Below are 107,566 nucleotides of genomic sequence, written 5' to 3'. Positions count from 1 at the left end.
TTTAATTTCTCATCTTAAATTTAGGAAAGAAAACTAAGATGCTAACTATACTTTGTACAGCTGCTATTTATGCAAGAACAGGAAAGTGCAAACAGTGTGACTATTATACTATATTATATCGAAAAAGAGATTTCATCTCAAGGGACTTCCTGGTTAAATAAAGGTTAAATAAATTATACACCTAGCGGCTGAAGATACAGTCACAATCTTTAAATTAAGAATGTGAGACCAATGATTTATATTGTTCAGCATTGTTTATAACTGAGGATTTTTAAAAGGTAACATTTAAACATCCTTAACTGAACCCTAATGTGCAACTGATGCAAACCACAATATCTGAATCTACTCTAGAGTGTAAGATATGCAGCCTTTGGAGTAAGACATGCATGAAGGATCTGCCATGGTAGCTACATAGAAGAGTACTGTAGATGACTGATGTTGATGGTCTTGGTGTTGATTTCAAGATGCCATGGATTCTTTATTCTGACACTTTTTAAATCTGTTAAAATGTTATAAAATAATCAGTAAAAGTCATCCTGTTAAAGCTTCTCTACTAACAAAACGAAATGATTCTTTACTTTTTAAAGCAGCCAAAGTAAACAATGAGCCGAAATACTGTTTTGTAGTTCCTAAAAAACATGCATGTTCAACCTTGTGCAGTGCACCTAAACATTGCCAGTGTTATGATGGATAAAGGTTTGTTCTGCCTGTGACGCAGCTCTCCATGAAGTCCTCTTTGCTTCCTGTTTAGGTTTTGCACTGTGGTTTCAGTGTAACCGTTTCCTCTGTAGCCCAGCAAAGGCCGCATGCAAACATTCTCTCCAGATGACTTGTTTGTCCATTCCAGACAGAGGAGTGGGTGCATATTTTCTTTGGCTATGACACAACTATTGTACGTTGTGGTTGTAGTACAGTGTGGTTTTGCCGGCTGGATGTCTGTGGAATGAACGGTCCCAGGGTTCAGGGTTTTTAGCAAGATTTTTGGAGCACACTCCCAAGATTAGCTTGTCTTGTCTGTGTTCATTGAAAAGCCAGATGATTCTCTGTACTTCAGTATTCTCACCCTCAAGCTGTTTTTGAAGTTGGAAGTGGATCAAACAAGACAATCCTAGTTATCACCTGTTTTGTTTATCACACTGAGAAACCAGGTGATGCCCATTTGCTCTTTTGTCTTAAGCACAAGCTAATTGTGTCTTCAAGTTAACAATAAAATCCTTTACAAAGAAAAGCTTGTTGAATGAAAGTTGTTGATCTTCTTCCAGGCTCTGTAAGTTTAATTAGCTTGAATCTAATCAGACATCAGCAGATCTTTTTTTTTTTTTTTTTTCCCCTCAGTGCTGCCGCTGCTCACACAGCAGAAAAATATGCTACTCACCATGTCCTGACCTCGTGCATCTGTTCCTCTGCTTTTGTTCTCTAAGATGTGAGCTAAGCTTTCATGTGGCTACGCTACTCCCATGAAGGTGAAGCTCATTAAGGCAATTTTATTTTACAGATCTTGGCTTAGAGCTGTGCTGAGATACTGTGCTCCGGCAGGTTGGTTTAATAGTACTAGTATAGCTATAGTAAGTGGTAATAGTACAGTTACAGCCTGATTAACAACAGCTGAAGTAATTCACACCACATTTCTTCAAAACAGGTTAACTTGTTTACAAGTGTGGCTCATAAAACAGCTCTTTCCCAAAAGTTCAAGGCCGACCACAGTCTGTGTAAAAGGGCTCCTCTGGTGAGTGTAGAGGTTTACTTAGAGGGTCAGAGTAGTACGCTGTTGGTTACGATGTTTCTATTTGTAGGAAGGCAGATATTGCTGCGTCAAATATAGCCCAGACTGCTCTCTGAGTAATAAGACATGTGGAAAACTACTATCACAGACTGTCCTCCACCACAGGGGATAATGTTTTACTTGTTGTTATTTCGTGTGATAAGTCTGGGCACATATGAGCGCAGATGTAAATTCACATGAAACCGCCAATTTTAATTGCTATTTGAGTTACCCTGACAGTAAATGTATGTTTTGGGCAACTCGTATACTTTTCTGTGGGGGTTTTAAGGTTGTCATGTGTAAGCGTTTTTGTACTTACAGATGAGTTTAAGATAGGCATTCAGTGTTTATTCTGATCAGGGTTTTATTATCTGTTACTGGCTGCAGCTCATCAGTCTTTATTAATCTCTTACAAAATACATGAAAGCTTTGTTTGCCATGTTGACTTGGTCTGTTCTGCCTTGCAATCTATGTAAATTGTATTACACTAATTTACTTACAAACTTGCTGATTCTGTTGTTATGTCATGCAAGCAAAAAAATCAACATAAAACATAGCTTTTTTTTGTGTCACAAACACAAAAGCGCAAGTGACAACTTTGTGACTAATGGTTATTAAAACGGAGGGCCCTCTTAGAGTATAATGGAGGTTGAAGGGTAATCGACTTGTAAAAGCCGATATAATAACAATGGTTTGCATTAGGACAAAACTCAGCACTCTTGGAAATGAGCAATTTTTGACTAAAGTATAAATGGGGCAACTGCTGAATGAAAGATCTAAATCAAAGTAATATCTAGTAATTAACTGCATTAATCTGGATTACAGAATATTGCACTTTGGGAAGAAAAACTTAAAAAAAAAAAAAATTAGGTGCAATGTTTACTTTTTGAGTCATTATTTTCTCTTAGTCACTAATTCCATCTGAAAGCCTAAAACTATCCATCATCCACATTTAAAGCTACGTTATGCCTGTACCAAAATGTCCTGTCTGTGTTGATTAGTCTCTAGTAGCCTATTTATTAACAATCAAGCATCTGTTAAGGTTTGTTAAACTCCTCATCTCTGTTTGATGCGTTGTCCTCTATGGTAAAAGCTAGTATGATATTTTCATCCTTTCTGGAAAAGCCCAAATGTACTGAACATGCAGAAACAATTATGCCCAACCAACACTTAGTTACATCATACCCAGCACGTTGTTGACACAGTCTTGACTCAATACCTGAACAATGATTGCAAACTCTTAAAGGTCTTATTGAAGGTGTAGGAAAGGGACAAAGGGAGAAGAAAAAAAAAGTACGAGCCTGTTGACTTGCCTCATGTGAACGTTGAAGAGCTTGAGTGACGCAGGGTATTTGAAGGACTGCCAAGATAACCAAGGGTTGTGTGTGTGTCATGCTCCACTAATAATCTGGCAGTAAAAGTGTACTGAACATTTTGTTACATTTGTGCTGTGCGAGTAGAAGTATTTTGTTGTGCAAGTAAAGACCTTTTTAAAGAAATCCAGGTGTGCTCTTAAAATTAGCTATCAGACTATTTATTTTCTTTATTTACTAGATTAACTTTATATGCTGTCAGATAGTTCATATGTGTCATATTTTCTGCAGTAAAAAAAAGCTAATAATGATTAATATGTTTTTGAATGGAAAGGGGTCACAGTCCTGGCCCCTGATTGATAAACGCTACCGGCCCCACCTCCTGATTCGGATAATGCACGCCTGCTGAGTGGAGGCATTCCAGACAGTGAGTCAGTTGAAATGCTTCAAACCTGCCTCAATGAAAGGATATAAGCAGTTGTTTAGAGAACGTGCCAATCAAGACTAAGTCCTGTTTTGATATGTTAATTGGAGCTAATCTAAAGCTGCAGGGAAATATTGTGGAGGCCTTTTTTTATTACTGATGCAGGAACTGAAGAATTTCTAAAAGCTCAAATATTATGCTTACTTTGAGTTTTTCTTCTGCAAACACGCCCAGCCAAATACTTGGATATAAAACAGGAAATTAGAGTTATTCATTACTTTTACTGGTGTGTGAATGAGGACTGATACATGAATTACATTTTTTTGTATTTCACACAAAAAGACCTGAATTACTTGGAGGGACAGTGCTGACTTAAATGCTTGCTTTTATTTTCTACTTTTTGATCCATGTTATGGCTTAATTGGTTTTAATCTGTATTCCACAAACAGCAGCATAATGTGTATTTATCAGGCAGGTTTAATTAACACGCCCTCTGGAATGCCTGCAGTCAGCACATCGGCTTAACATGCAGTGTGAGTGGTGGTACTTGTTGCCCGTCTCTACCACCTTCACTGACTCTCTCTTTGCATGTGGGAACATGTTTAGATACAAAATAAACCTGCGTACATTGTAAACCACATTCATTTTAACTTTACAATATCAAAGAACATGTCTATTATCCCTTGGCTCAGTATTCAAAGGTATTATTTTCAGAGTTGTTATGAGTTTCATACTTGAGCTGAGGTATGAACAAATTTGGATCAAGTGAGTTATGTTGTTTATGTAAAAAACATAATGACATGAATTTTTTTGTATTTCTGCTGAAAAAATGCAACAAATGCAGATGAAATACAGCAAGCAACCCAGATATTCTAGTCAAAGTGTTGTATACATCCACAAAAGGACACTGGGAGTCACCTCTGAGAAGCTTTGTGTGAGTCTAATGACATTTTTTGCACTTGAAAGTCTAAATCATATTATGTGTAAGGATGGGTGGTGAATTCAATACTTTTATTAGTACCGACCGAATTCCGTCGTGGTTACCAGGTATTGATACACATAAAGTCACATGGTACCATATTTCGGTTCTTGAATGCGTTGCGTGTGACGGGGAGATAGTGGAGGAGTGTCTGCCTGACATGACGACGGCACTGGATGCATGAGAGCGTGATTACGTCAGTAGCAGCTTGATGATAACAGCAAGCGTGGTGGATTGAATGCGTTCGAGGGTGTGGCTCCAATTTGCTAAACTTGATGCAGACTGTACTCGCTGCAATATCTGTAATACTAAATGTAAAGCCAGCCACGGTAACACCTCAAACCTGAGGAAACAGTCAAACATAATATACACCTGAAGGCTGAGGAATGTACAATATTCGAAATCCCCAAAGGAGCGCAGGCTGTCGCCACTTTTACACAAAGATCCTGGAAAAAAGGTGAGATGGTGATCCCACCTTTTTTCCACCATTGACTGCTTTCCACAGCCAAGCCAAAGGAGTAACAGAGGTGAGACAGGCTGGACTTTTACACAGTGGACCTGCGTTCTGAAATCAAAGGGGTGGTGATGCAACGCAGCATGTAGTGTGACATATAACTTGCTTTGGAAATGCTCTGAACATAGCAGTGTTGCTAACCTCTCCAGAGTCGGCCGGTCTTTCACCGTTCCACAAATGTTTGCATCGACAGAGTCCTCCACCTGAAATGACAGCAACTTGCAGATCTCAGTGTCTCCCAGTTCAACATCTTTCTGGTCATGTTGATATGTTTGTTTACTGTACACGGCCTGCGGTCATTTTTAAATTCCCCCAGCACGGGGGTCGCACACATGATACGTCATCAAAATGACACCTTGGTTGTGGAACGAGAGGTGTTCCTTTTACATAGTGTTCTGGAATCATGATCCCACCTTTATCACGGCTCTGTTACTACCTCCAGAGGTGTTACAAAACTGCAATTAAGGTGCGACCAATTGATCCCACCATTTTATTTACACAGATGTCATTCCGGAATAATGGCGAAATATTCCCTTAACAGAAGTGCTGTGTAAAAGGGGCTTATGACTCCTGCACTGTCACTGCACCTGCAGCAGCCGGCGGCTCCTCACGTACAGCCAGCATCGGGGGAGAAGAAGTGGCATCAAAAATCTATAATAGTTTGTAATACTTTAGTTTGAAAAATGTTATAAATGTTATGTTTATTTTTAAGTTATTTGCCCTCCCCACTACACACTTTTCTCAAGTTTTATGTTATTTCACTTGCGCTTTTGAGAAATAAATATTCAGAAGTTTTTACAATTTAAATTTTTTTTATAGACAAAATGACTTTAATCACCACACATACACACAAAAAAAAGTACCGAAAACAGGTAATGTTGTATACTGGTACTGGTTCCCAAGAGCTGAGTATCTGCACTGTATCAGTTTAATTGTGAAAGGTACTCATCCCTGATTTATGTGTTTCTATTAATTTTGCTTTAACACTGAGGTCTTTGGAGCGGACGACTGCAGTGTCGACATCTGCTGCATCTGCGTTCATAAACAGTTTTGCCTGACATCAATGTATTGTTAATTTGGCATATTTTTTATCTTTCTTAGTTTGTTGTTCTTTTCCATTTCGGCATTGATAGCCTCATGTAATGTTCTGTCCCAAGTATCCCTAAAGTGTTTTTCATTCTGTAATGGGCTAAATTGGGGTTCACTTTGATCCCCTATTGTAGTTGGACACGATCTGGTAGAAGTTCCACATTTGTAAATTTGGTGCAGAAAAGTCTGGAAAAAAAAAAGTGTGGACCAAACATAAGTATGAAAGTGTCCGGAGTCTGAGTGAGGTCATGAAGGAGTAAACATCCAGTGTTGCATATGTTAATAAAATACTATAATACTATAATAATAGTATAATAATATAATAATATATAATAGTATAATTGATGATCAACATATTCGGTGCGAGGTGTTGAAAAATAATACCTGCTGCTGTTAAAGTGTTTGGACTCCATGTTCTATGATATCAAATTATTTATTTGCAGCCCAGTTATGTTCTACATTACCAGCTTTGTTATTGATTAAATCATCCAGGCCTAGTGTTCTGTTTCTATATATAAAGGTAAATGGCATACATTATAGTCGTTCTAAATATAGCCTGAGGTCTGAACTTGAGCAGTACTTTAATGGAACAGTAATTTAAAGAAAAACAGCCCATGTCAAAACGCCACTAGGCCCTTCTTGATGTTAGATAAGTGGAAAGAGCACAAAAATGTCATTACAAGTACAGTCAAAGCCAGTGTGTTAGGTCCAGATGCCGTAAGTCAAGTCTAAATAATTCATTTTTGTTTATCGTAAATAATGAAAATATGACCTGGCAACCTCATGATACATCACTGTTGTGATTATTTGAGGGCATATTCATAATTTAAAGAGAGTTCAAGTGAGATTTAGATACTTGGAGGATAAAACTATCATGGACAAAAACTGAAACGAGTCAGTTGAAGTTTCAGCAGAGGTTTAATGGTTGGATGAGATTCTGGCAAATATAAATAAAGAATGTGTGTAGAATACATAATGTTTTGGATGTAATGAAATCCTAAAATCAAGCCCAGATGAAACAGGAGCCAAGCTGAAGTAAAATGGGAGGATGTTGTCAGTTTTCATATCTTGTAACATGTGATGAGTACAGACTGTCGGCGTGTGTCGTCATCCATGTGTGATGAAAACGTCTGACAACCTGGCGGCCGGAAACTGGCTCTGTCTCTCCGCTGCTGCTGTCTCTTTAAGGCGAGCTGCACCCGGCGCCGCACGGGTACTGCTGCTTTACCCTGTGCTGTGGGGCATAGTGGAGGGAGGGAGGGAGGTTGTTGATGGAAAGAAGGGCCGTGGTTGGCTGGGCCTTCCTAAGGGCTGTGACATCACATGGAGGAGAGGCTCTGTGGTGTAAAATAACATCTCCTTTTATGGGACGAGGCGGACTGTTCCATTCTCACACAGAGGGGGGACTTGTTTCACTCTTAAAGTGCACTACCTGCCTGGTTTCTCTGACTTTATTTTCTCACTTACTGAAAAGCAGGCTGGTAAATATATACTGAGGTCGTGTTTTTAGACAAAACTAACTTGTTTTAAGCATAATCCCTCCTTTGTAAGAACTCTGTGTCTGTGTACATGTAGTTTTAGTTTTAGTAGTTGATGTAATCATATATCTAAATTACTTGAATAGAACTAAGCAGAAAAGTAAGTCAAAACTGTCTAGTTTTGGTAATAGGTCAGTCATTTATATTTGTTATTTTAAGGTATCTTAATGATGCATTTGATTTTCTTTCTTTGAAATAATTTTTAGTTGCTCTTGGACCTTATGATTGGTGTATTTACAATTTTTAGTTCAGTTTTTTTAACATTGCAGACAAAAGGATGATAATTATAAAAATTACCACTTCATGCAGGTGACATGGGAAGCCACTAATAGCTTATGGAAATACGTAAACTATTCAAGAATAATTGGTTGTATAAAATGTTCCAGAACTGATGAAAATACTGTGATGAATATAATATGAAACACAGACCAGACATGTAAAAAACAATACCTACTGAAATAAAGCTACATTCAGCTTTAGGTTGTACGATGTTTTTGTGATTGTTTCTTATTAGTGATATCATTTTGTTATATTTAATACAGTATTCTAGTTTCTCAGCAGTATTGTCAAATGTTTTAAGCCATTTTTCTGTTGTAGAGTTAGGTATTGTGCTTGTCCAAGTACTTCCTAAAAGATTATTCATATGCTGATTTTTTTTTTTTTTTTTTTTTTTTGCAATTCAAATATTCCTCTCAACTCCTTAGAAGTTTATTTGAAGCTGATTTTCAGATTTGGCACAGTGTTGTTAACTTTTAAAACCACACAGACTGTCTGGAACTCGTCGAGAGCAGACGAACTAGGACTTTCTTTGCACTCATCTTTTGTTTTTACTTTCACTCAGCATTTATACAGCAGACAGAACCTTTTTCCCATCCTCCCCGGGTGCTTTTCATTAACCTGTACTCCACACAATACATGAAACTGAAACAAAAGCTACACCGACCCCTGAACTACACCTATTCTCCCCAGCGTGCTACAACCCCCCACTGCTTTCAGATGTGGTATCTCCCGAGAACGAGCAGTCACCTCCCCTCCCTAAGTCAGAATTGTCTGCACTCCAAGGAAATACACTGTACCTTCGAATCGAGTGAAGAAACTCCAGTTTCACTTTATGAGCCTGACACCCACAGATATTTAAAGAAAAAGGCCCAGGTGTCTTAACTAGAGGAAGTCGGCAAACAAACTCAGCCTGACAGATCATAAGGAGAATACTTCTGAATCCCTGGGAGATCCTGTGAACCCCCCTCCCTCCTCCTTCCAATGTTTCAGTGGTTGGGCCATGGCCTCTCAGTCAGGGTAAGAAATGCACAGCTAGTTGGTTGCTTTACTTCTTTTTATTGGCATCTGGACAGGAGGAAGCTTTTGGCATAGTTTCACTGGCCTGGTTTTGGTCTTCTTAAATACTTTGCGGCCGGTATTGTCATGTTGAGTTAAGATAATATCTGTGTCACAGAAGCACAGTCCTGTATTCATGTTGTTGAGATAACATCAGTTCTTCCTTTTTTGCATGCGTTGAAGACGTGGCCTGGTTGTTATGTTGTGAATTAGAGAGAGACAGATGAGCTGATTAATTTAGGGACAGAGTGAACTGACTTTTCAGCATTTGCGGACTTTGACCTTTTGAGTCTGGTGCACTGTTGAGTGATTACTGTAAACGCAGCTGGTCATTACAGTTTGATAACAATACAAGTCTTCTAGTCTCATGTTGTAACACGACATTTTCTTCTTAGATTAACTTCTACATTGTCTGTCTCACCATGTTTGTGTATTGCTTGGAAGTAGGATGAAGACCTGCTGTAGTCACACGTTAAGTAAATAAAACTGATATTAAAGTTTGCTCACGTTGGTGTTGAAGCGTTTTCAGAATCGGTTTTCCAATGAAACTGCCCAAACAGTTGGCATTAAAACTGCAGATTAAATTAAGAAGAAGCTACGTGACATTTTGCATAAAATGATTCAGAGGACGTTATGATGAGATCTGGGGACATCCCATCATCATGTTGCAGGAAATGCCCAACTTGTAAAGACGCACGTTGCATAAAATTATTTAGTGTAATGATCAAGCATTATAGTTGTGTTTTTGATGCTTTAAAAGTGCAGATAGAAGTGCAGGTAGATCAGATTTTAAAGTGAGTCATATATCTTCTAAATGCCAAAAAGTAGTCAAGTTTGTGCCAGTTCATTGTGGAGACACAATGTTCAGTTTTACTACAAAATGCTGACTTTCTGTTTCTGTCTCATCTAAGGGTCACCATAGAATAAATATATTTAATTGTAGAGGGTTTATAAAATGTGTGATTCTTAACTTCCTGGCATCTGGTTCACATTGAGGTGAGTGACCTGTTCATATTTGAACATCATGTTCACTGTCATCAGGTCACTAATAAGTTATCAGGTACTTTGTGTACTTCCTTATTTACTCAATACCCAAAGTACTCTGTGATTGTTTTTATACCAAGGGATGGAATTCTATTTTTTTCTCTTCAGTAACATTGTTTCTAAGTTTAGTTTAACCTTTCAGTTTAATCATGAAGTTGATCTACATTATTTTGAATCACTACATGAGTCTGATTTTGCAAAAACACAAAACCTCGAGTTTGTTATGGGACTAGATGCTATCATTTAGTATACTCCGATAATCCAGTATCACTGAAACCAGTGGCAGACAACTGAGTCTGTTTGATCTTTTTAAGTGCTGCTACAGTATAACAGGGCGTGACCTCGTGTTCAACTAATAAAACCAACAGATCAAGTCAATTAGGAGGCCTGAATGGACTTGAGTAGTGTTTACAATGGAGACTCTGTGCCCGTGGCATTTGGTCATTTAACACTGTCCTAACAGGGACATATTCTCACAATCAGCCACACTCCTCAACTGACATTAACAGGCTCGTTTCGGTACGATCTGATCAGCTGGAAATATGTCAGACCTGCATGGGAAACACACTGTCAGGACATGAACTATTAAGATGTAGAGAGCTTCATTTGCTTTCATCGGCTGTGTGACAACTAACTGTTTTTTTTTTGTTTGTTTTTTAAACTTAATTTGAGACCAAGTTGTATGATAATTGATACTTGTAAACTTGTGGTAGAAAAAAATGACCAAGTAGGAGTTGGTTTAACCAAAATAAGGCTGAAGTAGATGCTTGTAAATGCTCATCCGTGGTGAGTTTAGCTGTAACATTTTTTCCTATTCTGATTGTATCTGCATTGCCTAATTGGATGAGTTTCAGAGATGAGAGCAATGCTGTGTGAATAGATGTTTTGATAGCCTAACCATTGTTTTCCTTGCACCTCACCTGATAAAGCTAGCATTAACAGTGAGTTTAAAACACCACAAGGCGGTTATGACCTTGGTTGTTTCCCTAGCTTTGGTTTAATGTAACATGGCTATGGATTATAAATCATTTTGCTTGCTCGAGTAATGACTCATAGGCAGGTGGTGTTGATGATGTAAATGAGCATAACCTCGGTGAAAACATTGGTTTGGAAATTACTATTTAGACTTACCAACAGGCTTATAAATGTAAAGACACATGTTGTTAAAAAAACAAAAACCTGAAGCATTGTTGTTCTGTATCAGCAGTACTTGGTCTGAAACAACAAACCACAGTTGCTCATGTGGCATATGATAGTAGTTATGGATATTGTTCCTGGAGACTTTATTAGTCTCATATACCACATCAAGATTGGGCTTTGCTGTTGTTTTTTTTTTTACTCTGCTTCTTTTAAACAAGTAGGATAATTCAGTGATAATTAGCAAAAAGGAGCTTGTTTCTTGTGTTGTGTTTACATTTTAGGAGGAGGGTGGGTGGCTACAGCATTATACTGTGTCAACAACCTTAAATACATTGTTGTTACTGGGTTTGAAGGTGGAGGTGATGAGCCAGTTTTTCAGGGCTTTTGTGCTCGTTTTCTGATAAACAAGGATCTAAGCAAAAAAGTCATCCTTGTCTTTTTTGTTATGGTTGTTTGTAATGTAAACACACTTTAGTTTCATATGCGTATGATTTAATCTTCCAAGTGGACAGCAGCACAGAGCATACACACTTGAAAATGTTTTCCAGTTTTCATGTTTTGACTAATCATGTTGTGCTTAAATAGAAAATATGGGCGCTTTTTTCCAATCCCAAGGTAGCTTCAGGTTAACATGCTCATCTCAATTCAAAACCTAGTCTTTCCTCTTTGATTTGCATACATGATGTGCTAACGGCTCATTTTAATAGTGAAGGAGACAATGTTGAAACTGGCTGGCAATGAGTAGTTCCAGCTCAGCAGATTTACACCGGCCATCTGTACAAGGTTATTAGCAGCAGTAGGCTACAGTGTCTAGACTAGCGTAAGCCTATCAAAGGCTACTTTCTCCACAGGTCATCTCTACTATCCTCTGTTTATGATGCATGGAGTTGTGATGATGATGATGCTAATCTTTTAGATAGTATTTGCACATCAGTAAAAACTTTGAAGGATCTAATAAATGCTGGTGAATGGGTGTTAACAGTCTGAAATAAGGTGACTATACAACCTGTTGTAAGTCATATTAGGTAATATTCCTGTGAAAACTGTCATTTATCTGAGTCACATTAACTTGCAGTGTGTACTACATTGTACTTCAAAAAATTTTGTGAAACTCTTATTATTTTGTGTTATTACTAAATTATTGCCTGTTTTTATTTATTTTTTTGTTATTGTTATCACCAAACTTTTAACCTGTTTTTCATTATGATATGTTGTGTGCTGCTTGACCTCTTGGCTAAATCGCACTTGTAAAAGAGATCTCAATCTCAATGGGATTATATCTGGTTAAGTAAAGGTCAAATAAAAAAATGAATGAATAAATACACTGTTAGTACACACATCTGTTAGTATGTCTGCTGTTTCTTAATAGGCTTCCTCATGAGGTACGAGGCACTTCTCTGCATTATCGTCTCATCTGTATTTTTATGTTGATTTGTCGTCTTTTGTTTTATCAGCAACATGAACCGTGAGGACCGGAATGTGCTCCGAATGAAAGAAAGAGAAAGGCGAAATCAAGAAATCCAACAGGGAGGAGGAGAGGCCTTTCCAGCAAATTCCCCTCTCTTTCCTGAACCCTACAAAGTGGTAAGTTCTGTTGCTTCACATCCACTTTTATCACGTAGTTGATTAGTCACCTAGGTAACAGTGACAGGAAGTGAGATCTGCCCAAAGTGAAACGTTGATGTTGGCTTTTACAAACCATTTGACACAGGCAATCAAACAGCTCTGAAATATGGTACCTTTGGGCTTCCACAGTAGCAGTGGTAATCCTCATTTTGTGGTGTTTTTTACATACACCTGTACATATGATCTAGGCCATTTGTGTTTTGACTTCATTCCTATACGAAATAAGTCAACTGCTTTCATGGGGAGGGGGCTGTTGGAGGAAAGAAGTCTTTAAGTCTGTTTACAGGAAAATAAATCTTTCTACATGTTTTACAATTTGAGGATAAGTTATGTTGCTAGGCTGAATTAATTTTTTTTTGGTCCTCCTTGCAGGCCTTCACAGACTTGCGGTCTTGTCCTTGTTTACAGTTTACACCTGATTAAAGCTAAATAGGCCAAACATAAGACATGCTTTGTTTACCATGCAGAAGCTGATTTATGCGACATGCTGAAACAAGCTCCTTCTTCTGAAAAAGACAGTGTCTAATCTTATTTTGATGCTGTTTTTGGTACCAATTACCCTAATACTACTGACTTGTATTAAGAAATGCTAAACTTTCAGCCTGCTGTTGCCTAAGCTCACCAGCCTCCTCCGGTTCCAGGTTTTACAGATACGTAGATGTAGGCCAACAACCGGTCAGTGTAACTGTAAAGAGGATTTGTGTTCTCTGTGCTGGTCTAATCTTTGCCACTAACCAGATTTGAGCAGATGTAAGTGGCTCCTTTTCCTTAGCCAGAGCGAGCTATCAAAGCAGTAGTGAAGAATGTGTCCTGACAGGTTAGGAATAGAAAGAGGGAGCAGAGGTGAGTGATGAGTGCTGGCCTGTGTGTTTTGGCCCACAACAAAGCAAAAGGTAAAAAAGCTGACTTTGAAGAGGGAAATGTCCTTTGCCTTTGCAGAAGAAAAGAGCCTTTGCAGCACATAATCACTTATTGTGCTGCTTGTTCTTCAGGTAGTTAAAATATCTGCTTTAGCAAAAATAGGGGGTACCAAACGGTGACCAGAAAACTGGGGTGAATAAAAAAGACAGGTCTAGAAGTCCCTGGCTTTTTTACACTTATCTCTTGACTCCTGCTTGTCTGAGTCTTATGTAAGCGCCAGTTTGACTTTTTTCCTCCCTCCTGTCATGCTCCACTAAGTGGAAGTTTGCTGTGTGCATTAACAGCCATGTGTGCACACAGCTGCAGCTGTGGCCTCCCAGATGTAGACCAGCAGAGCAGTAAGATTTTTATGGTGCAGCGTTAAAACCGTTGTACCTCAGCTGAACAGAATGAAGAGCACAAATTATCTGTTGAAACCATCCTCTCACGTTAACTTTTTGGAATGAATACAAATATGAAAAGAGATGGGGGATTTTCATAAATGTACAAAATAATATATATATATATATATATATATATATATATATATATATAGTACAGAACATATGAAAAAGTAGTATTTGAAGTATGATGAATATTTTGATTGATACCAGACAGTCTCTTTGTCTGCTCAATGTTTCATCTCAAGTGTTGTAAACTGTATTTATTAATTTTGAGCAAATTCAGTAATGGTTGAACTGCCTTTTTAAACTATTGCTTATGAAGTCATTCAAAGTCACAGACATTGTATTATTATTGATGGTAAGCTGTTGTTTGAGAATGCAAGCTTCATAAAATTCAAGCTTTTTTTGAAGTAATTTAAAGACTATATTTATTCCATTAGCAGTCTCGTAAGTGTTGGATATAGCTATGTACTACAAAGTGAAAGATTAAAAAAACTTTTAAAAAGAAAAGGTGTAGCCACACTTCACTAACCACACACACACACACGTGTGAGCCAGGCCTTGCTAGTGGGAGGTAGTAGAGTGTTATGACCCAGCTAGTTACATTCCAACTACAGATAACAGCTTGTGTTTCCCCACCCTCTTTGTGAATCTGTCAAACAAAATAGTGGTCTGAGGCTGAATGTGAAACAAGAAACTCTTAGCAGGCTCCAGTCTGGTCACGGACCAGTTTCATGCTGGTCAGCTGAAACCTGTGGTCTATGAGTGACTGATTAACCTGGACCTATAGACGGACCCTTATCTGCATTCACGACAAGTGAGGGCTGCTCTGGTGTAGTGTGATTGTATGGGCTCATGTTTAAGGACTGGAGGATCAAATTGCAGAAATTGAATAGAAGATTCTCAATTATGTTTTTATTTGGATATAATCACACACAAATAAGAATTGTTGTGTCTTTGTTATTTAACAATAACCTGTATATAACTACAGGGGGAGAATATCACATTCACTGAGACCGTCATGTGTCTACACTAATTCAGAACAGACTTCTTCTTAATTTCATTTTTGTTGCGGGTCACATCCAGCATTCAGGTGTATTACGGTTACCTACTATGTTTGGTTGTGGTCCAGAGTTAATAGGGCCTTAAACAAGCACTTGTGCATTTTTTGCAGCCACGAAAAGAGAGGCAGATTATTCATTTGGTGTCTAACTTCGACACTAGATGTCAGTAAACGTCACACTTGAAAACATTTAAAATGCAAAATTTCTGTGCCCCTTTTTTTCATTGTCTTCTTTCTGTGAGTCTAAGATTATTTTTCTGCTTCTCTCCTCAGTCTAGCAAAGAAGATAAACTGTCCAGCCGTATTCAGAGCATGCTGGGCAATTACGACGAGATGAAAGAGCCGATCGGAGGAGACACACTTCCAAAGCTCAGTAAACCCTCTAATAGTTCGTCTTCCTCTGAGGAGAAATCAGGACCACCTTTATTTGGAGACCAGCGCAGTGTTGGTACTGGCAGTAGCAGCCAGAGCAGTAAGTGGACTCCAGTTGGCCCCGCAGGAGGATCTTCATCCCAGTCCCAGAAACGGTCGGGACTTCAGGGCGGACACAGTAGCCAGAGGGGTAACGGAGGCAGTAGCGGCAGCAGTAGTAGTAGCCAAAGACACGGAGGGGAAGTGCGGGAAAAGAAGTCAAGTAAACACAGCAGTGGGTCTGAACATTCAAAATCCCACACATCGAGCCCAGCTAAAGGCACTCTGAGTTCCTCAAGCAGCAACAGTCACTCCCGGAGCTCATTGTCTGCTGAGCAGCATCACAGCAAGGAGCGCTACCGGCCCAAGTCTCCTCGGGACAGAGAGGCCAACTGGGACTCGCCCTCGCGGGTTCACACATTCCCCAGTGGACAACACTCCAGTCAGGCCTTTCCCCCGTCTCTCATGTCCAAGCCCAGCTCCATGCTGCAGAAGCCTACAGCCTATGTGCGGCCTATGGACGGCCAAGAAACAGCAGAACCCAAAAGCTCACAAGCAGAAAGCTACAGCGGACAGTCGCACAGCAGCACCATGGGAGAAATGAAGTCCAACGGCAAGGCCTCACTTTCCAAACTGAAGATCCCCTCACAGCCTGTAGAGGTAAGGCTCAGTCCACATGCTTTTCTTTAATAATCCATTTCTGAGGGTTTCTGTGGACCACTGAAAATGAGTTCAAGAAGTTACTTTAACAAAGATGACTTAACTGTACTTAATTTTACATGAAACATTTGTGATACTCACACTGCAACAAAGTTATAGTCATGCCAATGGTGCAACTTGGTTAGAGTGTATCTGAGCACATCCAACAACTGTCATGATGTTGCGTATAGATTAACTTGGCATCTCTTTTCATCATGAGGTGGCAACTTCTAGGAGCAGTCACATTCAGAATGACTTCTGTTCACATTAGTTTAATCTGGGGTGAGACCTGGCTTTAAAATACTGCATGCACTGCTTGGTTAAAGCTTGCAGCACCTCGCCCAAAAAGACCCGTCAAATTAGAAACTTCATCAGATCCCTATACCAGCCACGTGTGAAATAAGTCTTAAATTACATTCATAATGGTGTTAAATAGTCTTAAGTTGATCTCACTGAGACCTGTGGAAACCCTGTATTATGATTAACATTATATTATAACTTCCTAAAAGTACTGTCCTTGAATGGTAAGTGGAGGAACCACAGATACACAACGGTAAGAGGAACATGGCTTTATGTTTGTAATCCAGGTAGGTATGAATGTATTTAAGGGTCTTGGTTTTATACAGTATACATGGTTGAATTATATGGTTGTACATATAATTCAGTTTAGTGAAATTTATGTTTAGCTATAGTATGTGGAAACGACGCAACACGTTTCATTGCATATGGTCGGACCTAACATGTGCTGTATTATGACTCATGCTCAAAATGGCGGCACCACTCACCTGCGTCAGTGGAATCATGCTGTTGAATACCACATGTGCTAAGTGTGATGTTTCTGTGTTCAGGGCTCAAGTGACGCCAACTGTGTGGATGAAATCCTGAAGGTACGCTCATCATGTAATTTAGTCAAATCACCGCCTGTGAATCAGGGTCATGATCATGTCATCATGAGCGCTTCCAAAGAAACATGTACAGCTCTGAGTCAATAAAATATTACTCATACCTTACAACACCTTTTGACACCTTTTGAACTCTTTTTCCTGTGTTTTCTGTTCACTTTACTTTTCCCCCGCAGGAAATGACTCAGTCATGGCCCCCTCCCCTGACAGCCATTCACACCCCCTGCAAAACAGAGCCCTCCAAGTTTCCTTTCCCCACTAAGGTAAAGCATTACACCACTACCTGTGTTTACAGTTGGATTAAAATGATTATTATAAAGTAACACAGCTCAGTTTTTACTTACTTACCTATAGCATTTAACTGACCTTACACAACATTCATCCATCCTAGAGTAGAGCCTGGTTCATATTTGTATCTTGTATCTGTTTATTAATCCTATAGAAGTAATTCATCTCAGTTAGTATTGCTGGTTTTTCACTTTGTGCTGCTGTGGGTTTATGAAACTAATCTATAATACTTCTTTTACCTGTAGGACCCTCACCCATTTCCCAGTGGACACAGTAAGTATCACACGCAGTTCCAATATAAAAACAACATATACGTTGCCTGCGAGGCTAGATGGAAAGAAATGGAGAACATGTGTGGAAATACTCCAATACTAGTGTTGATTGGAGATCAGAAAGTCACAGCAGCTTGTCAAAAGGAATTAAGTCCGTTGGTCTCTTTTACACTATTGACATGGTTTGAAGTTGTGAAGGAACTAAATTAGTGCAGCCAGATACGGGTTCTTAGATGGGCTGACTTTGACTCTGGGTTTATACCTAATCAAATTGATTCAAGTTTTATAAACTGCTCACATAAAGGGATAACATTATATTGCAAGATACTGGATAAAAATAATTTAACAAGTTTTCAAACACTGCAAAATAAATATGACTTGAGGGGGGGTAGGTATTTATAAGTACGACAATATCTCTCTTCAAACATACTAAAAATGTGTATTTCAGAGGCCAATGAGATAATTTGACTAGTCTCACAAGATCACTCTAAGTAATCTTAGTCTAGTATTATTAAGCTCTATCAAGGCCTGTTGAAAGGCAAAAGAGACTCAACAGATTATGTTAAAAAAAGATGAGAGAAAGATTTGAATACTGTTAAATCATGTGAACATGGAACAATATATGGGAATCTACTACTTCAACCTCCTCTTCAGCCTACTGGTGAGAATTTAGTTTAAAAAATTTAGTATGGTTCTTTATAACACCAAAACAACAGTTTTGTAGAAACTTAAATGCTTCTACTTGTTGGAGGGGTTGCAGGGACACAGAGGCAAACCTCACCCACATTTTTTGGTTCTGTTTAAAAATTACAACTTTTTGGAAAGATGTTGGACAAAAATAGAACAGATTTTGGGTTTTAAATTACAGCAACCCACTTTGTCACTATTGTTATGAGATGTTCCTGATGATTTGACAATAAGTGATAAATACCTTCAAAAAACCTTTGGTGCTGCGGCAAAAAAAACAATCACTCGTAAATGGCTTCAACTTGATCCACCGGTGCTGAAGGACTGGTTGAAAATTGTTGATGAAATTCACACAATGGAGAGATTAACATTTATGCTGAGGCTGCAAAATGAACATTTCATAATAAGATGGGGCAAATGGATTAGTTTCTGTAAATACAATTAATGTGTGGTTTGTCTCATAGTCCTGTGAAATGCTTTATAAACTTCTGCTCTTAAAATTTAATTAATTAGGTAACTTGATTGCCATTTCATAACTAATGTAAATTATCATTACTATTAGACTGTGACTATTATATGTTGCCAATTGTTGTTTGTTATGTGTAACAGAATTATAAATAACTTACAAAAACTAAGTGTCAGAAAAAACAAACAACATATATGTTTATATATTCTTGTTAATAGTCTTATTTGTCCACCTCAGAGCGCGGCAGTTCTTCCAAAAGCTCCAGCAGCCACCCCAAAACCTGTGATGACCAGCCCACGTGAGTGCTTTAACCCTTTCCCTAATGTTTTTGGTTCAATGAAATATTAATATAAATATTTATGAAACCTTGTTAAGCTAGGGCACAGTACCTTTGGCTTTGTTCAAACTGCAGGCAAATCAGATTTGTTTATCAAATCAGATCAGGTCACAGTCTGTCCACACTGTTATTTGCAAGAGATCAGATCAGATTTGTGTTTCCAGACATAACAAACCCATCTGCACTATTATATCAGTTGTTGAATTGGTGACACTGTGACAAATTGTCGTGCATTGGTAAAGATCACATCAATCTAGATACAATATGGATATAAATCAGATTTGGACTGGTGGTCTGAACAAGGCCTTTGGTAGACACATGATTTTCACACTCCCAAAATGATACTGGGATAAACCAACATTAACATTTGATTATTTTACTTTACTGTGTCAGTAGGCTGGAAGATGACCTGAAGCTAAGCAGCAGTGAGGACAGTGATGGAGAACAGGACTCAGCGAAAAACACCTCAAGAAACACGTCAGCAAGGTACGTTTGGCTTTAACCCTAATCGATCAGAATGTGAAACAAAAGCAATGTCAAGTGTTTTATTTATTGTGCTAATATGGATTTTTATTAGAAGAACTCTCTTTTCTGTCATGTTGTTTCTTATATTCCTGCTCTACAGTGCTTTGTCAGTCGCAAATTACAGCTTTGTAAATATACATGGTGATTAGAATTAGCAGTTTATAGGTATGATGACAGAAATGAATTTAGATGATGATTTATCAGATAATTATGATTTTTGTTTGTTTTGGAATCATTAAGAAATACTACAGACTTCAGAAATAACACTGTTTTACTTTGTTGAACAGTAATAACAGTGAAGGAGCTGAGCAATCGAGAGATGACTCCAGCAGCCACAGCGGATCAGAAAGCAGCTCAGGCTCAGACAGCGAGAGTGAAAGCAGCACAACAGATAGTGAAGGCAATGAGCACCCACGACCTGCTTCACCCGAAGTAATGACTTAACAGTAGCTTTTCACACGTATAATGCTGTTTTAGGTCATACATGTTGATTTGTAATAACTTATGTCCTTGCTTCCCTTTAGCCTGAGCAACCCATGGCCAACAAGTGGCAGCTGGACAACTGGTTCAAAAAGGCTAAACAGTTCTCCCCAGCGTCTCCTGTGGACAACAATAATGTTCCAACTAAATGCAAGAAGGAGGGCCGAGACAACAGCTCAGGACGTGGCTACAGCAGCCAGGGAGGGGGGTCAAAAGACTCATCAGCCCCTGCCCCAAGCAGGGACTTGAGGGCAGCACAAAAAGGTGCAGAGAGTGGACGTGGTCGGCAAAAGTCCCCTGCTCAAAGTGAGGGTGGGACTAGTAGTCGTAAGGCTGTTGGTAAAAAACAGCCGAAAAAGGCTGAGAAACCACTAGTGGTAGAGGAACCCAAGGGAGGTTTGAGAGTGGAGACCGAACCAGTTCCAGAGAACCCTCCTCACCGGGCCAAAGCTGCTACTAAGGGTTCCCGTAAACCAAACCTCAAAAAAGAACCCAAATCCTCCCCGAGGCCGACTGCGACCACCGTTAGTAGTACCACAGACAAACGGAAAGCCAAGGCGCCGACCAAGACTCAGACTCAGAAGTCTCGTGAATTTGTCACAGACTCTTCGTCGTCAGACTCTGAGGGGAACGAGAGCATCCCGTCATCGTCACAGACACCCAAGTACACGGAGAGCATCAGGACGCCGGTGTGTGTGTTTTCTCCAATGGAAGAAAAGGAGCTGTTGTCTCCTCTGAGTGACCCTGAAGAACGGTATCCTGCCAGGCCACCTCAGCAGCAGGTCCTACTTGTGAAGATAGGTTAGTCCAAAATGCTCATAAATGGGGAAAAATGCAAACTCCAGCTGTAATCTGGGTTTTACTGCTGTCTTATAGGACTGCACCCTGCTGAAACGTTTCTTTACTTTGTCCTACATTCAACTGTACCCTCTCTTTTTTTTCCATTCACTTCAGATCTCAGCCTCTTGTCCAGAATCCCAGGGCGACCCTACAAGGAGCCTGTCGAGATTAAAGTGGAGAGGGATGACTCTCTTGACAGGGACAGCAAAGACTTCACCAAGCAGAGCTCTGAGAAGAGCTCCAGCAAGGGCAAAAGGAAACACAAGGTACTTCATCGATCATTTCAGTCATTTCTCTGCTCTTTTGTTGCCTTTTCAGTTTAATACATTGTACTTTATTGTGCTTTTGAAGGGAAGTTGTGGTGATGAAACATTTGTAGTAGCTTTGTTTCTGTAATTGTTTAGTGATTCTTGAAGTGAACTCCTGAAATGTTGAGGACATCTTCTTGAACTTTGCCCTTTCCATCATCTATTCCCAATGCAATACATGGTGTCCATAAAGTATCTTTATAATTTAACAAATGTATTATTAAAGCAAGTGAATAGACAAGTCTGTGGAAATTATTGCAAAATGAAAAGTAGATACTGAAGGATTTTTTTTGCCTCATTTATTTCACCTCTATGTGGACACCATTAGTTGTACAAAGCAAGTCTAGACGGTACTAGATTTGTTGCCATGTTGGCTGTATCATAGCCTCATCAATGGTGTCAGTGGCATCAGTGATGTTTTGCTTCAGGTCATTTAGGTCCTGTGTCTTTGTTCGATACACGATATCTTTAACATTACCCCATAGAAAGAAATCCTGGGCGGTGATATCTGGTGAATGAGGTGTCCACGGAATTGGACCATCCCTTGCAATCCACCAGTCTGGAAATGTTTGATTTAGGAACCCATCAACATGCAGTCCCCAATGTGGTGGTGCACCATCTTCCTGGAAAATGATGGTTGGTTAAAGGTCATCCAGTTGTGGTGACACATATTCAGTAGGGATGCAACGGTACTCGGGAAAACCGTGTATCGTTAGGTCAGCCCTGCATGGGACAATCCACCCCTATGGACCATGAGTTTTTGGTTTTGCAATTGATTTCTCTCTCTTTCTCCCTCTGTTTCTGCCTCTCTCTCTCTCGCCACGCATGTGAGCATGCAACGCGGGGAGAGACAGCGGACAGAGAAGCGGCTTTGGACTCAACACACATCAGAGTCCTGCACGGGTCCACCACTTTTCTAAAACCAGTACCTGTGTACATTACACCCACAACCCAACCCGTGATGAAACACCTTGTCTACACAGTAACTCACTTTTAAGTTCCTGCGGGTACCTGACCCAGTGCAGGGCTCTGACACATATAATACCGTGACACGCTATTACAAGGAAATGCATACGGTAGATAACCATGGTGTTTTTATACCACCTTTTTCTTTTACATCCCTATGCAGAACTTTATTTATTTTAAAAAAGCCCCCTTTTGGCCTTATGTGTGCACCTGCCTGTTTTATACAACTGTATTCAAGTAGTCAAGGAATAAGAATGGGTTCTATTGTTCAGGGCAGAAAGTGTTATTTTATTCAGTACAGTGATTAAAATTTGTTCTTACTGTAAAATTCAGCTTTTACTGACAAGCAAAATAAAAAATATAATTTTGGGAGAAAAAAAACCCAGTTCTCTTTACACACAAAACACGTACTGAAACCAACATCTGAATCTCCTCAACCGACCATGGTGTAGTTTTGCGGGCTGTCATCATGTGGATTAACCTACGACTATATTTACTGTCAACTTCCACATCTGTTTTTCATAAAACAGTGGGTCACAGAGACTCTCTGACCAAACACTGGCCAGCAGTATTTACACATCACGTTTTAGTATCTGTTCCTCAGTCTTGGAACCTTGGAGGAGGTGATACCAAAAAAATAGTACCGGGTACCAGATTACAGGTCCTTTTTTGTAATGGAAAGGCAAAAAGGTCGAGTCAAGCCGGTACCATGTAGTGGAAACGCGGCAATAGACTGCCTATGTGTCATAGCTGTTGCTGTTGTAAATAGATTTGATTTATATCTTTTATATTCTATTATTGTTTATCTTTTATACCACTTATTTATTCTAATTCTCTTTTTACCTCTTTTTATTTTATGGCATTGAATAGCAAGATGAAAGAAAATTTGTATCTAAGTTCTCTGCATGTCCTGTGCATCTAGTGAATTGACTTTAAAAAATCTCTGAATCTCTACAGCCCCTTTAGATATGATGTTTCACCTAATAACTCATTTTTTTTCCCTTTGTTTTGGTGTCCACAAGTAACCTGCAACCACATTTCCAGTTGAATAGAAAAAGCCTGTTTGTCAAGAATGAGTTGATGACAAATTAAAATTCTGTGTTTCAGACCGATGATGAAGGTACTAAACAAGAGAGCAAGCGATGCAAGCTGGAGGATAAGTCACTGTCTCATCATAAAAACAGCAAAGAGTGAGTATCCTTCCTTGTGTAACTGATTATCACCCACAGAAAATCCCAGGTATTCCATCCATTATCATAATTTGCCAAAAATGAAGCCTGTGACTTGTAATGAGTGTCAGTGAAAGCATGAAGAGCGTCTGATGATATATTTGTGGATATTTATTCGTCATAGAACATCTACTGAAAGTTATCTTCTAAATTGAAACTAAATGTTCTATTACTTTCCCCCTCCAGGTCCAAAAGATCTTTGGAAAAGAAAGAAGAGCCCGTTCCGTCTCCCTCCATATCTGGTCCTCAGCGGACCCCCAAAGCGGAGCATCCGAGTCGGAAGAGGACAGTGAGTCAGTCCTCCACCTCATTGTCCAGTGGGACGGGGAGTGTAAAGGAGGGAAGCCACAGCACCAAGGGCAGTTCCACCTCCAAACATAGGAAAGGAGAGGACAAGGGCCGAAGCGCTCGTGAAAGCAAGGTGAGTGAAGAGTAACCTTATCTCAGGGCATTTGCTGTCTGTGTGAATTCCTGGCAACAAGCATTGCAGATACTGCGATAGTCTGAGCACACTCTTTCATCATATTTGCCATCTGTGCAATGTGGTTTCTCCTGGGGAAGTTAAATCACAGAGCAAGTAAAAAACAGTATGATCAACATGGTGCTGCTGCTATGGGAAGAAAGGGAAGTCAGTGCTCAAGAATGTTGGTTGAGGAGTACTAATGTATGCCTTGTGTATTTATATTGTGTCCAGCTCGTCTCTCTTTTGTTTTCCATACCCAGTATCCAAAACATTTCTCCCAGACTCCTACACCTTTTCCTCCATTTTTATCAGTTTCACTTCAAACACCAGCCTCCTTCTTTCCATGAAACTTTATTCCCTCTCGCTTGCCGTCTCTGCAGGAGAAATCCTCAAAAGGCTGTGATAACCAGCTGGCTGTGCCTCCGCTCTCCACAGACGGCTCCAAGTCTCAGAGATCCAAGCTGGTGTTTGAGGACAGGTAAGAGGAGCTCTTTCCACCGTGGATAAGTCTCAGTGGGATATGTCGAAAGAACTGCCATGGGGATCTAGGGTTACCTTTGATGCATAAAGCTGTTGGAGGTTTGCAAGGTCATGAATAGATGTGCCAGCATGCAAGAGATGATGTAAAGTTCCATTTTAAAGGCACACCATTGGAAGTCATTGTCCTTTTCATGCCACAATGAAGAAACCATGTAGCCTCACCTCTTATTTTTGTGTTTGAGGTTGAATCAACACACAAACATCTTATTCAATTAATGAAGAGCAGCTAACAATAGTGCTCAGTAATGTTTTTATTAGTATTTTTAAGTTTTTCAAATCAATCAAATTTTAATTTATATAGCACCACATCATAACAAAAGTTGTCTAATGACACTTTACATTTAGAGCTGGTCTAAATCAAACTCTTAATCCAATTCAGAGACACCAACAGAATCCTTCAGGAGTAAACACTTTGTGACAGTGGAAGGAAAAACTTCCTTTTAACAGGAGCAGACCCCGACTCCTGGAGGATGGCCATCTGACATGACCAGTTGGGGTTAAAGAGAGAGGGTTAAAAGAAGAGAGAGATTTGGGAAATAGAGACACATGGATGCACAGCAAACTGATCTGTTTAAAACTAGAACTGCTGTTGCTTGTTTAACTATCAGTAACTAGTACAGATACCCATAACTGCTAATACTACTACTCCTAATACAAGTACTAACAGTGGATATACTACTACTACAGCTGTTAGTTCCAATAATAGAAACCTCTACCATCCATGTCACTATGTGATAAACACGATCACAACTATAGGGATAAATGAACAATGACAGTGGACGCAGGAGAGAAGCAGGACCACAGCAGAAGGTCCGGACATGATCCAGGGAAAACCTGAGAGGACATAAAGCACAGATACTCCAGGGAAGAGGTCTCTGTGCTTTATGCTTTAAGTTTTTGTGCATAGAGGAAATAGTGAACAAACTAAGTCATTGTTACAAGTCATGTTGTTTCTAAAAGGACACAGAAAATCTATGATGTTTTCATTTTCCAGTGATTCAGAAAAGTAAGCATTTGTGTTTTTACAATTTCTTTCAGAGTCCATTCAGCAGATCACTACTTACAAGAGGCCAAGAAACTTAAACACAACGCAGATGCACTGGTAAGAGCCAAAGCCTAATGACTACAACTTAATTACCTACATTTGAAACAGACTTTACAGTTTCATGCAAATAAACAATAACAGGAGAGGAGCAAATGATTTAAAAGTTGTCCTTGTGAAGGGTTCAAATGTTTTTATGTTCCTGTTCTTTTACAGCTGGATCGTTTTGAGAAGGCAGTGTATTACCTTGACGCTGTGGTGTCTTTTATTGAATGTGGTAATGCTCTGGAGAAGAGTGCCCAAGAGGCTAAATCTCCGTTCCCCATGTATGCTGAAACTGTGGAGCTTATCAAGTAAGGACAGGTTTAGTTAGCCGAATCACTGACACACACCCTTTATCTTTAAAGTATGACTAATGGTTTAATATTCTGTTCATCTCCACCATCAGATACACTATGAAGTTAAAAAGCTACATGGCCCCAGATGCTACTTCAGCAGACAAGAGGCTCGCTGTGCTCTGGTGAGTATGTGGTCTGATGTCTAGAAATGGACTGTTCCAACTGTATGTTCCCTCCTGAGCCCTTAGCTTTGAGCAGTAACTGTGTTTAACTGTGGATTTTGGTAGAACACCCCCCGCCCTTTTTTATTTAATCTGTTGTTAATGGCACTGCTCTCATCTTCTCAAATTGCAGGTTATTTATTTAACCTTTCTCAACACCATTTTCTCACTTCACAGCCTTCGATGCCAGTCCCTCCTCTACCTGCGGTTGTTCAAGCTAAGGAAAGACAGTGCACTAAAATATTCCAAAACACTTACTGAACACTTAAAGGTACTTGAATCACGTTTTATGAGCATGCCTTTAAAAGCGATGGAGCCCACTGTGATTTCCATGACTGTAGTTTTCATGAATGTGTACCTCTCTTGCACTCTTTGTACATAATGTTCTTCCCTTTTATTTTATTTGACAGAATTCTCTGAGTAACACCCAGGCTCCCTCTCCTGGAATGGGAAAGTAAGTCATGTTGTTCTTTGCTTTCTGCAGATTAAATGAACTGAATCTGTTCCTTATACATGGAGATCGTCAAGAAACAAATCAGTTAGAACATTTAACTATTGAGTCACACTTGTCAGTAGTTACATGACTTCTGGTATCTGTAATAATCTACTATTACAGCCTCGGGGGGAGTTTCTGTTTAGAATAACTGTACCATTGTGTTGAGTGCGTGTTAAAATGCATGTTGTTTTCCATTCGCCATTGCAGTAAGGCAGCAGGCATGCCCTCTCCGGTGTCTCCCAAACTGTCTCCGGGCACCGCCGGCGGATACTCGGCGGTCAGCAGCAGTAGCAGCGGCAGCTCTTCAGTGACCATACCCCAGCGTATTCACCAGATGGCGGCCAGTTATGTCCAGGTCACCTCCAACTTCCTGTACGCCACAGAGGTCTGGGACCAGGCAGAGCAACTATCCAAGGAGCAGAAAGGTATACATGGAAACAGAGTTTGATTTGTTGGCAAACATACATTTACCATCAAACCCTTTAACGCAGGGGTGTTGAACTCATTTTAGTTCAGGTTCCACATTCAGCCCAATATGATCTGAAGTGAGCCGGACCAGTAAAATAATAAGTGAAAAAAGTACAATTACATTATGAAAATGTTTACATCTACAAATTTTCCTTAAAAATGTGAATAACATAAACAACCTGAAATATCTTAAGAAATAAGTGCAATTTTTTACAATATTCTGCCTCAGTTTATCATTTACACATGTGCATTACAACTTACGGATCACAGTGGATCTACAAATACACAAAATATTTTGTAACAGGCAGAATATTGGTCAAATTGCACTTACCTTTCATGTTTTCATGTAATTTTACTTTTTTTTCCCACACTAAAACAAAGATGATAGTGTTTTATTTGTCTGATCCACTTTAGATCATATTGGTCTGAATGTGGAACCTGAACTAAAATGATTTTAACATCCTTGGTTGTATATGTCTTCAGTGTAATTTTTGATTGCACAAATTCATCACGTGGGCCAGTTTTGGCCTCGGGCCATATGCTTGACACATATGCTTTAACATCTTCATGAATGAATTGTCTGTAGGAGTTTATAGGAAGTGGACATGCTTTCAGCGGCGAAGTAGTGGAATACATGTATTTAGTTGCAGTGTAGAGATTACACAGCACACAGTTTCTTAAAAATCAATACATTACTTGCTTTTAAGTCTAGATTATTTGCTGAATCTGAAATGTAAAAGATAGCACTCAATATCCCCTGATTTAAAACAAGGAAAGTGAGTACTTACAATGGGTAGTTGAATCACACGTTCACCTGAACAGTAAATTTATATTGATGGTATTTATTTCATGTTTTTCCACCCATTTCACACTGTGAAAGTAGAAGGTAAGAGCTGCCTCCCCCTAGTGCAGGTTTTGTTTGAAGAGGATTAACAGCAAAGCAACAAATGCACTTCAGTAACACTTCAGAGTGAAAACAAAATGTTCTACTGCAGAGCTGAAGATAAATCTTTTTGTCAGCTGCTTTTCTCTCTAACTTGATGCTTTGGAAAATATAAAGTCAAGGAAAAATTGGGTGTTGATCCTCTCTGACAGACAGAATGTCACATTGCTTTTGTGTTTCCATAAACTCACAGCTTACAGCAAGTGTTGGCAGGTGTTCACAGTGATTCCTGGGTTCAGGCCAGTTTTTGTAACAATGTTATGTGAATGACACTTTAATTGACACTGTTGCATGTAATGGTAATGTAAGACAATATTACTGTATCTCAGAGTATTTAAAATACAGATTTTACATGGAGTAATCTGTTACAAATTACATTTAAGGGCATGTGTTCTGTGATCTACAGTGAAATACTGACATAGTGAGAATATAATACTGCACCCTGAACATCTCCTGTCCACCAACATCATAAAGAAGTCCAGGACGGCAGTAGCATTACCACAGTTAATTATTAACCAGACATTTTAAAACATACAGACTTGATTGTAAATGTAATCAGCAGTGCAATTTGTTGAGTAGTAGGAGTAAAAAAACAATTACATTATTCAGATCAACTCTTAACGCAGTGAGTAAGTAATTATTGTCCAAAGAAGGATGGAAGTCTGTGAATAAATGTAATATTATGGGGATCTGGATGCTTTGTTGAGCAGCACAGGTAACTTGAAGGTGTAACTTCAGGCACTAGGACAGCCGTGTCAAACATATGGCCTGGGGCCAAAACTGGCCCACCAAAGGGTCCAATCCGGCCCATGAGATGAATTTGTGATGTGCAAAATTTACACTGAAGATATTAACAATGAACCATTTTAGTTCAGGGGCCACATGAAGCCCTACTTTGAACTCAAGTGGGTCAGACCAGTAAAATACTATCATTATAACCTAGAAATAATGACAAGTCTAAAACTTTCTTTGTTTCAGTGCAAAAAAAAAGTGAAATTACATGAAAATGTGTAAATTTAGAAACCATCCTTTCACAAACAATGTGAATTACCTGAACAAATATAAACAACATGAAATGTCTGAAGAGAAGTGTAATTGGACCAAAATTCTGCCTGTTACTAAATGTTTTGTGTATTTGTAGATCCACTGTGATCTGTAAGTCATAATGTACATGTGTAAATGAGAAGCTGAGGCATGAAACTGTTAAAATTGCACTTATTTTTCTTAAGACATTTCTTGTTCATATTTTTAAGGAAATTTCGTAGACGTAAACATTTTCATAATGTAATTGTACTTTTTTCACTGGTCTGGCCCATTTCAGATCATATTAGCCTGAATGTGGTCCCTGAGCTAAAATGAGTTTGACACCCCTGCGCTAGGAAATAGTATTTAGACAAGTTCATATGACACACTTTACAAAGTCTATCATAGATAAAAGTCTCATGTTATTCTTTCCACCGTTAACTTCCTACAGTGTCGTTGTATCTTTACCTCCGCCAAGGAGGTTATGTTTTTGCCAGGGTTTGTTTGTTTGTCTGTTTGTTTGTCTGTCCGTTAGTGTGCAACATAACTCAAAAAGTTATGGACAGATTTGGATGAAATTTTCAGGGTTTGTTGGAAATGGGATAAGGAAGAAATGATTAAATTTTGGTGGTGATCGGGGGTGGGGGGGCCCACGGGGGGGGCCACTGATCAGCCTTGGCGGAGGTCTGCGCTCTCCGAGTGCTTCTAGTTACTGACTGTTCTCTCCTGCTGCGTTTTTCCTCAGACTTTTTCTTGGAGTTGGATAAGGTGATGGTCCTCTGATCTTCAACACCAGCAGCATGACAGAACTGGTGCGTTACACGCGGCAGGGCCTCCACTGGCTGCGCCTGGACGCTAAACTCATTCCCTAGCGAGGACTTCACCCCCTGCACCATGCTGCTGCTGCTGCCGCTGCTTCTTCCACACACACCCACACCTCAGCCACTTACGTTCAAGAACATGCTTCAGAAACGTGAAACACGCATGCCTCACAACACAACACACAAACGGATGTACTGTATGCACACAGACACACCAGTCCACCTCTGGTCCTCCATGTCCACACTTGTGATGAACTCCTCAGACATATCTCCAACACTGTGTCCATTCTCTACACCAGCTTGCCAAAAACACTGAGCAATTTAGAAACATCTCACACCTTCTAGAGCACCACACAGGGAGACGCTTCCAAACTGCAGCATAGGAGTGAAAAGAGTTTATCGCCATGCTTCACATACAGATGTTCTTATGAAATCTTTGACGTGACAGAAGGCCATGTTTTTATCTATTTGGCACAGAAGCGTCAGCTGAATTATTTATTAGGAATACACTAAACTGAGGGTTTGGTTTTTAGGCTACTTTGGCTTTTAACTTTTTGTTTTACTTTGTTTCACCAAAGTACCTCCCATGAACACCAAAGGTGCTTTAAAATGAAGGCTTCTCTTTATCATTTTTGTGCCTTGTATGTGAGCAACAGGAAAACAAATTATCATGTTTCATATCTGAATAATTATGTTATTTTCCCTCATTTTCTTTTTTTGCTCTTGTTATGAATTTTGTGCATTTTAACACTTGGCAGTCAATGGAAGCTGGCAACAATTATGTTTAAAGTGCAGTCTGTTTTTAAATTGAATCTAAAAATCTTTGATATTTTAGAGAAAAAAAGAACCGTCTAAAAATCTTGTCTCAGTCTCAAGGCCACTAGAGGTTAATGTTGGAGCATGCCCTCCACATTTTAGAGACTGTAGGAAGGGCTAATGTGCACAGTTCATTAATACTTGACATGTATATCGATAAACCTTCACCTAATTTATATCGATCAATGTATTAGTTTAGAGCAGCGTCTTCTCCTCAGTATCATGATCTTTTTAACCATACTAGCAAAGAAAATAATAGTATTTAGTCGAGTCAGCTGTTGTCTGAGTGGATGCAAGGAGCCACGTGACCTCTAGGGGCCGCCAGCAGGGCCTTCTTAGACTTCTTCACCTTCATTTATAATTGACTATGTACCAACGTTCTCCCTAAGAGATCTGCAGCTTCTTTGAAGCTCTGCAATTCCAGTCTCTTCCTATGGAATGTTTTACACTTCACTTACATTGTTCACAGAAAAAATTTCCTTTAGGACGAGTCACTTCCACACAGTGTTACTTTATTTTCCTTTCTTTGATCTGTCCTCAGTTGCACAGAGTGTATTTTTCTACCAAACAGCAGGGAGGGTCAGAGTATTGAGGTCTATATCCGCGTATACAATGCAGTTGTCTACATTGCAGTTTATATTCCTGGGTCTGTGTGAATTTGGGAAATATCGGCACAACAAAAGCAAAACAGGACAGATGGATACTGTCCTTTTGAAGTAGCAAACTCATCAGTGATTCAGATTAGCAGTGTTGATTTTATAGAACAAAGAGTTTTAAATCTATGATTATATATTTCAAATAAGTATAACGTCCAATATAGATTTTATTTATATACTGTACCAAGCAGTTTTTCCTTCTTTTTTTTTCCCCCTCCTTTTCAGCCACGCGAAGGTATAACTTTTCAAAGCGTAGAATAAAACAGGGTTGAACAGGAGTTATGAGATGCAAAGTATTTCTATATATAATTTAAAATTGTTCATCATGCTTGTACCACACAGAATCAGATAGAAAATGTGTCAGGTAGTTTTTTGTGGTACAGCAGCTGTGTCCTGACAAAACAATAAGGGGTGATCTAAAATGATCATCAAGCAAATGTAGATTATTGTCACACCCACACCTAAATATTACACTCAACAATTAGGTCAGCATTGAGCTGTTTGGTAATCATGCCCACTACTCTAATACATACTGGAAATACTGAAGCCAAGGTCACATGGTCTTTGAAGTTGAGTAGAAAAGTGCCACAATGCTAAAATATACGTATTAGTTTATGTAACAAGAGCTTATAAACATCAGTTTTTGTGAATGAGAACTTTCATGTTTTCAGCACAAAACAAACATCTTTACTGTTTAACCCAGACACAACCTGTTTTTGTTTTGTTTTTTCATTCTTCTTTTGTCCAGTTTTGTGTTTCTTTCCTCCAATGGCTCCTGGCCTTTACTGTAGGAGGGGATACTGTTATTTCCTCTTGCACTTTCAAACAAAAAAAGTCAGAGGAGGTATATTTTAATCTATGCAGGATTTTACAAAGATCTGTTTCTGTTGGAAAATTAAAATATTTTTGATTTGGGATTCTTTCTGCCTCAGAGAAACCTGTTGAACTCAAGTGTCCAATGCCTTTAGCTTTTGCAATTTTGTGTACTGGTTTAGTATATATATATAAATATATGTATATAGATCTGTTTTTATAACCAAACACCAATGGCTTGAGCCATTTTGTACTTAAAGCTGGAGGCCACTTTCTCATAGGAATTCCTCAGTGGGTTTTTCCAGCCCAGTCAATGTCTTCATACACTGGTACACTTTGTAAGTACAGGTCCACGCCTTGTGTTCCCTACACTATCTAATAGTCAAATGTACAAATTTAGCATTAGAGTAATTTTTAACAGTTTGCTACTTACTTATTTATTTTTCTGCCCCTTTACTTTCAGTTTTTTTTTTTTTCTTTAAATTTGCCTTTTAAGGAACACCATTTTATGAACTTGATGAGATGTAAATGTATTGGAGGTGTTCATGATGAGATTTCATTGTAAAGTAGTAATTAATATTAATTCTAACTTGAAAGAATCCAGGGGTAAGATGAGTTTTTTGACATTCAGTAGGAAGATGTTAACACTTGCATGTTTCTATTTAAATACAAATGTATAAATTGTAAATATAACATTTCTTTAAGGGTGAATTTCTACTACAGGTTGACATTTTTATTGAAATTACAAATGCTGTAAATACATTTGTGAGATACTTTATGCACATTTTTTTCCTCTCTCTTTCCTCTGTGGGCTTTTGTTCTTCTTCCAAGCTGTTACAGATGACATCCCAATCTGTAACACTGTAAATCAAAATTGATTTTCCAGTCTCTCTGTTAATGTGCTTGTATGTTCTGTCTTCTGCTTCACTGTCTCAGTATCACAGTCGCCACATAATCAATGTCTCTAGATGCAAGTGCAAATATTTTCTTCTCTGTATTTGATATGGAGGCGTGTACTTTTCATGAAATGTATATTGTCGATCTCATGGGATGTATGGATGGATGTGGACGTTGGCGTGTACAGTCTGTTATGTAAAACCACGTCTGTTCCTTCTTCATGAGAAAGATGTATTTACTGTGTCCCTTTTTGAACAATTGGTCCAACATGTCTTTTGAAACAGAGGCATTTCTCTACATGTCATAAACAGCTGTAGCAGTTTATACAGTATGTTGTATAACATCTTTTTTCTTAAAGTTGTCTCACAAATGAGACCAGCAGCATACACTATGTACAATAGTCTAAATTGGATTAGTTTTAAGAGAACTGATGATAGAGATACTATATATGATGGATGCAATATGATAAAAGGTACTCATTGAGTTTGGTCTTCAAACTTAGGTTATGTAATTTAAAAGCATTCTTGTGAAGTGAGTATTAATTGTGACTAATGAGAGTCTGTCCTGAATATTCTTTGTATTTTGCCGTATTGAGAATAAAATATATATGGATATGTTTTATTGGTTTGTGTTCTTTTAGTAGCACAGTAATTATTCCTGATAAAGTAGTATTATTGCCACACGGAGGATGAAAACATCAATATTTTAACAAAAAACTTACAATATTCTGAGGAAAAAAGCCTTACCCTTCTGAGACCCAGCAATGCATTTTGTCCTGTGTAGGGGACACGAGTTTCACAGCTTTTACTTAAAACAAATGACATTCCATATAAAATGTGTCTGAAAAAACTGTTGCATCATGCCGTTTCTGATCAAGGTAATTATTTAATGTAAAAAAAAAATTTAAAAAAAGTTTATTTTCCTGGGTCTTTGGAGGATATGAGGGAAAATAACAGTTGTCACAGAGAAAAATTGTGGTCTTTTCTTATGAGAAAAAGGCTCAATATCGGAGTTTAATTCCCAGCTGAAGCAAAGCCAACAGTCTGAATCCAGCAGCTGCTGTTTGTATTTGACCAAAAATGTAATTTGTTTTTTTTTTACACTATATGATGTCTTTGTATTATGAAGTTTCACCAATATAAAATTAACCCATAAAGACCCAAACATCCACCATCTAACAAAACCATTTACTGATATAAACTGTTTAATCCCTGTTAATCCACAAATATATGTAAATAATTGATGTAAAATACAGTTTTTCATCTTTACATAGTCATCAGATATGACCCATTTGTTCAGAGGCTCCATAGCGAACGTGGAAACACCGTCATCTTCTACAACATTAATTCACCAGTAAAACCATAGAGTTTGATCACTGACAGTAGATGGACACACTGGGGTTATGTTCAGTTAATCATAGATTTTGCTGAAAACGTCACTTTTTTCAGTTTTCTCTATTTCTGATATAATAATCCTCAACTTTAAGCTTTTATGAACATCAGTGAATTAAATGTTGGAAAATACCTGATTTTCACTGAAGAAAAAACACAAAATACAGAGGATAATATTACAATAAATGGTGATAAACCACTCAAGGATGGTTAAATATAGTCGTTAGGGAACTGACACAAATGTCACACTAGGTCCTTATGGGTTAAGACTTCTTGTATAGTAGATATTTTCTTGAAACAGTAAGTGTTCTTAGTGTTTTTTTTAATCCGCAGTGTTGCTCTATTATACAGCTTTGTCTAAATTATGTGTGGAAAACATACAATTAATGCCATGTATTTTGTAATAAATGTTTAGTCTATACATCCAAACTGGCTGTATAATAACCTGTTAAAGATGACAGGACAAAAAACTGCCTGGTCACAGATGTCAGACAGAGGAATGAAAAACACAGTGATGATGTTTGAGATTCCCTTTTCACGTTGCGTTTATATTTAGTCTTGCCTGCGGTGACAGCGTTGTCATGGTTGAGCAGTACATTAGACAGAACTGCTTCCAACAGGTTGAGCCTGAGCTGCAGATTTCAGAGCTTAAATTGCCACCATGTGGTCATGAGTTGCTATGTTCCTGGCTGCTGTCACATCAGTTTCAACACTACTGAATTGTGATTTATTATCACAGTCGTTACATTAACCCTTTCATGCATGAATTGTGAGAGCCGTAATCAAGATTTTTTTTCCCAAGTGTTTTTATTCCTCGAGGCATCAAAAAAACAACGCAATAGAAGTTGTTTTAATGTACCCATTTTTCATGAAGTTGCAAAAATGTCCACTGAGTTGGATGCCATGCTTTAAATTTTTGAAGCAAAGAAACATATTTACTGATAAACTGTGTGGAAAAACTATGAAATGAAAACATTTTTAATGCAGCTAATCTGATGTTTTCTCACATCTTAACATACACCAATACTAGTCATTTCTCACTTCATGGAGATAATATGCAAAAAAAAAAAAAAAAAGTTAACCCCCCCCCCCCCCCCCCCCCCCCCCCGTTAATTACAGTTTAATAACAATAACTAGAAATTGATTTTCACTCAAACATGATAGTGCAGATCAGGTTTATCAAGAACAGTAAAGTTACAGTACCGGTATGAATTGCAGTGTATGGGATGGTGTATGCACTGCAAAAATCTAAATATTACCAAGTGTATTTTTCTCATTTCTAGTCAAAATATCTCATCACACTTAAAATAAGACATAATCACCTAAAGAGTAACTTTTTTTTTTTTTTTTTTGCTTAATTCAAGCAAAAAAAATCTGCCAGTGGAACAAGTGAAAATTATCTTGGTAAGATTACTTGAAATCAGATTTTGCACATCTATTGTCTATAAATCAGTTCTTATATCTCACTGAAAAGTTACTCTTTAGGTGATTATGTCTTATTTTAAGTGTGACGAGATATTTGGACTAGAACAGTGTTTAGAATAGTGTGAACCCTGGGGTTGGGACCCCACATGGGGTCACCTGGAATTCAAATGGGGTCGCCTGAAATTTCTAGTAATTGATAAAAATAAAATCTTATTAATAAAAAATATACGGTGAGTTGACAGAGACAATCCCAATCCATAAAAGACAAACTGTGAAGCTGAAACTGAAGCACTGTGGTACTGTTTATCTTTCAAATGTTCATTGTGGTCGGTTTCAGATGCTGCAGCTCTTTCATAATTCATAGTTTCAGTTCTTGTTTGTTCAGTATTAATTGTCCTCCTTGTAAATCACAGCTGGACTGACTGTACATATCCTGACCAAGGAAAAATAAAATTCTCACTTTGTGCAGTAATCTACACCTGGCTTTTCTGCCTCCGTCCATAATAATATACATTATACAGACTAAATGTCCCCTAAAATTAATGTTTATTTGCTACATAGTATAGCAAACTATTACAAACTATTACATGATCAAAAACAAATTAATTTTAGCAAAAAAAAAAAAAGTCTCAGTTGTGAATGTCTGGGCTTGCCAGAAATTTGTGATGTTAAAATGGGGTCACGACCAAAAAAAGGTTGGAAACCACTGGACTAGAAATAAGAAAAATACACTTGGTAAGATGTAGATTTCAACAGTGTGAGCGTCCACTGTGTTCGCTGATATGGACAACAAAAACCACAAAAAACAACTACTACAACTACTACTACACAAACAACTAAAACAACAAAATCCATGAATATACAAGAGAACAGCTGTCCACTGTAGTGACCACTATGCATGAAAGGGTTAAATGACAGCAGTTGCAGTTTAGCTGACAATTCAATATTACAGAGGGAAGGAAGAGGGGGAAATATCACAGATGTGTGTTTTAATTATGAAGGTTTTATAGATTAACAACAGTATGTACAATCTATCCTATCCATTCCATTTTAGGAAATGTAATGTTAATTTGCAAATACAGTATAATAGATAAAATGTAAATCTAGGCTCAAGTAAGTATGTCTGATTGTATAATGCAGTTGTCCTAACTAAACACTGTGAAACAGCATTTAGCTGTTATGCTGCACCATCTGTATCTTTTAATTATTTAAATAACTTCTTACTATATAATTTTCATTTATTAGAATTTACTATCTGCACTATCTTATTACTATTATATAGCCTATTTTAGTATTTCAAGGTTTGATTTTTCATTGCTGCACCTGCAATGACAATACCTCACACAGGACCTATACTTAACATAAGTCATAGTGTTCAGCCAGGGTCAAAGTGCAATATATACTTAGGTCTACTGTTTCCTTTTTGTTTTGTTTTTCTCGGTTGGTGACATGTCTGTTTTTATACTGTATATATATTTACACTTCCTTTCTTCTTTAAACTTTTGCACTATGCATCACCAGAGAGTTGTCACTTACAATTTCGTTGTACATATGTATAATGACAATAAAGGCATTCTATTCTATTCTATTCTATTCTATTCTATTCTTTTCTTCTTTTTTTCCCCAACTTTTGTTTTGTTTAATGACTTATGAAGGAAGAAAACTACGGAAATGTATTTAAAATAATTATAATTTAAAAAATATGAATGTACTGAACAGTGTGCCACAGTTTTTGTCTATTTAAATAAGAAGTGGACTCATTTCTGGGCTGTTTTGGTTCATAAAACTAAAGTATTCAAAGTAGTTTATATAGCTTTGCATTGCAGAGCTTCTTAGAAATGATTAGCTCTTTTCAATCCACCCTGTGCTGCGAACATTAACTCTTTGTGTAGACTTTTTTTTTTTTCTTGCTCTGTTTTCTTGCCTTTTCCTTCAGGTTAAACAGCGAGAGAGAGACCCAAGTTCGCTGTATGAAATAATTTTTACATAATTTCTTCTTACAGTTGTTCCGTATTTCCTACCTTTGTCACACAAAAAGGCACACTGTTGTTTCTGATGAAGTTTTACTTCTGACTGTTCGGACTCACAAGGAAACATGAAAACAGTCCAAAATCCACTTGTGCTCCCAAAGAAATTCCCGTTTGCGTTGTTCCGCCATTAACAGAAACTAACCAATAAAGTATCGAAATTCCACTTAGGGCCCGCCCTCTGACGCATGTGATTGGTCCACTTTGTGTCTATTAACTTTCATCCGCTTCTCCCTCTGGTGAATAAGGTAAGCTAACTGCGGGCGAAAGGAAAGGAACGGAAAGCTCATTACCAGTGTTGACCAGACACGTCAGTCGACTGTCTTAACTAAAAAGTGATTTTTTTCCCTTTTGATATCAGCATATCTACTTTTCTCACACACGAGGAGGAAACAGCCACGGACTCCAGGTTGAAAGAGCTGGGGAATAGCAGGTAAACAGCAGGTGCATTAGCATCGCAGTGGCAGCTCAGTTCGGTCGTCTGACAGACAACCTGTTGGCTAACGTTAGTATTCACTATTAGCATAGTTTGTACGAAAAACACATAATAGATACTCCTTTCTGATGGTGTAGTTGTTTAAAGTTGTAATTCCGACTGGGGAGGAAACTTAACCTCACCCTTCAGGCTCCAAGTGTTTTATTTCCAGATCTGTAGGCATCAGTAATCCTTATTAGTGGTCATTAGTAGTTAAGTAAATATGTACTTAGCTAACTTTCTCCTGCTAACTAGCACCTGCAGTTTTTTTTCTGTCTTTCCAATTCAGCAGATTGTTTTGGCTCATTTGGTTTTTCACTGTAAACGGTTCAGTTTTTCTTTTCTTTTTTTTTTCTTTTTTTTTTTTTTTTTTCCATCTGTACTTTTGATTTAGTTGTCATGCCCAGGTCATCTATATAGCTTTAATACATGCTTTGCAGCAGAAATGACCACAATCATTATCTATCATTTTAAAACATGTTTTTTGCAGACATACTTTGGCTTCTAGCTGAAACTTCTGGGTTGTGGATCATAAATGAGGCAAAACAAGAAGCTTGAAGGAGCCATTAGGGGCATGTGAATGATGAATTGACAAATTAGAAGTTATTGACACGTTAGATTAATGTTAAAAATAGATTAGTGTCATAATAATAGTGAGGAGTGCCAAACTGGTGCTTACTTCATCTAATTGCCATGTCATAAGTCTCTGTGGTGTACATTACTTGTGTAATGTCTGTTGTGCCAGCATTTTGAGAACAACTTAATCTTGTCCTCTCTTAACCTTACTTCCCTTGCACAAATGAATTTCTGTCCCTAAATTATGCACAGGAGGGCCTTTCTATCTAATGACTGGCCTATGTTTTATTTAAACTGGGAACAATAGGTGCCACGGCTGCAGCAAGGTTGTTTTGGGGGAAACCAGACACTGGTGTTTTGTGCTGAGGCTGAAACTGAAGCACTCATGCGGCGCGTTGGTCAGATGGTGTGAGCGGAGGCGAGTACACTGGCCTCTCTGTGTGCCCCTGCTGCAGGATGGACGGTGGACTGAGCAAAAACCTGCTCAGAGGCCGCTGACCTGGCTTGACACTGCTGCACCCACATAGTCTGACCCGAAGGCTGCACAAAGATCCTTGCACAAAAGTAACTGCAGCGTAGACACACACGCAGATGTGATGCATGCTTGTGTACAGACGAACGCAAGTGATTTTATCAGCTCAAACAAATGCAAGGGAGATGACAACGTAGATCAGGGGTGTCAAATTCATTTTAGTTCAGGGGCCACATTCAACCCAATATGATCTCAAGCGGGCCAGACCGGTGAAGAAAGTACAATTACATTATGAAAATGTTTACATCAACAAAGTTTCCATAAAAATGTGAATAACATGAACAACCTGAAATGTCTTAAGAAAAATACGTGTAATTTTAATAATGTTATGCCTCACTTTATCATTTACACATGAACAATACAATTTACAGATTACAGTGGATCTACAAATACACAAAACATGTAGTTACAGGCAGAACACTGGTCAAATTACACATACTTCTCTTAAGACATTTCAGGTTATTCATATTTTTTGTAAGAGGATAGTTTGTTTTGGCCTGTGGGCCATATGTTTGACACCTGTGGTGAGATGCTGAGCAAGGATGAGAGAGTCACGAGAACCCAAAACTATGCATCTATCTCGGGGAAAATTATTACTAGTTACAAGTTTGCTATCAGTTAATCTGCCTTTGGTCAATAAAGTTTTAGTAAACAGTTTTTATCTCGCATTGCAAAATCTAATTTCCAGTAAAGTTTTTCCCATTGGAGGGACGGGAAGTGTTTGTCATGCTTGATTGTTTCAGTTTACACCTTCCACACCCAGGTGCTTGTTGATACGAAACCATCTAACGTTGCACTGCTTGGATAGTCATGCTTCACTTGTACTGAATATGTGCACTTGTCAGATTATCTGCTGAGAAACACACAGCATATAAATACAAGTCAGTGTCGAAATGTTCACCTATGTGGCATGTTTGATAGTAGTTGCATTTATGAAAGCTGTATGCTGAGCTCTTTACATTAGGTAGTTGTTAGGCTGGTATATTAGATATTTCTACAAGGTCTTTAGTTTGGATTTTGGTCTAGGTTTAGTTTTGGTAAGTGCATGTACATTCATGGGTTGTATTTTTCTTTTGAGGAATTGATTAGTGTTAGATTAGGCTACATCCTATGCTATGTTTACACCGAGCACCCTCACATCTCTAACATTTTCTCTTAGGATCCCTAAAATGAACACTTTTAGAAGCGTTACTGGTACTATTTTAGTCTAGAGGCTGTAGGTTTGCATTGTAATGTGGTCGAACAAAAAGAGTCTTTTAGGAACAACAATGCTGCCTGCTGATTCTTTGCATCCCTGTCACTTGATCCCTCAGGGAAGTAAACAAGACATCGGTCTTGAGTCCAACTGGTCCAACTGACTGTTAATTCAACATGGATGCTGAAGCACAGGTGTTTCTGTCATTATTGTCTCTGCCAGCACCTTTTAAGCAGTTGAATGGGGCATTTTATCATGTTACAACTGAAACCAGGGATTGAGCCTTAGTTCTACGCATGATTTTAGTTTTTTCAGGTATTATGAGGAAAAATGTACGTTATAGAAGACGTAAAAGTTTAGGATGACAGAAGGCGTCAAGAAGGATTTACACATATATTCGTGTACACCATGAATCATTAACCTCTGGGACAAACAGAGCTGATCTGAAGGTACCGATCTGTAGGTATATGTAGTTTTAGTTCATGCTTGTGTCTGTTGTCATTTTTATTGTATGTGAAAACTTGTTTTTATTTCTACCTAAGTTAATGGAATGGTCGTTTTAGGTTATTGTTTACTATTGTAACCCTGGTTCGGTGCAGGATTAAAGATGGAAACAAAAGATGGAAGCAATTGAAAGGCATGGTCGTAAAATCGAGTAGGGTCACAGAGCCATGGGCCATACACGTAAACCTACCCTGGGTGTTGAAACATTATCCCATTCCCTCTCCCCCACTCGGGCTCTTTCTTTGGCAGCCTTTTTGTTTTTCCCTCCCTCTTAAGAAAAAAAAGTTTGTACATAGTTTTGGTAACATGAGGAGGAAAAAACGTACACCAAAATATAATACATTTATATTTATTCAAGTTTTTCTCATGCTGCTTTCACAACACTTAATACCCACACCCTACACACACATATAGAGCTCCTCATGTGGTGTGTGTCATCTCATAAAAAGGTGGAGTTGGTCTTGTTTTAAACAGTGGAAAACTACTCATCATGTGTTTGAGTATGTGGTGTAGACTCGGATGTTTACATTCTTTGGGTGACCTTTTACACAACCCACAGCTACAGGGGTGTTTTAACTGGTTCAGCTTCATTATTAAGTTAGAGCAAGTTCAGACTGATATTGTGGCTCTAACTTTTAATCAGAAAAGGTGAATAAAGAATTACAAGATCTGAAAGAATGCTGTGAAGTAAAAGTGTTAAAGAGTTGCATAATGGACAAGGATGTAGCGAGTACTTGCCAGAGGTATAAATGACTGTCATCAATTTCTGTTATTTGTCCATGTATTGTTTACATTTTCCTGTAATGGAAGTGTGATCTTGTTGTAATTCCACCTGCTCCTTTGTACCTGCATGTTAGGAATTCTTCACGTGTATTGTTATTTTCAGTAATTTAAGTGGGGTTTTTTTTTTACCTTCAGCATAGTTCAGGAAGTAGCTGACATTAAAAAATGAGTGACTCAGAGAGAAGGGGAATTCAGTGGTGTGAATGATTTGTATTTCTTGGCAAATGCACACCTTAAGCAGGCAAATGTAATGTGACTTTAACAAAAATGAAATGCTGTACTTGCAGATTTGACATTGCAGTGTTTGGAAAAAAAAAAATGGAAATTTTTAGAGCGAGTGCATACATTTTGCAATATCAGGGACGAAGAGGCACATGAAACTTGAGTAACATTATACAGACATACCTTTATGTGTCTGACTGCTATGGATGGCCTCTTAGAGATAAGATAAGAAGATTGTGTCATGCAGATAAAAATACATCATGGATGTTTTTGTTGTGTCGTGGCACTTCTTTTCTGTAAATTACAGTAGACACTAGGGGTGGTGTTCTGGTTCGCAAACTTCAGTCACTGTGATGTGATGTCATATCTTTTGTGCTAATAACAGACCTTAGGATCGTTGAAAACACGATGGATTGTAATATGGAACTGTTTAGCTCGGCTGTATGATGTCATTGTAGGAACTACCACTTAGGTGTCTTTGTACCCTGATAAAGGGGTCAAAGTCGTGACGAATGATTTCATCCTCTAGAAGAAGAACACAGAGGGAGAAGGAAGTCCTGCTTAAGGTACAATGATCTAGTTAATAGTTAGGTCTAGTTTTTGGTTTAGGTTTCTCTCAGGGATTAATAAGTAATAGAAAATGATCTGCAGAAATTCTAAGCTTGTGCTAAGTAGCAGAGGTGTTGCACATTGAGAAATAGCACCAAGTTAAATAACCCTATTATATCTACACTGAAAAGATCAACAAGTAGTAATGATAATATTATGTAACTTTTACAGAAGAGCAAACATTACAGCTGACACCTTTTGTTTGGATTATAGATTTTGCTGTTTGTTGTCAGTACTGACTAGTGTCGGTGACATAATGGTGATAGGATTAGATTAGGGCTGTCACGATCATGAAATTTTAGCCAACAATTAACTGTCGAACAAAAGATTGTGATTCAGCTATGTTTTTCTGTGCATTTTATGCCACTAATACAGTGTAAGACTAAGAATAGTTTAATAATACACAAACACCTCTTGAAGAAGGTGTATTTGAATTTATTTGCATCGACTTTTAGGCTTTGTTAATAAAATTACACAGGGCAGATATGACAAACAAGATTATCACTCAAAGATATGTAAGGAACATCATAAGAGAACCAGACTGTGTTGTTAATTCTCAGATCAATTAGAATAAAGCCATAACAGGTAACAGAACCTGTCCAAATTCAACATAGAAATGGAGACAGAGGCATTTTGTTAATGTCATCAAGCTTTTTAGACAGGCAAACGGAAATCATTCTAAACATTATACAAAATGATTACCATCAGCTTCAATAATCATGATTTCCAGGAACATCAGACCCCAAAAGTATTTACCTTTTTACATCAAATGGCTTGTGTTTTTGAACTTAATTTGCACTGAACATTAGCCTGAAGTCATGAACATTCAATAAAGTGAATGTAATGATAATAAGCATAGATGGAATAGTTCACATATTAAGAAAAAATAAGGAATAGGAATAATAGGAAATGGAGTGGAAGGGAAAGTGTTTTGGGCAAACTGCTTGAAAAATATTGATATTCCACATAGTAGGTCTCCAGCCTGCGAGTCAGGATGCAGCCATAAAATGATGATAATGATTTTACATAATTTAGCCAACGTTTTTGGGATGTTTGCATGTTAAAACCATCTGTGAGATCAAGAGGTAAATCATTCTTAGGTGAAAGTTTTACACAGATGTAATGTACAGCAATCGGTTCAAGTGAATCATTGTGTGGGTATTATATGGATATATTACTTCACTTATCCTTTACCACCACCTGCATGAAGTAGATCTTATGTGTACTGTATACGCCTCTCCTGCTGAGCACGACACGCATTCCAGCCCTCGAGGGGGTCCTCCTTGGAGAGATAGTCAAGTCAAGGAGCACACAAGTTAATTTCGGATGGTATTGTTTTTCAAGACCATAAGCATTGCAAAACAAAATCCACACATGTTTGCAGGTAGTCTTCTTCCCTATAGGCACATTCATGATTCTCCATGTATCACCCTAGACACTGACAGCTTTACCGCCTCCCATCCCTCCACCTTTTCCCTCATTTCCTCCCTGCCGACAACCCCTTCAGACCTCTGGTCCTTTAGGCAGGGGCAGAGGGGCTTTTCCTTAACCCGGGGTTGACCACTGACAGGTCCACAGTTGTGAGTTACTCTCAGATCCTCCTTCTTTTGTCAGAGACAGAAAGGCTTCTTCAGGCCCTATAGAGCAGAAGGATGTGAAGGAGACAAATGGCTGGCAGAGGTTATCGCCGGTTAAAGACAAGACGCCCCGAGGGGAGGCTGGAAAGTGTGCATGGTTATGTGTATGTGTATGTCTGGCTATTCTGGCTATCTGACAGGACCACACCTACGCTATTGTATAGGCCTATAGGACCCTCATTGTGATACAGCAGTGTCATATGTCATGTGGGTATGTGTGCATGTGTGTGGTAGACGGTGTGAGTAGACTGCTAGTAGGGCTGGGTGATACAACCCATAGTTCACCCATTAGCTTTTCCATAGCAGCTATTCTTCCTGGGGTCAACTGTTGTATTGAAATGATCACAGTTAATATCAAATCATTATTTCTTTAAAGTTCAAAGGCTTATTTTTGGTCCTGGATGAAAGTTGTGAACTGTTTGCCAAAGGAATTCTGAAAACAATTTAGTAAGATGGAAAAAAGGATACAAGACAAGAATGAAGTTGCAAGACAAAAAAGTATGTATACAATGTGCCAAGGCAAAAATGATCGGAGGGATGAGACAAGGAAAATGCAACGTTAAAGATGTTACAATGTAAAAAGAAAAAAAAAAGTTATTTTTTGCAAAACAAAAACAGTGATAGTTTCTGATTTTGATGATTTACTTTTGTCCCAATAAAAAACAAAATGACTGCAATGTAAGAATTTATTTATCTGTATTAAGATGAAAATGTTGCAAAGGTTCTTGTTGTTTTAAGTTAGTTTTAATGGTCAGAACATTTGTTAAACATCTGAACATCTCTGAACACTGAAAACAAATCCAATAAGAAAACCTTTTCTCAATAAGAATAAGACAAGGAAACAATTAGACATTTTAAAAGTGTTGTAGCTGATGCTATACATGAAATAAACCAAAAAGACAAAAGAAAATATATAATCACGATAATGGTAATATATATGGTGTAAAAATGTATTATGATAATTGGACAGATTTATTATACAGGCACACCTTCTTGTAGACAACATAGAATAGAATAGAATAGAATAGAATCTTAAATGTCATTGTACAATTGCAAAACAAAACAAAAACTCGTATTCCTGTCTTTTTTTGTTTTTTTTAATTCAGCTAAGCTATAAATGAAAAAAAAACTGTACTTGTCACTCTTGGTTTGTAGTTTGTCTCTTCAACTTTTAGTAGAAAAGAAAGCGACAAAGACAGACAGGCCATGTGGTGAGTAAGTGTATGTTTGTGTGCATTGGACGACTTTAATACAGTGTGCCAACAGGTGTGCCAGAGGGTATTCTCCGGTTTCATACCCCCTGATGAAAAGGTGTGGGTGAGGGGTTGTCACTGAGACCTGAGCTGGCCCTGGTTTGAGTAATACGGCTGTGATATTGACTAATAAAAGAGGCATTTACAGCTGTCTGACATGGGAGCAGAGCTGGAGATGGAGGTTTGATATCCTTTGTGTTCGTGTGTGTCCTGTGGGAGTTGACATGTGGCAGTAAGTCAGCCATACTGTTGCTCCTGTTTGCATTTTACTGGAGAAACAAAGTAAAAAGTAGTTCAGAGTCTAAGAGCACTTTGACGTGAAATGTAGATTGGTCTGGTGTTTCGGAGTTTCAAGTTTGATCTTCACCAAAGCAGTAGGTGTTAAACCTCGTTTCAGACCAAACAACTGAACTGGTCCAATAAAAGATGTAGTCTCGCATTTCTCAGCCAAACTAGATGATATTAGGTAAATCTGTTATTTGATAACATTGTTCAGTACTATGTTGATGCTTTACAGTCCTATGTCTAGACCTTTAACATTGAATACCTTAATGGCTAATGAATAATAATGACATGAATTGACCCTCATCTTACATCAAGGGATATATTGTGAAGTTGTTGATTTATTTCACAGCCTCATTGATTGGAATTGGACCTTTGTGACTAATAATCTGCCAGGTGACCAATACTGGCTTAAGTAGCATGAAGGATTCAAAAACAAACTACCAAACTCCAGTTTTTCCTCCTCTAGGTTACAAAGTCCACAGTGGTTTGTTTTCTGGTGAAGTGTAATCTCTGCATTATGACCTTAACCCACCCTCACCACGTATCATGATCATCTCCTCCTCCTCTTCCTCTTTTCCTGACACCCTGCCCTCACCTTCTCAGTGGTAGCAAACCTGTGCTGCCAGCAATAAAAGGAGCCCATTGTGACCAACCCCCAAAACTATCCACGGTGGCACACATGGTGCTGGAGAACACAAAGGAGATTAGAAATCACTTGACTCCGGGATATAATTATCTGTGCTATTAGGTTACTGTATACATTTCAAAAGTAGAACAATTAAAAGTTAACATCAGTTGTTTTTGTCTTGTCTGTACGACAGTGCCTTGGCAGAGGTGTCTACAGGCTGCATATAATGGGGGGATTATCTGCAGTCTGTAGCCTGAGGTGTAGGTGGGACTGTAATTATCAGCACATATTGTCTTAATAGTCCTCAAACTTGTGTCACTGAAATAGCTCTTATGGATATATCTGAAGTAGCAATCTGTGTTAATAGCCCCACTAGTTTACAAAGAACTTCTGTGTGCTGGATAGAATAATAATTTTCTTTTTTCTTATTCTGTTATTGTCATAATGTAGCTTTTGCAACATTAAGCAGACTTCTTAGAGGAAAAGCGCTTACCTAAGGATTACAGTTTGAGAGGCTGATCATACTGTTCAGGAAAATTACCACTAGTGTTGACATTGTTCACCTGTGGACTGACAATCAACAAAGATAGTTCCACATCAAGGCCAAGTCAATGTCCACTTGGAATGAGTAAGTGTCAACATGTCAATGCTTTAATGCAAGAAAAAAATTCTCCTCAGGTCAATATCTAGGCTGAAAGAAGCAATTTTTTTGTTTTTATAGACTGATTGTTATATATTTAATAACAGGGGTTGTGGAGAATGTGGGCATGGAAAAGCCACTGAAGAGCATTTTGGAAGTTACCTAGAGCATTTGACACAAAATTTGAATACATTTGACACAAAAAAGAGAGTGTCTAATCAGTATCATGTTTGTGTAAATATTAACTGAAATTCATATGTAGTTAAAGACCCAAAGTGTGGCTTAAAGGGTTTGTGATAGTTACCTACAGCACCATGAAATCAGAGATTAAATAAAAGATGTGAACGTAGCCACTGTGACATCACCTGGTGGTTTATAGACTGAAGCTAGAAATGAACATATTTGGACAAGGGGGTGGAGCTGGAAGAAGTGCTACGGATAAGGGGGGAAACTTGCCAAGCTAACGCTAAGTTTCTGAAAACACTAACTGACCACACAGCCAACTAGGAAATGTTTCGTTAAACCAAGCAGTTTCAGCTATTTCCAAAATGTTAACGCTAATTCTTCATTATTTCTTTATTATTTCAGCAGAACACACTAATACTGTACTGATGTATCAGTAATCTACAAAAAACCATTACATAGCAACTTTGGTGGTCTTGTTAGTTTAAATTCTCACTCACAACCACAGTAGAGTTGTTTGTTGGGGAAACAATGCAACATAATATGTAAAACCAACTCTGCAGGCTAACAAGTTGTCAACTAAATTTAATCATCAACCCCTTATTTTCTCACTGAAATCTTCCTACTAGGGGAACAGTGTTCAAAAGAACTACCACTGGTACTTTTATTAGAAGGTCCAAATAAAGAGAAGGCCAGAATAGCATGTCGGGGGTGTTGGGTTGATTCTAGAGAAGGGTTAATATTTTTTAACAAGCGTCACCTTGAGCAAGAATAGATTTATTGATTGATTTGGAGCTAGCATGTAGTGGCTGTCTGTGGTTTTACACCTTTAAAATACTTCCTCAGTGGCTTCAATTTCAAGCTGTGATTGTTGCCCTTTCGTGAAACCAGTTTGTTGATTTAACCCAGTTTCTTGTGTGTTTATGTGTTTTACCTTCAAACTAAACTGAGTAAACATGTAAAGCAAATATATCAATTTGGGCATTGTTAAAAACACATTTTCTTTTATCGAGGAAAGCTGCTTTTGACCTGGGTGAGTGTGTGCCTGCTATGAAAATGTGGGAGAGTATAAAGCTAGTCAGTGGGATTTTATCTTCAGCACTTAAAACAAATAACTGACTTGATTTGGAAGGGATTCCTGTATGTAGTACATCTTTCACCGAAAAGACACCCTTATCTCCTGCATAATTTTATATCATCACTTTTACTTGGATTATTCTGGTCGGCCTTTATCGCACTAGGTGCTCCTGATAAGTCCTGTGTGTGGGGAAACAAAAATGTGGAGAATGTTGGCCACTTTAATTTGCTTAATTTCTCCTGACATTTGGAGCCTGTTAAACTGACCGGGCAGGTCACAGTAGCCATGCATCTCTCCTCACGCAGATTAAATATCTGAATTCTTACAAAAAGAAATGTCTTGGCTTAGGCCTGTTGTTGACTTCGGCGGCAGCCATCTTGGGGTCAGTGGGGGAAGTGAATGTTAACCGTTCGGCCTCACACAGCGTCTCTGTCTGCCTGGTGGGTTGTTTTGCAATTCAAATCTCTTGCGCGACACTGAGCAAATGTTTCCTTGTTGTGCTGCTGCTGCTCTTCTACAGGGCAGCGTATCGTGTATCTGGACTGTCCTTTTCATGCTCCTTAAAGCATCCTGGCAGGTATAAAAGGAGAGATTAGATGCATTTCTGTCCTCTATTATCCCACCATATTAGGTAGTGGACAGTGACCTGGTTTCTCACACGGTTTTTTCAGTTTGTTTTGTGCTCTTTATCCTTCCTTACTAGACATGATGTCAGTGGTATGTCCATGTAACAGCAGGAGCTCCATGTGTGAATGGCTCTTGTTGTTAAGTAAGCCTTTTTTCCTGAGGTTAGAAGAGTTTATATGAATGCTGTTGTATACGCAATTCTAATTTTCCCACTACTGATACCTGGCCTTTAGCTATAGGCCATTATTAGCAATCCAAACAGTTAATTGATAAGTTGAATGCCTCACTGTTTGGAGTCATTCTTTTAGACTTGAGTTAAACCATGTTCTGTACATAATTAATAGATGGAGCCACTAATGGACTCTATGCACAGCCCCACTACTTCCTGAACTTCAGGTGGGTCCTTTATTTCCTGTCTTTCATTATTGGACACACTGATTAATCCAGGTATGTCTGCTAATTCTTGTTATGACTACTGATTAATTAAGCACACCTGGATTAATCAGTGTGTCCAATAATGAAAGACGGGAAATAAAGGACCCACCTGAAATTCAGGAAGTAGTGGGGCTGTGCATAGAACCCATTTAAAGGGAGGAGTTTACCTTTTAACCCCAACCAGCTTTTTGAAACTAGAAACCTCATTTGGACAAAAGGGAGCTTATTAGCCTCGTTGCATAATTGCCAAAGTCATATTTTTGGCCAAATTGTGATAATTGCATAAAAATGAAGCAGCAGTGTTTTTTTGTTTTTTTTTTAACCTTATTTTTTTATTAAACATGTAAAAACACAATACAGAACATTCCTTGACAGCATCACAGACTGTGTATGACACTTTGAGTAAACAAGACAAAACAAAACAAATAAATAAATAAAGGAAAAGCCTTTAGGGTCCAAAAAGCTGGATATTAATATTAAAGACTGAAAACAGAATAAATGGACAGTTAAGACATTACAACATAGAGTGGGGTTCCCCTTAGTTAGAGAGGTATCTTGTTATAGGTAGCCACCTCCTCACAAAGACATCAGACCTCAATTGTAATTGAGCAGTTAAAGCCTCCATTCCAAATAAATCCCTCAGCTTCAGTTTCCACTGTGCCACTGTAGGTGGCTGTGGATTCATCCATTTTATTGTCACCATTTTCCTAGCAGTCATCAAGAGTATATGTAGCAGGTGCTTTTGGTCTCTGGTGTACATGTCTTCAGGAGTTAGATCGAAAAGAAGTTGACTTGGAGTGAATAGTAAGTCAATTCCCAGAATTTTATCTATCTCTGTCTTTACCGCCTTCCAAAAAGGAAGCATCAGTGGGCAATCCCAAAAGATGTGCAAGTGGTCGCCAACCATTCCACAGTTTCTCCAACAATATTTTGCAGCTGGATTATCTATAAATTTGGAAATGACTGATGGTGTCTTAAAGTACCTTGTCTTCATCTTCCAATCAAACTCCTTCCACATGTTGCTGAAGCAGCAGTGTTTGAGTAAAGTTACATAGATATCTCAATTTGGCCAAAAATATGACTTTAACATTTCTGTTATGAGACTAACGTTATGCTAAACACTAACTTACTAACACAATGAAAATGGTAAGTGTTATCAGAAATTTGTGTAACAAAGTCATTCCACAGCCCAATTAGTGTAATTTAACCCCAACTACAGTCATGTTGTCTGTCAAAAAACACATTTTATTCAATTAACAGAAGCTCTGACACAACAGACCTCAAAGTCTTGTGATCTACCTAAAATCTTGTTAATGTAGTCATTTAAAGATGGATCAACAGCACACATATAAGAGGGTCTAAATCAAATGAATGAAACCAGAATTGCTCCTGACTAAAAATGATTTCAAGAGTGTTCAGTAACATTATATGTCCATAAAATGAGGTTAGCTGAACCTGAATATACTGAATAACCAGGTCTGAACATCAGTGGACATTTTTTTGTATACTGATGACACCGACATGGCCTGGACAGTGTATACACCCCCCTCTGACGGGTGTGCTATGGTAGCTCTAGGGTGGCTGGATTTCCTGCTGGTTTGGATAAATGAAATGTGAGTTTTCTTTCAGATCTTGTGCTTGTATAGCTTCTGTTATTGTCTGTGGTCCAAAAGTGTCTATTCACTGACTGTAATTGCCCCATACGATGGGGGTCTAGGGGAGGCCAGGAGAGGAATGCAGTTGTACCGGAGCTCAGCAGGTCATTTTGTACTGTAATCTGACTTCTCCAGGGGGTGGAATGATTACAGGAGGGGAAAACACCCAAAGATAATTATGTGGTCTGACTGACTCAAAATGAACAGGATAGCTTGTTGATGTGGAGATTTAGGATTTGTGTGGCTGCAGGAGAGTGAAGATAAGGTTTGTGTGATTTCCTTTGAAAAGATTATTGGGAGTGATGATAAACCTGAGGCTTTAGTCATGGACCATTCTTTGGTTGCAGTTCAACAGACATCTAAACACTTTGAGATTTTAAAAATATATTGTTTCATTTTTAAACATGTGCAACAAACAAATCATGGTGTTTCGGTTAGTGTTTAGGTGTTTCTGCAGAATTGCCTGGCACTTCTTCCCTTAGGCCTACATATTGTGCTTTGAGCAGAATTAAATTTCTAATGTTAGGCTATTATGTAAGGGTTTGAAACTAACCCTTCAACCTCATGGTTTAACAAAATATCTTGGTATGAATTTAAACTACACCCAAACCCGTTTCTTTGTCTAGAGTTGGCACACAATGAATTGAATGGTGTTCAAATTAATGCAGATTTTTATGATATTCATGATGCTTCATGATAGAAAGTATTCTTTAAAAACAGAATAATTATTTTCAAGAGTTCAAGAGCTTTTATATGTAGCCTCACATGGTTTTTATTGCTGTGATCTTCATGTTTGCAGTCAGACACTTTGTTCTACCAGAAAGTCTAAAGTGGACTCTTTTATCAGTATATTCATTTTCCCTCTGCACACAGTAACAGATGGATTATTGCACAACTTAAGATCAGGTATACTGGCTGGACCATAATCAAGGCTGACTACAGACTGCAACATCCCTGCTTCAGTTCCTGGGCTTAGTGGCTTTTGTTGCATGTCACTTATGCTTTTTTAAAGTTTTAAACTCATCAGAACCTGATCAGCAATTCTACAAAGACAAGTAATGTGATCCAGATCATGAGAACTGATGCAGTTACATAATTACTGCATGACATCCAAAAATGCCACATGGATGAGATGAATAAATAGTGTTGCATAACCAGCCGGAAATGTAAATCTTCTAATTCAATTTGCATATTTTTCCTTAAGCTGCGATCTTTGTGCTGTGTGTAACAACCACTTTGCCTGCTGTTCCTGCTGCTTATCACGCACATTCCTTTCCCATGTGCCTCTACCAAGCAGCCAAATCAGCCAAACTATTGGTGATAAGAGGCTGAGGGTCAGAGTGCCAGGCCACCATAAAGAGTCAGGTGTTTGGTTTGCAACTGATACCGCTATGCTGAACAACTGGACATCGTAGAGTTTTTATGGGTTTTATATTATTCCGAGTAGAAAATCATCCCTCAAATTCAGCTGTGAAGTTTAGTTTCCTTCACAATAACTTTCTGTACCTGCAAAATGTTTTAAGGAAAACTTTGTGAAGTTAGTTTGTAATTAAACTAATATCACAGTGACTGTTGTGTAGGTTTGAATGCATGGAACATCTATAGTTGCTTCATGATACAAATTATTGACTATGCTTCATAACTACAAAAATTATCTATAGTAGATAGTAGGGATGTAACGATTATCGGTATAACGATAAACCACGGTAAAATTGCAGACCGTTAGTATTACCGTTTAAATTCTAATTATCATGATAACTGTGTTTGATTACCGCACGTTTAGGGGAAAAAACCCTATGTAAAGATCTGCTTTTATGTCAAATATTTGACTATAGTTTTAATTTATTACAAGTTTAATTTTATATACCGAATATTTGGAACCAATATTCACTTTTAAAGTCTTTGAAAAGGTTCATTAAATATCTTTGTGTTATTTATGCAATAAATTATATACATTTTTCAAATCAGATTTTTTTTTTTTTTTTTTTTTTTTGTGTTTTTTGGCCTCTTATGTTGATATAGTAGGTTAAAGTGAAAAAATAATAGGCAGATGATATAGATGAAGTTGTGCTGAAAAAAAGATACAAATATGGGTATAGTAAACATTTGTTTATATAGTATATAAAGGCAAAATCAAAAGTACTGAAAAACAGCCAAAAAAAGCTCAGACCCCTAAGGGTTAATATTTAAATGTTTCTGCCAAGGGAAGGTACATTGTGCCTATTATTATTATTATTATTATTATTATTATTATTTTTTATTTATTTTTTTTTAAAAATACAACTTGGTTAAATTATTTCAGTGTTTATTTGTACTTTTTGAACATTTTGATCACAATTTCAACAATACCGCGATAATAATGATAACCGTGATAATTTTGGTCACAATAACCGTGATATGAAATTTTCATATTGTTACATCCCTAATAGATAGTTTATCTTGTTAGTAATGAAAATTTAACTGGACAGAATTCTTCAGGATGAACAATTACAAAGTGACAGTAGTACACTTAGTGCATTACATATACATCCTAACGGTAGTCCTTTCAGGCTTAGGATCAGGATCAGACCAATAGTCGCTCTAATTTGTGAAAACCAGGACAAAAAACCTGGTCTTGCTGAATGGCCTTCAAGCCATAAAACCTCTGTAGGATGTATGATAAGTCCATTAACAGCTTTTGCAATGGGTTTTACTGGTATTAATACATTCCATGAGTTCCACACTGAATACTCTATAGAGGCAAATGTATAGCAGCTTGTTCCAGGCTTTTCTTCTTCTTTACATGCCCAGTAAAGTCAGCCTCTCTGTGGGGGGTCTTTTCCTCAGGTGCTCTGTATGAAGTTAGGCAGTGCCCTTGCTGTGACAGCACCAGCTCAGGGGCCAGTGTGGGTGAATTCTTGCGTCTGTTATGCGTGCATGGTCAGCTGGTCAGTGAACAGTGCATTATGTAACGGGGCAGTGATGGTTACTGCAGCCTGGCAGCGCAGAGACAACTATAGGCAAGAAGTGACATAGGATGAGCTAACTGGGAGAGACACTCGGCTGACGAAGTGCCTTTCTGCTCCCTGGTACAGAGTGAACAGTATAGACCCAGCACTTGTTTGCACCATTTGTGACTTACAATACCAAAGAAGGTCTGCATCCTGTGTAAATTGCCCCGTTGAATATTCAGCCAAACTGGTGCTGCAGTGAAAAACAGTTTGGTATGTCTGTTCATTTCATTCATAAGCCCACACCTTAAGTACTTAATAAATATATGATAACTTGGAATTGGCATGTTGATGCTCTGTACCATATACGTATAACAAAATTCACTCCGGTGCTGTCCTTAAGCAAAAGGTGTGAGGATCTTATTCTTTGCATATTTCCATTTTATTCTATTTTATACTTCTAATCCAATAAGTATTGGAAGGAAACGTTAGGAAATGTTGTTTTTTTGCCTCACTATATTTCAGTTACTTGTTACTTCTCACATGAAGATTTTTCCTGAACAGAAATATTGTAAGCTTTTTTTTTTGTATTACATGCTGTTAATGATTAAAATAGCAGATTCCATTATAAATAACAGATTTCAATCTTTCAGCCTTGATATTTTTTCAGAGTGTGTATCCACATTTTATTTAGGTTGTTATAACTTAATAATTAAATCTAGTTTCTAAAAGTCAAAAATAGTTAATTTCTAACCATCTCAAAACCTATTTAGGTTTATATAATCATTGTAATAGTGGCCTCTAAATCTACTTTTGGTGACCTATAATTTCACATGTCTTTAAGTTACTTCTCAGCTGACTTCGAAGGAAGAAAACATATGGGAAAACATAAATCTGCCCCACCTACCTCTGCTAATAGTACTTAAGTAAACAATCTGAATACATCTTCTACTGCTGAACATTTTTTGGTCATTGCATAGTACAAAATACATGTTTAGACACAAGAACCCAACACTACAGTTACAGTTAACAGGTAGCTAGACTCCATAACGGCCTAATATACTAATATTGTGTACGCAAAGACTGTGGAGGGAATTAAGTAACAGGTCTCTTATCTGTCTTATCTTTAGGGAGATGAGAGCTGAACTAAAGCACTCTGGAGACCCAAGAACAATAGAATTGTTTGTTAGACTAACATTTTTCTGTAATGATGGCGTCCCTGAGACTCTTCCCACCTTTGAACGGGAAGTGGGTCATTTGTTATTGTACTTTTTTTTTTTTCTTGTGGTGTTTGTCTTTAGCTTCCTGCCGGTCGTCTCTTCTTTCTCACATTCTGTGCTTTTCCTCCATTCATACATTCCTCTCTCCAACAATCCTTTGTCATTTTGACTCCCTTCTTGTTTGCCGGTATCACAGATTTCGCTCAGAATAACGGAGCCTCCTCTTTTGTAGTGATGTTGTAAGATGCTGTCATTTTTTTTTTTTTTTTTTTTGATCCAGTAAATGTACTTGAGCTTTGAGGTGGAGTGCATCTACGACCTGGGCTCAAGCTCAAGCAGAGTTTCTAGTACACAGTAACACATTGTTCAAGTCTGTACAAATAGAGGTTAGATTTTTTATTAAATGGTAACACACTGTTGATTACATGACTTTTTTATCTTGTGTATAAAAAAAGGTGTGTCAGCGTGCACTTAGCCATATCAAATCCCGAGTAATGCAATTGCTCCTATAATTGTCCTTTTACATTGTTTCACACCTGACTTTGGCCCAGGTCAGTAAGTTCTCAAGTTTTTACACGTCTAACAAACCATGAAAAATATATGCTGCAATAACCATGATTTTGCACGGCTCTCTTTTTTTTCTGTGTTTTTTTTTTTTTTTTTTGTACTTTTTGCAGAGGTTTGTGCACATGCAAACACCCCTTCAAAGAAGCAAACTTTTCTTACCTGGAGCTTTGAACTATTCTAGTGCAGCAAAATGTCTGTAGTATCCAGTTAAACTCACCATGACACGATCATATTGCTAACCCTATGGGGGTTCCTTAAGAAAAAATGTAATTATTTGTCATGTTAGAAGCCACGTGAAAACAAGCCTAGTGCTGTTGGATGGAGTTCCTGTTTAATGTTTAACCTGGGAGGATATAGTTCATTCAATGCATATAGTTCAGTGTTTTAAATATAGTCTTACTGACCAAGTTCCATTTTGTGTGTGGGTGTGTGTATATTTGCCTGTGTGGTTGCCATTCTGTAAGGCTGCCTTTCCCAACATTAGGATTTGGACTCAAAAATGAGTCACGGAACTCCTTTTATTGGGTTGCCAAATATCAAAGAATGATAAAATGCGTAACAAAAATATGATACAGGAGTTCAGTTTTCAATGAAACTAGCGGTAGAAAGTTCTCCAGAAGAGTTTGTAAATGTTGACCTATGCAAAATGCAAAGGAGAGGTTAGAGATGTAACAAGACAAAAATGATATAAAAGACAAAACAAGAAGGAAAAGACATAATTGGATATAAGATTAATCAAGGTGAAAATGACAAAGAAGTTAAAGATTCCAACCAGATATAAAAATTTTAAGTCATAACAGGATGAAAATGATGCAAAAATAGATGTAGTGACAGTGAAATAAATAAAAGACATGAAAAGAGACTTTCAGGCACATTAGGGAGAGGAAGAGATACAATAGCAAGTCAAGATGTGATTTTGGAACAAGGTGACATAAATAGATCTCTCGAATCTTGATCGGAAAACGTTACAGGACCATTGCCTTGAGGAAAAGTTCTTCACCTACTAGCATTGATGGTTTGTGTCTAAGAAAATTCGTAACTCTAATCTCCAGTATTTAAGCTATCCTTAAAGGGGTCATATTTTGCTAATAAAAGTGGGTATTTTTATTAGTCTTTGGTACATTTATTTGTGTATTTGGGGACACTAATAGTTCAAAAAGTTAGAATTTGAACCCTCCAGGTGCTGAAAAGCTATCTTTATATTAATTTTGGCAAAAATCGAGTGGATTTCTACAACCCATTTTAATTCCTGCTTAATTTGTTACGTCTGCAACTAATTAAGTCACGACATTTGCACATATAAGGTCAAGACTTCCGACAAACATTTCACCAAGTACACCATAATTGTTTGTCAGCAGCAGCAGCAGTTGTAGTTCAAACTGAAAATATGTCCAGACTTTGAGCCAGTTACCTAAAATGTTCAGTTGTTGGTTGAACAGGACAGAGCAGCACAGTCAATAACCTGGAGGGGGTGGGGCATGAAGTAGTTCATGTGCATTTAAAGGGCCAGCGCTCAAAACAACCTTTCTGGTGTCATTCCTCAGAAATAGGGTTGAAGATGGACCTGTGGAGTTGAATTAATGAAGAATTCAGACACAAGCAAAGCATTTACAGTTTATGTAGACCACAGAGAAATGTTTTAAAATGCATAATTCCATTTTTAAAAGAAAAAAAGCAAAATATCACTCCTTTAATATAACTTTGACTGATTTAAAAAATTTATTAGATAATTTAGTTTGTTGTGATGTGGTGTATGGACTTACATACATCTCATAAGATCTTACTTTCCCCTAAGTTCAGTAAAACCTGGATAGAGACCAGTGGGAGCTTTAGTGTTTGGTTGAAACCTGATGAAAATTGATCATGTGCGAGAAAACACTCAAATGACAAACTTTGAGTATAAAAGCATTAGGAAAAAAGGCCAACAAATGCCTGCCATCACCCAGTACGGTTCAATAATCACATTGGGGGCATCACCAAACTCTGTTCCAAGCATAACCCACTTTAATGGCACTAATGGCTATTTTCTAAACTCTATTGATAACGGTCTTAAAAAAAAAACAGTCCTGCAGAATCCAGTATTAAAAACCTATCAGATTCTCTACAGGTTTTATTAAAACATCAGAAGTGAATCTAAAATACTGTCAAGTGAGTATTTAGGGCAGATCAGGGCAGGAATGCAGAGCTTATTAGAGTGTGACAGCTTGTCTTGGTCAGCTACAGATTTTAGACACTAGTGTGAGCACTGCCCAGCAACACACAGCCACAGTTTTCTCTCCTCCATACACAAAGACAAACTGGATCTCTCTCTTGTCTTTTTCTATGTATTACACACACACACACACACACACACACACACAGTGGAGGAATAGCAGGCGTTGGTAATTACACTGCATGGCAACCCAGCTTTCCCTTTCCCTGCTACTAGATGCTTTCCTCTGTCAGTTCTCAACACCAGACCACTTCCACCTTTTCAAAACCACCTTCCTCCCCGTCACCGTTTGTTGCAGAGGACAATAAGAATGATGTTTTTCAGGTTATGTGGGAGACTTAAGTCCAGGAAGGAAGTCGTAGTTTAGTGTTTGTCCGTTTGTAATCCTTCCTTTTCTCTCAGTGGTACAATTTTCAGCCGGTTGAACCTCAAGCAAGAGTAATGATATTTGCTTGTGATCCTCATCAACAAAAGGAAAAATGTGAGTCTACCTGATCTAGGTGATGCCAGAACAAGAGGAGAAACTCTAGCACAATGGCTTTTAGAAATGTTTTCATTTGTCTGTTTGTAAGCTTGTGGTATCTGCAGATCCTTCTTGTTTTTTCATCTCACAGTGAACAGGATGGCTTTTCATTGGATTTATTAGGGTTTTAGCAGTTTTGGTAGTTGCCTCCTACTTGCATGTTGTTTGCCGTCTTTCAGTCCCAAGCTACTTTTTGACATTGTGATGTGTGATCAGGCGATGACATTTATGAACCAAGAAAAAAAAAATCCCTGGCTATTTTTGTCTTTAGTGTGCAAGAAGCAATAGAACCACACATATCATTGTAATTTCCAACTTGTTGTTAAAATACCTCAAGTCAGTAATATGACTCATGTTTTCTTGGAGGTTTAATAGCACAAAGGTCAGTGGAATGATTTTAATCCTGCATATTTAGCAGAATGCAGTCGCTTTGGGCAAAGACTGTTTAGCTTGTTATTGAATCTCCACTTTATTATCAGCCTGAGTCATTATGTCTGCGACTTTGTTTGCACCTTTTTAACCATTATCACTGTTGTCAGCTGTTGTTTGTGTTTCTGATAAAGTATTTCTCATCCTGATTGATAACCAGAGGATGCAACTGGTCCATTTAGCTTCGTGGTCAGAGGTCCGCCTTTATTAGCACTTAGTCGGGTTTCTTTCTGCTTGCTGGTTGCTTGGCCGGCTACCATAGCATCATCCATTATAGACCCCAGATTGCCCTCTCGTCTCTGTTTTCTTCTCACATTTTTCACTTTTTTTAAGTTGTCCCCTGTGTGTCCTTTTCAGCAGCCTTTCCTCCTCATCTCCATCATCTCTTTGTGTTGCTTTTTTTTTTTTTTTTCTTTTCTGCCCTCTCCGTCCCTGAGGTGCTGGTGATCCAGTCCTGTGGCTCCTCAGTGAAGGTCACTCTGGAAAACTTAAGCAGCAAAAAGAAAAGGAAACCTAAAAGAATTTAACACCCCCACCTCATCTTTCATTCCTAGATTTTCCATCAGTCGCATCATGTGTAATCACCCTCCTTCCAAACTACAAAACTCAGACAACTCGTCATCTGTTTCTCATTTATTAGTTTGGTAAATTTAATCTTCTTTAACAAAATGTGTCCTCGCCTGACACCTCCTCTGCCAGCATCAGATTTATTTAAGCATATGCTTTTTACATTCTTACAGTGCTTAGGGCTTACTCTCTCCTCTTTAGACCATGATATGGTACTTAGCACTGTTGCCAGGCAAAAAAGTGGTCATGAGCTTATCCTTGTTTACACTGCTCTGTTAAAAGTTAACCCTTGATGCTGAATTTTGGGATCACAGGTGAAAATGTAACTTTAGTGAATAAGAACTATAGAACCAATGGACACACAATACATGATGATTAATTAAATGTGTGTTAAATTTTTGGAGCGATTACAGCCACTAAGTGTATGATTATTTTATGACTAAGTAGCTTTAACTATGACTTAAATTTAAGCCACTGCAGATGTATCATAAAGTGGCGTCCTACTGATCACTGTTAGATAATGGCTCAAAAAAAATCCCAAATCCACCTGATTTGGAACCTCAAATAAGTAATCTTGTGATCCATACTCTCTGTTGATAAGATCTCTGACCAAATGGGCTTGATGTCCTGTATGACAGCTTGCTTGCATGCCTGCTGTCGGATTTTCTAAGTTTCGCTTTATTAAATAGGAAAACATCTTAGTCTCTGTTCCACTAACAAGATCATAAAATGAATAGCTTGCACAATGTTTGACTAAGTTTACCATTTTATCAAGTCATTTAGCCACCACTTAGCATCAGCTAACCCTTGACCACTTGGTCTCCCATAGCTTTGTCCCACTCGTCTTAATATGGCCATTTCTGGCTCCAAAAATTCAACATCGCGACTACCAAATCCCAAACTACTGACTTTAGAATGCCAATTGAGAAATTAATGGATGTTATTTTTCCTCCATCCACTAATTATCATCAGTTTGTGGTTTCATACCTTGGTTTTTCTCAGCTCCACTGTCATGTCCAATTATGGTCACTTCTGGCTCTGAAGTCAACATGGCAACAGCCAAAATACCAAATTTGAGGCTTACACAAACAAATGGCTAGTGACGTGGTTGCTACATCCACTTATTTTATTCAAACTGAATCTGCACATATATAAATCCAACAGACCAGTAGAGATGCACTTTGTCTCCCTGTATGTGTGACTCTGTTCATTCCTGTTGGTGTACTACAAAAAAGTTTAGAAGATGTAGTGAGGCGCAAATGGATGCAGTGCTAGTTAGCACTTGTGCATGAACTGTGCATAATAAGAATAATGCTCATTTCCATAAAGGTAGCATTCATTTATCATACAATGAGGTTCACATCTGCATAAAGTAGGGGTGTTTTTGTCTGTGTGGAAAAGGGATCATCATCACTGTGCTGCAATTATGGTGCGACTATTTGGATTAATCATCACCTTTATATCCATGGAGAGTCTTCCTCCTGTAGCAGTTAATGACTAGCTTGTGTGTAACTTTTTACAGTTCATCAGTGACAGAGAAGCTCTTAAACATGAAGAAATGTAAAAGTGTGGAATTGGAAATAATAGCGGTGTGGTTGTTGGTCTTTGTAACTGTTTTTTGGGTGGAGGCTGGGAGGTCACCCATCCACTAACCAGCTCCTCTACCATTACCCCCCCCTTTTCCTCTCTCCTCCCCTCTCCTCCCTCCTGCCTTGGCCAGTCTCCATGTGCCGGGCTCAGGGCCTTGGGAATGAATGGCGCCCAGGCTCTGCTTCGTCTTTGAAGCCAGCCAGGAATGCGAGGCCTCTTTTTTGCCCCTCTCTCTCTGTTGTTCAGGCAGCCGGCAGCACTAGCAGCTATCTGCCGCAGTGAAATATTCCCTCCGCTGCTCTCATTGTGCACCGGAGAGCCGGACGTCATCGGCTGGCCAATCAGTGGCTCCCACTAGGCAGCCTCGGGTCTCAGTGGGGGGAGAAGGGACTCACTAGAAGTCTTCCCTCTAATATCTGGCTCTCCTGGTTACTCTGTCCGGTCCCTCTTTAGACGAAGAAAGATGATCTGAATCAGAGCACAAAACACTTGGCAAATTCTTTGTTTAAGTTAAAATGTAGGACGCGTAACACACTCTCAGATGGAAGTGTGGAAGGTCAGCAGTGTGCACACAAGGACGGGGTGAGTTTTTTTCTTTTCTTTCTTAGTAGTGCTTTTCTGAAGTGGAGAAACTTTCATCCAAAGTGATCTTGAAGTAGCTGATCACCGAGCAGTCCCCAGTCTGCCTTGCTGTTGTAACTGTTGATCCAGCCATTCAACTAGTGTTTTTGCTGCTGTCATTGTTCGTCTCTCTTGTCTTGTTGTTGTGGTTTGCGTGTGAGGGTATTTGTCTGGGGTCGGTCACCCTCTGCCTCACCCTCCCTCCCTCCTCCTTCCCCTCTTCCCTCTCTAGTCTCTGTACATTTTGTCACTGCCTGTCCCCTCCATCACTTCCACTTGAACGCTCCCCTGTTTGGGAGCCTCTTTCTGTTCACAGAGGGAAGAGGAGGGCTCGCACACAGACACAGCACAGATCAGAAGGCCCTTCATAAACACACCGAGTCCCCTTTAATACTGTAGTCCCAAAGACTTTAGGGAGGTGGGTTTTGTGTGTATGCAAAACGACCACCAAGGATGATCTTTGATTCTGTTTTGTTTTTAGTTATGATTTATCGGTGATCGTCACCCTGGCTTCTATTCAACAAAAATCCCCCAAAACAAAAGACAAAACTGTCTTAAATCCCACATCTTTGCGTGTATAGGGGTGGCCTGCTTGTACACTGCAGTATACAAGTTGGTCTCAGATGGTTGGCTTGTCTTTGTTTTATTGGCTACATTGACCTTTCTCTATGCATGACAGGTATGTAGCTTCATGAACACATTCAGGTCTTGGGAGAAAGAGGCCTACATTCACTGTGTTATTAAACTTTATTATAAACCTGAACCTATCATTAACCTGCAGCAGCTAGTTGCTGTTGGGGATTGACTTTAATAACAGCTATTGTGTAAAACCATTGCAAAAACATTTAATTCAGTATAATATAACTGAGTATAAAGGTCAAGTTTTTCCAAAAAATGTGCTTTAACATCACAGAAGAGTGACCCCAATATAAAGGATTTCCCTGTACTGTATAAATGCAGCAGTACATTCGGCTCTTAGTCCTTAATTTTTGCTCTAGTGGTGTGTGCAGACATTTTATGGTTTTATTTTTGCTTTATTATATCTCTCTGCGAAGTTCCTGGCAATAATTTTTAAAGGACAGAGTGAGAGTTATCACCCCATGAGGCTGCCAGGAAACAATAAAGTTATCATGTACAAGGAGTTCAGTGAAAGTTAATTTAGCTGAAAGTGGTACATCTTTTCACATATACATACCCAATGTATTGAAAATATTGAGCTGACTTTATAAAGTCAACTCTTTTACCAGTCACAATACTGTACAAGGCATTATCCTTCTGTCACATGACTAATCCTTCTATGTTTCTTCAGTTCTATATGGGATTCCTGAGATTTTTCATGAGTGTGCTGCAACGTGCTCCGCTGACCTCAAGGCCCTTAATTAGAGGCCTCGGTGCAGTGCAGCAGGCAGGCTCCTTCAACAGGTGGTTAACTGCACTGACCCACAAAACCAAGATGCTGTAAACTGAGGAAAAAGAAAAGCTTGTTTCACAAAACACTGTTGGTACTGTAGCCCAGAGGTGACACTACCTGATTTAATTTCACGTAAGGCAAGGTCAGATTATTTCCTGTACAGTATAGTAGAATAAAGTAGAAACTCCATAGGTTATGTTTTAAATGAATGTTTAAATCATTATATTATATAATGGAAGGTACTTTTTTTTAGAATAGTATCTGTTAAAGTATGTGTAAAATCAGAAATAGAATAAAGTAGGGTATGTCATTTGGGTAAAATCCCAAACCAGAAAGGAGGACAGGTAAGATGGTTGTTCCCTGACGCTGCCTTATACCCACATACTGCTTCATCAATGTAGGAATCTGACCTAGAAATGCCAGGCGAAGCTTTGACTTACCGTCACCTTAACTGTATCACATTTTTTCCCACAGAGGGTTTCATTAACATGTTTGATTCTTTCATGCATTAACTATAGATGAGGTATGGTCCTGCCAAGTCAACAATCTAACACAAATGTACTTAGATTGTTCTACTGTTACAAAGCAGTTAAAACAGCTGTGTAAACATTTTTTCAGTGATGTCTGCATAAAGCCACGTGATTTATTGAGTATCGGTTCTACATGTGGAAATATTTCCAGTTGCCATTTGACCACCCATATTTTGTCTTTTTCACACTTGAGCAGCTGCAGCTGTATGACCTAGCGCATAATGTGACTTTAAGATTTTCATCCTGATTAACCAGTCTGTGCTATGTTTGTGTTTGTTTCCACCAGGAGCTGCTAACCAGACCATGTCAAGAGGTTTTAAATGAACAAAAAGGAGGTACGAACATGACCTAATTTGCAACAAGTGTGAGGGAACACCAAGAGCACATGTGATGGTGGTAATTTTGCCAGTTTCACCAGCAAGACAAACACATGCATCAAAGTACTCGCAGGTACGCCACGTTTACCAACCCTGCCCTTCCCTTCCTGCCATCTACCCCAGTCCTCCATGGATTCCTACAACTTCCACTTTGAGAGAATGAGCAACATAGACCTGCATCCTCTGAGCCTTCCTGTCAGCCGGCTCTCCCCAGCCAAGTCTAGCAGCAGCATCGTTGACCAATTTGCCCACCATCAACACGGCAAAGGAGACTCTGCCTACAGCTCCTTCTCCGGAGGGTCGACTGCCCCAGACTACTCCTCCCCTTTTCTATCAGATGACTTGCAGTCTAGCTCTTTCAGCCACTATGCTGATCTTAAGTATGTAAAGTCATTTTACCATCCTAACCAGGTTCTGCAGTCTGATTCAAAGACCATGGACCAGCTCTATCGCTCTGTGGAAGCCATTTCACAGCAGTATCGTCACAATAACAACACCGTTCACCACCCCAACCACAATGGCAGTGACAGTTTCCACACAAACAACAAAGCACTCTCTAAGCAAGAGTTGCCTTTAGGAAGTACTTCCCAAGGTGCTTACCCTCCAATTCGTCCTCCACCAATCCCAGCACGCTTGGATAGTTTCATAGCTACAAAAAACTTGGAGAACAGTTGGGTCCATCACCACGGCACTGAGTCTCAGTCCCAGCAACCCCAGCCACAACCACAACAACATAGACACCACACTCAATCACAGTCCCATACCCAAAAGTCTGAACCAGCCAAGTCAGATTCAGTCAGCCCTGGCCTCAAATCTGAAGTGTACGGAGTTTGGAGGGGCTCTCAACAGCAGCAGCCATTGAGTTACCGCCCCCACCTTCAGCAGCATGACCAGACCACGGCACAAATGAACCCAGAATACCTTTTCATCACCGATAACAAAGCTGGGTCTGAGCAGCAGAAGTCAACAAATGTCTTAAGCCAGTCTCCTCCGAGAGGCACAAACCAGTCTGAGCACCTGAAACCCAAACAGACAGCAAGTAGTAATGGAGATCACATCAAAAACAGAGGCAGCAGTAGCCATCTCGAGGGTCAGCGCAGAAGGGCACACTCTGCTCATGACTGGCTTGGATCAGAGCCAACACGAGCATCTAGCCCCTGGAAAGTTGGGCAGAGTTTTATCAACAGCAGCATTCAACATAAAGGCCAGTTCTACTTTGTCACTGGTGTATGTAAGGCATCTGATTCTGAGTCTGAGGCTGGGAGTGAGGGCACTAGTGTGGTGGAAGCACACAAGCTCAGAGAAAAAGAAAGATGTCACAGCACAATGGAAAATTTGTTCAGACCTCTGCAAGAGAGTCCCCGCACTTTAACTGAGCAGATTTCAGATGAGAGAGAACCTTTCTTTCCTAAATCACAATGCAAGAACCCAAACAACAGAAGCCAGGATGAAGAAAATCACAGACCATCTCTGATTTTGACCAAGTCCTCTCGAAGCTTTGATGCTTTGGAGGAAATTGACATGATTCAGAGTCGAGAGATCGGCCGCCACACTGCAAACAACCCTATATTCTACTGCGGACCTTTAAACACACAAGCAAAGGAGATCTGCACCCCAGTCAACAATGAACAGCCCAACCACCTTAAGAGGGAGGAGCAGGCAAAGAGAACTAACCGACAGCCTTTGGGTGATGTAGCCAGCGAGAGGATAAACAAAGAAACAACCCCACTTCTGTACCACCTCACCGGAGCAAGTAGAGCTGGTTTTAAGTCTAAAAAGGATGCCGATTTCAACACAAAGGGCAAGGAAGCTGTTCTTAACAAGACAAACCCTGTGGATGTCACTGTTAATGACAGTGAGAGACATCCACAAGTTGAATCAAGCAAGAATGATCGAGGGGATGTCACCAATGTCGCTTGTAACACTCTGGATGATTCATTTAAGAAGTACTACAAAGAGAAGCTGAAGGATGCCCAGTCAAAAGTCCTAAGGGAGACCTCATTTAAAAGGAGGGATCTACAGCTGTCATGGCCGCACCGTATCAGGCAAAAACCTGAACTGAGGCCTACAGTTATTCACTCTTTCTCTTCATCACAAGACTCAGAGACTTCGACAGACACACTCACCCCCTCTGTGACCTCTGAGGAGACGGAGAAGGGAAGCATTAAAGAGGAAATTAACGAAGAATGTAAGAAAGAAGTGGACAAAGGGAGTGAAATGGAAAACAGAAGGTCTGCAAATGTGGCCCAACCCCAGGTGGCTCGCATCGGCGGCAGGAAACGCCTGACTCCAGAGCAGAAGAAGATGTACTACTCCGAACCAGAGAAACTCAACCAGCTTGGCAGTGCACCCAGCCACTCTGCTTGTCACTCCTTTGGTAATGAAAGTGACAATGTCTTTGCTGTTGAACGTGAGGGAGAGGAGCATCTTCAACAGGGAGAGCAGGGACTGGTAGCAGCACGGAGAAAGATGTTTGAGACAAGAGGTCGGGCTCTTTCAGCTTCTAGTGCATCAAAAACCAACCTGAAACATCTTCAACACAAAGCGTTGGTGGAGTATATGGAGCGTAAAACAGGCCAGAAGGTTGCAGAGCCACAGCAGCCAGCACCCCAGTTGCCCCCCTCAACCAGACAGAGGCACTCTCTGGGTGAGAAACCATTTGACTGGGGTCCTAGGCCTCTATCAGGAAATCATGAGAGCAAAAACACTAAGAAGAAACTTCACCGACCCCATTCTGCAGGACGCATCCTCGATTCCTCTACCAGCTCCATCAGGTACAAAAGAAAAGCACAAAGTACATTTTTGTTTTGTGATTGATAAAGGTCTGATTTTTGTCATTAAAGTACTCTTCTGTTTTCACAAACTAGGTATGCTCAGTTCTTCTCAGCACAGTCTGGTTCAGGCCAGTCTTCTGGTCAGGCTTATCAACCCAAATGGAGAGAGAGCCGGGGTCCATCTCAGGGGAAGTCGGCCTCTGTGGAGAGTCTGTTGGACCAGCCTGAGACACACAGTTTCTTCAGGAACAGATCTACTTCCACACCTCATGCATTTCAGGTAAATCTGTTGAAAAGAATCATGACATGCATACATACACAGAACAACTTAGTGTAACAGATGAGCCAGTTTCTCTAAAACAGACCCTGACTAAGGTTTTAATCTACACCAGGGGTCACCAACCTGGTGCTCGCGGGCGCCAGGTCACCCGCAAAGACCACGTGAGTCGCCTGCAGGCCTGTTCTAAAAATAGAACTAGTCCAGATGTCTCCAACACGTTGCGCACGATCTACCGGTAGCTGCCAAGGGAGAAGAACACAAGAACACAAAGTTGATTCGTCATTTGGCTGATCAGGTCTAAATTTCCAACAGTCAGAATTAAAAGTCTCCTGCCCCCCTCCCGAGATGAAACAGTCAACAAGCTGTCAATCAAACTTTAGCACTTGTTTGCTATCTGTCATTGGAGAGGGGCGGGGCCCAGGAGGAGCAGGATGAGCCAGATGCCAGGCAGGTAGTGGGTTTAGCTTCGCAACGATGTGGACCGAGTATAGTCAAGGAGTTATTTACACGAACAATGAGACACGGACTTCTGTTTGACTAATGTGAAAGACAAGTGTGTATGTCTGATCTGTGGCGTGAGCCTGGCAGTCAGTAAAGATGCAACGTGGAGTGGAATTTCACCAAAATTCACAGCAACTGTTCTGGAGATTCTCCGGTGGTAATCAGCCTCGGTAAAGAGAACATAAAAGAGCTAAAAAAACAACAGTCCATGTTCACTAAACTGACCAAGACCAGTGCTTCAACAGAGGCATCATTAAAGTGGTTCATGTCCTGGACAAGCGCAAACATATGCACGCTATATGCGCATGCGCTCATACAGCTGGAGTCGGACCTGAACAGGTACCTCTGCGTTTTACTCCAGTGTGATGACTCTGTAGAAGTGACACAGGGGGGTGCTGGATTTATGTGCACAAAGTTGTTCTGTTTTTAATTGATGTGTTTTGGCAGCATATGTGAATTTAGAAAAGGTCAAATCCTTCAGAAATACAGCAGCACCTGCTGGTGAAGTTGTGACAACATTCCTTTTCACAATTTCAAAGTATTAAAAATACACATACAGGTGTGTGTTATTTGTTTTTAATAATTCTAAAAAAATATGCAGGATTGTTCCATTTCATAATATTTGACACAGTATTAAAATATTTAGGAATACAGCATGTAAATGCTTGTATCTGTTTTTTTCTACTTTTGATTTTCTTAATAAAAGTGAAATAATAGTTTCATATTAACACTTTTTAAGTGTTGTAAATGTTAAAGCAAAGAAATATAAATAAATAAAATAAAATAATAAATGAACACAATGTTACAAACATATACAAAATACGCATATGTATGAAAATTAGGTATGTAAATAAATGTTGCTGAATTAGAGTCGCCCTCCGGCAACTTCATTATGTAGAAGTAGCTCACAGAAGACAAAAGGTTGGTGACCCCTGATCTACACATTCAATGTAACTAGTTGTCAGCAGATAGATGTCTTTGTGTGTTTATTGCACAAAGTTGTTCATTTTTTCATTAATTTGCTTGATTCTGAGTAAATGAAGACCTGTTCTCTTAACTGAAAAACATGGCTGATGGTGCAACAGTTTCTTATACTTCTATTAACTTTCAGGAGGTATTTCAACAAGTACAAGATATTTTCAGGTGCATTATAAAAAAAAAAACTTGGCAAATACTTTTCAGTCAGGCTCAGAATAATTCACAAATTGTGACTTGCTTTTTTCTTTCTTTCATCAGTGTATTAGTTAGCCTGGAGGAAGGGTGGCTAACATTTTTGGCTTAAAATCAGTCAGATTTAATTAAGTGTGTGTAAAAGTGTGTAACTTGTTTAAGAGAAACATTGAGAATGTAGTTCTGTAGGCCCAAGAAAAACTACTGGCAGAAAGATGTAGATTTAGTCTTTTCACTTTTTGTATCAAAGTCAGTTTATTACATCAACTTCCTACTAAAACCTGCTTTGACCCTTGTAGCAAACTTTGTTTTGCAAGCAAGGTCAAACAAAATGGAGTCAAGGAAAAAAGGCACATTTGTTTCACAGAGATTTCACATGCTGTGGTATTAATTTCACAGGAAATCTGTCATTGGAGTACCGACATAAACATGCTTGATTTTTGTTTTCCTTTGATTCTCCTTCAGGCCTATGAATCTGAGCAGGATCCATTACCGGAGAACACTATGGAAACCTTGAGGTATGTACCGGCGCTGTAGACAAATTGGGACATTTTTATTGGTTTTTGGGTCAGGAGGGTATTAGGTTAGTGATGTGTGCGCCGCAGCACAGACTATAAATCTCAACTTGATTCATTGTGGTACTGCAAAGTCAACACCCACCTGCTCCAGCCAAACAACGTTCTGTAAAAGAACTATAGAAATTACCATTTGCAAGGAGTTGGCCTATTTCTGTTTCATAAGTGCTGGGAAATATACCACTATATTATCATTCTCTGAAATATATACATTTTCTGCAGGGTTTATATTTGTATTGTTTTCAATCAGTGCTTTTAGCTTTGTAAACTGATCCATATTCAAATGGGAAAAGATGTATACTACACATTTTAATACTGAATGTTGTTTGCAGTCCCCAGCAGAATCCTCCAGAAGAAAACTCAGTAAAGGCAGCTCCTGAGGGCCAACAACGTGTCCGTGTGGTTGCACCGAGAGGGAAGTCCATGGAGGAGCTTGGAGCCTTAAAATTGGCAAGGCCATCGGCTCTGAGTAAGAGCTCTGAACAGCTCGATCGACTTTGGAGGTATTCCACTGGGCCAGGAGAACCCGACAGGGACAAGAGGAGTATCGAATGCTTTCCAGCAGACGTTCAAGAACTCAAAGCCCAGGGGCAGGACAGAGGCAGGAAGAGTCAGTGGGAGTCGCATGAAGCAGGGGAAGAACAAGATATTACAGAGAAGATCACTCAGGGACATGTGGAAAACCAAACTCAGACAAAGTTCCCTCTGAAGCAAAACTCTGAACCAGTACTGAGCAGCGGGGAGGATACTGCACCTCTTAACATAACAGGAATGAGGAACAGGAGTCGGTCCACCTCCCCGGCCTCTGGTTCCTCTTCTCAGCTCAGGGTTCACTCGGGATCCCCGGCATCCCAAGGGCCTGTCACAGATGACTTTAGGTCCAGTAGTAGGCCACCTAGTGAGGCCTCTTCGAACCCACCATCTCCCAGAGATCAAGAAACCAGCGAGAGGGAGGTCAAATCCACCTCTTCCACCCCCACCCAGACAAAGCCTCCTTATGAAAACAGGCCTAGTTCCAGGTAAGATGACACACCATGTCCATGCAGCAGCTGTTTTCTTTGAATAACTTAACCAAGTAAACCAAGCAGAAGTTTTTTTTATTTGCATTTTGTGTACATTTTCAGCTATAACACTTGATGTTGAAAAAAATTTAATAATAATTGTTGTGAAAGTTCTATCACTATGTTTGTGAGACATTCCACTGTTCCACTGTTGAACTGAACAACTGAAAACTACAAATAACCATGAGATTTCTTCAACTTTTATTCAGAACTAAAAAACACAGCCTTTAAACATGAAAACAATAATGATTTGACATTTTCTGTGATAATCATGTCACATCAACCAATACGAACATATTTATCATGATCACCTACTTTCACAACACAACTTTGTAACATTGCATTGGCACTACTGGCAATTTGGTTGCCCTATGCATGAGTACTTAAGAAACAAGGGAAGAAACTAAAAAACAAACTAAAACAAAAAGAAACTAAGAAAGAAACCAACTTACTTAAAAAACTGACACTGCAAACTGGAAGAAAGACTTAAAATATACTGTATCGATGTTAAAAAGTATTATATCGATGTTTTTAGGGATTTATTCAAATGCAGGCATGGCAGAGGTTTTTTTGTTGTTTTTTTTTATTTTTGTATTGTGATTTGTATTGTATCACCAGATTCTTTCCAATACACATCCCTACTTAAGACACTGAAATCATTTATTGTAAAATAAGCTTTTAATTGCTATTAAAATGTATGTAAACAATCTTTAAAAACACTTCACATTCTCCAAATTCTTTGTCCATTCATCATCCTGCTTTTCTTCTTTGGCTTTGTGCCTCTCTTGATCCCCATTTGTACACGAAACACAGAAATGTGCAAAAAGGAGTAACACTGGAAAGTTGTTAGAGGACTGAGCTGATTCCACTGTCGTGAAGTATCTGGATATTTATCCAAAAGAATGTATGAAACGAGTTATTTTGAGACTTTATTTGCAGTTGAATTATTAATAGTTTAAAAAAATGACTGAAAACCTGCTTCCCATGTCTTACATAGATGTAAATATGTAAAAGTAAGTAGCAGTTGAGTAGACGTTTCATGGAGACTTAAAGCTGCACCAGCATCACCAGATATCTCTAACAAGGCTAAAAGAAACTGTAACGAGTGAAAGTAACGGATATGTTTGATTCTGCACGCATAACTTAGTTCAGGTCTGATTCCTCTCTCTTGTTTGTTTCACTTTCAGTCGAGTGAGGACATCTCCTTCTGTAACTGGATCAGAGCGAGAGCAGTCAGTGGATGAACCGAGCAGTGACCCCTCGGCCGACTCAAACCACGAAGTGTCTCTGAGCTGCGGCGTCACTACAGACCCGTCCCTGTGGATTCTCCCCCCAGAAGAAGAAATCAAAGAGGATGTCCAGCATCCACTGTTGACAGACGTTTTCAGTGATGAGTCCGAAAGCTCTGCCCCTCCCACACAGACAAGTGAAACCTCTGTGTCTCCGCGAACCTCGGTGTCTGATGCTGATGTCAGTCAGCAGGAGAACGAGGAGAAAAATCTCAAAACGGAAGATGAGAACATGGGAGAAAACCAGGAGATGGAGGAGAGAGGAACACCAGAAGGAGAGACGGAGACCCGGGAGAAGCCCGTCGAGAGGCCACAGTGGGAGGAGCTTGTCGAGGCAGTCGTCAAAGCTGACCAATCACTGGCCAGAGTGCTTTACCCGCTGGCCAATCGTAAGACAGCGCTTATGCTGATGGAGCAGCTGCTGTCAGAGGACACGCTGCTGATGGAGGAGCACTACAAGAAGAAACAGGAGCAGAGAGGAGCAGCAGAAAGGTGAATGTTAATGTCCTGGAAGATTAAACCCAGCTCATGAATAAAAGATTGGCCTCACCAGTTTCCACTAAGTAAGAATAGAGTGTTTTCTGACAAGTGAGTGCAGTTTATTGTTTGTGTAAAAGGAGACTGTACGATTTAGAGAACTTAAGAAGATGGCCTTCACACTTACCAAATACACAGCATGTCTGTCAGCTTCAACACAGTTCTGTAGCTGAAATATTCAGGACAGGTGCATGAATTGGAGAAAAACATAATTTTGAGATTATTTTTGACAGTGTTGCAAATGGTGCAATTTGTTTAGTTATGGAGGAAATGCACAGATTATTTAAAAAAAAAAAAATTTTTAAATCTATTTTCTGAACATCAACAAGTATAAAAATGCAAAAACTGAAACAGTTAAATTATTCGTTTTGCATATTTTACCTCAGTAAAACTGAATTTAAAAATATCACCTTACAAACACTGGACATGTAAACTGCAGCTTTATACAGTTCTACAACTGCACAAGCTGACGTTGTGATTTAATGAATTGTGCAGCTCTAATGCACTATAATGTGTGCCACTAGTAATAAAAGCCACAGTACAATGATGGTAGATGACATTATGAAGTAACGGGATCATGGGAGTAGTTTTCATCCCTATCGTCAATTAACCTCTAACTGATGTGACTCATGTTTCCACAAAAGATAATGTTTTTGAGTTTTATTCATATCACATTTAGAAACATATAGCCATATTATGCAATTTCTTTCTTCTGTAATAGCCATAAGTAACATTAAACCTAACATTAGTGAAGGTAATAATGTACCATGTTGCAACAAATCAAATTTCTCAGAATTTTGACATTTGATATAATGTAACAAAACATATATCATAATTTAGATCCTGTGGTTAAATGTGGAAATGTTATCTGTTATTACTGTAGGAGTCTAAAATAGCTTAATGCACATCGAGTTCATTTGAATCCATGGTTTAAAGTTTCTCTGTGAAACATTATACTGGTGTCTAATGGCCAAAGAGCTGAACTCTGCTCGTCCTGTGTTTCCTTTTGTTGCATCACCTGCACAGACACACCTGGGCACCTGCTTATGCTTGCACATTCACTCACATTTTTGCCTCTTTAAGCATACCTCAGATGTCTTCTACATAGAATACGTGGTTGCATTTCATTGTTTCATAATATGTAAATAAGTTGGACATTGCTCAGAATATACTGCGCTGTATACAGAGTAGCTAAAACAGGACAATGACCGGAGCATGTTCATGTTGTTCATGTTGAGTGCTTGCAAGAGGATTCATTCATTCATTTTTATATATTAACGTATATATTTTTTGTTTCTAGTGCTGAGACAGTTGAGACTGCCGAGCCCTCTTTTAGTTTGTCTGCTCCAGACAACCAGAAGACAGAAGCACAGAGCACAGCAGACGTCAGCGAGAAGAAGGTGAACATAAACGTTTGAAAATGGAAGATGGTTTTCAGCCAAAGAAAATCACATTACAAATCAAGTCCATTACAGACTCTCCTCAACTCATTTATAAAGACAGATGTGGGGGTTTTGTTTCAGTCTAAACAGAAATAAAGTATAAGCAAAAGGACACCACGCTGCTGTAAAACCAGAAGTATAGAATTTTTTAAAAGAACGGAGCACAAAATTAGTGTAAAAAGTGAGACCGGTATAAGCAAGTACATGATCTGCAACAGTTCTAAGTGGAATTGTACATATTTGAATCATGTGATTACTCATTGATCTCAACCATTTTGGATTTTCACCTGATTTTCTTGCTCTTTTTTGTAATAATATTTGATGAATAAGTTAAATATAATGATTAAAATGTTCTGCGATGCAAATCTTGTTAATGAGTAGAAGTCAGTAAAACAAGGTGACACTTTATAAACGAAAGGATAAAAAAAATTTCAGTATTTAACAAGCTCAATGCCTTTGTGAAATGATTGTCAAATATTTTTCATTTAATACATTCGAGTTAACTGTTAAACCAACATTTCAAATAATTTACACATTTACATCAAGTCAATAGTATTACATGCCATTTTGGTTTCTTAAAAAAAGTATGTCCACAAAAGCCACATTTCTTCTAGTTTTTAATGAAAATGGTAAAGAAATGAGAATCTGCAAAAGGACAGCAGAGCAATCAGGCTGTTTAAGTAAATACTTAGATCCTCGGTGGTGATGCAGTCGGTCTTCCTGTCTGAAATCAGATGTCATATTGATACCATCTGGAGGCTGTTTGGCCTTGAGTGGACCCTTTTCAGACTCATAGTTATGTCTCTTATCACATGATGTACTGTCTGCCGCTTATCAGTGTCTCCCGCTTGTCTAATGTTTGGCTCAGCAAACAGTCCTCCCCTTCCTCCTCAGTGCACTCCACATTCTCTCTGATTACACTACAGCTTTGCACATATTTCCAGGGAAAATGCGTATCTAGGTGATGATTGGAAAATGTTATCCTACTTCACACAGATTTTCTATGATTCTATTAACCAAACAGGTATATATCATTTTTTTGACATTTTCTATGTTTTTTCTATCTGTCCTTACACTGTAGCATCATTGCCTGAAATCCCTCACACATTGTCCTTTTCTCTATGAATGAACAGCGCCTGTTGGTGTCCTTCATTGAGGAGCGTCTGCATTCCCTAGAGGAGGCCCGTGCGGAGCTCCAGATGGAGATCCAGGAGAACGTGGGCCGCGGAGAGGCGCTGGAGGGGCTGGTACGAGAGCGCTGCCTGCCCGTGGAGCTGGAAAGATACAACCTGTTCATAGGAGACCTGGAGCGGGTGGTCAGCCTGCTGTTGTGCCTCTCAGCACGGCTGGCCAGGGTTCAGAACGCCCTGAGCACCGTGGATCAGCACACAGACGCCGAAGAGAAGGTAAGGAAACGTGTAGAAAGAGCATCGATAAGCCATGGTTAGCACATTCAGCCAGGTCAGTGAGGTAGAGTTTAATTTCTAATAATTTCTCTGTGCTTTATGACAGTTTTCAAGGACTAAAAGCCGTAGTCTGGGTAAATAATTTAAAGAATCAGGGCTTATGCTTATGCTTCAATAGAACACTTGTTGGTTAATGGAGAAACAGTGAACCACAATGTCTGAGAAACCAAAACAGGACCAGTAGCCCTGTATCTCACCAGCATGTTCTATCAAAAATCAATAACAAGTTGAATTTGCGAGGTTGTCGGGTTCTGGCACTATGTTAGAGTCCTGTGGTCTTGATGCAGGAGAGCAGTCTCCTAATAGAATTGGGTGGTACTTTCACTGGAAGAGAACTCGACAAATTAAATGAAAGTCCATAGATGACTTCCAATCAGTGCTCAATAGTAACTATATTGATATCTCTAACCATTTCTGTTTTGTAAAACATCAACATATGGACCATTATAAGTAAAGGCAAATGTGTAATATTTCAAAAATTCATCAAAAAATTTCAAAATCTAAATTTCTAAACACTGTGAACAAACTTTGTAGACATTGTCCCAAGGAAGCAACTTAAAAAAATTGAAGTGAATCCAACCGGTGGTGTTGTCAGAGAAGATGTTTGAAGAAATTGTTAACAAAGACAACGATGAAGACGACAATGACGGACACAGCGCCTTCACAGTAGCTCATGGTCTATGCACCAGTGAGCTAAAAACACAACATTACTGTAAAGCACAACTCCACCTTTTCCTACAAAGCACCTCTAGGGCTGGTTCATGACCAAGAACGGGCTCTTGAGCAGGACATCTCGTTCCACAGAACATTTGCTGGTCTGGAGCCAAGAATTATTGACCTTAGGGTCGGGGGAGGGGATCATCATGGGTAACAAGGCCAACAATAAGTTTATGACTCCAAACTTCATTTAAACTAAATGTTACAGAGCTGGTGTACCATCTGTTCTACCTCATCGTCAGCTACAGTGTAGAAGTCAGATCAACGCAGCAGTAGACAGACTGCTGTCTCGTTGTGTTTTTAAAAACATAGCCATGTAAGACAGATGGCTCAATAAGTATCTGAGGGACTAACACTACCCCCACAAGGACAGGCTGTAATTTGTCACATCAGTGGTACATGTGTAATGTTGTTACATTCACAATTCATTACATCCATGTGAAAAGCAGTAGCTATGCTTGCTCAGGTAATAATTGAAAAATAGCAAGATAGTTAGGTAACAATAGCAATGTGAGTGAGTCACCGACCAGTTCACACAGACGTAAACTGATGTGGTCATGTAGCCCTCTAGTTCATGGGTAAAAACAAGCAAAACAAAATAAACAAATAAAGTTGCAGGTTGAACAAACTTTAGACTCTGAACTGACTCAAGGACCAGAGCCAACGAAATAGCAAGTTCTTACAACTATCTATTAATGAATATTGATAAAACTTATCAGTTCCGTTTCCAAATGAACAAAAAATTCTACTAAATGCACAGTATGTAGCATTTACACAATAAAATATCTCAATTATGTTTTCTTGACTTAAGGACTTACATTATTTCAAGTGTTTCCTGTGACGCCACTACATGTGTGTTATTTTTATTTATATTCATTTAAATGCACTGACGGTGTTATGTCACAGTGTATATTTTTAGTTTACACTATAATTATAAATGACAGTAATGTCAGTGGTGAGTCTTCAGTGTGTGGGAGGTTGCATCTTCTGCTGTTGTTTTGTTGGGGTAAAAGTTGCAAATCGCAAAACGTAATTGTAACCATGTTCCTTTTTCCATTTGGAGTTCTGGAAGGATTATGAACTAAAACCCACTTAACACACATGATAAGATACGCTGTATGTATTTTCATCCTCGTCAAAGTCCCCTGGAGCTGGTGTAATGCATCCTGTCAGCTGGGAGTCATGTAACCTCGCTTTTCTGTGGCTCTGAGCCTCTGGCTATAAAGAAGACCATCCCTGCTGAAGTGTGCGGTCGCTCCCATGCCCTCAGCTATAACTCCTGCTCTGTTTACTTTAGAACTGCAAACACGCCGTTCGGGAAAAGTTGAAGGGCGACTTTAATGGAGTCAAGGTTTCTGACTGTGTGGAATTCAAAAAATGTCAATGGATTTGTATGATTGACTGCTAATGTTGAGTTTATCTGTGTTTGAATCAAATGATTTACTAAACATGTCAAGATTTGCGGTGATGTGCTGCTGTTTAATAGCACTGCACTTTGCTTCAAAACCACCTGAAATACAGTATGTAGGAGTATTTACCTGAATCTCACTAGAATACATCTGTAACTAATATCTGAATAGCTGCTAAAACTGTTAATTGAAGTGACACAGGGCTTTAATTTCCACTTGGATTAATTTATTTCTGAATTAGTTTTAAAAGCTCATCCTGCCGTGGCACAGGGTCTGACTTCAGCTGTGTGCTTTGCTTTGTTTTCCTCCCGAACATCCTGTTTCATTATGCATTCCGGTATTTTCAACATCAGTTTACGTTTGCATGGATGCATTAGATTTTAGCCTCAAAGAGCTCTTTGTTAGTTTGTCCATCTGTAAAAAGCTGAACATGCTGCATACTGTGGACTTGTTAGAGGATTATGTTTTTTTTTTTTTTCCCCTTGCTGTTATCAGCAATGCCGGTATTTACACTGACTCACCGAAACTGCAGCCTGGTTTCGATGACATTTGTATCTCCCCTGCCCTCTGTTGACACAAGGAAACACTGCACCTCCTGTCCTGTGGCAGCTGGAAACGTGATAGTGCAACTTTTACATAGTCTGCTCTGCATTACATCAAAAAAACATAAAGGATTAAATACTTACTTTACCTAAACAGTGACAGCATTAAAATCTTGAATAGTTTTTATTTTCATGCAGCGTCTCGGTTTCTTTTTATATTCACTTTAGTTTTATTTATTTCTTAAAGTTCATGTAATTTTCAGCAAAAATTTGAAAAAGGCTGAAGCATACTGACAATTCAAGTATTCTTAACGGTGCAAACAGACTAAACTAACCTTTCTACACTGCATAGAAGCAAACTGCAAACTATGGAATTGACATCACTTTGTTGGAAGTTGTCACTGGGAAACAAACATGAGATTCTAATTCTGTTGGCTAATGATAGTGAGAATGTTGCCAGTCTCCAAGTACCGCACCCCATCAACCAACCACAGGTAGGAAGACAAACTTTCTATCAAGTCATCCAATAAAATAGGGAGGGTGGGATGTGTAAATATTTAACAGAATAAGGGAAAGAAAAAAATGTAACAGACAAAAAAAAGTATGAAAGTAATACAAAAGTAGCAACCAATAAAATAAGAAAATTATTAAAAGAAATCAAATAAATAAGCCTTAAATGGTAGACAAATAAGGATAACTTTATATAAACATTAACCCTCTCTTATAGAGTATTGACACTCTGATGTTCCACATTTATATAAGAATTCTTTACACGTGACACATTAGTTTTTGAGAGTTTTTGAGATTACACAGAAACTGCAGCACAGTAACAGAATGTCAGTCTAAAGCAGTTGAAATGAGACTGGGGTTACCATTCAGTAAATATTTCTTCTGCTGCTAACTTTATTCTGTCAGATTACGATTATTTCGATGTAGATTTTTAGGAATTGACTAGTTACAGCGTTGTTTTTCATAAGCTTTAGTTTACCAGGTTTCATGAAGAAAACCTTAATTTATAAAAGCTGGAAAAATAGGCCGATAGAATACAAGGTATCAACTTTAATTCACAAAGTTATAGGTCATTAATTGTGCAAAGCCAGTGTATTCTTATAAAAGGAGGAAGAAAACAAAGCAGATTTGACAAGTCTTTGTGTTTTGTATTGTAACAGATTAACTTGATTCTACAACTTCTTTTGGCAATGACTGAAAAGCAGCTCTCAATATACAACACAGGCTCACGTTTTTGCTCTAATCTAGTGTTTTTGGTTTGTTCCATGGCAATAACAGTAAATAGCAACACTTAAACATGTGTCAGAAGAGCTCAGGGTTTTCACCTTTTCTTCTTCTATCTTTACCTGTACTATATTCTGTTCCATCTGTAGAATCAAATGGACTGTTTTACGTAGCTAGAGCAATGCAGGGATTTTCAATTCAAACGCACCATTTTTACAGACATATTTTATGTTAAATTATCCTCAAAAAATATATGTAAAATGAAATAAATAACCAGAGGAATATTCATGATAATATCCTGCCAGCTGGTCTTTATTGTGAAATAAACCACTTTAGGATGACGAGGACCTGCATCACCATTTTGGGTTTATTTCATAGTAATGACAGGTTAGTTGTACATTATCCCATATGTAATGTTAAAGGGGTCATATTTTGCTAAACCTACTTTTATTAGTTTTTGGTTCATTTATTTGTGTATTTGGACCCTAATAGTTCAAAAAGTTAGAATTTGAACCCTCTAGGTGCTGCAAAGCTATCTTTATATTCATTTGGGCAAAAATCGAGTGGATTTCTACCACCTGTTTTAATTCCTGCTTAATTTGTTACGTCTATGACTAGTTATGTCATGATATTTGCGCATATAAGGTCAAAACTTCCGATGAACATTTCTCCGAGTACGCCATAATTGTTTGTCAGCAGCAGCGGTTGTAGTTCATACTGAAAATATGTCCAAACTTCGAACCGATTACTTAAAATGTTCAGTTGTTGGCTGTATTAATGAACACAAGTGGTTGAACAGGACAGAGCAGCACAGCTAACAACCTGGAGGGGATGGGGCGTGAAGTGGCTCATTTGCATTTAAAGGGCCAGCGCTCAAAACGACCTTTCTGCTGTCATTACTCAGAAATAGGGTTGAAGATGGACCTGTGGAGTTGACTTTATAGGCTCTTTTCCACCAAAAGCCCAGGAACTATATTACCAGGAATTTATTTACCAGGAACTTATTAGGGTAAAAGAATTCCTGGTAATTGCATTTCTATCGCACCCCAAAGTTCAGGGTAATTTATTCATATCAGGCTGATGATGTATAGGGGAGCAGTAAAAGAAAGAACAGAGCTTTCTGGTGTCATTACTCAGATATAGGGTTGAAGATGGACCTGTGGAGTTGAATTAGCGCAGAATTCAGACCCAAGCATAACATTTACAGTTTATGTAGACCACAGGGAAATGTTTTAAAATGCATAATTCCATTTTTTAAAAAAAAGCAAAATATCCCTCCTTTAAAAAATTTATTGTAGAGTAGAGCAGCTTGACTTTTTCATAAATAGCAGTTTTGTTCAGTTCTGTTTCATGCAATGATGACACAGTAGGGCCGGATCAAATAAAAGTGAACATCAGTGTCAAAAATTAAAGTTTCACATATCATTTCTCAAATAGGCTCATGTTTTAGCTGAAGAACTCTGTTTTATGGAACTGTTTACCAAATTTCACTATCATTTGTAGAAAAAAAGATATATGATTATGTAAAGTTACACTTCTGGCATATATGTAATTGCACTATTTACTTTAATAATATTTTTTATTGCTTGTGTAAGTGATATTTTAAGTCTGTGAATCTGTAGGAACTAATTATTCAAGAGTACAAGAACATAGAAAGGTTACGTACAATCCAATTATTTGTAAAATATGCTCTGCTATTAGCTGTATATAGCACTTCAGTTGTAATATGTATGTTCAATAAAAGTTATTGAACATATTTGTTAGTGTTTTAGTTTCAGTCAAGTCTTTTATTATGACCACTGAACAAAGTGACAAACTGCTGTACCTGTGTCACAACATATTTGTGTTCATAAAAACTTCTCATTTAATCATTTTTTTATCCAATATTGATCACAATTGTAGTTTAACATGATAGCTTAAGCCCTATGTTTCATTAAGGATCAATTTCTTATGAGAACAGCATGTTGTGTACATTTGTATAAAGTGAAAAATAAAATGTTCATTTTGAGTCCCTGTGTAACGCAGCAGTAATTTAAGTATTTTTACCCCCAAATTTTATTTCTGTAAATTGTAACGTGTCATGTGAAAGTACTTAGTAAGGCCTTTTCATACATGTATTAAATATGAAGATAAGTTATTTAGTTTAAACACAGAGCTAATTGAACATGAAATGTGTCGCCGCTTGATCTGGTCTAGTAAAGGTTACATGAGGTGACTGATCGGTGTCACCTCAGCTCAATTTGAATCGATGGAGGTGGAAACGAGTAGGTTCCAGGTACAATTACGAATAGGTTCCAGGTACAATTACAACTACATGTACCATCCTAAATGTACTATCGACCACAGGGACATAGTGGATGTCGGATAGTAGATACTCACTTTTGAAAACATGCACCTTAATAGGTCAGTATGTCAGTCCATATTGTCCATATATGAGAACGTGATGGTGAATGTTTGTTCGTCTGTGCGTGTCAGCTCTGTGATGAACTGGACACATGTCAGGGGGTTACCCCATCTGTCATCCAGGGGTGGTGGGTCAGTGTCCAGCCCCTCCAGGGCTCACCAGACCAGGGGTGTCAAACTCATGTTAGTTCAAGGACCACATTCAGCCCAATATGATCTGACATGTGCTGGACCAGTAAATAATAACCTTTATGTTTAGAGTAGGGAAAAAAGACAAATTATGTTACGAAAATGTTTACATCTTCACATTAGCCTTTAAAAAATGTGAATAACATGAACAACTACGAACAAACTGAAATTTATTAAGAAAAGTAAGTGCAATTTTAACAGTTTTATGCCTCAGTTTATCATTTACACATGTACATTACAACTTGCAGATCACAGTGGATGTACGAATACACAAAACGTCTAATAACAGGCAGAATATTGGTCAAATTACACTTACCTGTCTTAAGACATTTTAGTTTGTTAATACTTGTTTTTTTAACATTTGTGTCATTTTCATGTAATGTTACTTTTTTCACACTAAAACAAAGTGAAAAATGTGGAGTATATAGGTTATTATGATAGTATTTTACTGGTCTGACCCAGCTGAGATTGAATTGGTCTGAATGTGGAACCTGAACTAAAATGATAGTTAATATCTTCAATATAATATTTGTATTTCACAAATTTATCCCAGGGGCTGGATTGGACCCTTTGACGGGCCGGTTTTGGCCCATTGACACCCCTACTCCCGACAATGAAGTCAAGCTGGTATCATGTGAGGTGAAAGCACATCGCCAACCACAGAGCCCACACAGAGGAGACTTAACAAGGCTTTTGACATTAGAAATATTGATGTTCTGTAAGCAGGTGTCAGCCCCGTATCTGGACCTCCGCCATCTTTAACCCACTTTCTGTCTCTTTGTCTCAGCAATCTCTGGACAGCCGCCACCGTCTGCTGTGCAAACAGAGGGAGGACGCCAAAGATCTGAAGGATAACCTGGACCGCCGAGAGAGCCAGGTCTCCACCTTCCTGTCTCGCCAGCTGTCCGCCGAGCAGCTGCACGACTACCGGCGCTTCGTCCAGACCAAGGCATCGCTGCTGATCCGGCAGAAGGACCTAGAGGAGAAGCAGAGGCTGGGAGAGGAGCAGCTGGAGGCCCTTCACAGCGGCCTCAACCAGTGACGATTCAACAGAGCGGCAGAAATCCACGGATGCTCTCCCTCGGTTCTGTCTTTAATGACAGATGAAGACGTGACAGTTTGTTCCTGTTTGTAAAATGTCTCCCTGCACTCGCAGAGAGTTTGGGCTGAACCTTTCAGACTGAGTTTGCCTCGTAGAGACAGTGACATTTCAGTCCCTTTGCACCCTTTTCTGACTCTGTCCTTTTTATCTGAGTGTGAGTGGGCCACCAGTCCATCCATCATGCCGTTCAGCTGTTTGAACTTTAAGGTGGTACATAACTAAAGCGATGAAACTGTCCTCATCCTTTTTTATCATGTACCAGCAGGTTTATTTGAACCTGGACGTCCAGAACTGTCGAGCATCATCCACCCGAACGCAGCTCATCATCAGCACAATCTGTTCAGCGTTGCCTTGATTTTTCACATTGCTGTGGATCACTCTTCCATTAGAGCTGCTGTGATGAAAACTCTGCGACCCCTGCAAGCGATTCAGCAACTGTCCTTAACTTTCCATTCAGACAATAACGCTACACCCCCGTGTCTGTAACCATGGAAACCTATCATAAGCTTTAAGGTTGTTTGTTGACCCATAGGAGAACCGCAGTAACAGAAGACGAAGCCGGAGCGAAGGCCGGCGTACTGTATCATGTCAGTAAAATAACAATAATAATAATGTACAATACATGTAGATCTGTTTTTTCAATGTTCATATTTTTAAATGTCTCAAATTAAGGCACTAAAAACCAAAAAAGGTGAATGAAAAAGCACTTTGTAATGATATATAAATGCACGTTTCTTCAAACCAGATTGTTTTCAACATAATTTCTCAATTTTAAGCAAAAGCCTTACTCCATCCACTTATTTTTTTGTTCTTTTTCTTTCTTTTTATTAGTTTTAAAGGTACACGAATACACCAGGAACATTAAGTTGCATTTCATGTTAAGTTCTTGCCTAATGTAAATTATGTCTTCGATGATTTCATGCTGGACCAGTTGCTCAATGTGGAAGAAGCAACAGATAAATCACTGAATATTTTCTTCTCCCTTTGTCGCAGAAGTGACACGTGATACTTGAAATACGCTTTTTTTAGGAGAAAACCTTCCTTCAGATGTCTTAAACTAATTTTCTTTTCTCTACCTCCACAATGTAGCCCCCTTGTACACACTTTGAAGTTTATGAAACTTACTCATTAGCCTTAGTTCCTCTGTAACTGAATGAATTACACTTGAATCAAGGACCTTCCCGTTCTCACGTCTGACCGGTGCGTCTGTTTCCTAATCAGCTTGTTTTTTCACTAGTTTATGAATAGAAAACCATTTCATTGATATGAAATATTCCAGACACAGTGGGGAGAGATGTGAGTGGTGCTTTACGTCAGAGTTTTGTGCAGAATGTGTGTGTGCGATTCATTGTTTTATGTGATGTTGAACAAAGACAGAACTCCACTTGGCGTTTGCTGTGTTAAGTTTTCAATAAAGCCCCCCCATGAAGCTGGAATAAAAAAAGAAAAGTGACCCATGTAGAACGCTATTTCCAGCCTCTGCTTGAAAAAAAAAAAAAAAATTGTAAGAGAAAATGTCCAAGCAGTGGATGTGTAAATGGTTAAAAGTGCTGGGTTTTCACTGGAAACTCAGAGATATTCTCATGTTTCTCTGCCGACGCCAACCCCTTTAAATATTTCCCTGGAGATTTACGACTCTGTCCGTTTCAGTCAGCTAAACAAATGTGTGTTTGTTTTGGCCTTTGTGCTGACGTGGGGCCGAACAGTTAGAAAAGGCTCTGGTGTTGTTCCCTGTAACCCGCTGGAATTCTAAAGTATGCAGAAGACCGACGTTTTGGAGAAAGAAAGAAGATAAATGAAGTAAAAACGGACAGAACACGGAGACAAAGGCTTCCTAAAGAAGCAGCACATGGATAAACACGACTCCGTCATGTGTGCATACAAACATTTGACAACTTCCTGAGTCATTTCTGCCACTCACTCAGTTTTGTTAAGGTCAGGAAAAAGGCGGGGGCTGTTTTTAAAGTAGGATTACGTTTGTTTAGTCTTCGACTTTGATATGAACTCAATCTCTTTTAAAGCCGAGAAGGAAAGACATATTTCAATAATCTGACAGCAGAGACTTTTTCTAAGTAAATCCACTTTTCTTCCTGTTATTTCTCACCTGTTCGTGTTTTCTGTTGAGAGTTTGAGTTGGTTTTTGTGCCTGTTTGGAGTTGTAAATTCCATAATGTTCTGATTGTGAATAAATTAAGCTCTCCCTCTCAAAATAGGGTGCTCTTCTTTTTTTTTTTTTTTTCTTCTGTTTTTAAAAATACATGGGGGTGATGGCATCCGGACCTGGAATAAGTGCATTGCCTGTATGTATTCTGCAGATATAGGTTACCTGAAATATTCATATGAAGAGTGGTTTATGTTTGGTGCCACCATTTCTATAGTCAGTGCAGCTGGAGATGAGACTAGACCCTTGGTTTTTATTTTACAGTTTGATATTTCATATGAATTTAGATTCATAATAATAAAAAAAAACAGTTGAATGCGCAAATGAAGCCATGTATATGTATAAGTTTTGTTTTTTTTTCCATGACTTCTTACTGTTTTATTTCTAAGGACTAAGTAAGATTACTTTGTCTTGTTGCATATTCAGAATAAATTAAGAATAAATAAATAAATAAATAAATAAATAAATAAAAATATGGAACAGTCTTCATATCAGTGTTTTGATAATGATGTGATGTTTACAGTGAGTCAAAGTTGATGAAAACATGTTATTTGTGATTTAGAACTTTTTACAAAGGATGTATGGAGACATAAAAACAAAGATGCAACAAAAGACACAAGACGAAAAAAGGTGCAAATAGACAAAAATGTAAAATGTGTAAAGACGTCACAAGGTGAAAATGACAAGACAAGTGTAAAATGAAATGAAAATTATGTAAGACACAAAGATGTAACAAAAGTACAAATGCAAGACAAAATGTAATAAAAGGCTCAATAAGACAAAAAGGAAACGATGAAAATGACAACAAAACAGTGCAGTGTATGAAAACACACACCTGTAGTCTCTGAATTGAGCATTATTTGTTCATATTCTGCAATAAACTTTTCACAAATTATGCGTCGAGACAAAAACAAAAGATGCAATAAGAAAGAAGCAACAAGACGAAGAAGATGCAAGTAGACAAAAATTATGCAAAAGGTGTAAAAGACGCAACAAGTCGAAAATGACATTAAAGACACAAAACGACATGACATGACAAGCGTCAAATAAGGAGCAAGACAAAAATGACAGGAAACACACAAGATAGAAGTGATTAAACATGCAACAAGATATAAAAAAAATGATGTAAAATATGTAACAAGATGAAAACAATGAAAAGTGATGTAAACGATGTAACATGCGAAAAAAGGAAAATAAGCAGCAAGATCCAAAAGACACAAAATAAAAAGACAAAGTATCATAAAAGACCCAAAGAAACAAAAACAGCATAAAAGATGCAACAAGATGAAAATGATAACACAGCTCAATGTATGAAAAAATGAACACACCTGTAGTCTCTGAATTTTACATATGTGTTCATATTCTGTGTTTGATGTAATGTAAATAAACATAGATACTGTGTGTATTTATTGTTCTTCTTTATGATCATCTTTACACTTTTAAAACTCTCATAATCACATAATGTTTGTTCAACATCCAGTAAAAGAATCACATGAAACCCTTCAGATACAGTCTGCATGGAACGACTGAAAACAACGATCTGATGAGTGTCATAGTGTTTAAAGTATGAAATAATCTATAATAAATAGAGTAATTACCAAAAACAGGCAAGTCTAGAGATCAGGTCAGTTCACCAAGATAAGATTCAAGGTTTATTGTCATTATGTGTACACTTTACGAAATTTAGACAGGAAGTACTTGGCTGAACTTAAATACACAGATATAAATATAAAACACACTATAAGAAAATATACATTATATATAAAAGAAGAAATGTGAAAACAGTATGTACAGTGGAATGTAATATATGTGCAACATTATGTGCCTGTAAAGAGAAATAAAACAGGAAACAGAAACAGATGGATTTTTAAAAGTAGACTTGAGCACAGATTTCTTGCCTCATTGACCCAGAATCAGCAGCTCTATTGATATTTAATTAATATCTGTTACTAATTGGCAGCTCATGTGACATTTGGGCTTCTGCCGGTGTTGTTGTTCCTCTCAGCTCTCTCCTGCCCCCTTCAGGCACAGTAACATCCTGCACCTCATCATTTTTTTGAACCCACTGTCAATCAGCATTTCCACTGGCATTTTCTTTAACCGGAAATGTGTGTAAACAATATTCATCCATATATTAAGTTATGAATCTACAAGTGTAAGCAAATAAACAATATTCTAAATACATATTTTGCACAACAAATAATTCTCAAATTGGCTCTTACAACCATAAATAAGGAGAGTTAGAGCTACATGGGGCATGTCCTTGATGAATGAATATGATGACTGTCTATGAATCTATCTATCTATCTATCTATCTATCTATCTAAATATTTTTTTTAACTTAGTTTTTTTATCGATTTTTTTTTTTTTACTTCGTTTTTGTTAGATTTTCTTTTTATTGAACCTGTTTTTGATGAGCAAACTGCACAAAAACTACAAAAAAAAAGTATTTTATTTCTAGATATTTCTAATCCAGTCCTATTTATGTATTATTACATTAACGGTTGCAGTTATTACATTTTCAAAGGAATTTTTTTAACACTAGGCCCATAACATTAGAATAGAATAGAATAGAATAGAATAGAATAGAATAGAATAGAATAGAATAGAATAGAATAGAATAGAATAGAATAGGCTTTATTGTCATTACACAGGTTGTGCATGAAATTACAGGTGGTCTCTCCCAGCGATGGTGCACTTACAACTAACAACAACACATTAGCATACAGACATGTATTTAAAAAATATCAAAATGTGTGAAACTGAAATATGTGCAATTTAGAGATAACCTGTATCAAAGGGATTCAGCCAATAACATGATAACATATATTATTAGCAAAATTCTATTATTGGTTCCAAACCTTTACTACATAATTGGCAAGTTATTACATCACTGTCTTTATTATATTTAAAATGTCATTGGCTGCTACTCATATATTAAACTTAAATGTATTAACTAGATATATTAATGTGAAATCTTTTGAACTTTTACATACATTTAACTCTTTTTGTGAACTCACCATTTTGCATGTAACAAGTCACTGTTGAGCTTTTTTCTAATGTGTTATGACGACTTATTAATACTACAGAAATGTTTAAAATTCATTGTAAAGTTCACAGTAAATCCCCATATCACATCAATGCCAACATCATGTACAACTATATTTAAATTATGTATATAATATGTGTGTATGTACAAGTCACATAAATAACAGATTCTTCTATATTTCCTGTTTCACTCTCGAATGCTACTGCCTGTTATTCTACACTTTATTTTTGGAGTTTTTCTGTTAATTCACCATATATCTTATCTTATCTTATTAGTTTACCTTACTTAACCAATCCTTGGCTTACCTTAGCCTAACTTATCTTATCTTAAAACTATTATAAATATACTGAATGATATTGATAAAGTATTGATACACACTGATATATTTCCTGTGAGGTTTGACAGTTGAATGCCACATTAATAATCTTATAATTTACCACATAAATCGTCTGAATCAGATTGTGCACTGGAGGCAGCAGGGCCATAACATGCCTCTTTTCGTTTCTAAAAGAGTGCGATCTTTGTTGGACACTAATTGTGCTGTAATTAGGCGAAGGCATCGTTACAGAAGCAGTGTGAACCAGCTCCAGCTCTGGGTAATGAGGAGCTCTTCTGCTCATAATCACTGACTATGTCCTCCTCCTTCAACAAGGAGGGGGGGAATGAAAATAGAATGAAACAAAGACACCCCTACCACCACCACCACCACCACAAAAAAAAAGAAAAAGCAGTAAAGTGTAAGAGGTAGTGCTGGAGGGCTCTGGACACCTGGGTGAAGGTGGTCATTCTGCAGGAGGTGTGATGACTCAGTGCTTCACCAGATGCTCAGATTAGTGGCTGCACACTGAACTCTGAACTCTGCCTGAAGGAATGTCAGCACATGTCCAGTGTCCACCCAGACCTCTGACAGTCAGAACACACACACACACACACACACACACACACACACACACACACACACACACACACACACAATAGGAGTTAAAGGGCATCCACTCAGTTATCCAGTCAGATAAAGTCAGTAGCACCTTGTCTTTAATCTGAACACATGCACAGACACAACAGCAGCTTCTCTCAGTCCAGTTCAAACAGAGGACAGAGGTGGACTGAACCACATGGAACATTTCCTAGCTAGAAAAAAACATCAGCTAACTCCTACCTAACAGCATAAACAGTGATCTGCGTTTCAAAGCAGACAAAAGAGGGGCTGGTGATGATAATAATGTGTTGGTATTAAGTGGTAGAAGTACAGAAATGTGTCACATGTCCTGGTTTACCCAGGTGCTTCCACCTCTACTGTAGTGATTAAAAAGCTGCTGTAAACCATTTAAGATTACTTAATCAAACTCAAACTTTCCACTCCTTTACTGAAATCATTCAAATATTTGTACTTTGATTATAGTTAAACAGGTTTTTCTGTAAAATTATTTGATCGCTGTGGTGCACATGGATGATTATATCTAAACAAACGTTTGGTGTTAGTGGTCCAGGTTTGTTCAAAGGAAGACAAAACTGACATATTTACCTGAAAACTTAAGACGGTCACTCTGATTCAGCAGATACTACTTCAACCTCCACTTAAAACTTCAGGACTTATTGAATACACACTAAGTTTATCTACCTTGAATTGAAAATTGAAAATCATTTCTCCCTCCATACTGACTTTATTTTCTTACTTTACAGCCAAAGTTGAACCGAGGAGACCCCTTTGTCACCACCACTCCAGGCAGTCCCCATGGAGTGAGGGATTGGGCGCCTGCCCCCATCGCTGGGCCCAAGATGCAGCCCCTTGCCCTCACTGGGGTTCAGGTAGCCCCCGTCCCCACGGAGCGAGTGGTCCGCCGCCTTCCCCCCATCATTGGGAATGAGGCGGCCCCTGTCCTCCGTGGCCGCTTTCCCCCTAGCGCTGGAGTTCAGGTAGCCCCTGTTGGGAGTCAGTGTGGCCGTCTGACCCCCATCACTGGGGTTCAGGTGGTCCCTGCCCCTCTCCACACCATCTCCAAGGGGAGACGGTGTGGCTGCTTGGACCCCATCACTGGGGTTCAGGCAGCCCCCATCCCCACGGACCGAGGAATCAGTCACCTTCCCCCCATCGCTGGGGTTGAGGCAGCCCATGTCCTCCGTGGCCGCTTTCTCCCCAGTGCTGGGGTTCAGGTGGCCCCTGTTGGGAGTCAGTGTGGCCGTCTGACCCCCATCACTGGGGTTCAGGTAGCCCCTGCCCCTCTCCACACCGTCTCGGTGTGGCTGCTTGGACCCCATCACTGAGGCCCCCGTCCTCTCTGGTGGCCAATGAAAGGGCCAGACACCTGGCATGCAGCCCCCTGCCCTCCTCTTCTGGCGGAAGGTAGGGGGGGGTATTGTCTGCCCAGAAAGTCAGAGGCCACCACAGAGCCAGAGGCAGAGGCCCCCTTCCCTCTGCCTCTGGCTCTCTGGTGGCCCATGACTGTTGGGGCCCAAGATGCAGCCCCTTGCCCCCCTCCTCTGGCGGAGGGCAGGGGCCTGTGTCGTTGGTCCAAAAAGTCATAGACCACCTCAGAACCAGAGGCAGAGGCCCCCTTCCCTCTGCCTCTGGCTCTCTGGTGGCCCATGACCATTCGGGCTGGAAATGCATCCCCTGGCCCTCCTCCCCTGGCGGAGGGCTGGGGGATGCATTGTCAGACTTGATAGAGGCCACCTCATAGGCAGAGACCCCCTTCCTGCTGTAAAAAAAAAAAAAAAAAAAAAAAAAAAAAAACCTTACAAAAAAAGTTTAAAAAAAGAAAAAAAAAAGAAAAAAAAAATTAGATTTTTTTTTTAATTAAAAAAAAAAAACAAAAACAAAAAATAAAAAAACATTAAAAAAAAGAAAAACAAACAAAAATAAAAAAAACACAAAAAACATTCAAAAAAAGTAAAAAAAAAAAAAAAAAAAATTCAAAAAAAGAAAACAATTTAAAAAAATTAAAAAACAGACAAAAAAGAAAAAAGAAAAATAATAAAAATGAAAAAACAAACAAAAAAGGAATAAAAACATAAAAAGAAAAAAAATTAAATAAAAAACATACAAAAAACATCAAAAGAAAAACAACAAACAAAAAAAACATACAAAAATTTAAAAAACATACAAAAAAATTTTAAAAATTACAAAACATAAAAAATTGAAAAAAAACAAAAAACCCAAACAAAAAAGAAAAAAAAAACTAAAAAAAGAAACATACAAAAAAGTAAAAAAAAACATACAAAAAGAAAAAAAAACAATTTTTAAAAAAAAAACTAACAAAACATACAAAAAAATAAAAAACATAAAAAATATAAAAACAAACAAAAAGAAAAAATAAAAAAAAACACATAAAAAATAAAAAATAAACAAAAAAGAATAAAAAGAAAAATATAAAAAGAAAAAAAATTAAAAAGAAAAAAATCAAACAAAAAAACATACAAAAAATAAAAAAACAAACAAAAAAAACCTTACAAAAAAAGTTAAAAAAAAAAAAAAAACATTCAAAAAAAAGAAAAAAAAATTTAAAAATTTAAAATTTTTTTTAAAAACCCCAAAAAGAAAAAAAAAACCATTAAAAAAAAGAAAAACAAACAAAAATAAAAAACATACAAAAAACATACAAAAACAGTAAAAAAAAACATTCAAAAAAAGGAAACAATTTTAAAAAATTAAAAAAACAGACAAAAAAAATGAAAAATAATAATAAAAAAAAACAAACAAAAAAAAAAAACATGAAAAAAGAAAAAAATTTAAATAAAAAACATACAAAAAACATCAAAGGAAAACAACAAACAAAAAAAACATACAAAAATTAAAAAAACACACAAAAATTAAAAAAACATACAAAAAATTTTTAAAAATTGCAAAACATAAAAAATTGAAAAAAAAACAAAAAACCCAAACAAAAACTTAAAAAAAATAAAAAAAAAACATAAAAAAGTAAAAAAAAAACCATACAAAAAAAAACCAAAAACATTTTTAAAAACTAAAAAAACATACAAAAAAATAAAAAAAACATAAAAAATATAAAAACAAGCAAAAAGAAAAAATGAAAAAAAAACATAAAAAATAAAAAAAATAAACAAACAAAAAAGAATAAAAATAAAAAATATAAAAAAGAAAAAAAAAGAAAAAATCAAACAAAAAAACATACAAAAAAAAAAAAAAAAAACCATACAAAAATTTAAAAAAGAAAAAACAAAAAAATATAAAAACAAAAAAAAAAGTTAAAAACATACAAAACATTAAAAAAACCAACCAACTCTCCGAAGAGGGGGGGTGGTGGCGGGTAAAAGTGAGTAGAAAAAACAAAAAAGTCAAAACAAAATAATAAAAAAAAAATAATAAAAAACAATGCTGTAATTAAAAATAAAGTTGTCCTCCAAAGAGGGGGGGGTGGTGGCGGGAAAAAGTAGAAAAGAAAGGAAAAAAATTTCAAAATAAAAAAACATACAAAAAAAACATACAAAAAAATAAAAAAAACATACAAAAGACAAAAAAAGTTAAAAACAAAAAAAAAGTTAAAAACATTAAAAAAAAACAAAACAACTCTCTGAAGGGGGGGGGGTGGTTGCGGGTAAAAGTGAGTGGAAAAAACAAACAAAAAAGTAAAAACAAAATAATTTAAAAAAATAAAATAAAATGCTGTAATTAAAAATAAAGTTGTCCTCCAAAGAGGGGGGGTGGTGGTGGGAAAAAGTAAGTAGAAAAAAAAAAGTTAAAAAAAAAAAGACAATTTTCCTAAAAAGTACAAAAAAAGACAAAAAAAAAAAAAAAGAAATAACATAAAACCCCATAAAAAAGCAACAAAATGAAATACAAAAACTCAAAAAACTGCTGGTGGGTAAAATACAAAAGAAAAGAAAAACAAAAAAGGAAACAAAAAAGAAAAAAAAAACATTTTCTTTACATAAAAACCCCCAAAAAACAAAACAAAATTTTTTTTTAAAATGCTGTAATTAAAAATAAAGTTGTCGTCCGAAGGGGGTGGGTGGGGGGATGGGGGGCAAAAGTAAGTAGAAAAAAAACAAACAAAAAAGTGGAAAAAAAAAAGGAAAAAAAAAAAGTGTGTTCACCCCTGGTTTACATGATCTTGTGGGACATTCCATTTCTGAGGTAGGTCTTGATTCTTTTTGGGATGTGACATTTATTCTTGTGGGCGATGCTTGGGTGCAGATCTTTGCACCCCAAACAAGAAACATGTCAGTTAACTCTTCACTAAATGACCGAAAACATTTTTAAACTATAGTTGAATGCACAAAAATACACAGTTCCCAAGAGCTGTATCATGTATAGCTTGTTTATTTAAATATTCATGGATTTTTTTTAATTTTTATTTTATTATTATTTTATGTGATTCCTATCATCTTCTTCATGTGAGACAGGTGGGGCAGCACTCTAGCGCCCTCTATTGATGAGCCACCACTGCCGACAACTCTGGTGTTAAATTAATAAGATTCACTGCCTCTTCTTTACCGTGCACTGCAGGAAAGACATACTAAATGGAAGGCAAATATTCTCAACCCATTAAAACCCAGTTGTACTTTTGTGCCTGTTTCCAAATGAATAGTCTCTTTTTAACCTTTCTTAAGTTTATTATTTCTTATAATAAATACCTGCTGTATTTTGCATTTTTCAGTGAAAATCTGGTATTTTTCTATATTTAACTTACCGATCATGTAGATTTTCATAAAAGCTCAGTTTAAAGTTGAGGGATATTATATCAGAAACAGAGAAAACTGAGGAAAAAGTGACTTTTTCAGTAAAATATATCATTAACTGAACATAAAAACAAGCATCTCCATCCACTGTCATTGATCCAACTCCATGGGTTTTACTGGTGAATCAATGTTGTAGAAGATGACAGTGTTTCCACGTTCCCTACGGAGCCTCTGAACGTCCAAATGAGTCATATCTGATGACCGTGAAAAGATGACAAACTGCATTTTACACCAATTATTTACATCCAGTTATTTACATCTTTGCAGAAAGTCACTTTTTCTTCAGTTTTTTCTATTTCAGATATAATAATCCTCAATTTTAATCTGAGATTTTATAAACACCAACATGATCATTGAATTAAATACAGGAAAATACATGATTTTCACCAAAAAAAACATGAAATAAAGAGAAAATTTTTTACAGTAAATGGTGATAAATCATATAAGAAAGGTTAAATATAGAGAAAAATTTATTTGGGAACTGACACAAAAGCAGCACTTGGTCTTTCTGGTTAAATATAAGAAAATACCAGATTTTCACTGGAAAAATACAAAATAAAGAGGATACTATTATAATAAATGGTGATTAATCATATAAGAGGGTAAATATAGAGGAAAAATTCATTTGGGAACTGACACAAAGTAGCACTGGGTCTTTATGGGTTAAAGTAGGCTGTATCTTTCTCTGCCGTACATTTCCATTATATTTCTGCTTTTCCAGATCTAAAGGCTTTATTTCCTTCTCCCCTTCTCTGGCTCTTTCCTCTGACCTCACATCTTTCCTCTGACCTTTCTCCTCACAGCAGCAGCAGCAGAGCAGGAACATTTGCTTAATGAAAGCCGGAGGCCCAGAGATGAAACATCGACTTGACGTAAAGACAATGTACGCTGCTGGGGAAGTGACATCAGATGGCATGAGACACACAGTGGGAGCCCACCCAAGGCGCTCGGAGACAGATGAATGACCAAGTGTGGAACAGAATGCATAACATTTTCATATTTCCCAAACAGGCTGCAGATGAACATGTCAGTCTAAAACACTCAAAGGTCTTCCTGTCGTCCACACCTGCACGACAACACACACAGCCGCATCTACTGAGAAGCATGAACTACAGACAGACGAGGCAGTTTATGGGATGAAAGCAGCTCTGCTCTCCTCTGCTGCTTCATGTCTTCATGTAGCCACTCAACCTGAAGAAACCTGGGATACCATGAGCACACTTTATGCCAGTGATTCTCAACTGGTGGGTGGTGACCCAAAAGTGGATCTCAGTACCATTTTCAGTGGGTCACGGGCCTTTTCTTGGGCAAAAAATAATATGAAGAAACACTAGTTGCACTTTATTAATTGAATTCATTTTGCATGAAAACACAGTGTGTTAAAAACGGCTGTTACTGAAACATTCTCATCGTTATGTCATCTTTATGATTAATGCTTGAATAAGTACCTGAAGGCACATTTTTATTTGAGTACACTTTTTGGTTTTGCTTCAAATGGTCCTAATTTAGTGTTAAAGGGAATATTTTCATAGTTAGCATCACCACCTGCTGGTCATTTTGTTTATCATGAAACTAGAGCTGTCAAAATTAACGTGGATTAATCCATCATCATGATTAATCTGATTAAAAATTTTAACACAACCCATCAGGAGTGCAGAATGACTCTGAACGTCTCTGCCAACACATTTGGGTCAGTTTGTCCAAGTAGAGTTACTGTCGCACATCAACAAATGGCCAGTAGTGACAGGCAGCAGAACCGACCAATAAAGATGGAAGACACTAAACAGCATGTTGACCCTCTGGATGGAAATATGAGGACAAAAAAAACAAGACGGAACAGTCGTTTCAAATTGTTTTGTTGAAACTGTTGAAGGTGTTTAATAAACCTGTAAAGTGCATATATATATTCCCTTCTTTCTTGAGTCTGTTTGCTCATGCAAAATTAAACGTCATTAATATACAGGGTGTCCCATAAGTCTCCATACATAGGACAAATAAACGTTTCTTGACATAAACCATTTTTATTTATATAATATGCTCTATATGACTGCCATTTTGTCGGGAACACATTTCAATGCGTGTCCTCCACTGCTGAAGAACTATAAAGAAGAAATTTAAAGAAATACATGTTAGAACCATATATGTATGGAATGTATTATGTCTCCTATGTATGGAGACTTATGGGACACCCTGTAGAGTAAAAATGAATGACATTTAATCCTGATTAATCGAAATTAAGCAACCCTGCGATTAATCTGATTAAAAATTTTAACTGTTTGACAGCACTACATTAAACTTGTCTTCTGTGTGTTCATACTTTGATATTCTGTATTATCTCAGGTTTAAAACACACCATCTTTTCATTAAATACATTTGAGAAGTTTAATCAGTTTGGGTCATGGCTTGTCATTTAGGGGTGACAGTGGGTCCTGAAGCCAGACCTGTTGAGAAGCACTGCTTTAAGCCGCAGGTATCAAACATAAGGCCTGCGGGCCAAAACCAGCCCACCTGAAGATATTAACAGCCAAGGACATTAAAATCATTTAAGTTCAGGTTCCACATTCAGCCCAACATGATTGGGTCAGACCAGTAAAATACTACCATAATAACCTATAAATTGTGATTTTTTTCTTAGTTTTAGAGAAAAAACAAAAAGGTAATATTAGATGAAAATATTTACATTTATAATCTATCCTTTCACAAAAAATGTAAATAATCTGAACAAATATGAACAATCTAAAATGTCTTAAGAGAAGTATAATTTGACCAATGTTCTGTCTGTCAATCTAATCAGTTAAAATAAGGTAAAAGAGAAGATTGCAGATAGAACACTTTGTTATATTAATATAACAATTAAATATTCTGGTATCACTATGTATCAGAGGCAGCTTTACACTCACAATCTGAATATCTATAAGAAAAATAAGTGGAATTTTACCAATATTCTGCCTGGTACTAAATGTTTTGTGTATTTGTAGATCATCTGTGATCTGTAAGTTGTCATGTAAGTGTGTAAATGATAAATTGAGGCATAAAATAGTTAAAATTGCACTTACTTTTCTTAAGAAATGTCAGCTTGTTCATGTTATTCACATTTTTAAGGAAAGTTGTGCAAACATTTTCATAATGTAATATGACATTTTTCAGTCATTGTTTTTACTGGTCCAGCCCTCTTGACATTATTGGGCTGAATGTGGCCCCTGAACTAAAATGAGTGCGACACCCCTGCTTTAAACCAACCACACACACATGCAGACACACACTCATAGCCAGTCAGCTGCTTGCATTGCTGAATCCCAGCTGTCTTAACACGCCGGCAGATGGATCCGAGCCAGGAACTGTAATGATTTATTGAGCACCTGCACACGCCTTCATGAATGACACACCTTTTCTTCCCCTTTTCTAGTAATGTTTATTATCAGTCAAATTTCCAGGAACACAATGGGTGTGGAACTCTTCTTAATACTTTAATGTAAATGTTAATAATTTATCTGATCTAAAGTGATGCAAAGAAGTGGTGAGTCGTCTAAACTGAACAGATTTGATTTAATTTGTTTTTACTGGAGCTTTTATAAAACCAATAGACTTTTAACTACTGGAAAACAAGACAATGACAGCAACGCTATGTTAAACAAGGCACGTCTTGAGCAGCAAGATTGAGATTTACTGTACATGATTTAGTCATAGATTAGGAAATGAGATTTTAGAAAGAACAAACACCTGTTTATATGCAAAAGTATGTACATAATAGACAGGTATTTTGACTTGAGCATTTCCATTTTCTGCAGCTTCCTATTTCCCTTCTACATCACCTTTTACTTCACATTTGTTTGACAGTCATAGTTACTAATTTCACTGCTCACTGATGATGCTCACATTTTCTACTTTTATCTACATTTTGCTGATAATATGTAAAAGTTTACTTGAGTAACACTTGGCATGTTTCTTTTTTTAACCCATAAAGACCCCGTGCTAGTTTTGTGGCAGTTCTCATATTAATTTTTCTATTTAACCTTTACTGAAGTGATTTATCATCAATTATTACAACATTACCCTCTGCATTTTGTATTTTCCACTGTAAATCATGTATTTCCCCATATTTAATTCCCTATACGTAGTTTAGATGTTTGTGAAAACTCAAAGTAAATTCAAAGGTTATTAAATTTAAACAGAAAACTGAAGAAAAAGTGAGTTTTTCAGCAAAGATACCAATAACTGAATGCAAATACAAGTATTTCTATCCGCTGTCATTGATCCAACTCCATGGGTTTTACTGGTGAATCAATGTTGTAGAAGACGATGGTGTTTCCACGTTTACTACAGAGCCTCTGAACGTCCAAATAGGTCATATCTGATGACCATGAAAAGATGACAAACTGCATTTTATGCCAATTATTTACATGTATTGATCGGATTAGCGAACCAACAGGTATTTTAGATCAGTAGATGCTTTGGGTGGCCAGTGGATGTTTGGGTTTTTATGGGTTAATGAAACATTTTTACAGCGAATTAGCCATAGTTTCACTTAAATAAATGATCTGGTTGCCTCTCCCACCGCTAATATTAAATTTTATCAAATCCAGTAATTTTTTTCCCTACAAGAAACACATTTAACATCAACCATACAGAGGGCGTGTGCGTCTCTTTAGTGCTTTAGTAATAATGTTAATCTGATGTGAACTGTAGTAAAGAAGGGGCGAGTCTATTAAAATAAAGAGAAAAAAACAAAAAACAACAAGATAAATAATATTATCAACCCTTTTTTTACAATGCTCAGGGCTGATTAAGAGTTAATATAATGTATACTAATAACAAATTTCTCCATCAAAAGATAGGTTTGTAGGTCTGTTGTATAATTTTTTTTGTATTGTGTCTGTGTGGTTCCTTACATCTAAGTACATGTTTATGTAAATGTATAATTTAAAATAATTAAAAAAAAAAAAAAGAAGAAGAAGGGGCAAGTCCTTGCAGTCTCTTCACTCTGTTTTCTCTGTTACTGTCAGAGCACTGATTCACCGATAAGTCAGCACATTCTCAGCGTTAACATCTGGAAAAGGAGACGATGACTACTTCACTGCTCTCAGCTTATGAAGAGGTGACCGCACAAAGACAAACAAGTCATGGCTTGAACAGCCCCTGAACGTCTCAGTTACGGAGACAAACTGATGTTATATCTGAGCAAAAACACACATGTAAAAGTCAGATTATCCACAAAAGGATGCACACAGTATGAGAAGAAACAGCAGGATGTTCAGTCACTGTTTAATCGCTTGAAGCTGTTTTACAACGCTTCAGTTAAAAACAACTTTTAATTTACCAGAAAACAATGAAAGAAGTGTTAAGTTTAATTTCTGGGTTTGAGGATGACTTGTGATTCAACAGGATAACTCAAACAGACTCTGCCAACCTTGAGATTTCACTGGAATCATAATGTGATTTTCTTTTTTACTATTCACAGTTGTGTGCCTCACAAACACCTCAAACAAAATCAACACTAAAAACTAGAACTATACGTCTATAAGTCTTGGATTTCCGTTAAAGAATTTAATAACTTTAACATTTCAAAAATTACTCTTTGACACTTTCATTATACTATTATATGAATTTCAGTTCAAAATATAGACATTAGGTTTATATTAGATAAATAAATCATCAAAAAAGGAATTCATCATTTCTTTAAGGTTAAATCATGTTCACACAGTGGCTGTTTTCCTTTGACCTCACACTAACGTCAGTTTGACAGTGTTACATGACAGATAATAGAGAAAAAAAAAAGTAAAGATGTAGATTAATTCTGAAATACCTGTGCATGTCTGTCTAAGCAGGAAGTGAAATAGACTGGAGGTAATCAGGCTTATAATGTAAACTTAACCATCTTGTCTTTCTCCCTGCAAAAATATTCTGGTTAAGGTAATCCTCTAACATTATGTGACATTACAATTTACTGCAAAAGTATTATACATTACATCCAACACACACACACAGGTCAGGTGATTAGACAGTATTTCAGTATTGATTTACATCTCTCATCATATCACGAAACACTATGAAAAGTAATATTTGTTGTTTTTATTCTTAAACTGTTTTTATCTCTTACCTATTTTCTATTTTTATTCTCTGTATTTATTGTACCCTGCCTGTAGCACTTTGAGATTTTTAGATAAAAATGTAAAGTGCATTACAAATAAAATGTATTATTATTATTATTGTTAATATTAACCAGGAAGTGACTAACATACAAACCAAATGGGGAGTAACTGAGTAGAAATACTTTATTACTATACTTAAGGGGAATTTTCATGTACTTATACTTTACTTCTATATTTATTTTCTGACAACTTTGTACCTTTACTCCCAACATTTTAGCTCAAATGCCTGCACTTCCTACTCCTCACATTTCCAAAATATTCTCACTTTCATGCATTTGAGGAGAATTATCCATTACTTTGTTATTTTGCAGCATCATGTGCACCTTAAAAGATGAAAATAAAATAAAAAATAAGTACTTCAGACAAGGTATAATAAGAAAAAACATGAAAATAGTGCTACAAAACAAAAAAGTTTTAGGTACTTTACTTATTTTACTTACGTGCGTGCATTTAGTTTTCTCCCCCGTAAATAGGTCATTTGACGCCTGTTTCCACCTCTGTTATCCATTTTCTTTTCTGTTGCTAATCAAACAGGAAGTGGTATTTTTTAGATCCCCCGTTTACATCATGGACACTAAAATATATTACACTGGTCAACAACAAATTTATTGTTGAAGTTTTTTGAGCTGATTTAGGATAATTTTGGTGTGCTAAATCCAAAAATCACATTAATTTTGCTCAATCAGGTCAACTTTCTGAACTATGCTACATATTGGCTTTTTAACATTTTTGCTTACATTTATGGGCATTTTCACATCATATGATATAAAATTCTTTCATATTTCTTGCAATAAACGAGTTCTGAAGATTTTACTTTTTCCAATTTATGATTGTTTTTTTTAATATTACAGGTGAATGAAATGGCTTCGACTAGAAGATCTTGCAAAAATAAGCCTGATGTATTCTGCTACATCTGCGGTGAATACACCATTGTACCTAACAGGAATCAAGTCACAAGTTTCATAAAGTGTGCTTACCAATCTTAGTTTGGTATTAATTATTATATTTTGTGAGAAGATCCAATTTTTCAAAATCAAATTAGCAAAAAACCCTGACCTGATTGAGAAAAACAGATGTCATTTTGGGATTTAGCGGTGCAAAATGGTCCTAATTCGGTTGAAAAAACCTAGACAACTTGCAAAAAACATTTTTTTGTAACCCAGTGTTATCTTTTGCCACCTGTACTTGTGCTTCTGACCTTTGAGTGACGTCAGAGGAAAATGGCTGCTGTGTGAATAAAGTCTATTAACTCCAGTAAAATAAATGAGCAGTTCAACCACCATTAAAAGCAGAAGAAGAAGAAAGAAGAAAACAAATAACAAACACCTGTGATTTTACATAAAGACATCAGAAACCAGTCTGTGTCGGAGGCCGCCGGCGTCCTCGCGCTCTTCGGCCTGTTCGTCGCTCATGGAGTAAAAGGCGGGCCTCTGCTTGTGCTTCTTCTTCTGGCCCGTCATGTTGGGCTGGAAGAGACGACTTATTGTATGCAGGCCCTTGGACAGATCTAGGAACAGCTCTCGATCCAGCTCCTCCTTCTCATGCGGGGTGGTCCTCAGCCCTTGACCCTGGTTCTGGACTCTGGGCTCCCCTAGCATGTCTCGGATGGTCTGGGACATGCCTTTGTGCAGATAGTGGTACGCCCTCTTCCCACAGTTGTCTCTGATGCTGGGGTCGGCTCCGTACTCCCCCACCAGCATGGCCAAGACGTACTGCTGATCGTGCAAGGCGGCGATGTGCAAAGGAGTGTAACCCCCGTGCGTTCTGGCGTTAACATCAACGTCGACCCCACCTTGCTTGGATATGTCGATGATCTTTGTGACCATGTCGCTGTTTCCACATTTGGCGGCCCAGTGCAGAGCCGTGAACCCTGACATGAAGTCCTTCTTGTCGGCCAGCTGGTGGTCTCTCAGCAGAAGGCCGTAAACCTGGCTCCAGTGTCCGGCCGCGCACTTCACCAGCCACTCGTGCTCCCACTGATCCAGGGGGACCACAGAGGGGACCCTGGACTCTTTGGACTCCTCAGACGTCCTACTGGTGCTCTTCACAAGCGACAGCGCCTTCTTCTTCATACTGAAATCATCTAGTGTTGGACTTTCTGGATCCAAGGCCCCCTTGAGTTTGGTGATCTCCACTCTGGTGGCAGTGGGGGGCATTCTCAGGGGCAAAGCGTGGGGTTTGTTCTGGACTGAGGTGGACTCTTTTGGACCTTTAGAGAAGTCTACCCCACCTGTGTTCTGATTCTGGACCTCAAAATTCAGCATTCTTTTCACTTTAAAGTCAGAATTGCTCCTCTGTAGGGCCAGCTCTATTGGGGACAGTCCCTCTGAGGGCTTCCCGTCTGTCTGGTCCTGAAGCCCACCAGCTGCTGGGACCCCTGCAGGAGGACTCTTCCCCTGCAGGTTCTGCTGCTCACCTGCCACACACTCATCCTGATTCTTCTCTGTCTGCTCGGAACATTTCCCCTTCGCTCGGAAACTTTCCAGTAAAGGTTCATATTTCTTCCTTATGACAACAAACCGGACACCTTCGATCTCCTTCACGACGGCCACGTTGTTGACGAAGGTCTTGAAAAGCTCCCGGTTCCGGTCCTTCTCTGCCGGATCGTCGGAGTCAACGGAACCTTTGAACTTCCGCACCAGGTCGGATTTGGTGACTTTACCTCCTTCTGTTATGAGGAAAGTCAACACGGACTGCTGGCTCAGGTCCATGGGTGCAGGTTTAGTGCGATCTGCTGTTGTGAATGCGCCTCCACCTTCACCTGCCGGACACTCCGCTCCCTCCTCCCCACCTGGAGGAGGCTCTTTCCGGGGAAAGTACAGACGTGGAGCCATTTGAATAATGTATGCACACTCTGCCCACACAGGACAGCCTGGAGCTGAACTGGAAAACAGCAGGCAGGTGATCTGATATCATCTCAGCAAATCTCAGATGACTGATAAATCTCACCGGCACCCACTGACTTTTCTTATTGATAAATAAATAAATAAATAAATAAATAAGAAAGAAGAAAAACATCACCTTTTGTAAGTCAACAGCATATGCAATGTAAAATACCTGCTGGATCTAAATAAAAAATGTGGCTTCAGGGCTTCTTGTCTCATTTGGAGGTTCTGAAGCAGTGTTTTCCAACCTTGGGGTCAGGACCCCACATGAGGTCACCTGAAATTCAAATGGGGTCGCCTGAAATTTCTAGTAATTGATAAAAAAAAAAAAAAACCAACTTATAAAAATATACAGGGTGGGGAAGCAAAATTTACAATATTTTGAGGCAGGGATTGAAAGACAGTGTATGACCAATTAGTTTATTGAAAGTCATGAGAATTTATTTGCCACAAGAAAATTGACATAATAGAAAATGTTTTTATTCTATGTGTCCTCCTTCTTTCTCAATAACTGCCTTCACACGCTTCCTGAAACTTGTGCAAGTGTTCCTCAAATACTTGGGTGACAACTTCTCCCATTCTTCTTTAATAGTATCTTCCAGACTTTCTCATAATAGTTTTGCTCATAGTCATTCTCTTCTTTCCATTATAAACAGTCTTTATGGACACTCCAACTATTTTTGAAATCTCCTTTGGTGTGACGAGTGCATTCAGCAAATCACACACTCTTTGACGTTTGCTTTCCTGATTACTCATATGGGCAAAAGTTTCTGAAAAGGTATGGATAATAGTGTTAGGTATGATTATGACATCAATATATGTTTGGTTTCAAAACAATTGACGTAGTGCCTGCTGAGAAAAAACAACTAAATGTTCATTGTAAATTTTGCTTCCCCACCCTGTATGGTGAGTTGAGAGAAACAATCCCAATACATAAAAGACATGACAAACTGAAGCTGAAACTGAAGCACTGTGGTACTGTTTATCTTTTAAATGTTCATTGTGGTCAGTTTCAGATGTTGCAGCTCTTTCATAATTCATAGCTTGAGTTCTTGTTTGTTCAGTATTAATTGTCAGCCTTGTAAATCCAAGCTGGACTGACTGTACATATCCTGACCAAGGAAAATAAAATTCTCACTTTGTGCAGTAATCTACACCTGGCTTTTCTGCCTCAGTCCATAATAACATACATTATATAGACTAAATGTTGTCTAAAATTAACGTTTAGCAAACTATTACATGATCAAAATCAAATGAATTTTAGCAAAATGTCTCTGTTTTGAATGTCTGGGGTCGCCAGAAATTTGTGATGTTTAAATTGGGTTACAAGCCAAAAAAGGTTTGGAACCACTGCTATAAAGCCTAATTTATGCAAATATTATAGGTATTAAAGTTGATAATGTAATTCTTTTTGGACACATGTAGTGCTTAAGAAATTTATTAGACCACCACCCAATGCAAATTTTATGCCACATCTACCCTTAATTAAACAGCATTAGTAATTATTAAAGTCATTTTTATTCAGATTCAGAATATTTTGTAAATCTCAGCGGAAATACGTGTTACCGTTGTTCTGTGCAAGAATAAGAAGTAGCAGGGAAGTATCTATCTATCTATCTATCTATCTATCTATCTATCTATCTATCTATCTATCTATCTATCTATCTATCTACCTATCTATCTATCTATCTATCTATCTATCTATCTATCTATCTATCTATCTATCTATCTATCTATCTATCTATCTATCTATCTATCTATCTATCCACCAGAGTTTGTTTTGTTTTGTTTTTTTCAATGTTTGATCAGTTTTGATATCAAGATTTCAAAAAGCTGTCTGTTTCATTCAGTGATGTTGCTTGTCACAATATTGCAATTTTACAGAACAAGCAATTTGAAGGCTACAATATGTTCAAGATGTTTCTGTAACCGGTATGTAGAAGATAATGATATTTCTAATCCTAAATCCTCAAATTTATAGTTTAAAAAAAAGTTAAAGGTTAACCTACTTCATTATCCCATAGTGAAATTCAGTCTCTGCATTTTACCCATCCTAATACACACACACAATATGTATCATTAGCATTAGTACATAAGCCAAAACAATAAAGCACATTATTATTTCTTGATAAATGTGTCTAATTATAGTTATTTACATGTATTATTGGCCACAGATTTCTTATGTTTTGTTGAAAATGGTAAAATGTCGAAAGCTCACTGAAAATGAAAGAGTCTGAATTAACTGTAAGTTTCTTCGTGAAGATTTGATGTAGAGAAAAAAATCATCTGGAAGCTGAAAACAGTGACTTTCCTGTCTACTGTACCAAGTACCAAGCCTTTGAAAAGTTCAATAAAAACTTGACATAAAAAAAAAACCCCAACAGTGACTGTCTCTAGTGTTCACAGTAAAAACATTATTTTTTATTTTTTTATTTCTGTAAACTGATCCTTTCTCTGACATAGAAGATGTCAAATCTGGAATTCAAGAGAACCAGATAAAACTTGAGGTTAATTCTAAATCAATTACAACTGTTGTCAACTGATAGAAAAAGATTAAAAAAAATAAAATAAAATAAAATACAGAATAGATAGAGGAGAGGCAGAGGTCTGAGACACTGCTGTGGGCCTGGAGATGACGTTATCAGAATCAGAATCAGTTTATTTGCCATTTGCAGAAAAACTGCATTGGAAAACGAATTGCAAGAGCTCAGCATAAAAATACATAAAAGACAGTACAAGGTTAAAAAAAAAAAAAAAAACTATGAAAAATTACATGAATGAGAGTAATAAAAAGACAGGTGTCCCCGTAGATCAACCGACGCTCTCGTAGACAAAGTGCATGAATATAAAGTGTGTTTTTTATACACAAATACAAAAATAAAACATACACCACATTGTTAACAATGTGATATGGAGTTGTTAAGGCTATGCACAGCACTGGGAAAGAAACTGTTGGCAGACTGATAGGTAGAACATTTGATAGAACTTATTATATGCAAGTACTGAAATGATGAATCACTCTACAATAATTACTTGAGTAACAGACGTTTTTATGTAGAACAAACCCATAAATACAAACACACACAGTAGAAACCTGTCATCTTACTCTTATAGATTACATTGGGAATCCTTTATGTCAAACAAAGGTCAAGTACACTCTGCAATATTACCATTTTTATAGGGTAATATAACACATTGGTCTGTTTAGATGCTTCATAGACTTTTTCATGTATATTTGAAATTGTAAACGTATTAATTTATTTGAAACACTGCACACTGTCCTTGTGTACAGATTTCAGGTAGTTGTATTTAAGTGTTTCTTCTTCATGTAACTTTATATGCCATTATACACAGCCTGGCCAAAAAAAGAGAACAATTTAACAATTATTTAACCCTTATAGTACTTTCCATATGCATATATTTTGATGCAGTAGACCACATGTGTCAAACATGCGGCCCGGGGGCCAAATCTGGCCCGCCAAAGGTTCCATTCCAGCCCCGCAGGATAAAAGTGCAAAAATTAACCTGAACAGTCAAGGTTGTCCAAATCCTTTTGGTTCAGGTTCCACATACAGACCAATGTGATCTCCAGTAAAAATAACAACACAATAACCCAGGAATAATGACAACAACAAATTTTCTTTATGAATAATTATGTGGAAAGAATTTAAGTGAAAAAAATAACATAACACTGTGAAAATATTTACATTTACAAAACTATTCTTTCATAATAAAATGCAAATAAATACATAAATATAAACAAAGATGAACAACCCGAAATGTGCAATTTGAACAATATTCTGCCTGTTACTAAATGTTTTGTGCATTTATGGATCCACTGTGATCTGGAGTTGTGTTAATAATAAGAGATGGAATATTGTAGAAACTGTTCAAATTTTAGTTCCAAACTCCAAAATTTTAACAATATTCTGCCTGTTACCAAATGTTTATGTAACATTGTGTGTAACGTACATGTATAAATCATAAGTTGAGGCATAATATTGTTCAAATTGCACTAATTTTTCAAATGAAATTTCTGTTTTTTCAGGTTATTCACATCTTTTTTGTAAAATGTAAATATTTTCATAATTTAATTGAGTGTTTTTTGTACTAAAACAAAAAGAAAAACTTGGATTTGTCATTATTTATAGGTTATTAAGTCATTATTTTACTGGTCTGGCCCACTTGAGATCAAATGGGGCTAAATATGGCCCCTGAACCAAAATGAGTTTGACACCCTTGCAGTAGACTGTTATACTATTTACTACTGTAAGTGGCTCCACAAGTACAATATTAACTTGGTCTTACATTCATTAACATGCATTCATGACAAACAATAGACAGAATATTATATTTTAACGTAGTTCTTTGAAATAAGTTGTGCATAATGACAAGTATCTGACTTTTGATACCTTACATGCTATCTGCTGTCAGTGTATTTGCTTCTATTCAGGGCTTTAACTGGTAAAAAAAGTACTTCTACATTGTTGTATTTCTACTTTTCTTTTTTTCTTTTTTTTTTAAAAATAATTTTATTTGTGGATTTTTAACAGCATTACACGGATGCATCATACAACTTTTACATTTTTACTGTTTATGAACACAAGTTCCCATCCCCAATTTAAATATAAACATAAACATGTAAATATATTTACCAGAAGACATCAAGATTATGAAAGCAAAAATAAACACATAAAATAAAATTGAATAGATAGCA

At 37.9% G+C, this 107,566-nt stretch overlaps 3 protein-coding genes across 4 annotated transcripts; 2 read left to right on the top strand and 1 right to left on the bottom strand.

Moving 5' to 3' along the window:
• Window positions 1-8,660: 8,660 nt before the first annotated feature.
• aff4 (AF4/FMR2 family, member 4) lies at window positions 8,661-33,697 on the top strand. Its single transcript, XM_030154971.1, is given in 22 exon segments — window positions 8,661-8,915; window positions 12,593-12,722; window positions 15,405-16,202; window positions 17,090-17,128; window positions 17,320-17,406; window positions 17,677-17,704; window positions 19,094-19,154; window positions 19,590-19,679; window positions 20,006-20,150; window positions 20,243-20,999; window positions 21,153-21,304; window positions 23,420-23,502; window positions 23,728-23,962; window positions 24,385-24,482; window positions 25,583-25,646; window positions 25,803-25,939; window positions 26,035-26,106; window positions 26,323-26,416; window positions 26,556-26,599; window positions 26,849-27,066; window positions 29,821-29,844; window positions 29,847-33,697. Coding segments are annotated over 22 exon segments (3,474 nt in total). The 5' UTR covers window positions 8,661-8,898; the 3' UTR covers window positions 29,948-33,697.
• Window positions 33,698-38,168: 4,471 nt separating this feature from the next.
• Window positions 38,169-85,115, top strand: shroom1 (shroom family member 1). Of its 2 annotated transcripts, none has more exons than XM_030154969.1 (9): window positions 38,169-38,354; window positions 64,125-66,989; window positions 67,083-67,269; window positions 69,406-69,458; window positions 69,848-70,534; window positions 71,764-72,357; window positions 73,703-73,802; window positions 74,978-75,250; window positions 82,591-85,115. In XM_030154969.1, the coding sequence occupies exons 2-9, from the start codon at window positions 64,345-64,347 to the stop codon at window positions 82,843-82,845; spliced, it is 4,794 nt and encodes a 1,597-aa protein (XP_030010829.1). In that variant the 5' UTR covers window positions 38,169-38,354; window positions 64,125-64,344; the 3' UTR covers window positions 82,846-85,115. The 2 variants fall into 2 exon arrangements, with proteins under 2 accessions (XP_030010829.1, XP_030010830.1); XM_030154970.1 differs by lacking the exon at window positions 38,169-38,354 and adding an exon at window positions 61,599-61,858.
• A 15,917-nt stretch (window positions 85,116-101,032) lies between these two features.
• On the bottom strand, window positions 101,033-102,733 carry sowahaa (sosondowah ankyrin repeat domain family member Aa). The gene has a single exon (XM_030154982.1). It carries the CDS (start codon window positions 102,673-102,675, stop codon window positions 101,299-101,301), a length of 1,377 nt encoding a protein of 458 aa, XP_030010842.1. The 5' UTR covers window positions 102,676-102,733; the 3' UTR covers window positions 101,033-101,298.
• Window positions 102,734-107,566: the final 4,833 nt, after the last annotated feature.

This window comes from Sphaeramia orbicularis, chromosome 14, assembly GCF_902148855.1.
Source record: "Sphaeramia orbicularis chromosome 14, fSphaOr1.1, whole genome shotgun sequence".
Classification (NCBI taxonomy): Eukaryota; Metazoa; Chordata; class Actinopteri; order Kurtiformes; family Apogonidae; genus Sphaeramia; species Sphaeramia orbicularis.
The sequence above is the reverse complement of the archived record's forward strand: the minus strand, read 5'-3'. Positions and strand labels throughout refer to the sequence as shown.

Coding starts and splice junctions, on each gene's coding strand:
- shroom1 (XM_030154969.1), top strand. CDS start 64,345: ATGGATTCCTACAACTTCCACTTTGAGAGAATGAGCAACATAGACCTG. Junction 66,990..67,082: donor TCCTCTACCAGCTCCATCAG/GTACAAAAGAAA, acceptor TTCACAAACTAG/GTATGCTCAGTTCTTCTCAG. Junction 73,803..74,977: donor CAGACGTCAGCGAGAAGAAG/GTGAACATAAAC, acceptor ATGAATGAACAG/CGCCTGTTGGTGTCCTTCAT.
- sowahaa (XM_030154982.1), bottom strand. CDS start 102,675: ATGGACCTGAGCCAGCAGTCCGTGTTGACTTTCCTCATAACAGAAGGA.